The sequence below is a fragment of the Salvelinus namaycush genome, chromosome 18, assembly GCF_016432855.1.
Source record: "Salvelinus namaycush isolate Seneca chromosome 18, SaNama_1.0, whole genome shotgun sequence".
NCBI lineage: Eukaryota > Metazoa > Chordata > Actinopteri > Salmoniformes > Salmonidae > Salvelinus > Salvelinus namaycush.
Genome location: NC_052324.1, coordinates 23,183,399 through 23,327,577, shown reverse-complemented (window position 1 = coordinate 23,327,577; position 144,179 = coordinate 23,183,399). Strand labels below are relative to the sequence as shown.

Genomic DNA, 144,179 nt, shown 5'->3' with positions numbered 1-144,179 from the left:
GACTGGACACCAACGCTACTGTCCCTAAACATCAGCCCCCTATACTGCTGACTGGACACTAGCGCTACTGTCTCTAAACATCAGCCCCTATACTGCTGACTGGACACTAGCGCTACTGTCCCTGAACATCAGCCCCCTATACTGCTGACTGGACACCAGCGCTACTGTCCCTAAACATCAGCCCCCTATACTGCTGACTGGACACTAGCGCTACTGTCTCTAAACATCAGCCCCCTATACTGCTGACTGGACACCAGCGCTACTGTCCCTAAACATCAGCCCCCTATACTGCTGACTGGACACCAACGCTACTGTCCCTAAACATCAGCCCCCTATACTGCTGACTGGACACTAGCGCTACTGTCTCTAAACATCAGCCCCCTATACTGCTGACTGGACACCCAACGCTACTGTCCCTGAACATCAGCCCCCTATACTGCTGACTGGACACCAGCGCTACTGTCTCTGAACATCAGCCCCCTATACTGCTGACTGGACACCAACGCTACTGTCCCTAAACATCAGCCCCCTATACTGCTGACTGGACACTAGCGCTACTGTCTCTAAACATCAGCCCCCTATACTGCTGACTGGACACTAGCGCTACTGTCCCTAAACAGCCTTAAAGCTGCATGATGACTCATTATGGACAGTGGCAGAGAGAAGGCAGGAGTGTGACAGAGGGCAGAAGTGAGTACAGGAAGTACAAAGCTATTAGGAGAGATGTTAGAGAAAGTGTTTACAGTTTGTGGACATCAAATTCATATTTCATCAACTCGGAGGTGACTCAAAATTCCGATCACGTCGAGCTGATAAATGTGATGACCTAAAGAATCCTGTATCACATAGCTGGACTGAGTGATTACAGTGGGATAAGGCTTTGATAAAAGTTAAACAACAAAACGGCAAGCCTAGAGATTGCCTCAGTACTTTACACACCCCAGACTAGCAGACATGCAAGAAAAATCTGTCACACATACTGGTTTAATATCTTCAATGTGTCATAACACTACCTTCACCCTCCCTCCCTCTGTTTTCTCACACACTCAGTTTCTCTAATAGCCCCCTCCCCTATCTCCCTCTCTAGCCAGCTGCTGCAGTAAACAGTAAGATAGAGGATGCTCCTAATTACAACTACAAAACATTTCCTCCTCTCCTCCTCCTCATCCCTCCATCCCTGAACCATTCTACTGGATCATTGTACAGCTGTGAAATGTAGTTAGAGCTGTGTAAACTCCACAACACTATAAACAGCATTTCCATTTGTTTTACCTCTCTCTCTTCCAACTCTCTCCCTTCTACCTCTCATTTAATGTTCTACTCTCTCTCTCTTCTACATCTCATTTAATGTTCTACCCATCTCTCTCTCTCTACCTTCTCTACCTAAACATATCTCACTTCTACCTCCCTCTCTTCTATCTCTCTCCCTTCTACCTCTTCTCTCTCTGTGTTTCTCTCCCTTCTACCTCCCTCTCTTCTACCTCTTCTCTCTCTCTGTTTCTCTCCCTCTCTCCCTTCTACCTCTACCTCTCTCCCTCTCCCTTCTACCTCTACCTCTCTCTCTCTCCCTTCTACCTCTCTCTCTCCCTTCTACCTCTCTCTCTCCCTTCTACCTCTCTCTCTCCCTTCTACCTCCCTCCCTTCTACCTCTCTCTACCTCTCTCCCTTCGTCCCTCTCTACCCCCTCTCTTCTCTCTCTACCTCTCTCCCTTCGTCCCTCTCTACCCCCTCTCTTCTCTCTCTACCTCTCTCCCTTCTACCTCTCTCTTCTCTCTCCCTCTTCTCTCTCCCTTCTCTCTCTCTCCCTTCTCCCTCTCTCCCTTCTCCCTCTCTCCCTTCCACCTCTCTCCCTTCTCTCTCTTCTCTCTCTCCCTACTCTCGCTCCCTCTTCCGCCCACCCCTTCACCCCTCGCTCTCTCTCAGTTTTAGTGGAACTAATGCGGTGCCACCAAAGCCATAACAATTGTACTCAGATTCCTGGATCTCTTAGTGGACAATTCAATTCTGACTTTAAAGTACTTTATCAATTGTCTCTCTAGCAGCAATGTAATCAAGCTTTCAATTGTGAAATAAAGCCAGTTAGCTTCACTGCAGTAGCAACAGATAACACCACATATTGGTGCCTGGTAAAGTGGAATAACAACAGTCTATGTGTGTGGGCATGCGTGACATGAGTGTGAGCAAACTACCATACAGACGTGAAATAGGCCTCCTTAGTGTGTTTCACACAGTAGGGTGTGTGTAAGATTGCTGTCCAACCGTTTCACATAAGAACTTATAGGGGCACGTGTGTGTAGGAGTGTGTGTGTGTGTGAGTGTGTGTGTGCGTGCTTGTGTCAGTGGGAGTCCATCACGGCAGAATGGGCTATTTAACCTTTCAGCTCAGCTCACCTCAGCTCATACTGAGACTGAGAAATGGAGACGGATCAGAAATAGTGGCAGGGAGACACACACAGAGAGAGAGAGTAACGCTGGGCTATGAATGGAGAGAGTTGAGAGTGGCTAACCTTTTAGAGAACTGTGTGAGTGTGTGCGTACATGTGTGTTATTCTACCCTCAGACAGTCAGAGCGAGCCTGTGTTAAATGTCAGATACAAACCAAACTCCAGTTTTGGTTGGTTTTTGTCGTATTTTTCTTTGACTGGTATTTCCAGCATTGTCCACTAGTTTTGCTGCAAGGAGAAAATCCTAGGAAAAGTTATTTCATTGACACATGCTGTCTCTAATCAATCAATCCATGTCAGGTTGTGCGTGTTTGGTATGGGGATCGCCCAAGTCAGAATCTTAATTGCACAAAGCCTATTATTTAGGCAGGGAATATCAGTGATTCGAAGTTGTAGCAAAAAATGGGTTAGAGGCAGTTTAAGGGGAGAGTCAATGAAACCAACCAGGGAAGTATGTTGTAGCAAGCTCGGGGGGTAGCCCGGACCGGAACTCAAACCTGGGACCAGCGATTGTCAAGCCAATACCTTAATCGTTACGCCAAGTGGTCCAAACCCATAGAGATCCTATTAAATTAGGGTCTGTGCTATCTGGGATCATTGGGACATCCCTACCCTATTGAAGTTTACAGTTTAAATGGTTAGGGAGGGGTTACGGTTGGGGTTTAGGGTTTAGGGTAAGGACGTGCCAAGGATACCGGATTTATGGAGATATAAGGGCACAAGGCGAGACCCAGATGCAGACACGGGAGGCAGATGGTATGAGTCTTTGATATTTATTAATCAATTCAAAAGGGGTAGGCAAGAGAATGGTCGTGGAAGCACAAAAGGTCAAAACCAGTTCAGAGTCCAGGAGGTACAGAGTGGCAGGCAGGCTCGAGGTCATGGAAGGCAGAATGTCAGGCAGGCAGGTACGGAGTCCAGAAAACAGGCAATGGTCAAAACCGGGAGAACTAGCAAAAAGAGAATAGAAGCAGGAGTAAGGGAAAATACGCTGGTTGACTTGAAAGACATACAAGACGAACTGGCACAGAGAGACAAGAAACACAGGGATAAATACACCAGGGAAAATAAGCGACACCAGGAGGGGGTGGTGAGAATCACAATGACACGTGAAACAGATCAGGGTGTGACAGATATGAAAATTACGAGAGATAAAGTAACATAATATTTGTATAATGGGTTATTATGATGATCTGATGATGTAAGAATAGAACAATAATAATAAAATACAACTAGCACACCCACACGTAGACATATGTAAGTGGAGTAAAAAAGTATTCTGTTCAGAGTGGTCCCTTTATGGTTCATTTGTATGATAAGGATAAAGCATTGTACGGGACATGACTTACCCCTAACCAATATAACTAATGAACGCTTAGAAGCTTTCCTCCACCCTGATAATGCATTTTGAAATAAGCACATACCCTGTTAAATAGAACCAATGAATGTTGAACATGATTTTCTGTTAACTAAACTAAGAAGGCTACAATTTATTGTACTCATTGTACTGGAGTTCTCGTTGACATCCCACATGATGACATTCTAAACCAATGCATGAGTAGGCAAAATGGAGACTGCATCTGTTTCCCTGTTGTCTCAGGTGCCAGACTTATTATGGACGGAGCGCGACATCTACTGGGGACTAAGACAGTGCCAACCCAGTTAATTATTATTAGTATTTTTTTATCATTTAACCTTTATTTAACTAGGCAAGTCAGTTGAGAACAAATTCTTATTTACAATGACTGCCTACACTGGCCAAACCCGGACGACGCTGGGCCAATTGTGCACCGTCCTATGGGACTCCCAATCACGGCCGGTTGTGATACAACCTGGATTCGACCCAGTGTCTGTAGTGATGCCTCTAGCACTGAGATGCAGTGCCTTAGACCACTGCGTAACTCAGGAGCCCATTAATGCATAATGATCCCTCCAAAGCATTACATATGAATCTTGAAATAATAGACATTTAATAAATATTGAAGCAAAAAGTGAATATCCAACAGAGATTGGTAATACAAAAATGGAGTAACTTTTTGAAGGTATACTAAAATGAAAACAATGCCTTCCAGTATGGAGAAAGTTATCATGTTTGTTTTGTTTTAACCCTTGCAATAGGGGGGAAAGCAGAATGTTGTGAGAGTGATCTCTGTGTTTAAGCAGTAGTGATTGAGGTATTCCTATTGGGAAGGGAGTCCAAGTTGACGGAAACAGATATAGAGACTAGTGAAAGTAACAAAGTGAATGGTAATCGGCATTCAGATAGCAATCCAATAATCCAATATTTTAGTAATTAGGACTGATATTAAATTAGAGGCTGCTCACTCTTCAAGGCCTGGTCCACTGCTCTTGTGTTTAAGTTGTCTGTTGTTTGGGTTAGAGATAACCTTCCTGTTGAACAATAGATAGCCGCCAGTACACACTGAACTCAAACAGGCTGTGAGAGAAACAGTTGGGAAATTAGGGGCAGTTTGTACAGAGTTGAATGTTAATGCAACAGGTCAAAAAGGTTAAGATTACAAGAGAAGTGTTTACTTTAGAAGGTGCCCAATTCAGCTTTATGGGACAACATATCATCTGATATGTTTGAAGTATAAATGTGTCTGAAGTATAATTCTGTATATGCTTGGGTTTATTGAGACTTCCTGCCCAAGGTGCAGTAAACTCGATTAATGATTAAGAATTTTTAGGACTGATTAAATTGTGGTATAGTGAAAACTAAGTACGTGTGTTTTTTCTTTCTTCCTGGACTGATGGAATGTCCACTACCAAGTTTTTTTTTCCATTTTTACCAATGATTCTGTATCTCTCCCTTTGAAAGGCTTCCTAAGGCAGGTGTCTTGGGAGAGCAGTTAAAAGTTCCCGGATCCAGCTGCTAAGGGACCTCCCAAATTAAGCAAGGCCATTTTGTTTGCGTTTACCCTATGATTTTTATCACACACACACCAGCACCCACACACAACCCACCTGTTAATGCATATTTGTTAGTGGTTCATACTCTGTTTGATTCAGAAGTGTGGGGTCTTTTTATTTGGTTTTAGTGGGTTTTTCACATGTTAGAAAGGATGCTGTACACAAATGAAAGTTTTCTATTGTTAAAAGTTTTGGTTGCACACGTGTAAATTCTCTTGATTAGACGAAATGTACTGAAAACCCCAATGTAAACCTGATACACTTACTGTTTGAAATGTTTGAAATATCTTTAAATAATGTCTGAGGTACAGGAAAACAAACACTCACTTAATAGGGCTGACTGACCTCTGACCTCTGTTCTGACTTCTTGGTGAGGCCTGATGCCGCTCACTAGAAAGACAGACACTGTTTTGTTTTTTATGGGCTATGTAAAAATAAATAATTAGGAAGAAGTTCATCATTTATTAACAGTCCTATGTGTGATTCGAACCACAAGAAGGACAGAGAGAGAGCTGTCTCTAGTCTATTTTACCATTACCTTCTGGGACACAATTATTACCTTATGGAGTTATCAAGAGATTATTCCATTTGTTGTTCTAATTTGTTTATTTTTGATTTAACAGGCAGTGTTGTTGTTCTTTTCAGACGCATGAATCACGATGTGAGTCATGTGTCCAAAGGGGGAATTACCGGTCCCCTGGTGCCCTTTGGTAAATATGCTAATAGATTTTCTTCACATGCATGCCTGTAAAAGGAAAAAAAGAGATGTTGGTAATGGATGACAGTTTCTCCAAATGAATTGAAGTTTTCCCCACCTCAAGTGATATACAATGGCTTGCGAAAGTATTCCCCCCTTGGTATTTTTCCTATTTTGTTGCCTTACAACCTGGAATTAAAATGCATTTTGGGGGGGGTTGTATCATTTGATTTACACAACATGCCTACCACTTTGAAGATGCAAAATGTTTTTTATTGTGAAACAAACAAGAAATAAGACCAAAAAACTGAAAACTTGAGCGTGCATAACTCTTTACCCCCCCCCCCCCCCCCCCCAAAGTTAATACTTTGTAGAGCCACCTTTTGCAGCAATTACAGCTGCAAGTCTCTTGGGGTATGTCTCTATAAGCTTGGCACATCTAGCCACTGGGATTTTTGCCCAATCTTCAAGGCAAAACTGCTCCAGCTCCTTCAAGTTGGATGGGTTCCGCTGGTGTACAGCAATCTTTAAGTCATACCACAGATTCTCAATTGGATTGAAGTCTGGGCTTTGACTAGGCCATTCCAAGACATTTAAATGTTTCCCCTTACAGCACTCGAGTATTGCTTTAGCAGTATGCTTAGGGTAATTGTCCTGCTGGAAGGTGAACCTCTGTCCCAGTCTTAAATCTCTGGAAGACTGAAACAGGTTTCCCTCAAGAATTTCCCTGTATTTAGTGCCATCCATCATTACTTCAATTCTGACCAGTTTCCCAGTCCCTGCCAATGAAAAACATCCCCACAGCATGATGCTGCCACCACCATGCTTCACTGTGGGGATGAAGTTCTCGGGGTGATGAGAGGTGTTGGGTTTGCGCCAGACATAGCGTTTTCCTTGATGGCCAAAAAGCTCAATTTTAGTCTCATCTGACCAGAGTACCTTCTTCCATATGTTTGGGGAGTCTCCCACGTGCCTTTTGGTGAACACCAAACGTGTTTGCTTATTTCTTTCTTTAACTTCTTATGGCTGAAGGGGCAGTATTGAGTAGCTTGGATGAAAGGTGCTGTCACATTCTGACCTTTATTTTCCCTTGTTTTGTCTTTATTTAGTATGGTCAGGGCGTGAGTTGGGGTGGGCAGTCTATGTTATTTGTTTCTATGTTTAGGTTTGTTCATTTAGCCTGATATGGTTCTCAATCAGAGGCAGGTGTTTTGCATTGTCTCTGATTGAGAGCCATATTTAGGTTGCCTGTTTTCACTGTTGGTTTGTGGGTGTTTGTCTTCCGTGTCAGTGTTTGTTGCCACACGGGACTGTTTCGGTTAGTTCTTTTGTTATTTTGTATTGTGTCTTGTTTTCGTGGATTATATTAAAACATGGAAACTTACCACTCTGCATATTGGTCCTCCGATCCTTCTTGCCTCTCCTCGTCAGATGAGGAGGAAGAGATAGACAGCCGTTACAGGTGCCCATATCAAACGGCCTGCTCCTCAGTCATAGTTCCTAATATTTGCATATTATTATTAGTATTGGATAGAAAACACTCTAACGTTTCTAAAACTGTTTGAATTATGTCTGTGAGATTAACAGAACTCATATTGGCAGGCAAAATCCTGAGTTGAAATCAAAACAGGAAGTCAGAAATCTGAGCCTGTATGTATTCACCAGAGTCCCTTAAGAAATCCACTTGAGTTATGAATGATGTTGCACTGCCTAGGGGTTCCACTAGATGTCAACCATCAATAGAAATTCCAATGAGACTTCTATGATGTTGTGGGAGAGAATGATAGCAGAATCAGTCAGGTGTCCATCAAGCAGCCATTTTCTGATCATGCTTTTTTTTCATGGAAGTTACCTACGTTCCATTGCTCACGCAGACAAGAACGAATACTCCGGTTGGAACTTTATTGAAGCTATATGTTAAAAACATCCTAATGATTGATTCAGTACTTAGTTTGAAATGTTTCTTCGACCGGTAATATCACATTTTGAAGTTTTTGTCCGATATAAAGCTGACCAGAATTAGCGTTTGGACATGTTTACCAAACGCGCTAACAATTGGACATAAATAACGGATTTTTTCGAACAAAACAAACATTTATTGTGGACCTGGGATTCCTGGTGTGCTTTCTGATGTAGATCATCAAAGGTAATGGAATATTTATCATGTATTTTTGTGTTTATGGTGACGCCATCTTTGCAGCTGTGGTATGCTACTTTTGAGCGCCGTCTCAGATTATAGCGTGCATTTCTTTTTCCGTAAAGTTTTTTTGAAATCTGACATAGCGGTTGCATTAAGGAGAGGTATATCTATAATTCAATGTGTATAACTTGTATTATCATCTATATTTATGATGAGTATTTCTGTTGAAACGATGGGCTATGCAAAGTCACTTGATGTTTTTGTGGTCTTCATAGTACCGCTTGCTTGGTGGTGCCCCTTGCTTAGTGGTGTTGCAGACTCTGAGGCCTTTCAGAACAGGTGTATATATACTGAGATCATGTGATAGATCATGTGACACTTAGATTGCACACAGGTGGGCTTTATTTAACTAATTATGTGACTTCTGAAGGTAATTGGTTGCACCAGATCTTATTTAGGGGCTCCATAGCAAAGGGGTGAAAACATATTCAAGCACCACTTTTCCAGTAAAAAAAAAAATAGGAAAGTGGACAAAGACATAATGGACTCTAAGGTGAGAGACATTATCAAGGGCCATCCACTTTGAACATGTGCCATTAAAAGTACAAACTGAAACACTATCTGAAGAAGAACATGAAGAAATGCCAGGAAAGGAAGGATGAGTGCCTGGGACAGAGGTGGGTGGTCAACCGTACCAACCGCTTATCCAAAATAGTTTATTTGGGGTATCCGGTTGATTGTGGAGGTCTGCACACTGCAAAATTTATAGTAATTTAGACTAAAAATGCATTGAAATACCAATCTGCCATTACCATAAGTGATGAGAAAAGTGAGGGTCTTAAAGAGACACTAGATTGTACCTTGGGCTAACCTTGCCCCAATCTCATTCTTAGCAAGGTTGATGTGAAACTGTTACAACATGTGTTCTCGTTGCCCTGGTGCTGATCATTGTTGCACCTCTCGTCTTCCTGCAGTCGCAGTAAGGGGGCCTCTCCCTCAGTAGCATCCAGGTGCTTGTTCCATTTCGCTTGCTTCGTGTCATTGTTTCCCACTTGAAGCGAGCGACATGCCCTGGCTATGTGTCCTTTATTCTTGCACTCCCGACACTCAAAATCCTTGTAGCGGCAATCATCTGGCTTGTGCCCTTTTCCAGCGCAACGGTAACATGGTTACCCGGTTGCCTCCGTTTTCATGGCAACGCTTTTCTTCTCAACTGCATTTGCTTTAAAAGTATTTTGTGAAAACTGCTGTGCACTTTTCCTTGTTACTTCAAAATAAAATCCCATATCTACAGCAAGTGCTAATGTTAAGTATTTTGTGTGAGCTACGTTCAGTAACCGGTCTCTCAGCTCTGCACTTTTAACACCGCACACAAATCTATCACGTAATGACTCTTCAAGAAACGGACCGAATTTACATGTGGTTGATAGTTTTCTTAAACTAGCCAAGTACTCACTAATCGACTCTCCCTCAAGTTGACTCCTTGCATGAAACTTGCATCTTTCAGCAATAAAATTTGTCCCCTGTATGTAGTGACTTTTCAACAGCGCAACCAACTCTGTCAACATTTTTTCACTTGGTTTCTGTGGCGCACATAAGTCCATTAACAAATTGTGAGTTTTTCTGCCAACAATTGTCAGAAAAATGTCTTTAGACTTATCATCCTCGTATTTGAGCCCATTAGCTTCAAAATACTGTTCCAGCCTTTCCAAATAGGCTTCAAAACCTTCCTCACTTTAATCGAAGCAAAAATCCTCAGACTTGCTGAACGATATCTTCTGGGTTAGCTTTTCTACACAGACTGTCTCAATGGAGCTAGCACTTTCTTGCTCGTGTAACAGTATAACTTTAGTCTGTCCCCTCACCCCGGGCGCGAACCAGGGACCCTCTGCACACATCAACAACAGTCACCCACGAAGCATCGTTACCCATCGCTCCATAAAGGCCGCGGCCCTTGCAGAGCAAGGGGAACCACTACTTCAAGGTCTCAAAGCGAGTGACGTAACCAATTGAAACGCTATTAGCGCGCACCACCGCTAACTAGCTAGCCATTTCACATCCGTTACACTCACCCCCCTTTCAACCTCCTCCTTTTCCGCAGCAACCAGTGATCCGGGTCACGGCACCAATGTAACAGTATAACTTTAGTCCGTCCCCTCGCCCCGACCCGGGCACGAACCAGGGACCCTCTGCACACATCAGGGACCCTCTGCACCTTGGCCAACAACCAATGAGGCCTGCCAATAAAACTGTGCGCATCCAATCAGATACATATTTTTAATATCAAGCACTGAACACATGCATACCATTTTAACTAGGTGTGCATAATAACATGCTGCTTATATCTCAAGCATTACAAATACGGTAGAACTTTGTTCTAAAGCTGTATCCGTAACCATTGGAGGCAGTGATCACAATATAGTGGCTATATCCAGGAAAGCCAAAGTTCCAAAAGCTGGGCCTAAAATAGTGTATAAGAGATCATACAAAAGAAAAGGAGTGACTAACAAGTCTCGCCGCACATCTGACTGGTTGACTTATTGCAAATTGAGAAATTATGTGACAAAACTCAACAAAAGGAAGAAGAAACTGTATCATGAAGCCAAGATCAATGAAATAAGGAATGATAGTGTAACGGCTGTTGGAAGGAGAGGACCAAGGTGCAGCGTGGTACGTGTCCATATTTATTTGATGAACACTGAAATAACAAAAATAACAAAGAGAACGACCGAAACAGTTCTGGCTGGTGCAGACACACAACAGAAAACAACTACCCACAAAACACAGGTGGGATGAGGCTACCTAAGTATGGTTCTCAATCAGAGACAACGATAGACAGCTGCCTCTGATTGAGAACCACTGTCACGTTCCTGACCTGTTTTCTGTTGTTTTGTATGTGTTTAGTTGGTCAGGACGTGAGCTGGGTGGGAATTCTATGTTGTGTGTCTAGTTTGTCTGTTTCTATGTCAGCCTAGTGTGGGTTCTCAATCAGAGACAGATGGTAGTCGTTGTCTCTGATTGAGACTCATATATAGGAGGCTTGTTTTGTGTTGGGATTTTGTGGGTGTTTGTTTCCTGTCTCAGTGTTTGTTCTGCACCAGATAGGACTGTCTCGGTTTTCACGGTTTGTTATTTTGTTATTTGTTAAGTGTTCATGGTTATTGTTTAATTAAACATGTTGAGCACTGGCTACGCTGCATTTTGGTCCTCTCCTTCACCCCTGGAAGAAAACCTTTACAGAAACACCCACCAAACCCGGACCAAGCAGCGTGGCAACGGGCAGCAGCAACAGCAGCAGCAGTACAAGGAGGAATGGACATGGGAGGAGATTCTGGACGGAGAAGGACCCTGGGCAGAGCCAGAGGAGTGTCGTCGTCCCAAAGCGGAGCTGGAGGCATCAAAAGCAGAGAGGCGGCATTATGAGGCGCTTGCAAGGCAGAGTGGCTGGAAACCCGAGAGGCTCACCCAAAAATTTATTGGGGGGGGGGGCTAAAGGGGAGTGTGGCGAAGCCAGGTTGGATACCTGAGCCAACTCCCCGGGCTTACCGTGGAGTGAGAGGGCGTCGTACTGGTCAGACACCGTGTTATGCGGTAAAGCGCACGGTGTCCCCAGTACGCGTGCTTAGCCCAGTGCGGGCTATTCCACCTTGCCGCACTGGGAGGGCTAGGTTGGGCATCGAGCTGGATGTCATGAAGCCGGCCCAACGTATCTGGCCTCCAGTACGTCTCCTCGGGCCGGCGTACATGGCACCAGCCTTACAGGTGGTGTCCCCGGTTCGCCTGCATAGCCCAGTGCGGGTTGTTCCACCTCGCCCCACTGGCAGGGCTACGGGGACCATTCAACCTGGTAAGGTTGGAGAGGCTCGGTGCTCAAGAGCGCGTGTCCTCCTTCACGGTCCGGTATATCCGGCGCCACCTTCCCGCCCCAGCCCAGTACCACCAGTGCCTACACCACGCACCAGGCTTCCAGTGCATCGCCAGAGCCCTGTTCCTCCTCCCCGCACTCGCCCTGAGGTGCGTGCCCTCAGCCCGGTACCTCCAGTTCCGGCACCACGCATCAGGCCTATAGTGCGTCTCAGCCGGCCAGAGTCTGCCGTCTGCCCAGCGGTGCCTGAACTGCCCGTCTGCCCAGCGGCGCCTGAACTGCCCGTCTGCCCAACGCCGTCTGAACCGTCCGTCTGCCCAGCGCCGTCTGAGCCATCCGTCTGCCCAGCGCCGTCTGAGCCATCCGTCTGCCCAGCGCCGTCTGAGCCATCCGTCTGCCCAGCGCCGTCTGAGCCATCCGTCTGCCCAGCGCCGTCTGAGCCATCCGTCTGCCCAGCGCCGTCTGAGCCATCCGTCTGCCCAGCGCCGTCTGAGCCATCCGTCTGCCCAGCGCCGTCTGAGCCATCCGTCTGCCCAGCGCCGTCTGAGCCATCCGTCTGCCACGAGCCATTAGAGCCGCCCGTCTGTCCCGAGCCATTAGAGCCGTCCGTCAGTCAGGAGCCGCTAGAGCCGTCCGTCAGTCAGGAGCCGCCAGAGCCGCCAGCCAGTCAGGAGCTGCCAGAGCCGCCAGCCAGTCAGGAGCTGCCAGAGCCGCCAGCCAGTCAGGAGCTGCCAGAGCCGCCAGCCAGTCAGGAGCTGCCAGAGCCGCCAGCCAGTCAGGAGCTGCCAGAGACGCCAGCCAGTCAGGAGCTGCCAGAGACGCCAGCCAGTCAGGAGCTGCCAGAGACGCCAGCCAGTCAGGAGCTGCCAGAGACGCCAGCCAGTCAGGAGCTGCCAGAGACGCCAGCCAGTCAGGAGCTGCCAGAGCTGCCCTACAGTCATGAGCTGCCCTACAGTCATGAGCTGCCCTACAGTCATGAGCTGCCCTACAGTCATGAGCTGCCCTACAGTCATGAGCTGCCCTTCAGTCATGAGCTGCCCTTCAGTCATGAGCTGCCCTCCAGTCATGAGCTGCCCTCCAGTCATGAGCTGCCCTCCAGTCATGAGCTGCCCTCCAGTCATGAGCTGCCCTCCAGTCATGAGCTGCCCTCCAGTCATGAGCTGCCCTCCAGTCATGAGCTGCCCTCCAGTCATGAGCTGCCACTCAGTCCGGAGCTGCCACTAGTCCGGAGTTGTCCCTCTGGCCTGAGCTACCTCTCTGTCCTGGGCTACCTCTCTGTCCTGAGCTACCTTTTTGTCCTGAACTACCTCTCTGTCCTGAGTTGTCTCCTCTATTGTAGAGGGGAATTGGTGAAGGTTCCTGGACCATGGTCGGGGGCGAGGGTCGCCACTCAAGGGACGCTAAGGAGGTGGAGAAAGACAATGGTGGAGTGGTGCCCTCGTCCACCGCCGGAGCCGCCACCGCGGACAGATGCCCACCCAGACCCTCCCCTTGAGTTTTAGGGGTGCGCCCGGAGTTCGCACCTTGAGGGGGGGGTTCTGTCACGTTCCTGACCTGTTTTCTGTTGTTTTGTATGTGTTTAGTTGGTCAGGACGTGAGCTGGGTGGGAATTCTATGTTGTGTGTCTAGTTTGTCTGTTTCTATGTCAGCCTAGTGTGGGTTCTCAATCAGAGACAGATGGTAGTCGTTGTCTCTGATTGAGACTCATATATAGGAGGCTTGTTTTGTGTTGGGATTTTGTGGGTGTTTGTTTCCTGTCTCAGTGTTTGTTCTGCACCAGATAGGACTGTCTCGGTTTTCACGGTTTGTTATTTTGTTATTTGTTAAGTGTTCATGGTTATTGTTTAATTAAACATGTTGAGCACTGGCTACGCTGCATTTTGGTCCTCTCCTTCACCCCTGGAAGAAAACCTTTACAACCACACTCGGCCAAACACATAGAAATATAAAACATAGAACAAAAACATAGAATGCCCACCCCAACTCACGCCCTGACCAAACCAAAATAGAGACATAACAAAGGAACTAAGGTCAGGGCGTGACAGATAGAAAAAAAACTTGAGTACTTTAAATGAAAATATGGGCAGAAAGACAAATTCGATCTGTCATCGAATCAGATGGCTTATTCATCAAAGCCATTTGATGTTGCCAATTATTTGAATGATTACTTCATTGGCAAAGTGGGCAAAATTAGGCAGGAAATGCCAACAACGAGCAGTGAGCCATCATAGTCGTATAAAAAAACAAATAATGAAAGAAAAGCATTGCAAGTTTCCTTTTTGTAAATTAGTGTGAGAGAGGTGGAAAATGTATTGTTAACGATCAATAATGACAAACCTCCTGGCATTGACAACTTAGATGGAATACTACTGAGGATGGTAGCTGACTCAATAGCCACTCCTATCTGTCATATCTTTAATCTGAGCCTAGAGGAAAGTATTTGTCCTCAGGCCTGGAGGGAACCAAAGTAATTTCGCTACCCAAGAGTGGTAAAGCAAACTTTATCGGTTCTAACAGCAGAACTATCAGCTTGCTGCCAGCTCATAGCAAACTTTTGGGAAAAAAATTATTTGACCAAATACAATGCTACTTCTCTGTAAAAAAATAAGTAACAACCTACTTTCAGAAGGCTTATAGAGAAGGGCACTCAACATGTAGTGCACTGACACAAATGACTGATGATTGGTTAATAAGAAGATTGTGAGAGCTGTACTGTTAAGATTTCAGTGCATGTGATATTATTGACCATAACCTTTTGTTGAGAAAACGTATGTCTTATGGCTTTTCAACTTCAGCTCTGAATCCACGATATGGCAATCTATATAATAGAACTCAGAGGGTTTTCTTTAATGGAAGCTTCTCTTATGTCAAACATGTAACGTGTGAGGTACCACAGGGCAGCTCCATAGGCCCTTTACTCTTTTTATTTTTTACCAATGACCTGACACTGGCATTAAACAAAGCATGTGTGTCCATGTACTATATGCTGATGACTCAACCATATACGCATCAACAACCACAGCTAATGAAGTCACGGAAACCCTTAAAGAGTTGCAGTCTGTTTTGGAATGGGTGGCCAGTAATAAACTGGTCATGTAAATTCTATAAGACTAAGAGCATTGTATTTGGTACAAATCATTCCCTAAGTTCTAGACCTCTCCTGAACCTGGAAATGAATGGTGTGGCTGTTGAACAAGTTGAGGAGACTAATATACTCGGTGTTACCTTAGATTGTAAATTGTCATGGTCAAAACATATAGATTCAATGGTTGTAAAGATGGGTAGAGGTCTGTCCGTAATTTATTTTTTTATTTTTTTTCACCTTTATTTAACCAGGTAGGCAAATTGAGAACACGTTCTCATTTACAATTGCGACCTGGCCAAGATAAAGCAAAGCAGTTCGACACATACAACAACACATAGTTACACATGGAGTAGAACAAACATACAGTCAATAATACAGTGAAAAATAAGTCTATATACAATGTGAGCAAGTGAGGTGAGATAAGGGAGGTGAAGGCAAACAAAATATATATAAAAATAAATAAAAATATAAAAAGGCCATGGTGGCGAAGTAAATACAATATAGCAAGTAAAAAAAACACTGGAATGGTTGGTTTGCAGTGGAAGAAAGTGCAAAGTAGAGATAGAAATAATGGGGTGCAAAGGAGCAAAAATAAATAAATGAATACAGTAGGTAAAGAGGTAGTTGTTTGGGCTAAATTATAGATGGGCTATGTACAGGTGCAGTAATCTATGAGCTGCTCTGACAGCTGGTGCTTAAAGCTAGTGAGGGAGATAAGTGTTTCCAGTTTCAGAGATTTTTGTAGTTCGTTCCAGTCATTGGCAGCAGAGAACTGGAAGGAGAGGCGGCCAAAGGAAGAATTGGTTTTGGGGGTGACCAGAGAGATATACCTGCTGGAGCGCGTGCTACAGGTAGGTGCTGCTATGGTGACCAGCGAGCTGAGATAAGGGGGGACTTTACCTAGCAGGGTCTTGTAGATGACCTGGAGCCAGTGGGTTTGGCGACGAGTATGAAGCAAGGGCCAGCCAACGAGAGTGTACAGGTCGCAGTGGTGGGTAGTGTATGGGGCTTTGGTGACAAAACGGATGGCACTGTGATAGACTGCATCCAATTTATTGAGTAGGGTATTGGAGGCTATTTTGTAAATGACATCACCGAAGTCGAGGATTGGTAGGATGGTCAGTTTTACAAGGGTATGTTTGGCAGCATGAGTGAAGGATGCTTTGTTGCGGAATAGGAAGCCAATTCTAGATTTAACTTTGGATTGGAGATGTTTGATGTGAGTCTGGAAGGAGAGTTTACAGTCTAACCAGACACCTAGGTATTTGTAGTTGTCCACATATTCTAAGTCAAAGCCGTCTAGAGTAGTGATGTTGGACAGGCGGGCAGGTGCAGGCAGCGATCGGTTGAAGAGCATGCATTTAGTTTTACTTGTATTTAAGAGCAATTGGAGGCAACGGAAGGAGAGTTGTATGGCATTGAAGCTCGCCTGGAGGGTTGTTAACACAGTGTCAAAAGAAGGGCCAGAAGTATACAGAATAGTGTCGTCTGCGTAGAGGTGGATCAGAGACTCACCAGCAGCAAGAGCGACATCATTGATGTATACAGAGAAGAGAGTCGGTCCAAGAATTGAACCCTGTGGCACCCCCATAGAGACTGCCAGAGGTCCGGACAACAGACCCTCCGATTTGACACACTGAACTCGATCAGAGAAGTAGTTGGTGAACCAGGCGAGGCAATCATTAGAGAAACCAAGGCTGTCGAGTCTGCCGATGAGGATGTGGTGATTGACAGAGTCAAAAGCCTTGGCCAGGTCAATGAATACGGCTGCACAGTATTGTTTCCTATCGATGGCGGTTAAGATATCGTTTATGACCTTGAGCGTGGCTGAGGTGCACCCATGACCAGCTCTGAAACCAGATTGCATAGCGGAGAAGGTATGGTGGGATTCGAAATGGTCGGTAATCTGTTTGTTAACTTGGCTTTCGAAGACCTTAGAAAGGCAGGGTAGGATAGATATGGGTCTGTAGCTGTTTGGGTCAAGAGTGTCCCCCCCTTTGAAGAGGGGGATAACCGCAGCTGCTTTCCAATCTTTGGGAATCTCAGACGACACGAAAGAGAGGTTGAAAAGGCTAGTAATAGGGGTGGCAACAATTTCAGCAGATAGTTTTAGAAAGAAAGGGTCCAGATTATCTAGCCCGGCTGATTTGTAAGGGTCCAGATTTTGCAGCTCTTTCAGAACATCAGCTGACTGTATTTGGGAGAAAGAGAAATGGGGAAGGCTTGGGCGAGTTGCTGTGGGGGGTGCAGTGCTGTTGACCGGGGTAGGGGTAGCCAGGTGGAAAGCATGACCAGCCGTAGAAAAATGCTTATTGAAATTCTCAATTATAGTGGATTTGTCGGTGGTGACAGTGTTTCCTATCTTCAGTGCAGTTGGAAGCTGGGAGGAGGTGTTCTTATTCTCCATGGACTTTACAGTGTCCCAGAACTTTTTTGAGTTTGTGTTGCAGGAAGCAAATTTCTGCTTGAAAAAGCTAGCCTTGGCTTTTCTAACTGCCTGTGTATATTGGTTCCTAGCTTCCCTGAAAAGTTGCATATCACGGGGGCTGTTCGATGCTAATGCAGAACGCCATAGGATGTTTTTCTGTTGGTTAAGGGCAGTCAGGTCAGGAGAGAACCAAGGGCTATATCTGTTCCTGGTTCTAAATTTCTTGAATGGGGCATGCTTATTCAAGATGGTGAGGAAGGCATTTTAAAAAAATATCCAGGCATCCTCTACTGACGGGATAAGATCAATATCCTTCCAGGATACCTCGGCCAGGTCGATTAGAAAGGCCTGCTCGCTGAAGTGTTTCAGGGAGCGTTTGACAGTGATGAGTGGAGGTCGTTTGACCGCTGACCCATTACGGATGCAGGCAATGAGGCAGTGATCGCTGAGATCTTGGTTGAAAACAGCAGAGGTGTATTTGGAGGGCAAGTTGGTTAGGATGATATCTATGAGGGTACCCGTGTTTACGGAATTGGGGTGGTACCTGGTAGGTTCATTGATAATTTGTGTGAGATTGAGGGCATCAAGCTTAGATTGTAGGATGGCTGGGGTGTTAAGCATGTTCCAATTTAGGTCGCCTAGCAGCACGAGCTCTGAAGATAGATGGGGGGCAATCAGTTCACATATGGTGTCCAGAGCACAGCTGGGGGCAGAGGGTGGTCTATAGCAGGCGGCAACGGTGAGAGACTTGTTTTTAGAGAGGTGGATTTTTAAAAGTAGAAGTTCAAATTGTTTGGGAACAGACCTGGATAGTAAAACAGAACTCTGCAGGCAATCTTTGCAGTAGATTGCAACACCGCCCCCTTTGGCCGTTCTATCTTGTCTGAAAATGTTGTAATTAGGGATGAAAATGTCAGAATTTTTGGTGGTCTTCCTAAGCCAGGATTCAGACACGGCTAAAACATCCGGGTTGGCAGAGTGTGCTAAAGCAGTGAACAAAACAAACTTAGGGAGGAGGCTTCTAATGTTAACATGCATGAAACCAAGGCTATTACGGTTACAGAAGTCATCAAAAGAGAGCGCCTGGGGAATAGGAGTGGAGCTAGGTACTGCAGGGCCTGGGTTCACCTCTACATCACCAGAGGAACAGAGGAGGAGTAGGATAAGGGTACGGCTAAAAGCTATGAGAATTGGTCGTCTAGAACGTCTAGAACAGAGAGTAAAAGGAAGTTTCTGGGGGCGATAAAATAGCTTCAAGGAATAATGTACAGACAAAGGTATGGCAGGATGTGAATACAGTGGAGGTAAACCTAGGTATTGAGTGATGATGAGAGAGATATTGTCTCTAGAAACATCATTGAAACCAGGTGATGTCATCGCATATGTGGGTGGTGGAACTGAAAGGTTGGATATGGTATAGTGAACAGGGCTAGAGGCTCTACAGTGAAATAAGCCAATAAACACTAACCAGAACAGCAATGGACAAGGCATATTTACATTAAGGAGAGGCATGCTTAATCGAGTGATCATAAGGGTCCAGTGAGTAGAGGTTGGTTGGGGTCACGGCGATCCAGACAGCTGGCCGGGTAGATGGCTATCGGTAGCAAGATAGCATAGGATGGAAGTCTATTTTTTAGACACCTCGTGCGTTTCCGTCGGTAGATTAGTGGGGTTCCGTGTGGTAGAGGGGATCAATCCAATTGGCAAAATAGATATAGTGACCCAAGAAAAATTGTCCGATATACTTATTCAGATAGCAGCCGATAAGACAGCTAACGATTAGCGGGCCCCAGATGAGCGTTCAGGTAACGTTGCGACGGAGGTGCCAGTTGGATAACTCCCTCGGGCAGATAATGTCGGCAGTCAGTCGTGAAGGCCCGATGGGGCTCCGCATCTGCAGCAACAACAACAACAACAAAAAACGGGTCCGGATAGGTGACTGTAGCCCAGGAATGGCTGATGGAACTCCTCAGCTGGCTAGCTCCGGAATAATTTAAGTTTGCTCCGGGATCGACGTAAGCCAATAGTCACACGGTTTGCAGCTAGCTAGCTGCGAAATCAAGGTGCAAACGTCCAGAGCCTGCGGCTGAAATCCGGGGACACTGAGAAAAATAGGCCCGGTATGCTCCGGTCCGAGTCGCGTTGCACAAAAGTGCCGATAGATTATCGAGCTAAAGGAATAGCTGAAGACCACAAAACGTGGGCAGCTGAAACACCAACGCTAGCCAGCAAACCGGCTAACTTCTGGGCAGCTTCAGATCAGCTACTGGCTAGCTTCTAGTTAGCTTCTGGGTAGCTTCCGGCTAGCTTCTGGCTAGTTTTGGCCGGCTTCTGGTTAGCCTCTGGCTAGCTTCCACTGTGGATTTTCAGATTTGAGGTAAATAATACTTTTTTTTGTAATTGGTGAGGCGGGTTGCAGGAAAGCTTTTGTAGTTGAGTTCTTGGATATTAAAATATATAAAGATATGCGAAGAAAGGTGTAAATATATATGAGATAAAGAGATGAAATGAGATGAGATAAATTAGATGAAATAAAGAGATACTCTGCATTATTGACACCCCACTCCACAAAGCAAGTCCTGCAGGCTCTAGTTTTATCTTATCTTGATTATTGTGCTGCAAAGAAAGACCTAGTTAAGCTGCAGCTGACACAGAACAGAGCGGCACGTCTTGCTCTTCATTGTAATCAGAGGGCTAATGTTAATACTATGCATGCCAGTCTTTTTTTGCTAAGAGTTGAGGAAAGACCGACCTTGTCACTTCTTTTTATAAGAAACATTAATGTGTTGGAAATTCCAAACTGTTTGCATAGTCAACTTACACACAGCACTGACACACACACTTACCCCACCAGACATGCCACCAGGGATCTTTTCACAGTTCCCAGGTCCAGAACATATTCAAGGAAACGTACAGTGTTATACAGAGCCATGAGCGCATGGAACTCTTCCATCTTATAAAGCGCAAGTGAACAGCAAACCTGGTTCAAAAAACAAATAAAGCAACACCTCATGGCACAAGCCTCTCCCCATGTGACCTACTTGTATGTACTGACATGTATGTGTAACTGATAGATGCACACACATACTACAGTACATGTCAATGTTTTTTAAATGTATGTAAATTGTAAAGTCTTTTGTCTGTAATGCCTTTTTCGTTATATGTCAGACCCCAGTAAGACTAGCTGTCGCCATTGGCATCGGCTAATGGGGATCCTAATAAATCAAATCAAGCTGCTACCTATGCGGTCTGACAAAATCACTATTTTGTAGTTCTTCAAAGTAAATAAGGCATACTTTTATGACTGCTGAATACTAACTGTCAATCACTTAAATCATGTATTTTCAGGCAGCGATACCTCGTGAAGCAACAGCTGCAATCTATATCCCCTCACAATCGCACATTCTCTTGTCTCTTACATAACAGCGGTAAAAGAAACAGACTGGACAAGTAGATGCGCAATGGATTATGGTTATTGTAGTTAATTATCACGTTTTATGCACTAAACTATGTAGAATATTGGCCTGTTGGAAACTTCAACTCCCTAATACATCGCACCGTTCAGGCTGGATCTGATTTATCTCAAGAGAAACTATAATTTAACCCACGTCAGTCAATTAGTTTAAAAAAGCCATTTTTGTTAATCGCTCAGGACTAAATCTGACTGAGCTAGTCCACTTGTAGTGACTGAATTAGTCCACTTGTAATGTGACTGAGCTAGTCCTCTTGTAGTGTGATTGAGCTAGTTCACTTGTAGTGACTGAATTAGTCCACTTGTATTATGACGGCATTAGTCTAATTGTACTGTGACTGAGCTAGTCCACTCGTATTGTGACTGCATTAGTCCATTTTGCAGTGCATTAACGAACAACGTGTTTCACTTTCAGCTTCATCAGGTTCTACTCGGGGAGATGGTTAGTGTTGAGGAACAGTAGGCATTTTTTTCCAGTCAAGGACATGACTTGGATGAGTTTGATTCAGAATAATTACAGAATTCCCTTTCAAGCAGAGCTGGGAACAAAATACTCTTTTCATCTAAGGGGGATCACCTGATGGAGATGACATGGCCAACGGTTAAATTAACCTGAACTGTTTCATATTTCTCCAAAAACCCTCTTTACCTCCTCTCTGACCCCTCTTTCTCTTCCCTTTTTATCTACGAAGCCAAAGCTGAGAGCAGGCAGAGTTCACATTCAATTTGATTCAATATATTTAATTCCATCTCTTCTGTCTCTGTTGTTTTTCTCTGTGCCTTCTCTTCCCTCAGCCCCCTCTCTCTGTCCAGACCCAGATCAGAGGCGGGACCGTCCACGTCAGGCCTTATGACTTTTAAAACTGAATTGTACAACTAATTTAGTTCAGAGCTGGGGGGCTATAACTTGGTTGAGATTGAGAGTCATAACAGTTCTAAATCATGGAGACAACCAAGGAACAACACATTACATGAGCATTCTTATTCCATCAAGGGATTATTGATAATGTCCAAAAGAACTGGGCACAGACACAGAGGTGGGGGCTATAGTTTAGAAAAGAGGGAAAGAGAGAGGGGAATGGAGAGAAAGGGAGGGCGAAGAGAGTTGAAGAGAGATAAAAGGACAGAGGGGAGAGAGTATGATAGAGAGGGAGAGAAAGGGAGTGAGACAAGAGGGCTGTAAATAGAAAGAGCGGTGGAGAGGAGGAAAGGTTAGAGAAACAAAAGAGTGTAGCGGAGGATAGTTGAGAAGAGAGCAGCATGAAGCTAAATAGAGAGAGGGAGAGAGAAAGAAAAGGATAAATAGCAGCTTTTGTTCTGAGGCCTTTTAGAGAAAATCAATGATTCTCTGCCCCCATGACTCACAAAGTCACTCCACAAGAGGCCCTCTGAGAGAGAGAGAGAGGGGGGGGGAGAAAGAGAGAGTTATGGGTGTAACTATACACCTATTTGTACCAAATTGTTGATACTGGGACCTCGGTTCGGTCCGCACTGTGAACCCGAATGAATACATAAAACAATTATATACAAAATAACAACACTAGGCCTTAAGACTACACTTCGTTGTATGCCTCGAGTAAATCTGAGCTGAAAAATATTTCAGGCTATTCCGTTATTAAAACAACTAGAGCCTATGTGCACGTTATAATCAAACTTCAAATCTTAATGGGCACATTTCAAATTGTCATTTTGTGAGGCGTAGGCGGGAATGAGCTCTGTACGATGGCGAGTAGTGGGGTCGATAAACCAGGAGGATTCTCCATCATTGTTTTAATCTCCAGTTTGGGAAAGTTTTAGCTTCGCAGTAAATTACAGAGAGTATGTCGCCCCTACTCAATAATAATAGCCTATGCAGCTGCCAACACCTCAAACATGTTGACATATTTACGCCGACATCATCCCAGTATTCCTACTACCAACGGAAATGCCAAAAAATGTAAAACACTTTGTCTCCCCTCTGCATTCAAGCAGCCCTTTGTGTGACCGCAAAACCACAATACATACCGAACCGTGGGTTTGGTGAACCATTGCACCCCTAGTGTATGTGTGTCAAAGAGAGAGAGAGAGAGAGTGAACGCTTTAAAGTTTGTGGAAATGCCCACCATGTCACACCCTGGTCTGTTTCACCTGTCTTTGTGATTGTCTCCACCCCCTCCAGGTGTCGCCCATGTTCCCCATTATCCCCTGTGTATTTATACCTGTGTTCTCTGTTTGTCTGTGCCAGTTCGTCTTGTTTGTCAAGTCAACCAGCGTTTTTGTGTCAGCGCCTGCTTTTCCCCAGTCTCGCTTTTCTCGTTCTCCTGGTTTTTGACACTTGCCAGTCCTGTCCCTGCCCGCCTGACCACTCTGCCTGCCCCTGACCCTGAGCCTGTCTGTTGTCCTGTACCTTTGCCCCACCTCTGGATTACAGACCTCTGCAGACCTGACCCTGAAGGTGGAGAAGGTGGAGAAGTGCGAGTTCCTTCGCTCCACCATTGCCTTTCTGGGTTACATCATCTCTGCTGGGAGTGTTCAGAATGATCCCGGGAAGGTGATAGCAGTGATGGATTGGCTTCAGCCTACGTCCAGGGTGCAGCTGCAAAGTTTCCTGGGGTTCGCCAACTTCTATCGCCGCTTTATCCGGGGTTACAGCACCCTGGCTTCCTCCGTCAGCACTTACTTCGCCCAAGGTTCGATTCAAGTGGTCTCCAGCTGCTGACCGGGCATTCCGGGACCTTAAACATCGCTTCACGACAGCTCCCATCCTGGTTCATCCTGACCCATCTCGTCAGTTCGTGGTGGAGGCCGATGCTTCGGATGTCGGAGTGGGGGCTGTCCTGTCCCAGCGTCCTGCCCTTAACCTCAAGCTACATCCGTGCACCTTCTTCTTTCATCGCTTCAACGACATAGAAAGGAACTACGATGTGGGGAATCGTGAGCTTCTCACTGTGAAGATGGCGTTGGAGGAATGGAGGCACTGGTTGGAGGGGGCGGAACATCCGTTCATCGTGTGGACTGACACACGACAAATGAGTTTTAAGCAGACGCTAAAACCTACACACTATTTTTGTTTGTTTATTTGACTAGCTAAGTTAACGTTGTTTTGTTCTTTTTGTTTTACTTTGCCTACAAACACGCTGGATGATTCAGAATCCATTGAAGAGCTTAAACGATTTAGTGACAAGAGATACTTACGAACTCAAAGAAACATGTCGTCGGTTTCGGAGGATTCAAGCATTGTGAAGGACAACAAACCCAAACAACAAAACAAACCAAAGCCTAGTTGGCCAAGCGGTATCAACGATGGAACCAAACCAACCCTAAGTAAGAGGGTGCACATGGCGAGTGGGGAGAGGTTTACTGATATGGATGTTGACTTGTTAAAATCCATCAATGAAAGGCTTCCCAAACGTGATATCTTGGATATATTACGAGAGGACATCAATACATTATGTGCCAGTCTAGAATTCAGCCAATGTCAGATAGATGATCTAAGGAAAGAGAACACGGAGCTGAAAGTTACTGTAGACTCTATTCATGGCAAGGTAGAGGTGGTGCAAAGGGCAAACAAACAACTAAAAGGAACCTTGCTTGATGTACAGTGTTGATCAAGTCGGGACAATCTAATATTTTCAGGGATACCGGAGAATAACAACAGCAGAGGCTGTGAGGACACTGTCCGAGACTTTATGTCAACTCAACTGAAACTGCCCACTGATGTTGTGCATAATGTCACTTTCTCCAGAGTCCATAGAATAGGTAAGGCCTCTGGAAATAGGCCACGGGCTATTATTGCATGTTTTGACTAATTTAAGCAAAAGGAAATGACGAAGAGCAAGGGCAGAGAACTCAGAAACACTGATTTTGGAATGAATGATCACTTTATGAGATCAATGAAAGGATACAAAGGATACAATTTATCCCATCATGAAGGAAAAGCGTTGTCTGAATCAACGAGTCTCCATGGTGATGGATAAACTTTACATCAACGGGCAATTGTATCGGGAATCTAGAGTAACTCCCTGGCTATTTAAATTCAATGTTCAAATCTGAGTTTGTGTTGTAGTGTATCATGACAACTTCAACTATAACCAATACATGCTCTATTGATCTCCACTTGACAGAAATAGGAATGGTGGGGGTGCAGCACTGTACATTCAGAACCATATACCTTTTAAGAGGAGGGATGACCTTAATGTATGTCAAGTAGAGCCACTATGGGCTCAAGTACATCTGCCTCACCAGGCAGCCATATTGGTAGGATGTGTGTATAGACCTCCAAGCTCTAAGGTGTCCTATCTGGATGACTTATGCACTGGGTTTGACCAGGCCACAGATAGCAACAGAGATGTATTTATCTTTGGTGATTTTAATATAAATTGGAAGGATCATAATAATTCGAATAGAACTAAATTGATGAGATATGCCGAGAACTGTGGTTTGAAACAAATGGTTAATGATACTACGAGATCATCAACTAAGTTGGGTCATCGTTCAAACACATGCATTGATCTGATCTTCTGTAATATACCATTGCAATGTTTAAAAGCCAGATCAATGCCAGTGGGCTAGACAGACCATAATATTGTGACCATAACCATGAACACCAAGGTTCCAAAGAAACCCCCTAGGATTGTGGTCAAGAGACATTTTAAAACATTTAATCATGAGCTATTTTAAAATGATTTGGCTGCTGTCCCCTTGGAGCTGATTTATCGAGAGGATGACTTAAATCACTCTACAGAATGTTTTATTGATTTGCTCACTGAGGTAATGGACCACCATGTCCCAGTAAGAAAGAGTAGTTGGGGCTTGTCCATCTTCATGGATTGATGATGAACTGGGTGAGGCTTTTTCTCAAAGAAATATGTCAAAAGTCTTAGCTGCCAAATCAGAACTAGAAATTGATGAACAGAATTATAGAACATTACGTAATTATGCAGTTAAATTGAATCGTTATTTTACAAAAATGCTTTTATTGATTGTAAAAATTATTCAAAAAAATGTATGGAATACAGTTAAGGGCCTACTTGGTACATCTATCTCATCATGCCCATCTAGTGTAGAGGTTGGCGGGAGAACAATAACAAAACCAGGTGATATTGCCAATCATTTTGCAGATTCTTTTACAAAGAAAATGTATTTACTGAGCATTAACCTCTTGAGCCTATGCTATTGCTATTTCAGCCAGTGCTATTTCGATCTTGGAAAAATTGGTCTCCAAATTAAACTGCCTCGTACTCAATTCTTGCTCGTACAATATGCATATTATTATTACTATTGGATAGAAAACACTCTCTAGTTTCTAAAACCGTTTGAATTATGTCTCTGAGTGAAACAGAACTCATTCTGCAGCACTTTTCCTGCCAGGGAGTGAGATTTCAGAAATCTTGGCCTCTGTTCCCAGGTCAGTTTATAAGTCCCTGTGAACGCTGTGGGGCTACAAACACTGCCTACGCCTTCCTCTAGATGTCAGTAAGTGGTGACAATTTGAATGGAGTCGATTGCGCAATCTGGGACTTTATATAAGACCACGGTGCGGAAGTACCTTTCTTTTCAGCTGTGCGCTTGACGCAGAATAGACGTCGGACTGGCCTCCTTCCAAGCTTTGGTTTAGCAAGTTCTATATCCCCGGTCATGTTTTTATTCGTTATAGGTGTTAAAGACATCATAAGGTAGTTAATTTAAACCGACTTATAGCAGTTTATAGCAGTTTATTGCGATTTTCTGGCATTTCTTTGTGACGCACTTTCAAGAGTTGGACACTTTTTCGGTACATGCCGAACGTTAGTGGCCATTTCGACAGGACAAGAGGACATCTTTCGACCAAAAGACGATTGTTCTGGACAACGGACACCTTTCCCAAGATTCTGATGCGAGTTCATCTAAAAGTAAGAACTATTTATGCTGATAAATCGTTGTTCTGTTGAAAAATGTTAAATGCATAAGCGGCCATTAATTTTTGGGTAGCTTCGCTTTAGCGCACCTTGTATTGCGCAGTAAGGTTCATTTTAAAAATGTAATTCAGCGATTGCATTAAGAACTAATTTGTCTTTCAATTGCTGTCCACCCTGTATTTTTTAGTCAAGTTTATGATTATTTATTGATTAGACTAGGTGTCTTTCCAAGATGGCGCCCGACATTTTCTGACCAGCTTGGCTACTTTTCTCATTGTATAACCACGATTTTTGTGGCTAAATATGCACATTTTCGAACAAACTCTATATGTATGTTGTAATATGATGTTACAGGAGTGTCATCTGAAGAATTCTGAGAAGGTTAGTGAAAAAATTAATATATTTTGGTGGTGATAACGTTATCGCTCTTTTTGCCTTGAATCAATGCTGGGGTAATGTTTGCACATGTGGTATGCTAATATAACGATATATTGTGTTTTCGCTGTAAAACACTTAGAAAATCTGAAATATTGTCTGGATTTACAAGATCTGTGTCTTTCAATTACTGTACGCTGTGTATTTTTAAGAAATGTTTTATGATGAGTAATTAGGTAATACACGTTGCTCTCTGTATTTATTCTAGTCGCTTTTGTGAGATTTTTGATGGTGGCTGCAATGGTAAACTATGATTTATACCTGAAATATGCACATTTTTCTAACAAAACATATGCTATACCATAAATATGTTATCAGACTGTAATCTGATAAAGTTGTTTCTTGGTTAGTGGCTATTTATATCTTTATTTGGTCGAATTTGTGATAGCTAGTGATGGAGTGAAAAAATGATGGAGTAAGAAAAATGGTGTCTTTTGCTAACGTGGTTAGCTAATAGATTTACATATTGTGTCTTCCCTGTAAAACATTTTAAAAATCGGACATGTTGGCTTGATTCACAAGAAGTGTATCTTTCATCTGGTGTCTTGGACTTGTGATTTAATGATATTTAGATGCTAGTATTTACTTGTGACGCTATGCTAGGCTATGCTAGTCAGCTTTTTTACTGGTGGGGGTGCTCCCGGATCCGGGTTTGGGAGGAACTAGAAGTTAATGCAAACATACATTCTTCCCAACAAGCCCTGCTCTTTTAGTCTACAAATGGTGACAGTGGAGGAGGTGTTAAACCTATTGAAGTCATTACCCGATGGTAAATCTACAGGTTATGATCTTATGGGCAATTTTTTACTTCGCTATGCTGCTCCCCAGATTGCCGCTCCACTGAAATATATATTTAATTGGTCACTGGAAAAGGGGATGTTTGCAAATGTATGGAAGCATGCGAAACGGTGTCCTATTCCGAAAGACAGCAAAGAACCCATTACTCCTGCCAATTAGTCTACTCCCTTCACTAAGGAAGATATTGGAGGGTATTGTGAGTAGACAAATATGAGTACATGGAAAATAATGATCTGATTACAGCCAATCAGCATGCTTATCGCAAAAACCATTCCACTACCACTGCATTGGTTGACATGACTGACCAGTGGCTCAATGCTATGGATAATGGCAGGTTTGTGAGTGTATTATTATTAGATTTTAGTCCAGCATTTGATTTAGTGGGTCATGAAATCATTTGGTTTTAATGAGGTAGCATTGAATTGGGTACAGTCATATCTAACTGACAGGAAACAGTCCACCTATATCAATGGTTCATTTTATTCCCCTCATGCTTTAAACTGTGGAATACCACAGGGCAGTTGCCTTGGGCCACTTCTTTATTTAATATATACCAACGACCTTCCTTATGCCTCATCTGTAACTCAAGCTACTATATTTGCAGATGATACTACAATTTATACAGCAAGACAATCGGTTCAACAGGTACAGCAAGCTTTACAAGGAGGTTTGGAGAATATCATGGAGTGGGTTTGCCGGAACAAACTTGTTTTAAACACCAAGTAAACCAAAGTTATGTTGGTCTGTTCCACTAAGAAAAGGCCAACAGAGCATGGGATACAATTAAGTATGGGGGGAGTACAAATTGAGGAAGTGGCAGAAACCAAACTACTGGGAGTGCAGCTAGACAACTGCTTATCATGGTCGTCTCAAATAACTAATCTATGTAAAAAAATAAAACAGCATGCATGATCAGAAGGATAGCTAAATATTTACCAGGAAAGATTCTTAAGCAAATAACACAAGCATTAATTGAGAGTCAGGTGAACTACTGTTCTGTGGTTTGGGGAAATGCATCAGCAAGTGAAATTAGGAGGCTGCAGATTGCACAGAACAAAGCAGCAAGGATTGTTTTAAGGTGGAGATATGGTTCTTCTGTTGTAGTCATGTACAATGCTCTTGGTTGGTCATCAATCAACAAGATAATTGAAACAAATATGCTTATTTTGTTTCATAACATACGCCATTTAAAACAGCCAAACTCTATTCACAACGGTATTCAGTTGGTAAGAGACAGACATTCAGTAAATACTAGGAATAGATTGTCCACTATCTATGTGTTATCAGACAGAAAAGAGAAGTAGGCTAAAGAACATTTCGATTTAGAGCAATAAAGACATTTTATAATTTAACTGAGCAAACCAGAAACCTCTCAATATATAAATTTAAACAATACTTTAAAACCATTTAAATATATTACATAGAATATCTTTTTAGACTGAGTATTTATCGGGTCACTATGTTAGTGTATTATGTCTGTTTGTAACAGTGTTTATATGTGAAAATATGTTCGTATTATAAATTGTATTTTAATGTTTAAGGACTCTTGGAAGATTAGTCCAAATGAGGACTAAAAGAGATCCAAATAAAAATCAAATCGAACCACAAGAACCTGGAGTATCTTCGCACCGCCAAGCGCCTCAACTCCAGGCAAGCCAGATGGGCCCTGCTGTTCACACGATTCAACTTCTCCCTCTCATACCAGCCGGGATCCAAGAATGTCAAGCCGGATACATTATCCTGCCTCTATAGCCACATGACTACTACCCCGGAACCCGAGACCATCCTTCCCACTTCATGCCTGGTGACGGCACTCAGCTGGGGAATAGGGAAGCAGGTCCATGAGGCGCAGCATTCCTAGCCAAACCCCGGGGGGGCCCTGATAACCGGATGTTCATTCCTGACGCTGTCGGCTCCGCGGTCCTGGAGTGTGCCCACTCCTCCAGGCCTGCCTACCACCCGGGCGCCCGTCGGACCCTGGCATTTGTGCGACAGCACTTTTGGTGGACTACTATGGTCCCTGATGTGTTCGCATTTGCCGCCGCTTGCACTGTGTGTGCACAGAAGAAGACTCCTCTGCAAGCTCTGGCTGGTCTCCTCCAACCTCTGCCTGTCCCCACCGTCCCTGGTCTCACATCTCCCTGGACTTTGTCACAGGTCTTCCCTCGTCTGATGGCAACACCGCCATCCTGACCGTGGTGGATCGGTTTTCCAAAGCCGCCCACTTCATTCCTCTCCCCAAACTACCCTCTGTCAAAAAGACGGCCCAGCTCATGGTGCAGCACGTTTTCCGGATCTAGGGACTGCCCGTAGACATGGTCTCCGACTGGGGTCCTCAATTCTCGTCCCAGTTCTGGAAGGCGTTCTGCACCCTCATTGGGTTGTCGGCCAGCCTGTCCTCCGGGTTCCACCCACAGTTCAACGGCCAGTCGGAGCGAGCTAACCAGGACCTCGAACTACCCTGTGCTGCCTGGTCTCCGCCAACCCCACCACCTGGAGCCAGCAGCTTGTGTCGGTCAAATAAGCCTGCAACACCCTTCCCTGCTCTGCCACGGACCTATCAGCCCCTGCTCTTCCCTGAGCAGGAAGAGGAGGTCGGCATATCTTCTGCCCAGATGTTTGTCCGCCGCTGTCATCATACCTGGAGGAGAGCCCGGTCGGCCCTCCTCAAGACCAACTTCAGGTATCAACGACAAGCGGACCGCCATCAGACCCCGGCTTCCCGGTATCGTCTCGGGCAGAAGGTATGGCTGTCCACCCGGGATCTGCCCCTCCGGGTGGAGCCTCACAAACTGCCCCCCCTGTTTATTTGCCCTTTCTCCATCTCCAAGATCATTAGCCTCTCTGCTGTTCACCTTCTGTTGCCCCGTGCCCTTCGTATTCATCCTACATTCCATGTGTCTAGAATTAAGCCTGTGTCTCACAGCCCTTTGTCTTCTATTTCAAGGCCCACCCCTTCTCCCCGTGTCGTCGATGGCCATCCGGCGTACACAGTGAGACACCTCCTGAGGGTTCGACCACGGGGCAGTGGTTTCCAGTACCTGGTTGACTGGGAAGGTTATAGCCCGGAGGAGAGGTGCTAGAGACATCCTGGACCCAGCCCTCATTGCCGACTTCCACCACCGGCACCCCGGTCAACCAGGTATGCTCCCAGGTAGGAAGCCAGGTGGCGCCCCTAGAGGTGGGGGGGGGGGGTACTGTCCCACCCTCACCCATTTCACCTGTCTTTGTGATTGTCTCCACCCCCCTCCAGGTGTCGCCCATCTTCCCTGCTGTATTTATACCTGTGTTCTCTGCTTATCTGTGCCAGTTCGTCTTGTTTGTCAAGTCAACCAGCATTTCTGTGTCAGTTCCTGCTTTTCCCCAGTTATCTTGTTATCCTGGTTTTTGACCCTTGTCTGTCCTGACCCTGTACCCGCCCGCCTGACCACTCTGCCTGCCCCTGAGCCTGCCTGCCGTCCTGTACCTTTGCACCACCTCTGGATTACTGACCTCTGCCTGACCTGATCCTGAGCCTGCCTGCCATCCTGTACCTTTGTCCCTGTTGCTGTAATAAACATTGTTAAACCTGTTTGGGATAGGGGGCAGCATTTTCACTTTTGGATGAATTGCGTGCCCAGAGCCTCCTACTCAGTCCCTAATATATGCATATTATTATTAGTATTGGATAGAAAACACTCTGACGTTTCTAAAACTGTTTGAATGATGTCTGTGAGTATAACAGAACTCATATGGCAGGCGGAAACCTGTGAAAAATCCAACCAGGAAGTGGGAAATCTGAGGTTTGTAGTTTTTCAAAGCTTGGCCTACCGAATACACAGTGTCTATGGGGTCAAGTTGCACTTCCTAAGGCTTCCACTAGATGTCAACCGTCTTTAGAAACTTGTTTCAGGCTTCTGCTATAAAGGAGGGGGGAATGGGAGCTGAATGAGTCATGGGTCTGGCAGAGTGTCTCAGGCTCGTGACGCGCAGTCCCGACAGAGTTAGCTCTCGTTCCAGTGCTTTTCTACAGACAATGGAATTCTCCGGTTGGAACATTATTGAAGTTTTATGTTAAAAACATCCTAAAGATTGATTCCATACATCGTTTGACATGTTTCTACGACCTGTAACGGAACTTTTCAAGTTTTTGTCTGGACGTAGTGCTCGCGCCTCATGAAGATGGATTACTGGGCTGAACACGCTAACAACAAGTGGTTATTTGGACATAAATGATGGACTTTATGGAACTTTATGGAACAAATCAGTCATTTATGGTCGAACTGGGATTCCTGGGAGTGAATTCTGATGAAGATCATCAAAGGTAAGTGAATATTTATAATGTTATTTCTAACTTCTGTTGACTCCAACATGGTGGATATTTCTTTGGCTGGATTGGGCTCTGAGCGCCGTACTCAGATTATGCTTTTTCCGTAAAGTTTTTTTGAAATCTGACACAGCGGTTGCATTAAGGAGAAGTCTATCTTTAATTCTGTGAATAACACTTGTATCTTTTATCAATGTTTATTTTGAGTATTTCTGTGAAATGATGTGGCTATCTGCAAAATGACCGGATGTTTTGGAATCAAAACATTACTGCAGGTAACGCGCCAATGTAAACTGAGATTTTTGTATATACATATGCACATTATCGAACAAAACATACATGTATTGTGTAACATGATGTCCTATGAGTGTCATCTGATGAAGATCATCAAAGGTTAGTGATTAATTTTATCTATATTTCTGCTTTTTGTGACTCCTATCTTTGGCTGGAAAAATGGCTGTGTGTTTTTGTGACTTGGCTCTGACCTAACATAATCATATGTTGTGCTTTCGCTGTAAAGCCTTTTTGAAATCGGACACGATGGGTAGATTAACAAGATGTTTATCTTTCATTTGCTGTATTGGACTTGTTAATGTGTGAAAGTTACATATTTCAAAAAAATATTTTTGAATTTCCCGCGCTGCGTTTTCAGCGTAACGTTGTCGAGGGGTTCCGCTAGCGGAACGCCTGCGCTAGAAAGGTTACCTGATACATCAGTCTGTGGCGTTATCTATTTGCTCACTCAGCACAATCCTCTCGTCTAATTGGCCCATCCCAGAGTGTTCATTAGCAAGTCAAAACCAGCTCTAAATGGCAGCACTTAGCACACATCACATTAGTCATTCAATGACCTATATATTTGTTTATTTATGTCTTCTAAATTTATACAAGTGATCCTTTCTAGGAATGGTAGCTTTATGTGAGAGCTGTCCCAAAAGTGCTGAAAACATTTACACATCATACGCTGGCTGTTTGTTTAAATAATTGATCAGTCATCAATTAAGCATTCAAACCATCTAATTTTCCTTTGAGGGTCCTGAGAGGTGCGTGTCAGTGTTCCCTCAGTCATTGTTGTGTAGAACGGAACGTTACAACTGGCTGATTGCACTGAGCCTTTTTCTAGAGCTGCTATGTTAGAAAACAAGGTACAGTATTACCATTTAAAGAATAGTATCTACTTGTGAACATCAAGGTCAGACTGCATAGTGTGTGTATGCGTTGATTGATTGCTTTTATTTGACAGTTTAAAAAAATACATACTCACAGTACATTTTTAGACTGGGATAACAAAGTAAATTACTTATTTCCATTGTGGTCCCTTAAAGTGCATGGTGCAATACACCGTGTGTGTGACTCGTGAGAATCATGTGAATAACAACTGATGGGGTTGCCATGTCGTCGAACATTGAAAATTGATGCCATTCTATAGATTTCCCCCTTCACGTCAAAGAGGGAGCTATCCAATCTGAGCAGCAGAAAATAAGTCAAGGTGAGGTAGCATAGCTAATGGTAGTTAGCTAACTACATTTGTTTATCTAAACCAAAATCTAGCTAGCTTTCATAATATGCTGGCTAGACATTCTAAAGCATTTCAATGTAATTAGGCAGCTGCTATCTGGCGATGTAATTTGTAACGTTGCAAGCTAGTGTTAGCTTTGTTAGGTTACATTAGCTAACCATTAGCTAACCTTAACTCACTTTGGTATGTCGCGCTGGTCCATACAATTGACCTTATTTTAGCGGCCAAAAAACGTAATACTTCCAGATCAACTGTAATATCATTGTAAAGCACAATTACTCCCCTTTCCAACAAAATAAGTGACGAGACCTTCATGATGTCCATCTCTGCATGATTCAAGAAGGCAATGAGCTCTGTCGGTTCTTCTTTAAAATGGCAGGTGGGGAAGCGAAACCTATTGCGTGATAGTCAGGAGAGCTGTTGTGTGGGGAAACGGCTTTTTTCACTCGTTCTGATCCAACTTATCACCTTATCCCCTCAAAAATGTAAATAAAACACTATAAAGAGTTTATATAATGTGTCATTACATACCTATTTGAAGGTTTGTGTCAAATTTGAATTGTGTTTTTAGGGCGGTGCTAAAGTGATCTTCAGAAGTAAACAGCAGCTTTTGAGAGTCATGATAGCTTGCAGTGATGACGCGAAAAATGACTAGGTATCCCCATTACCCTGTCCCTTTCTTGTTTTTAAACGGTGAGAGAAGTGCTACACCTGGTGGAGAGAGGCTGTAAGACAGAATTAGTTGCTTCATGTGTGCTGTACGTTACGTCATGACACGTCACAATTTAACGTACAGCGTCACAGGGGGTCAGTTTTTTCAACTTTTGTCCAATACTATTGAGCCATTACCATGTCAAGCAACGCTTGAATAGAAACGTAGTTCACACCTCAGATTTTTATGTCAACACAGTCGCTACAGTCCTATTAGTTTTCATTGCAGCCTCGTTTGAATGTCGCGGTTGTGCAAATTTGTATGGAATGGGGTTAGTCACCGTTAGCTAACTAACTACCGCAGAGGCTAATTTGATTATTCTATTTAGAGTCTAATCCCATCAACATCTGCAGAGGCATCAACATCAAGCTCAGCACCAGGAATTAGTGTAAGTCACCTTCTAAAATCTTACTAAAATCTACTAAATCTGTCCATGACTCCATGATGAGCAAATACATTTAATGGAGCCAGACATAACCATGGTCCATGTGTGTCTTGTTGTCATAATTAGTGTGTTTTCAAGTAGGCTACAGCTTCTACAGTACATTCGTTATGTCTGTATTATGGAGGCTTAGTTGAATGTTCATGCAAGGCTTGAAGGCTAAATTGGAGAAAAGTAGGTATTAGTAAGGATGGGATGGTGTGGGTAACTGACTGGGGTGGGCATTGCGTGTGACGGTTAATATGCATGCTGTATTGACATGGGGGGGGGGGTGGTTGGATATAGTACGTTATTTGAGTGTGTATTGATGGGGGCAAAGTTGTACAATGTTGGCTAATCACTGACTACTGTGTGTCCTACAGACTAACCCTGCTACTGATGACGATGACCTTGACTCAGCTTTAGCAGTACAGCGCCTGTAGACCCATTGGATGAAAGCTTCCAGCCTGGAATAAACTCAAGCTTAACATCATCTGACTTTGAAACAAGCCAGGACAGCCAAAAGGTATGTATAAAAGCACCTATATCCTCTTGAGAAAACAAATTTACCAATACCCTAAAATGTCTGCAAGACAAGTGCTCCCCAAACTTTTCACACCCTTGCAGTCAGTTCTTTGGCATGGGTGAGAGGGGCTGTTAGTATACTCTTCTAGCCTAATCACTCTATTGTTGGCAGTGCTTGTCTACTCAACAGCACAACTGTAGGTGCTCGTACACAACAATACACGACTAGACTGTCTACAAGTCAAGCCCGGTCCCGTGTGGCTCAGTTGGTAGAGCATGGCGCTTGCAACGCCAGGGTTGTGGGTTCGTTTCCCACGGGGGGCCAGTACAAAAAAAGTATGAATGTATGTACTTGTAAGTTGCTCTGGATAAGAGCGTCTGCTAAATGACTTAAATGTAAATGTAGGTGCTCGTACACAACAATACACGACTAGACTGTCTACAAGTCAAGCCCGCCTCAAACTTTTCACGTCTTTGCTAACAGCCCATCTCAATGCCTCATTAGTGTAACAAAACAAGTCTACTGTACCCATTTTGTTTACAAACAGGGTTTATTGTATAGTTACACATCATCATGATCACTCTGTCTTTCCAGGAGACTTCCAGTACAAACAAATCTTCTGCAAGTGGTCAAAGTAGTGGGTGGTGAAGAAAGTGTACGAGAGGCTTGTCCACCTGGCTGTGGTGTGAAGAAAGGACCAGACGGTTGTCTACAAGGAGCAAGAGTCACAGCCCCCCAAAGTCAACATCCCCTGTCAACATTGACACAGCGCCAAAGCTTGCTAAACCAGCTGCCATTACCCAACACAAGATGAGGTTAACCAGCTGAATAACATTCTGGAACCTGCCTGGAACATTCAAGTAATACAACGTCCATATTCAGTGATGTTTTAGCATAACATATAATGAATTAGTATGCTCACAACTGCGTTGTGGTATAGCTATTGCTAGCTGCTGTACATGCAGTACCAGTCAAAAGTTTGGACACACCTACTCATTCAAGGGTTTTTATTTTTTACTATTTTCTATATCTACAAACTATGAAATAACACATATGGAATCATGTAGTAACCCGAAAAGTGTTAAACAAGCAGCCACCCTTTTGCCTTTGACAGCTTGGCACACTCTTGGCATTCTCTCAACCAGCTTCACCTGGAAATTTTCCAACAGTCTTGAAGGAGTACCAACAAATGCTGCGGACTTGGATGCTTTTCCTTCACTCTACGGTCCAACTCCTCCCTAACCATCTCAACTGGGTTGAGGTCAGGTGACTGTGGAGACCAGGTCATCTGAATTGAATTCTAAATATATCAGACAGTGTCACCAGCAAAGCACCTCCACACCACCTCCTCCATGCTTCAACGGTGGGAACCACACATGCGGAGATCAGCCGTTCACCTACTCTGCGTCTCACAAGACATGGAGGTTGGAACCAAAAATCTCAAATTTGGACTCATCAGACCAAAGGACAGATTTACACCGGTATAATGTCCATTGCATGTGTTTCTTGGCCCAAGCAAGTCCCTTCTTATTGGTGTCCTTTAGTGGTTTCTTTGCAGCAATTCGACCATGAATGCCTGATTCACGCAGTCACCTCTGAACAGTTGATGTATTTAATATTTTATCAAAATCCGGCGCCGACAGAGATGGCCGCTTCGCGTTCTTAGGAAACTATGCAGTACTTTGTTTTTTTATGTATCATGTCTTACACTGTTACCCCAGGAAATCTTAAGTCTTATTACATATAGCCGGGAGGAACTATTTGGATATAAGAGCAACGTCACCTTACCAATATTATGACCAGGAACACGACTTTCCCGAATCGGATCCTCTGTCTGGTCCACCACCCAGGACAATGTATCAGATCCCAGCAGGCGACCCAAAACAACGACACCGCAGAAGGGGCAGACGGAGCGGTCTTCTGGTCAGGCTCCGTAGACGGGCACATCGCCCACTGCTCCCGAGTATACTATTCGCCAATGTCCAGTCTCTTGACAACAAGGTAGACGAAATCCGTGCAAGGGTTGCCTTCCAGAGAGACATCAGAGATTGTAACATTCTCTGTTTCACGGAAACATGGCTTACTCAGGATAATTGCTGCAAACAGAGTCAGAACAGCCACCTGGTTTCTTCACACATCGTGCCGACAGAAACAAACATCTCTCTGGTAAGAAGGGCGGGCGGGAGTGTATGCCTTATGATTATCGAGTTGTGGTGTGATCATAACATACAGGAACTGAAGTACTTTTGTTCACCTGACCTAGAATTCCTTACAATCAAATACCGCATTATCTACCAAGAGAATTCTCTTCAATTATAATCACAGCCGTGTATATCTCCCCCCAAGCAGACACCTCGACGGCCCTGAAATAACTTTATTGGACTCTATGCAAACTGGAAACCACATATCCTGAGGTTGCATTTATTGTAGCTGGGGATTTTAACAAGGCAAATCTGAAAACAAGGCTCCCTAAATTTTATCAGCATATCAAATGCGCGACCCGGGCTGGCAAAATTCTGGATCATTGTTACTCTAACTTCCGCGACGCATACAAAGCCCTCCCTCGCCCTCCTTTCGACAAATCTGACCATGACTCCATTTTGTTGCTCCCAGCCTATAAACAGAAACTAAAACAGGAAACGCCCATGCTCAGGTCTGTTCAACGTTGGTCCGAACAATCTGATTCCACGCTTCAAGATTGCTTCGATCACGTGGACTGGGATATGTTCCGCATAGCGTCGGACAACAACATTGATGTATAAGCTGATTCGGTGAGCGAGTTTATTAGCAAGAGCATCGGTGATGTTGTACCCACAGCGACTATTAAAACCTTCCCCAACCAGAAACCGTGGATTGATGGCAGCATTCGCGCAAAACTTAAAGCGCGAACCACTGCTTTTAATCAGGGCAAGGCGACCGGAAACATGACCGAATACAAACAGTGTAGCTATTCCCTCCGCAAGGCAATCAAACAAGATAAGCGTCAGTACAGAGACAAAGTAGAGTCGCAATTCAACGGCTCAGACACGAGAGGTATGTGGCAGGGTCTACAGTCAATCACAGATTACAAAAAGTAAACCAGCCCCGTCGCGGACACCGATGTCTTGCTCACAGACAAACTAAACAACTTCTTTGCTCGCTTTGAGGACAATACAGTGCCACTGACATGGCCCGCCACCAAAACCTGCGGGCTCTCCTTCATATTCAATCAATCCATATGCCAGTCTGCTGTTCCCACATGCTTCAAGAGGGCCACCATTGTTCCTGTTCCCAAGAAAGCTAAAGTAACTGAGCTAAACGACTATCGCCCCATAGCACTCACTTCCATCATCATGAAGTGCTTTGAGAGACTAGTCAAGGATCATATCACCTCCACCCTACCTGACACCCTAGACCCACTCCAATTTGCTTACCGCCCCAATAGGTCCACAGACGACGCAATCGCAATCACACTGCACACTACCCTAACCCATCTGGACAAGAGTAAAACTTATGTAAGAATCCTGTTCATCGACTACAGCTCAGCATTTAACACAATTGTACCCTCCAAACTCGTCACTAAGCTCGAGACCCTGGGTCTCGACCCAGCCCTGTGCAACTGGGTCCTGGACTTTCTGACGGGCCTCCCCCAGGTGGTGAGGGTAGGAAACAACATCTCCACCCCGCTGATCCTCAACACTGGGGCCCCACAAGGGTGCGTTCTCAGCCCTCTCCTGTACTCCCTGTTCACCCATGACTGCGTGGCCATGCACGCCTCCAACTCAGTCATCAAGTTTGCAGACGACGCTACAGTAGTAGGCTTGATTACCAACAATGACGAGACGGCCTACAGGGAGGAGGTGAGGGCCCTCGGAGTGTGGTGTCAGGAAAATAACCTCACAGTCAACAAAACAGATAATCGTGGACTTCAGGAAAAAACAGCAGAGGGAGCAGCCCCCTATCCATATCGACGGGACAGTAGTGGAGAAGGTGGAAAGTTGAGTTCCTCTGTGTACACTTCACGGACAAAGTGAAATAGTACACCCACACAGACAGTGTGGTGAAGAAGGTGCAACAGCGCCTCTTCAACCTCAGGAGGCTGAAGGAATTTGGCTTGTAACCAAAAACACTCAAACTTTTACAGATGCACAATCGAGAGCATCCTGTCGGGCTGTATCACCGCCTGGTACGGCAACTGCTCCACCCACAACCGTAAGGCTCTCCAGAGGGTAGTGAGGCCTGCACAACACATCACCGGGGGCAAACTACCTGCCCTCCAGGACACCTACACCACCCGATGTCATAGGAAGGCCAAAAAGATCAAGGACAACAACCACCCGAGCCATTGCCTGTTCACCCCGCTATCACCCAGAAGGCGAGGTCAGTACAGGTGCGTCAAAGCTGGGAACGAGAGACTGAAAAACAGCTTCGATCTCAAGGCCATGAGACTGTTAAACAGCCATCACTAACATTGAGTGGCTGCTGCCAACATACAGACTCAAATCTCTAGCCACTTTAATAATTCAAAATCGGATGTAATAAATGTATCACTAGTCACTTTAAACAATGCCACTTTATAAGTTTGCATACCCTACATTACTCATCTCATATGTATATACTGTACTCTACACCCTCTACTGCATCTTGCCTCTGCCGTTCGGCCATCGCTCATCCATATACAGTGGGGCAAAAAAGTATTTAGTCAGCCACCAATTGTGCAAGTTCTCCCACTTAAAAAGATGAGAGAGGCCTGTAATTTTCATCGTAGGTACACTTCAACTATGACAGACAAAATGAGAAAAGAAAATCCAGAAAATCACATTGTAGGATTTTTAATGAATTGATTTGCAAATTATGGTGGAAAATATGTATTTGGTCACCTACAAACAAGCAAGATTTCTGGCTTTCACAGACCTGTAACTTCTTCTTTAAGAGGCTCCTCTGTCCTCCACTCGTTACCTGTATTAATGGCACCTGTTTGAACTTGTTATCAGTATTAAAGACACCTGTCCACAACCTCAAACACTCCACACTCCAAACTCCAAACTCCACTATGGCCAAGACCAAAGAGCTGTCAAAGGACACCAGAAACAAAATTGTAGACCTGCACCAGGCTAGGAAGACTGAATCTGCAATAGGTAAGCAGCTTGGTTTGAAGAAATCAACTGTGGGAGCAATTATTAGGAAATTGAAGACATACAAGACCACTGATAATCTCCCTCGATCTGGGGCTCCACGCAAGATCTCACCCCGTGGGGTCAAAATGATCACAAGAACGGTGAGCAAAAATCCCAGAACCACACGGGGGGACCTAGTGAATGACCTGCAGAGAGCTGGGACCAAAGTAACAAAGGCTACCATCAGTAACACACTACGCCGCCAGGGACTCAAATCCTGCAGTGCCAGACGTGTCCCCCTGCTTAAGCCAGTACATGTCCAGGCCCGTCTGAAGTTTGCTAGAGAGCATTTGGATGATCCAGAAGAAGATTGGGAGAATGTCATGTGGTCAGATGAAACCAAAATATAACTTTTTGGTAAAAACTCAACTCGTCGTGTTTGGAGGACAAAGAATGCTGAGTTGCATCCAAAGAACACCATACCTACTGTGAAGCATGGGGGTGGAAACATCATGCTTTGGGGCTGTTTTTCTGCAAAGGGACCAGGACGACTGATCCGTGTAAAGGAAAGAATGAATGGGGCCATGTATCGTGAGATTTTGAGTGAAAACCTCCTTCCATCAGCAAGGGCATTGAAGATGAAATGTGGCTGGGTCTTTCAGCATGACAATGATCCCAAACACACTGCCCGGGCAACGAAGGAGTGGCTTCGTAAGAAGCATTTCAAGGTCCTGGAGTGGCCTAGCCAGTCTCCAGATCTCAACCCCATAGAAAATCTTTGGAGGGAGTTGAAAGTCCGTGTTGCCCAGCAACAGCCCCAAAACATCACTGCTCTAGAGGAGATCTGCATGGAGGAATGGGCCAAAATACCAGCAACAGTGTGTGAAAACCTTGTGAAGACTTACAGAAAACGTTTGACCTCTGTCATTGCTAACAAAGGGTATATAACAAAGTATTGAGATAAACTTTTGTTATTGACCAAATACTTATTTTCCACCATAATTTGCAAATAAATTCATGAAAAATCCTACAATGTGATTTTCTGGATTTTCTTTTCTCATTTTGTCTGTCATAGTTGAAGTGTACCTACGATGAAAATTACAGGCCTCTCTCATCTTTTTAAGTGGGAGAACTTGCACAATTGGTGGCTGACTAAATACTTTTTTGCCCCACTGTATTTATATGTACATATTCTTATTCATTCCTTTACACTTGAGTGCAAAAGGTAGTTGTTGTGAAATTCTAAGATAACTTGTTAGATATTACTGCACGGGCAAAACTCGAAGCACAAGCATTTCGCTACACTCGCATTAACATCTGCTAGCCATGTGTATGTGACCAATAAAATTTGATTTGATTTGTTGAGCTGTGTCTGTTACTTGAACTCTGAAGCTTTTATTTGGGCTGCATTTTCTGAGGCTGATAACTCTAATGAACTTATCCTCTGCAGCAGAGGTAAATGCATTTTCCTTTCCTGTGGCGGTCCTCATGAGAGCCAGTTTCATCATAGCGCTTGATGGTTTTTGCGACTGCACTTGAAGAAACTTTCAAAGTTCTTGAAATATTCCGGATTGACTGACCTTCATGTCTTAAAGTAATGTACTGTTGTTTCGTTGCTTATTTGAGCTGTTCTTGACAAAATATGGACTTGATCTTTTACCAAATAGGGCTCGCTTCTGTTTACCACCCCTACCTTGTCACAACTGATTGGTTCAAACGCATTAAGACGGAAAGAAATTCCACAACACAACTTTTTACAAGGCACACCTGTTCTTATGGCTGCAATCCCGTTAACGGGATTGATATGACAACCGCCAGTGAAAGTGCAGGGCGCCAAATTCAAACAACAGAAATCTCAGGATTAAAATTCTTATACCATTTTAAAAGGTACTCTTGTTGTTAATCCCACCAAAGTGTCTGATTTCAAATAGGCTTTACAGCGAAAGCACCACAAATGATTATGTTAGGTCACCGCCAAGTCACAGAAAAATTCTGCCATTTTTCCAGCCAAAGAGAGGAGTCACAAAAAGCACAAATAGAGATAAAATGAATCACTAACCTTTGATCTTCATCAGATGACACTCATAGGACTTCATGTTACACAATACATACACTGCTCAAAAAAATAAAGGGAACACTTAAACAACACAATGTAACTCCAAGTCAATCATACTTCTGTGAAATCAAACTGTCCACTTAGGAAGCAACACTGATTGACAATAAATTTCACATGCTGTTGTGCAAATGGAATAGACAACAGGTGGAAATTAGAGGCAATTAGCAAGACACCCCCAATAAAGGAGTGGTTCTGCAGGTGGTGACCACAGACCACTTCTCAGTTCCTATGCTTCCTGGCTGATGTTTTGGTCACTTTTGAATGCTGGCGGTGCTTTCACTCTAGTGGTAGCATGAGACGGAGTCTACAACCCACACAAGTGGCTCAGGTAGTGCAGCTCATCCAGGATGGCACATCAATGCGAGCTGTGGCAAGAAGGTTTGCTGTGTCTGTCAGCGTAGTGTCCAGAGCATGGAGGCGCTACCAGGAGACAGGCCAGTACATCAGGAGATGTGGAGGAGGCCGTAGGAGGGCAACAACCCAGCAGCAGGACCGCTACCTCCGCCTTTGTGCAAGGAGGAGCACTGCCAGAGCCCTGCAAAATGACATCCAGCAGGCCACAAATGTGCATGTGTCTGCTCAAACGGTCAGAAACAGACTCCATGAGGGTGGTATGAGGGCCCGACGTCCACAGGTGGGGGTTGTGCTTACAGCCCAACACCGTGCAGGGCGTTTGGCATTTGCCAGAGAACACCAAGATTGGCAAATTCGCCACTGGCGCCCTGTGCTCTTCACAGATGAAATCAGGTTCACACTGAGCACGTGACAGACGTGACAGAGTCTGGAGACGCCGTGGAGAATGTTCTGCTGCCTGCAACATCCTCCAGCATGACCGGTTTGGCGGTGGGTCAGTCATGGTGTGGGGTGGCATTTCTTTGGGGGGCCGCACAGCCCTCCATGGGCTCGCCAGAGGTAGCCTGACTGCCATTAGGTACCGAGATGAGATCCTCAGACCCCTTGTGAGACCATATGCTGGTGCGGTTGGCCCTGGGTTCCTCCTAATGCAAGAGAATGCTAGACCTCATGTGGCTGGAGTGTGTCAGCAGTTCCTGCAAGAGGAAGGCATTGATGCTATGGACTGGCCCGCCCGTTCCCCAGACCTGAATCCAATTGAGCACATCTGGGACATCATGTCTCGCTCCATCCACCAACGCCACGTTGCACCACAGACTGTCCAGGAGTTGGCGGATGCTTTAGTCCAGGTCTGGGAGGAGATCCCTCAGGAGACCATCCGCCACCTCATCAGGAGCATGCCCAGGCGTTGTAGGGAGGTCATACAGGCACGTGGTGGCCTACACACACTACTGAGCCTCATTTTGACTTGTTTTAAGGACATTACATCAAAGTTGGATCAGCCTGTAGTGTGGTTTTCCACTTTAATTTTGAGTGTGACTCCAAATCCAGACCTCCATGGGTTGATAAATTTGATTTCCATTGATAATTTTTGTGTGATTTTGTTGTCAGCACATTCAACTATGTAAAGAAAAAAGTATTTAATAAGAATAGTTCATTCATTCAGATCTAGGATGTGTTATTTTAGTGTTCCCTTTATTTTTTTGAGCAGTGTATATGTTTTGTTCAATAAAGTGCATATTTATATAAAAAAATCTCAGTATACATTGGCGCGTTATGTTGACTAGTTCCAAAAACATCCGGTGATATTGCAGAGAGCCACATCATTTTACAGAAATACTCATTATAAATGTCGATGAAAATGCAATTGTTAGACATGGAAATATAGATACACTTCTTCTTAACTTCTTTGATATAGAGGGCAGCATTTTCACTTTTGGATTAATTGCGTGCCCATAGTGAACTGCCTCCTACTCTGTCCCAGATGCTAATATATGCATATTATTATTACTATTGGATATAAAACACTCTGAAGTTTCTAAAACTGTTTGAATGATGTCTGTGAGTATAACAGAACTCATATGGCAGGCAAAAACCTGAGAAAAAATCCAAACAGGAAGTGAGAATTCTGAGACTGGTCAATGTTCAACTCATAGCCTATTCAATTCCCTGTAAGATATGGATTTGTTTGCACTTCCTACGCCTTCCACTAGATGTCAACAGTCTGTAGAACGTGGAATGAAGCTTATGCTGTGTTGTGGGGCCGGATGAGAGGGGAATGAGTCAGTGGTCGGCAGATTGCCAGTTCCTGGTCATGCGCTTTCCTCATGATATCGCCTTGCGTCCCATAACTTCTACAGACATGAAGGAATGCTCCGGTTGGAACGTTATTGGATATATATGATAACAACATCCTGAAGATTGATTCTCTACTTAGTTTGACCAGTTTATTCGACCTGTTATATAACTTTTTGAAGTTTTCGTCCGAGTTCGCCTGCATCTGCGCGAGCGTTTGGACATGTGCACTAAACATGCTAGCAAAAGTAGCTACTTAGACATAAGTAATGGACATTATCGAACAAAACAACGATTTATTGTGGAACTAGGATTCCTGGGAGTGCATTCTGATGAAGATGTATCATTTAAACTAATTTGTTGGCAAGTAAGAATGTCTTAATTAAACAGCAGATTAGTCTGTCAATATAGCAAATATGTAGACATGGCTTGTATTCAATACAAAGTTTATTTGCTCTGGAGACCGAGGTGAGTTTAGACCGCAGTATGCAGAAACAGTTATGGCAAAGTATTACATATATAAGCAGAAGAAAAATACACTACTAAAGCTTATAATAAAGACTGCAGTTCTGCAAAGAGATGACTTGCATGTGTTGTGTTTGGGAGATGCCGTGAGGTGTTCAGAGTCACTTTGATACTGTCACGTTCCTGACCTGTTTTCTGTTGTTTTGTATGTGTTTAATTGGTCAGGGCGTGAGTTGGGTGGGTAGTCTATGTTATGTGTTTTCTATGTTGGGTTAATGGTTTGCCTGGTATGGTTCTCAATTAGAGGCAGGTGTGTGTCGTTTCCTCTGATTGAGAGCCATATTAAGGTAGGTTGTTCTCACTGTTTGTTTGTGGGTGATTGTTCCTGTGTCTGTGTATACCACATGGGACTGTTTCGTTTGTTCGTTCATTTTAGGTAGTCTGTTCCTGTTCGTGCGTTCTTCGTCTATATGTAAGTTCGTTTGTTTCAGGTCTGTTGCCTTCGTTTATTGTTTTGTAGTTTGTTCTAGTGTTTTGTCAGTGTTTCGTCTGTTAAATAAATTCAGTATGTATTCATCACCCGCTGCGCCTTGGTCCGTTCAATCACCACAAGACGAACGTTACAGAATCACCCACCAAACCCGGATCAAGCAGCGGGTTAACGGGCAACAGCGACAGCAGCAGTGGTTCAAGGAGGAATGGACATGGGAGGAGATTCTGGACGGAGAAGGACCCTGGGCAGAGCCAGAGGAGTGTCGCCGCCCAAAAGCGGAGCTGGAGGCATCTAAAGCGGAGAGGCGGCATTATGAGGCGCTAGCAAGGCAGAGCGGCTGGAAGCCCGAGAGGCTCACCCCAAAATTTCTTGGGGGGGGGGCTAAAGGGTAGTGTGGCGAGGGCAGGTAGGAAACCTGCGCCCACTTCCCATGCTTACCGTGGAGAGCGAGAGTACGGGCAGACACCGTGTTACGCAGTAGAGCGCATGGTGTCTCCTGTACGTGTTCATAGCCCGGTGCGGGTTATTCCACCTCGCCGTACTAGCCGGGCTAGATTGAGCATTGAGCCAAGTGCCATGAAGCCGGCTCTACATATCTGGCCTCCAGCACGTCTCCTCGGGAGGGGTGTACATGGCACCAGCCTTACGCATGGTGTCCCCGGTTCGCCAACACAGCCCAGTGCGGGTTATTCCACCTCCCCGCACTGGACGGGCTACGGGGAGCATTCAACCAGGTAAGGTTGGGCAGGCTCAGTGCTCAAGGGAGCCAGTACGCCTGCACGGTCCGGTATATCCGGCGCCACCTTCCCGCCCCAGCCCAGTACCTCCAGTTCCAGCACCCCGCACTCGCCTTATGGTGCGTGGCCCCAGCCCAGTACCACCAGTGCCTACACCACGCACCAGGCTTCCAGTGCGTCTCCAGAGCCCTGTTCCTCCTCCACGCACTCTCCCTGTGGTGCGTGTCTCCAGCCCAGTGCCTCCAGTTCCGGCACCACGCACCAAGCCTCCTGTGCGTCCTCAGAGCCCTGTACGCACTGTTCCTTCTCCCCGCACTCGCCCTGAGGTGCGTGCCCTCAGCCCGGTACCACCAGTGCCGGTACCGCGCACCAGGCCTATAGTGCGCATCGAGAGTCCAGTGTGCCCTGTTCCTGCTCCCCGCACTAGCCTTGAGGTGCGTGTCTCCAGTCCGGTACCACCAGTTCCGGCACCACGCACCAGGCCTACTGTGCGCCTCAGCGGGTCAGAGTCGTCCGTCTGCCCAACGCCGCCTGCACTGCTCGTCTGTCCAGCGCCGTCTGAGCTGCCTGCCTGCCCAGTGCCGTCTGAACTGCCTGCAGTGCTCGTCTGCTCAACGCCGCCTGCACTGCTCGTCTGCCCAGCGCCGTCTGAGCCATCCGTCTGCCCAGCGCCGTCTGAGCCATCCGTCTGCCCAGCGCCGTCTGAGCCATCCGTCTGCCCAGCGCCATCTGAGCCATCCGTCTGCCCAGCGCCGTCTGAGCCATCTGTCTGCCTAGCGCCATCTGAGTCATCCGTCTGCCACGAGCCATTAGAGCCGCCCGTCTGTCCCGAGCCATTAGAGCCGTCCGTCAGTCAGGAGCCGCTAGAGCCGTCCGTCAGTCAGGAGCCGCTAGAGCCGCCAGCCAGTCAGGAGCCGCTAGAGCCGCCAGCCAGTCAGGAGCCGCTAGAGCCGCCAGCCAGTCAGGAGCCGCCAGCCAGTCAGGAGCTGCCAGAGCCGCCAGCCAGTCAGGAGCTGCCAGAGCCGCCAGCCAGTCAGGAGCTGCCAGAGCCGCCAGCCAGTCAGGAGCTGCCAGAGCCGCCAGCCAGTCAGGAGCTGCCAGAGCTGCCCTACAGTCATGAGCTGCCCTACAGTCATGAGCTGCCCTCCAGTCATGAGCTGCCCTCCAGTCATGAGCTGCCCTCCAGTCATGAGCTGCCCTCCAGTCATGAGCTGCCCTCCAGTCATGAGCTGCCCTCCAGTCATGAGCTGCCCTACAGTCATGAGTTGCCCTACAGTCATGAGTTGCCCTACAGTCATGAGTTGCCCTACAGTCATGAGTTGCCCTACAGTCATGAGCTGCCCTACAGTCATGAGCTGCCCTACAGTCATGAGCTGCCCTACAGTCATGAGCTGCCACCCAGTCCGGAGCTGCCACTCAGTCCGGAGCTGCCACTCAGTCCGGAGCTGCCACTCAGTCCGGAGCTGCCATTCAGTCCGGAGCTGCCATTCAGTCCGGAGCTGCCATTCAGTCCGGAGCTGCCTCTTTGTCCGGAGCTGCCTCTTTGTCCTGCGCTACCTCTTTGTCCTGCGCTACCTCTTTGTCCTGCGCTACCTCTTTGTCCTGCGCTACCTCTTTGTCCTGCGCTACCTCTTTGTCCTGCGCTACCTCTTTGTCCTGCGCTACCTCTTTGTCCTGAGCTACCTCTTTGTCCTGAGCTACCTCTTTGTCCTGAGCTACCTCTCTGTCCTGAGTTGTCTCCTCTATTTTAGAGGGGCGTTGGTGAAGGTTCCTGGACCATGGTCGGGGGCGAGGGTCGCCACTCAAAGGACGCTAAGGAGGGGGACAAAGACAGTAGTGGAGTGGTGTCCTCGTCCACCGCCGGAGCCGCCACCGCGGACAGATGCCCACCCAGACCCTCCCCTTGAGTTTTAGGGGTGCGCCCGGAGTTCGCACCTTGAGGGGGGGGTTCTGTCACGTTCCTGACCTGTTTTCTGTTGTTTTGTATGTGTTTAATTGGTCAGGGCGTGAGTTGGGGTGGGTAGTCTATGTTATGTGTTTTCTATGTTGGGTTAATGGTTTGCCTGGTATGGTTCTCAATTAGAGGCAGGTGTGTGTCGTTTCCTCTGATTGAGAGCCATATTAAGGTAGGTTGTTCTCACTGTTTGTTTGTGGGTGATTGTTCCTGTGTCTGTGTATACCACATGGGACTGTTTAGTTTGTTCGTTCATTTTAGGTAGTCTGTTCCTGTTCGTGCGTTCTTCGTCTATATGTAAGTTCGTTTGTTTCAGGTCTGTTGCCTTCGTTTATTGTTTTGTAGTTTGTTCTAGTGTTTTGTCAGTGTTTCGTCTGTTAAATAAATTCAGTATGTATTCATCACCCGCTGCGCCTTGGTCCGCTCAATCACCACAAGACGAACGTTACAGATACAAGGGGAGTTTGTTGTTACGGGACATTTCACATCCACTCTATTGTCTGTGAGAAAGGCGAAAATGCTATTACACATACATGGGCAATCATTGTGTACTGTATATTCCTACTGTACAGTAGCCGCATGGTGTATAACATGAGACACGTTAGCTAACTCCAAGACTAATATGAGTCGTCAAGCCAAAGTCATTCCTTTACACTCCACCATTCTCATTAAAACATTTATCCAGTTTTGCTCAGAATGAGGCATGGAGGCAAGCTAGGCTAGTTATAACGTTAGATTACAGTATATTTTATGTATAGAAAACACAGCTAGCTAAACTTGGCTAGTAGTGCTTCTAGCAGTGGCCGAATCGATCACCAAATTGTACTGCAATGAACACTGCCACGGTTAAAAGAGAAATTATATTTGTAGCTAGCTACCGAGAGCAAAACCACTTACTGGTTTGTCATTTACCTTTCTGAGTTCTGGTCCAGCTGGTCTAGGCTGCCGCCAGTGCTTGCTGGTGTCGCAATTCTTTTTCTCGCCATCTCAACTCGTCTTCAGTGTATTCCAGCTCAAAAAAGGTTTGAATGTTCCTATGTAAAATTACATTAAAAAAATAGGAAACAGAAGCAGAAATTGTAGGTAATAATTTAGCAATCTTGGATAGACAGTGAAACTCTACACTAACCGGCTCAGTGGCGCAGCGGTCTCAGGCACTGCATCTCAGTGCTGGAGGCGTCACTACAGACCCTGGTTCGATTAAAAGCTGTATCACAACCGGTCGTGATTGGGAGTCCCATAGGGCCTCACATATTTGACCCAGCGTCGTCCGGGTTAGGGTTTGGCCGGGATAGGCCGCCATTGTAAATAAGAATTGTTTTAACTAACTTGCCTAGTTAAATAAAGGTTAAATAAAATCAAATAGTACCGCTCTCATTCTGAAAAGCATGCCTTCGAGGATGGGAACAAGGAAGTATGACTTCCGTCAGGAAGTAGTCTTTACAAAGCCAAGGCAAATGGCTCAACCTAAATATCCTGCAATGTCCAAGCAGATAGGAATATAGTGGAGTAAAATGGCTCTATTGAACAAGGACAACCAACCTTCTGCCCCCAGCTGTGCCCTGGACACCATATGCGGATTGATTGCCCCCCCCCATCTATCTTCAGAGCTTGTGCTGCTAGGTGATCTAAACTGGGACATACTTAACACCCCGGCCATCCTACAATCTAAGCTTGATGCTCTCAATCTCACACAAATTATCAATGAACCCAGGTACAAACCCAAATCCGTAAACATGGGCACCCTCATAGATATCATCCTAACCAACCTGCCCTCCAAATACACCTCTGCTGTCTTCAACCAGGATCTCAGCAATCACTGCCTCGTTGCCTGCGTCCGTAATGGGTCTGCGGTCAAGCGACCACCCCTCATCACTGTCAAACGCTCCCTAAAACACTTCAGCGAGCAGGCCTTTCTAATCGACCTGGCCCGGGTATCCTGGAAGGATATTGACCTCATTCCGTCAGTAGAGGACACCTGGTTATTCTTTAAAAGTGCTTTCCTCACCATCTTAAATAAGCCTGCCCCATTCAAAAAATGTAGAACCAGGAACAGATATAGCCCTTGGTTCACTCCAGACCTGACTGCAGTTGACCAGCACAAAAACATCCTGTGGCGTACTGCATTCGCATCGAATAGCCCCCGCGATATGCAACTTTTCAGGGAAGTTAGGAACCAATATACACAGGCAGTTGGGAAAGCAAAGGCTAGCTTTTTCAAACAGAAATTTGCATCCTGTAACACTATCTCCAAAAAGTTCTGGGACACTGTAAAGTCCATGGAGAATAAGAACACCCCCTCCCAGCTGCCCACTGCACTGAGGCTAGGAAACACTGTCACCATGGATAAATCCGTGATAATTGAGAATTTCAATAAGCATTTCTCTACGGCTGGCCATGCTTTCCACCTGGCTACCCCGACCCCGGTCAACAGCCCTGCACCCCTCACTGCAACTTGCCCAAGCCTCCCCCATTTCTCCTTCACCCAAATCCAGATAGCTGATGTTCTGAAAGAGCTGCAAAATCTGGACCCCTACAAATCAGCAGGGCTAGACAATCTGGACCCTCTCTTCCTAAAATTATCCGCCGAAATTGTTGCAACCCCTATTACTAGCTTGTTCAACCTCTCTTTCATATCGTCTGTGATCCCCAAAGATTGGAAAGCTGCCGCGGTCATCCCCCTCTTGAAAGGGGGAGACACTCTAGACCCAAACTGCTACAGACCTATATCTATCCTACCCTGCCTTTCTAAGGTCTTCGAACGCCAAGTTAACAAACAGATCACCGACCATTTCGAATCCCACCGTACCTTCTCCGCTATGCAATCTGGTTTCCGAGCTGGTCACGGGTACACCTCAGCCACGCTCAAGGTCCTAAACGATATCATAACCGCCATCAATAAGAGACAATACTGTGCGCCTGTCTTCATCGACCTGGCCAAGGCTTTTGACTCTGTCAATCACCATATTTTTATCGGCAGACTCAACACCCTTGGTTTCTCAAATGACTGCCTAGCCTGGTTCACCAACTACTTATCTGACAGAGTTCAGTGTGTCAAATCGGAGGGCCTGTTGTCCGGACCTCTGGCAGTCTCTATGGGGGTGCCACATGGTTCAATCATCGGGCCGACTCTTTTCTCTGTATACATCAATGATGTCGCTCTTGCTGCTGGTGATTCTCTGATCCACCTCTACGCAGACGACACAATTCTGTATACTTCTGGCCCATCTTTGGACACTGTGTTAACTAACCTTCAGATGAGCTTCAATGCCATACAACTCTCCTTCCGTGGCCTCCAACTGCTCTTAAATGCAAGCAAAACTAAATGCATGCTCTTCAACTGATCGCTGCCCACACCTACCCACCTATCCAGCATCACTACTCTGGACGGTTCTGACTTAGAATATGTGGACAACTACAAATACCTAGGTGTCTGATTAGACTGTAAACTCTCCTTCCAGACTCACATTAAGCATCTGCAATCCAAAATTAAATCTAGAAATTGGCTTCCTATTTCGCAACAAAGCATCCTTCACTCATGCTGCCAAACATACCCTCGTAAAACTGACCATCCTACCGATCCTGGACTTCGGCGATGTCATTTACAAAATAGCTTCTAACACTCTACTCATCAAATTGGATGCAGTCTATCATAGTGCCATCTGTTTTGTCACCAAAGCCCCATATATTACCCACCACTGGGACCTGTATGTTCTCGTTGGCTGGCCCTCGCTTCATATCTGTCACCAAACCCACTGGCTCCAGGTCATCTATAAGTCTTTGCTAGGTAAAGCCCCGCCTTATCTCAGCTCACCAGCACCCATCCGCAGCAGCAGGTATATTTCACTGGTCACCCCCAAAGCCAATTCCTCCTTCGGCCGCCTTTCCTTCCAGTTCTCTGGTGTAAATGAATGGAACGAACTGCAAAAATCACTGAAGCTGGAGACTCATATCTGCCTCACTAGCTTTAAGCACCAGCTGTCAGAGCAGCTCCCAGATCACTGCACCTGTACATAGCCAATCTGTAAATAGCCCATCCAACTACCTCATCACCATATTGTTATTTATTTTATTTATTTTGCTCCTTTGCACCCCAGTACCGCTACTTGCACACTCATCATCTGTACATCTATCACCCCAGTGTTTAATTTGCCATTCTGTAATAATTCCGCCACTATGGCCTATTTATTGCCTCACCCCCCTTATCCTACTTCATTTGCACACACTGTATATAGACTTTCTCTATTGTATTATTGACTGTATGTTTGTTTATTCCATGTGTAACTCTGTATTGTTGTTTGTGTCGCACTACTTTGCTTTATCTTGGCCAGGTCGCAGTTGTAAATGAGAACTTGTTCTCAACTAGCCTACCTGGTTAAATAAAGGTGAAATATATATATATTTTTTTATCATGCAATTGCCTTAACACTAAGGCCACAATAATTGCTATGAAACATGACTCCTGTTAGGAATGTGTTGAGAGTCGGGGAGCAAGTACAGGAAGCAAGTGTTAATAAATAAATAAACAAAACAATAAACGTAAACAACACACTGAAATGAAACAGAGCCAATAACACCTGAGGAAAAAACCAAGGGGAGTGACAGATATAGGGAAGATAATCAAGGAGGTGATGGAGTCCAGGTGAGTGTCATGAGGCGCAGGTGCGCGAGACGATGGTGACAGGTGTGCGGGATAATCAGCAGCCTGATGAGCTAGAGGCCGGAGAGGGAGTATACGTGACAACTCCATTGATTTTTAGATCAGACAGCTTCTTGCCATTCTCCTTAGACCTCTCATCAACGAGCTGTTTTCGCCCACAGGACTACCACTGACTGGATGTTTTTTGGGAAATGAAAAGCATGAAAAGCCCAGGAGGCCGGCCGTTTCTGAGATACTGGAACCGGCGCGCCTGGCACCGATGATCATATCGTGCTCAAAGTCGCTTAGTTACTCGTTTTGCCCATTCTAACATTAAATCGAACAGTAACTGAATGCCTCGATGCCTGGGTGCCTGCTTTATATAGTAAGCCACGGCCACGTGACATCCCTCACTGTCTGTAGAAGCGAACCATTTTCGTGAACGGGGTGGTTTACCACTGAGTGTATATCTGCTGGCCCCAGTGTTTTCCAATTCATGGGGCCTTGTTTAGAGAGAGAGAGACGGTTTTGGTACATAGCTAGTATAGGGCTGACCTACCTATGTGTATATGCTGGTTCTGTGTGGCCTTCCCCTGTAGAGATCTTATACAACCTTATTACAGCCATTCACTTTGATACATGCTGATTACTCACATCCTTAATCCACAAATGAACACCCTTCCTCTTTCCCTCCCCTCTCCCTTCTTCCTCCTCCTCTACCTCCCCTCTCCCTGTAACACTCGTCGGAAGGATGAGACCAAGGTGCAGCGTGGTACGTGTTCATGCTTCTTTATTAAAACCAAACAAAAGAACAAAAGAACAACAAACGTCACGTCTTGAAGGCTACACAGAGCTAACAAAAAACAACATCCCACAACCTAAGGTGGCAAAACAGGCGGCCTAAGTATGATTCCCAATCAGAGACAACGATAGACAGCTGTCCCTGATTGAGAACCATACCCGGCCAAAACATAGAAACTGTAACGGTTTTCGTCGTCTGAAGAAGAGTAGTCGGACCAAAGCGCAGCATGGTAAGTGTTCATGCTTTTTTATTGGAACACAACACTATAACAAAATAACAAGAGAAATAAATGAAACCGACACAGTCCTGTAAGGTGCAAAACATTAAATAGAAAATAACTCTCCACAAAAACCATGTGGGAAAAAGCTACCTAAGTATGGTTCTCAATCAAAGACAACGATAGACAGCTGCCTCTGATTGAGAAGCACACCAGGCCAAAACCAAAGAAATACAAAACATAGAAAATGAACATAGAATGCCCACCCAAATCACACCCTGACCAAACCAAAATAGAGACATAAAAAAGGCTCTCTAAGGTCTTCCTCCTCCCTTCTGGGAGGAAACCGAGGGGCCCAGGTAACCTCTGATTGATGCCTTCTGTTCCCAGGGGGAAGATAATAAATGTCGGAACCGGAGCCAGTTGAAGTGGAGCACCTCCCCAAAGAAGGGAATGGATTGGTTTTAATTGGCCAACTTTAATGGGGCAGGAGGGAGAGAAAGTGGGATGAGGGAGAAGGAGAGTGATGGAGAGAGACATAGGGAGAGAGAGAGAGATACAGGCTTTACGTCTCTTTGTGGCAGGTTTAGTATTGAACTCACTAGTACGTGAACTCTACTCTACTACAGAAGCATATATCAAAGGAATTGCCTGTGGAAACCTGCTTGTAGAGCAACAACACAGTACTCAGTCATCAAAACTAGCTTTCCTTGGCTTTGCTCACACTGAACATTTATTTGTCAAAAATACCCCAGTTACTGTAGCTGTGTGAAATGAAGTAAAATCATGTTTCCTAAGGTCCTATATAGCTGTGAGCCACTCAGTTTTAAACTAACCTAGATTGATGTTGGTGTTGGGGAACAGGGTTGCATAAGCAGTGTTAAATACCTGAAGCCTGCAACCATTAAATAATCCATCTAGTGTAATGCTGCCTCCCAGGCACTCCCGGTCTCCCTCTGTCTCTTCTCCAGTCTCCACCACACTGGTCTAACAGCCACACTGACTGACCAAACATATAAACCTACCAAGACATTTACTGGCAACTTTAACATGCTGCCAACTTTTTGCCACCTTTTCTTTCTATCTGAAAGGTATTGACAGTAACTAGCCTCCCCTTTACATCTACCTACCTCAGGTCTGGGCAAAGGCCGGCCAGGGGCCGTATGCAGCCCACGACCTGATTCAATACTGTCACGGCTGTTTAAAGGAGTGGACCAAGGTGCAGCGTTTTGAGCGTACATACTTCTTTATTTAACGATGTCGCCAACAAAACAATAAATATCCAAACGACACGTGACGCCAACATAGTGCATCCAGGCAACTAAACATGGACAACTACCCACAAAAACAACATGGAAAATGGCAACCTAAATAGGCTCCCCAATCAGAGACAACGATAAACAGCTGTCTCTGATTGGGAACCCATTCAGGGCACCAAAACCTACATACCCCTAGACAATACAAAATCCCCATAGATAACCAAAAAGCCCTAGACAAGACAAAAACTAAACAAACCACCCTTGTCACACCCTGACCTAACCAAAATAATAAAGAAAGCAAATATAACTAAAGTCAGGGCGTGACAAATACGTCCCACGAAATCAGATCACAATGAATTTGCTATAGTAAAGTTTTGAAAAACGTATTTGTTATTCAAATTAGTGATGGGTCATTTGCAAACGGGTCGGCTCTAAGTGTCGAGCCAACTCACTCAGTCACACACTTAGCAGCGAGGACAGAGAGGAAGGACAGCTGTGAAAACAACAGCTGGAAAATGAGTCAGAAGTACAGTAGCATTTGGATGCATTTTGATTATGTAAACAATGTTAGAGCATAGTGTAGAATTTGCCAAAACAAAATCTCATATAAAGCCGGTTCTACACATAACCTACACCGGCATATGCTAACTGTGTACCCAACTGTGAAGCTAGCTGTAGCTGGAGCTTCGAGAAACTAGCGGGCCTGCTAGTGATAGTGGTGGAGCCAGCACCTCCACACGTGGAGATGTAGCCACTCAGTCAAGTAGGCCTACTCCGCGACCCACAGCAACGCAGTCTTCTATGGACCAGTTTATGCCAAAGTCTATGTCTGTAGAAAAACAAGGTCAAATTGATATTGCATTGGCTAAAATGATTGCCATCGATTTCCAGCCATTTTCAATCGTGGAGTACAGAGGGTTTAGAAATTATAGCAATAGTCTAAATCCAATGTACACAATTCCAAGCAGGAAACCCCTTTCAAAATCACTTATTCCACAACTGTACGAGAGCGCACAGGCTTCAGTGTGGGAAAGAGTACAAAAAGCTACTGCAGTTTGTCTTACCAATGACTGCTGGACATCAAGAGCAACCACGTATTACATGTTGGTTACATGTCACTTCCTTGAAGATTTTCGATGTCTAGCTGTCTTCTGGACTGCTTTAAGTTCAGCGACAGACACACCTCAGAGAACTTGGCAGAGGAACTGTTGAGAGTGGCCAGAGAATGGCAAGTAGATGGAAAAGTGGTCTGACAATGCAGCTAACATAACCAAAGCCATGACAATTTTAAAATGGACCCATCATCTATGTCTTGCCCACACAATCAACCTGATTCTAAGAGATGCTCTGAAGTTGATGAAGCCCACTGTGGACAAAGTGAAAGCAGCTGTAGAATACCTCCACAGGAGCACAGTAGGTGCTGAAACAACTAAAGTCTACACAATGCCAGATGGGGACGCCTGAGCTGAGGCCTAAACAAGACTGCACTACAAGGTAGAATTCAACATTTTATATGTTGAAACGGTTTCTTGAGTCAAAGGATGCCATCATCTCTACCCTGGCCATCGTCAATGCACCTGTTGATGCTCTGACCCAAGAGGAATGGGAGGTGGTTGAGGAGCTGTGCAGAGTCCTGGAACCCTTTGAGCAGGTCAATGTGGAGATCAGTGGAGAGAGGTACAGTAAGCAGTTATTACTACCTCATTATTTAATCCAGTATTATATATTAAGTACAGTTGAAGTAAGAAGTTTACATACAACTTAGCCAAATACATTTAAACTCAGTTTTTCACAATTCCTGACATTTAATCCGAGTAAAAATTCCCTGTCTTAGGTCAATTAGGATCACCACTGATTTTAAGAATGTGAAATGTCAGAATAATAGTAGAGATAGAGAGAATGATTTATTTCAGCTTTTATTTCTTTCATCACATTCCCAGTGGGTCAGAAGTTTACATACACTCAGTTAGTATTTGGTAGCATTGCCTTTCAATTGTTTAACTTGGGTCAAACGTTTCAGGTAGCCTTCCACAAGCTTCCCACAATAAGTTGGGTGACTTTTGGCCCAATCCTCCTGACAGAGCTGGTGTAACTGAGTCAGGTTTGTAGGCCTCCTTGCTCGCACATGCTTTTTCAGTTCTGCCCACAAAGTTTCTCTAGGATTGAGGTCAGGGCTTTGTGATGGCCACTCCAATAACTTGACTTTGTTGTCATTGAGCCATTTTGCCACAACTTTGGAAGTATGTTTGGGGTCATTGTCTATTTGGAAGACCCATTTGCGACCAAGCTTTAATGTCCTGACTGATGTCTTGAGATGTTCCTTCAATATATCAACATAATTTTCCTCCTCGTGATGACATCTATTTTGTGAAGTGCACCATTCCCTTCTGCAGCAAAGCATCCCCACAACATGATGCTGCTACCCCCGTGCTTCACGGTTGGGATGGTGTTCTTCGGCTTGCAAGCCTCCCCCTTTTTCCTCCAATCATAACAATGGTCATTATGGCCAAACAGTTCTATTTCTGTTTCATCAGACCAGAGAACATTTCTCCAAAAAGTACGATCTTTGTCCCCATGTGCAGTTGCAAACCGTAGTCTGGCTTTTTTATGGCGGTTTTGGAGCAGTGGCTTCTTCCTTGCTGAGCGGCCTTTCAGGTTATGTCGATATAGGACTCGTTTTACTGTAGATATAGATACTTTTGTACTTATTTCCTCCAGCATCTTCACAAGGTCCTTTGCTGTTGTTCTGGGATTGATTTGCACTTTTCGCACCAAAGTACGTTCATCTCTAGGAGACAGAACGCGTCTCCTTCCTGAGCGGTATGACGGCTGCGTGGTCCCAGGGTGTTTATACTTGCGTACTATTGTTTGTACAGATTAACGTGGTACCTTCAGGCGTTTTGAAATTGCTCCCAAGGATGAACCAGACTTGTGGAGTCTACAATTTTTCTTGAGGTCTTGGCTGATTTCTTTTGATTTTCCCATGATGTCAAGCAAAGAGGCACTGAGTTTGAAGGAAGGTCTTGAAATACATCCACAGGTACACCTCCAATTGACTCAAATGATGTCAATTAGCCTATAAGAAGCATCTAAAGCCATGACAATTTTCTGGAATTTTCCAAGCTGTTCAAAGGCACAGTCAACTTAGTGTATGTACACGTCTGACCCAATGGAATTGTGATACAGTGAATTATAAATGAAATAATCTGTCTGGAAACAATTGTTGGAAAAATTACTTTTGTCATGCACAAAGTAGATGTCCTAACCGACTTGCCAAAACTATATTTTGTTAACAGGAAATGTGTGGAGTGGTTGAAAAATTTGTTTTAATGACTCCAACCTAAGTGTATGTAAACTTCCAACTTCAACTGTATATGAGCAGTATATGAGAATGTAGTATTAGTAGACAAAACATGAACCTGAAGAACTAATAAGCTACTGTTCTCTCTTTTCAGCTATGTGACAGGCTCAAAAATGATACTCCTGTGTAAAGGTCTGCAGCGAATCATAGCCAGCCGCCTGTCACGATCGTCAAAATAACATTCGGACCAAGGCGCAGCGTGATATGGGTTCCACATCTTTTTTTCGTGAAATGAACAAAACAATAAAAAAAGCTATGGAGTGCTCACAGGCAACTACACATAAACAAGATCCCACAAAACACAGTGGGGAAATGGCTGCCTAAATATGATCCCCAATCAGAGACAACGATAAACAGCTGCCTCTGATTGGGAACCATACCAGGCCAACATAGAAAAAAACTACCTAGATTACCCACCCTAGTCACACCCCGACCTAACCAACATAGAGAATAAAAAGGCTCTCTATATTCAGGGCGTGACACCGCCAGAGAGAAGCAAATGTAACCACAGGACATGTGACAAAGTTGATGGACACCCTATGTTCATCAATGGACAGAAGTTCCACAGAATGGAATATAATCACGTGCTATCAGAAACCGCTGCACTTGACCCCAAGTTTAAGAAGTTAGACTTCAGTGATGCCAGAGCGATTGATGAGACTCTTCAAAGAATAACCTCAGCAGCAGGTAGGGACAGCCACAGCAGTCAGCTGGCTCAGGCACCAGGGCAACAGGAAGAAGAGGGATCTGGTGGAGCAGAAGCACCAGCAGTAGTGCCAAAAACGTCTACTTTTTGGATGCTGTTCGATGAGAGCAACTGGGGATGCAGCACAAAGGAATCCCTCAGCAGATGCCATAATGGAGGTCCGATCCTATTTGGAGGAGCCCCTCCTGCAGATCCTCTGAGCTGGTGGAATAATAAGGCCTCTGTGTACCCCCGCTTACTAAAGTCATGACAGGGAGACTCTGTATAGTGGCCACATCCATTCCCTCTGGGAGGGTCTTCTCGAAAACGGAACAAATAATTACTGAGAGAAGAAACCGCATCAGCCCCTCGAAAGTGAGGCAGCTTGCATTTCTGAATGCAAATCTCTCATAAAAGCAAAATATGGTCAGCATTGCTGTGTGCTGCTGGTTATAACATGGCAATAAAGAAGAGAGAGAAAAGAGGGACCAGTTTAATGTTTTAAGTGGGATGCTGCAGTTTTGCAAATTGTTAATTATTTTTATTTGATATGGTGCAATATTCTATTATGCTGTTCAGATTGTATTCGTTTTGAATTGTTACATTTATATGCACTTTGTTTATATACATTAAAAAAGTTATACTTTAAATGCACATGTGTAATAGCATAACAAACCAAAGCATTTTTTAAATACATTGTGGTTAATAAGGTAGAGTATGATTTCATTTAATAATTGAATTATAATTGTTTTAACAACAATCATAGTCAAACTATCGCAAACTGTTTGACTTGAAAAAATACAAAACATATATTTTTTAAAGAGCCGTTTGGGAGCCAAAAGAGCCGGCTCTTTTTGGTGAGCTGAGCCGAACGAGACGGCTCACTGAAAAGAGCCGGAATGCCCATCACTAATTCAAATTAAAAGCCCATTGAATACTCGGCTTTGTGTAATGATTTAACTCCCACTGCTTGTGACATTTATTTTGAAGGCACCTATAAATAACAACTGCACTCAGACAGACAGTGACTGACAGGCTGACACACATGTCACAGTTATAAATAATAGTTAGCTAGAAATTGTGCAAAAATAGTTTTTCAAAGAAAAGGAAAGTAGACAATGAATGTAGGATGTTCCAGCAAGAGTGGACATTGAAATATGTCTTTATTGATGTATCAGGGAAAGCTGTGTGCAAAGAGAGCATCGCTGTCTTGAAAGACTACAACTTGTCCCGACACTTTCAGATGAAGCATACAGAGAACTATAGGAATATGTCTTCTGAGCAGAGGGCAAGTGCATCGAAAGAGTTGCTTTCTCAGTTGCAAAAGCAGCAAAGACTTTTCAGAAAACTGCATTCATCAAACGAGTGCAGCAATACTTTGCCCCAACAAGAAAGAGCTGTTTGAAAATGTTTCCCTGTCTAGACGAATAGTGACACGTCGTGTTGAAGACATCGCAGAGAATATGGAACAACAGTTGAAAGACAAGGTAACGGATTTCTCCTTGGCCCTGGATGAGAGCTGTGATGCTCGTGACATGGCGCAGTTGTTGATATTTTTACGAGGCATAACCCCATACTCTGAAATTACAGAGGAGCTTGCTTTAGTGCAGTCAACGAAGAGCAAAACCACAGGGAAATTTTTATTGAAGGAGATTAATAAGTGTGTGGCAAAGCTGGGACTGAGTTTTGAAAAGTTATCCAGTGTGACCACTGATGGGTGCCCAAACTTGACAGAAAAAAACATTGGCCTCTTGAAAAGGATACAAGATCAAGTAGCTGAGCTGAACCCAGATTAGAAAATAATTTTCCTTCGTTGCATTATTCATCAGGAGGTGGTCTGTAAATGTGTTCTGAAAATGAGTCATGTTGTGGACACAGTCACTAACGTGGTAAACTTCATAAGAGCTAAATATTTAAACCACAGACAGTTTGTCTCACAGTTGGAAGAGACAGAGTCGGGTCATGCAAATCTCCCCTACCACACAAACGTGAGATGGCTGAGTTTGGGGAAGGTTCTTAAAAGGGTGTGGGACCTGAAGTCGGAGATGGCTGAGTTTTTGCAAATGAAAGGAAAATATGTGGATTTCCCTCAACTGCAAGATAAAGAATGGTTGGCTGATTTTGCCTTCACCGTGGACATCATGGCCCTCATGAATTAAATGAATTTCAAACTACAAGGGAAGGGCCTTTTTGCACATCAGATGTACAGCCTTGTCAAAGCCTTCAAGGGAAAATTACTCCTCCTGACCCGCCAAGTAGAAGTCAACAATCTCAACCACCTTCTGACACTACTAGTCTGTTCCCTATCAGATGACCAGCGGGAGAAGTATACATCGCTGCTGCGTGCTTTGAATGGTGAGTTTTCTCGTCGTTTTGAGGACTTCAAAGTGTTGGAAAATGTAATGCTGTTGGTTTCCTCTCCTTTCACCTTCAATGTGGATAACGCTCCCACTGACCTGCAACTTGAGCTTATCAATCTTCAGTCTGATGCAGTGATTGGAGAACTATTCAAAACAATGTCACTGATGAGGTTCTATGCATCTCTCGATAAACAAAACTTTCCAAAGATTAGGAGTTATGCTCAGAAGATGTTTGTACTGTTGGGGTCAACCTATATATATGAACAGACATTTTCAGTAATGAAATATAACAAGTCAAGGCACAGATCATCTCTTACTGACTCTCACCTCTTAGCAATCCTGCGCATAGCGTCGTCAGAAAGTATACCTGACTTCACTGCTCTAGTCAATGCCAACCAGAGACTTCACTCCTCACACTGATTGAGTAGTTTAAATGTAATGTTGAGCTCTCTCTTTCTTGTGTTTTTGTGCATACCCGCTAACAAGAGTTCTGTCCGTGGTGCTGAATGTGCAGTGTACTTTCCCTCCGTGTAGTTCATTGCATGTTTAATAATGACTACCAAAAGGAGAACATGGATATGGTTTATTTCTGTGCATGTTAAAAAAGTAAAATAAGTAGCATATCTGGATGTGATTTACAGTAGATATATCTGTCAACACAGTCATACACATGATGTATAATCCTGTAATATGATTCTGGCCCGCAATGGCAAAAATATATTCTAATGTGGCCCTCCATGGAAAATAATTGCCCAGGCCTGACCTACCTGGTCTGACTGACCACACACAGCCTCTAGCCTCCCTGTACCTCTCTAGGCTCTAGCCTATCTAGCTGGTCTGACTGACTGATCACACACAGCCAATAGCCAATCCCTTGAGGACAACCTAGGAGGCGTCTCAAATGGCACCCTATTCCCAAGTGCACTACTTTTTAAATGTAGTGCACTATGGAGAATATGGTGCCATTTAGGACACATAGTAGACAGTCAGAACTCTCTTCTATAGATCAGTGATACAGGGAACAATACAAGCACAGTCTCTTACTAACAGAGGTATTCTGCTTCTGTTGCTTTCTCGCTGTCCATCTTTCTTTTTGGTTTGTCGGCTCACTCTCTCTCATGTAATCGTTGTCTCCCCCTCTAGACTGCATTTCCACCCCTGCGGTGTGATGTGAATACCAGAGTTGATGATAGTGTGAGTGACAGTGTTAAGTGGTTGGTTACGCCAGTCTCCTCTTCTCACTGAGAGTCCCTCATGATCTCCCAATCCCAGCCCACTATAGCTCTATGACCACTAGAGGCCAAACAATAAATCAGTTTAGCGATACTTTCGGCCAATATTGGCCTTATATACATATGTATCGGCATTCATTCCACTTATAAAAATGCTGATATTATATTCACAAATAAACAAACAAATGTGCTAATCTTGTCTTTATTTTTGCCCTGAAGGGGGCGCTCCAAGCTTACACGCCTCTCAGTAGGATCGTCACTAGTTACCGCAGTCATAAACTCTGCCTATTTCTACAATTTATTTTCATAAAATGTGATTTTTAAACCTAACCTTACACTAACCTTAACCACACTGTTAACCTTATGCCTAACCTTAAATTAAGACCCAAAAGTAAATGTTTGTTTTCATGAATTTTTACGATATAGCCAATTTTGACTTTGTGGCCAGATGTTCTGGTTTTCAGGGGAAATGGAAAGAGAGCCTGTGACACGACTTCCACTGTGGACGTTATCAAGGTGATGTCACGACTCCCACTGAAGGTGGCTCCCCTGCCTGTTCGGTCGTCGTCGCCGGTCTACTAGCTGCCACCGATCCCCTTTTCCTTTTCTGTTTGTTATGTCTTATTGGTTGCACCTGTCTCTTGTTTAGTTTTGAATCAGGACTATTTAAGCCTGTTAGGCCCGCCTGTTTTTGTGCGGGCTTGTTTTCTGTTAGTCGAGGTTGTTGCATGTGGTGTTCCTGTCTGTTTGTGCCCTGTGTTGGACATTTTTTTGATGTCGCGTTAGTGTTGGATGCCGCAATAAAGTCCGGTTTCCCCCATTATCCGCTGCTCTCTGCGCTTGACTCCGCACCCACCACTCCAGGCTCTGTGACAGGCGCCAAATTTGGCGACACTCCATTTCAACTCCTCCCCTAACAGTTATTTTCCCTTCTTGTCAAGAACAGTATGTAGAGCAGTGGTTCTCAATTGTTTTTTCCTCGGGACCCAAATTGAACCAGGTTGTCACAGTCGCTATCCAATATTTGCCAAAATGCAATATGGAACTCTATTTTTAATGCTAACTTGATAGTAAATGGACCAATTATATAACAAGGGAACAAATGTCCCACCTTTTTCATTGTCAATAATTCCAATTTGCCCATATTCTTGATGAAGAATGTTAAGCTGACTGGTTTGAGACCACAAAATCAACCAAATCTTCCAAATAGCACTGCTAATAACTATATTGAAAATACTGTGATTGAAGAAAAATTCTTCAGAAGTTAAATTATTAAAAAATATAGGTTAATTATCATTTCTACACACTTTATACCTGGTTTTAGTTGTTTAAGTTCAGACTGGATGTCACGACTTCTACCGAAGTCGTTGCCTCTCCTTGTTCGGGCGGTGCTCGGCGGTCGACGTCACCGGTCTTCTAGCCATCATCGATCCATTTTTTATTTTCCATTGGTTTTGTCTTGTCTTCCCACACACCTGTTTTCAATCCCAATACCTGTTGTGTATTTAACCCTCTGTTTCCCCTCATGTCTTTGTCAGAGATTGTTTGTTGTCAGTGTAGTGTTTATTTTTGTATAGGTGCGCGACGGGTCTTCGTACCCATATTTTGTTTATTATTCATTTTCTTATTCGTGTTATGGAGCATGTTTCTTGGACATTTATTAAAAGACTCCATTTTACACTCCGTTTGACTCTCCTGCGCCTGACTTCCCTGCCACCTATACACACGTCTCTGACACTGGAGTATTTTTCATTTAATAAAAATGTACTCAGGCACTCGCAACCCATTCAAAACCTGGGGCCTGTTGCACAAAACTAGGATAAGGGATTAAGCCAGGATATCTTGGTGATCCTGGCTCAATTGATCCGTAATCCGGTTGCACTAAAGATGGATAGGGGGCAGGAGGATATGTTATGGTATAAATTACCATGGAGATTTATTCTGTGGAGCTAGCCTGCTCCAGACCAGGCTAAATTCCAGGATCTATTTAATCTCATCCCTAATGTCAGTCAGCAGTCACCACAAATGGAAACCAATAGTTATTTCACTGCTCACTATACATTGTTATCACATATAACTAGACCCACTCATTATTTAAACGTTTGTGATCATTAATTTCAATGATTTTGGATAAAAAATGATTTTTAGATGATGTTGCTATCATTAGATAATTTACAGTTTCCCATAGACTATAAGGCTATATATAAAATGATAGAATATTAGGGCCACAGAGGGGGAAAAAAACACAAGTCATAATATTGTAACCAGTTGTTTTAAAGGAGGACAGTTGTTAAAATGACAGATGTGGGGCATTTCGTGAAATTGTACTTCAGTATGGTTTCATAAACAAAGACATGCTGATGTGCCAGAATATTAAGTATCACATTGTCATAAGTATCAAAACTGTAAAAACAATATGTAGCTTTTCTGCAGAAAGAACCAGCCTCATAAATTTATGACTTTATCCTTTTTCTTCAGTGTGGCCCTAGTACTCTGTCATATAAACAAATACACATTCCATATGAATATAAAAACACAATGTGTAACATTATGTTCCTTTATTGAATAAGGACAAAACAAAGCAGGTAAACCATCAGCTCCTTTCGAAACTGAAGTCACAGTGACTCTACAAGATGGAAAGCACAGAATCCAAGCATATTATACAAAATGATACATACACATTCAAAGGTCTGTATATAACACACCCTGCATGTCTGCACACTAAAATAAATGCAGGACAAATCCATACACATCAACTGAACAGACAAATGAATGGATGCAGTAGCCTCCCTGCAGCCTTGTATTACACACAGTATACCGCACAAACATCATAAGAGGCCAAATTCGTAAAAAAAACGAACCCAAAAAAACCCAAATTCCTCTGCCACCGCAGGACATATTTAACCAAAATTGAAAGCACACATACTAACTAAAATAATTCAACACATATTGGTCCCTCAGCAGCCGACCACTGTCGTCATCAGGGAAGATTGCCGGATTGTCCCAGTCCATGGCTGGTGGCACTCTGGGGGCCCTCTCCTTCCTCAGGCAGGCCACATTGTGGAGGACAGCACAAGCCACAGTAATATCACATGCCCTAACAGGGCTGACCCTTAATTTGTGAAGGCAGTGAAAGCGTGCCTTCAGGAGGCCAAAGGTCATTTCAACTCTGGCCCTGGTCCTGGCATGGGCATGGTTGTAGGCCTGCTGTGCTTCCTGGGGGTCTGTGAAAGGTGTCAGGAGAAAAGGCTGGCAGCCATACCCCCTGTCTCCCAGCAACACACCAGAGAATTCACCTGTCAACACAAAATCTCATCATTACTACCTCATAAACACAGTGATATTCTTGACACAGCCATGATGGTTATAAATAGGGGTTGTGTGGCTTACCTTGTGATAGGCACTGATAGATTTCAGAGGCCCGAAAGATTCTGGAGTCATGGACTGAGCCAGGCCATTTTGCCACAACATTGCTGATCACACAGTCAGCATTGCAGACCATCTGAAATCATAAGATGAGGAATATTACACCAATCAATGCACATCACTGGCAATGCAGAGTGTTCGTCAATGGACAATATCAAAAAGTTATGTTCACCTGAACATTAATGCTGTGAAAGGATTTCCTATTCACAAAATCGGCCTCATGGGCACCTGAGGGGGCTTTTATCCTTATGTGTGTGCAGTCCACTGCACCAATGACATTGGGGAAACCTGTCACACAAAGTAATGAGTATCCTACTATGTGTTAACAGTTGTCCTGTAATTTGTAGATCCTCTTACCTGCAATCCTATAGAACTCCTCTTTGATGTCACAGAGTCTTCTGTGGCCAGGGAAGGAGATGAAGACATCTGCTAATGCTTTGATAGCCAGACACACACTCCTTATTGTGCGGCAAATTGTGGCCTTGTTCAGCTGTTCTGCATCCCCCACTGAGTACAGGAAGGCTCCACTAGCAAAAAAGCGCAAGGCCACACAAACCATTTGCTCCACACTCAGTGCATGGCTCCGTGCAGTGCGGTGCTTAATCCTGGGACCCAGTAGTCTGCATAGATACCTGATGCCATCTGCAGAAAACCTGTATCTTTCATATAGATGGTCATCAGGGAAGGCCAGTGGGTCCAACCGGTCCCTGAAGACCCTTTCTCGCCTGAAGGCTCTCCTCAGCACAAGTGCTTCTTCATCCACCACATCTCGCACGAATGGGCATGCCATTGTCAGAGCAGAAAGGAACACACAATTTTGGGCCTTCATATAGACTAGTGGCCACACCTGGTGCTGGGGGGGTGGGCAAAAGAGGGCGATGCCTTATAACGATGACTTGGTTGTACTGATTGCTGGGAAAATAAAAAAAACCTTAGAAAGATGCCACCGTCCTGTGTGCTCACAATAAGAGCTCATATGTCATGGCTCACTTGACTTTACGAGAATATACCTAATTTTTATTTTGAGCTGTGTCATCTTCTTGGAGCTGGGGGAGGAAAGAAAAATAATGATTAATACATTTGTGTTACAGTTAGCATACAGTGTACATTGAAGGCATATCTCACCTCCCTCTCAAGTTTTTTTATTTCAAGGTCCAGTTTCCTAATTGTCCTCTTTTTTATTTCGGACTCCAGTGCAAGATTTTCCATCTTTTTCTTCTTGTACTGAATGTCTATGTCTGCCAGTTCTATTTGGCGCCGGAGGTGGTTGCCATACAACTTTCTGATAGCTTGTGAGCTCTGTGAACACAATACAATTAGCGCAGCTGGAATTTGGCAGGATGTGGTGTCCTTTTATTAATACGCACTATGTTGCCAGGCTGGTTTTCCCACTGTATAGCATCTGGGTCCTGTAAAAGAAATTAGATTTTTTGATTTTGATGAGGACTCCTCACCATTGTAGAGTAAATAGTACTTTCACAGTCTTAACATGATACCTCATGCCTTCTGGAATCCAGAGAGATGGTCTCCTCCTCATCATCGTCTCCATCATGTGCTGTTGCTGCTGCACTGGGGCCTTCACCCTATCACATTTAATCGGATTCATATTGAAGCTAGTAGACAAGACATGCCAGGCCTACAGTATGCCTTTGATGGAGTACTCACTGGATCAGCATCGTCTGGTGCTTGTGCTGGTGGCTCTAACAGGAACACAGTGCTGCCAGACACTGCAAGGCAATAGGTAAACCAAAGTCAGACAGTCCAAATTGATTCAATATGAATGTGGTTGTATCCCATGTAGAGATGGAAGGACATACCTTGAATGAAGCGGGTGGCATCTTGGGAGGAACCTATGCTCGTCTCTTTCCCCCCAGGGATCCCCTCTAAGACGGGCCTGCCTTTATTTAGCTCCAAGGCCATGTCCTCTGCTGGGGTAAGGTCAGCCTTTGGTGACCCACCACCCGTGCCTTGTCTGTGGGTATTCTTTTTCACTGCTAAAACAGTACAGACAATGTGTGAGCAGGCACCTTCTGGGTACAATATATGCTTGTGCTTTGTTAAATATTAGTCAGGGACCATACCATTCTGCAGAATGTTCTTGTATTTGATTTTGACCTGCTGCCATGTCCGTTTTGGCCCGTTCATGTTTAATCTACACACACACACACACACACATTTAATGGAGTCACACTGCAAAAAATTACTTGGTATTTTTGTCTTGTTTTCAGTAAAAATATCAAAAAATTTATCATAGCTTTATACAGTGTGATGGAGTTACTTTACACAATTTCACTCATATCTGCAGTGCATTTCAATTAAAAATTTAACCGTTTCATAATTACAGTACAACTGCATTTTTGGAGATGTGAATTAAATATTTGAATTGTAATTGTGATGTTTCAGCGGAGCGGTGAGTGTGTAATTGTGCACTACTTACGCATTCAGGCGGTCTGCAATACTTTGCCACGCTTTTTCTCTTTGCTTTATCACTGTGGCGGTGTTGCCTTTCTTCTTAATTATATCTTTTACCTCCTCGTATGCCTCCATGAGGATTTGTGCTTCCGACGGGGAAAAGTACGCGGCTCTAGTTGCCATGGTAAATCAGTTAATCTGTGATCTGTGGCGGGGTCTATTTGAGTGAGCCGTGAGCGCGCACCTATCCAGGATTGGTTTCACCTGGCTTAATGAATCCGTGTCTGCTCATCCTGGCTTGGTCTTTGTGCAACCAATTAAGCCTGGACGCACATGTTTTGGCTTCATTGAGCTCAGCTGAGTCATTTATCCCGGATGTCTTAATTCTACTTTTGTGCAACAGGCCCCTGGTTGCAACGCACCAGTTGAGAATCACTGTAGAGGATCTAGTTTCAGGCGTTTATTTTACGCCTTCTACGTTAGGTTAGCCTCTCAGTGATTGAACATCATAAGTACTGCCAGTAGACAGAAGATCGCAAAGTGAGTAGCAAATACAGTTTTGCAATCACATTTGAAAAATGTATTAATCAAAATAACTCAAATTTGCCATGTACACCTCACCCAAGCAAGTAACGTTAACCTTGTCCTTGTCACTTTTCCTCCCTTGGGTAACTGCATACGTGGAGTGTGTCTGGAAGTGGGTGTGTCAACAGAAGTGGGAGGATCAGCAGCGATAGGCTTTACACCAGCATTCTGTAATTGGTTAGACGGTTTTAATTGAGCGTGTTTTTATTGGTCAGTTCCTGAAAGTGTGAAAGAAGACTGGGGGGGATAACAGACACTTTATTCTTGATAGAAAATCATACTGTGCCATTTGAATGTTAACAAAACACATAACACCTCCCTTATAGCCTATACAGTATATGAAAATAAAATAAATGTTTATGTCAGTTATTAGTCTACCAGTTTTTCACGTATTACCAATAATAATTACTCTTGTATAATTGGGCAGCAAACAGCCTACCGTTTTTTTCATTTACCAATAAATCTTTGTTTGTATATTATAACTTATGGCATCTATATATTTTACTATCATCAGATGATGATAATAAAACTGTGTTTGGCTCATTATAATTACTCTTAGACTTGTGCAGCAAACCAGTTTAGAATGAAGAGTATTCAAGGACAAAGGTTAACAATAAAAGCCATCACTAATATGACTCCCATCAGAAAACCGCTGTACACAACAGATGAAAAGAAAATGGCAAATGAACTTAATGACTTCTACATAAAGTTTGACATCACTTCTCTGCCAAGTGTGTTAACATGCTCAACACCAGCCTGGGTCACTGTCTTTTAAATACCTGTACATTCCCACATGGTTCCACCTCGGTGGAAGAAGGCAATCATCACCCCTCTTCCTCAGAAGCCTTCTCCAAAGATAAAAAAGACTGTTGACCTGTTGCTCTGACCTCCATTGTAATGAAGTGTATTGAAAAGATCATGGCGTGTAAACTTCAGTCAGACTAAACACACTGTTGGACCTGTATCAGTTGGCTAACAAATACAAGCGTGGCACAGATGAAGCAATCCTCAGCATAGTGCATCTCATCCTGCAACATCTGGAGAACCCCAAGGCCTATCTATGCTATACTGCTATTTGTGGATTTTAGTTCAGCATTTAACATCAAAATTGCTTTTATTTTCATATATAGGCAATAAGTGAGGTGTTTGTTGTGTGTTTTGTTAACATTCAAATGGCACAGTATTATTCTCTATCAAGAATAGAGTGCCTTTCTTGGTTCACACGGTGGGGAACTGACCAATTAAAACGTGGAAACTAAAAACAACACGCACAATCAAAACGGTCTGTTGAGCCTCCTACTTCTGTTGACACGCCCACTTCTAAACAGCACGTATGCAATTACCCATACTTGGAGCTAGCCAGCAAGTTGGCTAGTTACATAAGCTAGCTAGCTGTGCAAGATAAGCAGTCATACGTATCATAGAGTAGCGTTGAACAACTTCAGAGGAGAATAGAAAAGGCGTTAAGAGAGAAAGAGGAGCAGAGACAGGTAGGCCTATGTTGTGGCTCTGCCTAGTTTACGTTACAAACTAATTCCTGTCCACTCTGTCTTAGTACCATTTGATGTTTAGCTAGAGATGTACCCATGGAGGTGAATGGAGCAGGAGGAAAAGACGGAGAGAGCAGGGATCAGGCACGTGCATAGATGGAGGTCTTTCTGATCACCTGCCCTTTTGCCCTCCTATAAGAAAAGTGCCCTTTCAGATTGGTGGCGTTTACATTTTTATTTCACTTAGTCTATTTTCTCTCTTGTTATTTGAGTTGCCCATCAAACCAGCTCATTGCTAATTTTTGAATCTTGGAAACTCCCTCCTCCTTTGCCCCAACGCGTGCGCGTACTGTACTTCTCCTTATTACTTGTCCTGCAGGCAGAAGCTATCTGCGCTGAACGGTAGTGTAGGCTACTAGTGGCTCCCTTTTGATTTGCATGTGTCATCTCACGGTCATGAACAGGGAAGGCTTCAATTCGACTGTCAGTAGGCCTAAAAGGCAGATAACTCCAATCACAGGTAAAGACTAGTTAGATTGTTTCAACAGGATAGCTACCTAGCAAGATAATTAGCTGCTTTACATCATCTATACTGAACAAAATTATGAATGCAACATATAGAGTAATGGTTTCATGAGTTGAATTAAAAGATCTGAAACATTTTCCATAAGCAGACAGCTTATTTCTTTCAAATTTTGTGCAGAAATGTGTTTAGTGAGCATTCCTCCTTTGCCAAGATAATCCATCCACCTGACAGGTGTGGCATATCAAGAAGCTGATTAAACATGATCATTACACAGGTGCACCTTGTGCTGGGGATAAAAGGACACTCTAAAATGTGCAGTTTTGTCACAACACAATGCCACAGATGTCAACATTTTTGAGGGTGCATGCAATTGACATGCTGACTGCAGGAATGTCCACCAGAGCTGTTGCCAGAGAATTGAATGTTAATTTCTCTACCATAAGCCGCTGTAATTTTAGAGAATTTGGCAGTACATCCAACTGGTCTCACAACCACAGACCACGTGTAACCACGCCAGCCCTGGACCTCCACATCTGGCTTCTTCACCTGTGGGATCATCTGAGACCAGCCACCCAGACAGCTGATGAAACTGTGGCTTTGCATAACCGAAGAATTTCTGCACAAACTGTCAGAAAACGCCTCCGGGAAGCTCATCTGCGTGCTCGTCATCCTCACCAGGGTCTTGCCCTGACTGCAGTTCGGTGTCGTAACCGACTTAAGTGGCAAATGCTCACCATCGATGGCCGTTGGCATCACTTGAAAAGTGTGCTCTTTATGAATTAATCCCAGTTTCAACTGTACCGGGCAGATGGCAGACATGTGGGTGAGCAGTTTTCTGTTGTCAATGTTGGGAACAAAGTTCCTCATGGTGCATTTATAGTATGGGCAGGCATAAGTTACAGGCAACAACAAAAAAATTACATTTTATCGATGGCAATTTGAATGCACAGAGAGACCGTGACGAGATCCTGAGGCCCATTGTCATGCCATTCATCCGTCGCCGTCACCTCATGTTTCAGCATGATAATGCATGGCCCCATGTCACAAGGATCTGTATACAATTCCTGGAAGCTGAACATGTCCCAGTTCTTCCATGGCCTGCATACTCACCAGACATGTCACCCATTGAGCATGTTTGGGATGCTCTGGATGTACCACAGCATGTTCCAGTTCCTGCCAATATCCAGCATCTTCGCACAGCCATTGAAGAGTGGGACAACATTCCATAGGCCACAATCAAGTATGATCAACTCTATGTGAAGGAGATGTGTTGTGCTGCATGAGGCAAATGGTTGTCACACCAGATACTGACTGGTTTTCTGATCCACGCCCCTACCTTGTTCTTTAAGGTATCTGTGACCAACTGATGTATATCTGTATTCCCAGTCATGTGAAATCCATAGATTAGGGCCTAATGAATTTATTTGAATTGACTGATTTCCTTATATGAACGGTAACTCAGTAATATCTTTGAAATTGTTGCATGTTGCGTTTTTATATTTTTGTTCAGTGTACATTCGCTATGATCAGCTGATAGCCCACCCCTCTTTGCCCTCTGAGCATTGTTAGGCTATACGCTTGCTAGAAAGGAGAGTTGATTCAGGATGTGAATAAAGTTAGTAATAAGGAAGTGAGAGTGAAATGTGGTGTGGAAGGAGAGATGCAGAAGGAGGATGAGTAATTGTAGCTATGGGCTCAAGTTGATAGATGGTTGACTTCTGCCAACACTCCCTGGCCAGGACTGGGTGAGTAAATTTGTTTTGGGGGAGAGGTGTGTGTGTGTTAAGGCTTTAGCTGTAATTGAAGTGATAAAGCACATTCTGTGCATTTCAATCACAATCCTCTTCTGTTTGTTTTGTGCAGTGTCCAGCACAGCACTGTTATGTATTCATAAAGCGTGCGTGCGTGCATGCTTATGAGTGTTTGTTTAAAATAAAGCATTTGCTTGTGTGTCAAGCTAGATTGGCTTCTAGGGTTACTATGGTTACAGCTTCACCCTAGAATAACCCTCATTCCCATGGAAAAGTCTGTATGACAGGGTGCATGTGCGTGTGATGCTTTCAGGTGTGTTATCAGCTACAGAGGATGACTGGGTTGGCCACATGCTCCGGCTCTGTCAGCTCTCTCCTATTATGGAAGTCTGGCCTTATGTGATACTGAGAGGCAGGGGGAGATGTCAGTGATACAGAGAGAGATGTTAGATGCGTCAGTGCATTCACTCATACTGTTTCTCTTGACTGTTGTCTTGTTTGCCAGTGAGTCTGCGTTATGCCTCTGAATGTCTTCACCAGAACACCATTTTTCTATTGATAACAGATGAACAGGAAGGCATACATGTCTAATTGTAATGGCAGTTAAGAACAGAAACAGCCTCTTGTGTTTGAGCACCATTGTTTCAGCCTGTGAGCTAACAAGTTGCTCTTCTGGTTAATGAATAGGTCTTTATATGTTGGCTAGGCCTTCTAAGTCAATAAATTCACCTTATTAGCGTAACATAAATATGCTATGGGCTATGCAGAACATGGTTAGGTCCACTCGGGTCTGTAAGCTGTAGTTATTACATAGACCCGATGACAATCAAACAGGACCCAGCTCAGACCCGAGGGACAAGTTTGAATTTCAAACAGAAACCCGATCTGTTCGGGTCTCGGGTATATCGTGTCCACCCGGACCCGTGAAGACCTCTACAGTGTATGTGTGTGAAGTAAACCTGCTCTTACCCTGCCACCCTCTGTGTCTATAGGTCCCTGAGAGAGTGACACAACTGTGGAACGAACCACCATGGTGCAGGAGAGTGGGTATGGCTTTACTGAAGCCCTCATCTCCCAGGGCACTCAACAGAAGAGACCAGCAGTAAGAACACCCTTCTGCCTACAGTACACCCACCTACAGTGGGGCAAAAAAGTATTTAGTCAGCCACCAATTGTGCAAGTTCTCCCACTTAAAAAGATGAGAGAGGCCTGTAATTTTCATCATAGGTACACTTCAACTATGACAGACAAAATGAGGGGGGAAAATCCAGAAAATCACATTGTAGGATTTTTAATGAATTTATTTGCAAATTATGGTGGAAAATAAGTATTTGGTCACCTACAAACAAGCAAGATTTCTGGCTCTCACAGACCTGTAACTTCTTCTTTAAGAGGCTCCTCTGTCCTCCACTCGTTACCTGTATTAATGGCACCTGTTTGAACTTGTTATCAGTATAAAAGACACCTGTCCGCAACCTCAAACAGTCACACTCCAAACTCCGCTATGGCCAAGACCAAAGAACTGTCAAAGGACACCAGAAACAAAATTGTAGACCTGCACCAGGCTGGGAAGAATGAATCTGCAATAGGTAAGCAGCTTGGTTTGAAGAAATCAACTGTGGGAGCAATTATTAGGAAATGGAAGCCATACAAGACCACTGATAATCTCCCTCGATCTGGGGCTCCACGCAAGATCTCACCCCGTGGGGTCAAAATGATCACAAGAACGGTGAGCAAAAATCCCAGAACCACACGGGGGGACCTAGTGAATGACCTGCAGAGAGCTGGGACCAAAGTAACAAAGCCTACCATCAGTAACACACTACGCCGCCAGGGACTCAAATCCTGCAGTGCCAGACGTGTCCCCCTGCTTAAGCCAGTACATGTCCAGGCCCGTCTGAAGTTTGCTAGAGAGCATTTGGATGATCCAGAAGAAGATTGGGAGAATGTCATGTGGTCAGATGAAACCAAAATATAACTTTTTGGTAAAAACTCAACTCGTCGTGTTTGGAGGACAAAGAATGCTGAGTTGCATCCAAAGAACACCATACCTACTGTGAAGCATGGGGGTGGAAACATCATGCTTTGGGGCTGTTTTTCTGCAAAGGGACCAGGACGACTGATCCGTGTAAAGGAAAGAATGAATGGGGCCATGTATCGTGAGATTTTGAGTGAAAACCTCCTTCCATCAGCAAGGGCATTGAAGATGAAATGTGGCTGGGTCTTTCAGCATGACAATGATCCCAAACACACTGCCCGGGCAACGAAGGAGTGGCTTCGTAAGAAGCATTTCAAGGTCCTGGAGTGGCCTAGCCAGTCTCCAGATCTCAACCCCATAGAAAATCTTTGGAGGGAGTTGAAAGTCCGTGTTGCCCAGCAACAGCCCCAAAACATCACTGCTCTAGAGGAGATCTGCATGGAGGAATGGGCCAAAATACCAGCAACAGTGTGTGAAAACCTTGTGAAGACTTACAGAAAACGTTTGACCTCTGTCATTGCTAACAAAGGGTATATAACAAAGTATTGAGATGAACTTTTGTTATTGACCAAATACTTATTTTCCACCATAATTTGCAAATAAATTCATGAAAAATCCTACAATGTGATTTTCTTTTCTCATTTTGTCTGTCATAGTTGAAGTGTACCTACGATGAAAATTACAGGCCTCTCTCATCTTTTTAAGTGGGAGAACTTGCACAATTGGTGGCTGACTAAATACTTTTTTGCCCCACTGTATATATGGCGGATTGGAAATGATGCAGACAATTACATTGGTGGAAGCTACAATCTAGCCTCAATATTAAAGCTGATCTACCCCCTACAAAAAACAGGTTGAAGTATTTCGCAAAGCTGGGATGGGTCTACATTTTGTTATTTTGTTTCTGTAAGCTATTTAACAAACCATAATGGACTAACATTGGAATTGGAGTTGATTCCACATATTTGGCAATGGAGCATGTTCTGATTGGCCAGTGAGGGGTCAAGCATCAACATACCTACATCTTATTTATTTATCAAAACCCAGCCCTTTCGCGCCACCGCCAGAAATGCGCCCTTCATTCTTGGGTGTGAAAATGGTTAAATATTTCTGACACAGCCCTAACCTAGAAGGCAAGGTAAATGCCAGTAAATAGACAGGCATTCAACATATGGTGAATAATTTCTATCCTGATGGGAGTGGATGACAATACCCCCATCCACAGGGAACGAGTGGTCACTGAATGGTTTGATGAGCATGACGTACAGTTGAAGTCGGAAGTTTACGTACACCTTAGCCAAATACATTTAAACTTAGTTTATCATTCCTGACATTTAATCCTAGTTAAAATTCCCTGTTTTAGGTCAGTTAGGATCACCACTTTATTTTAAGAATGTGAAATGTCAGAATAATAGAGAGAATGATTGATTTATTTCAGCTTTTATTTCATTCATCACATTCCCAGTGGGTCAGAAGTTCACATACACTCAATTAGTATTTGGTAGCATTGCCTTTTAAATTGTCTAACTTGGGTCAAACGTTTGGTGTAGCCTTCCACAAGCTTCCCACAATAAGTTGGGTGAATTTTGACCCATTCTTCCTGACAGAGCTGGTGTAACTGAGTCAGGTTTGTAGGCCTCCTTCCTCGCACACGCTTTTTCAGTTCTGCCCACACATTTTCTATAGGACTGAGGTCAGGGCTTTGTGATGGCCACTCCAATACCTTGACTTTGTTGTCCTTAAGCCATTTTGCCACAACTTTGGAAATATGCTTGGGGTCATTGTCCGTTTGGAAGACCCATTTGCGACCAAGCTTTAACTTCCTGACTGATGTCTTGAGATGTTGCTTCAATATATCCACAATTTTCCATCTTCATGATGCCATCTATTTTGTGAAGCGCACCAGTTCCTCCTGCAGTAAAGCACCCCCACAACATGATGCTGCCACCCCCGTGCTTCACTTTTAGGAGGGTGTTCTTCGGCTTGCAAGCCTCCCCCTTTTTCCTCCAAACATAACGATGGTCATTATGGCCAAACAGTTCTATTTTTGTTTCATCAGACCAGAGAACATTTCTCCAAAAAGTATGATCTTTGTCCCCATGTGCAGTTGCAAACCGTAGTCTGGCTTTTTTTATGGCGGTTTTGGAGCAGTGGCTTCTTACTTGCTGAGCGGCCTTTCAGGTTATGTCGATATTGGAGTCATTTTACTGTGGATATTGTCGCGGCTATGTGTAGAGACGGACCAATGCGCTGAGTTCCACATCTTTATTTTCTTGTGAAACTTACAAAACAAAAAGGAACCAAGCAACGAACCGTAACATAAGAGGTGCACATGCACTAACTCAAAACAAGATCCCACAAAAACCCAGTGGGGAAATGGCTGCCTAAATATGATCCCCAATCAGAGACAACGATAAACAGCTGCCTCTGATGAGAACCATACCAGGCCAACATAGACATGAAACAACCTATATAACTCACCCTAGTCACACCCTGACCTAACCAACATAGAGAATAAAAGGCTCTCTATGGTCAGGGCGTGACAGATATAGATATTTTTTGGTCAGGGCGTGACAGATATAGATATTTTTGTACCTGTTTCCTCCAGTATCTTCACAAGGTCCTTTGCTGCTGTTCTGGGATTGATTTGCACTTTTCGCACCAAAGTACGTTCATCTCTAGGCGACAGAACGCGTCTCCTTCCTGAGCGGTATGACGGCTGCGTGGTCCCATGGTGTTTATACTTGCGTACTATTGTTTGTACAGATGAACGTGGTACCTTCAGGCATTTGGAAATTGCTCCCAATGATGAACCAGACTTGTGGAGGTCAACTATTTTTTTTCTGAGATCTTGGCTGATTTCTGTTGATTTTCCCATGATGTCAAGCAAAGAGGCACTGAGTTTGAAGGTAGGCCTTGAAATACATCCACAGGTACATCTCCAATTGACTTAAATGATGTCAATTTACCTATCAGAAGCTTCTAAAGCCATGACATAATTTTTTGGAATTTTCCAAGCTGTTTAAAGGCACAGTCAACTTAGTGAATGTAAACTTCTGACCCACTGGAATTGTGATACATTGAAATAATTTGTCTGTTAACAATTGTTGGGAAAATTACTTGTGCCATGCACAAAGTATATGTCCTAACCGACTTGCCAAAACTATAGTTTGTTAACAAGACATTTGTGGAGTGGTTGAAAAACCAAGTTTTAATGACTCCAACCTAAGTGTACGTAAACTTCCGACTTCAACTGTAAACCATATGCCATTGCCGTCTCAGTCACCAGATCTCAACCCAATTGAACACTTATGTAAGATTCTGGAGTGACGCCTGAGACAGCGTTTTCCGTCAACAAAACACCAAATTATGGAATTTCACGGTGAAAAATATTGTTGTATCCCTCTAATAGAGTTCCAGACACTTGTAGAATCTATGCCAAGGTGCATTGAAGCTTTTCTGGCTCATTGTCGCCCGCCCTGTTAAGACACTTTATGTTGGTGTTTTCATTATTTTGGCAGTTACATGTACCTACCCTACTGCCTCCTATGGGCCCTGGTCAAAAGTAGCAAACTATAGAGGGAATAGGGTGCCATTTGGGATGTATCCTATGATATGATGAATACATCGCAGTCAAATGTGACGTAAATGTTTTCACCCATCAAACCATGTGTTTGATACCATTCCGCTCCAGCCATTACCACTAGCCTGTCCTCCCCAATTAAGGTGCCAACAACCTCCTGTGCTATACATGCATAATGATCTGCATGTCATTGTGTCAGTAAGGGGAAAACACTGCATGTCTTTTCAGTTAACACACACACCCTCCCTTCCTCACACCCTCTGTCTCCCTCACTCTCATAAAACACACACACGCCACTCTCTCTCTCCCACAAACACACATACACACACTACTCCCAACTTTTAAAATGATAGGCACCAAACAGAATTGAAGGAGCACCAGAAATAAATAGATTTGATATAGTGTAGGCTTACATTAGGCCTAAATTAATTCTTCCTTTTGAAATACCCCTCATGATTAGCAGACTCTTTTCCTTTCTTCCTGTGCCAATTAAATTTGCCTAAACCTACTGTCAAGTTACCAGTTTGTTAGCTTGCTGGGTAACATGACTGAACAACGTTGTCTGTTACCAAACCAATAATCAGTGACCCAGGATTAGTGTAAAAGGCCCGTGACATGGTTTATGAAATTATAGCAAATGTGCGCTAATCCTGATAGGTAGAATGAAAGGCATCTCTGGTAATATGTGTCATATTGTTCTCACTGGTTAGACTAGAGACAAGATGTTTTCTCTGCTCCATTTTCCATCTCTGGCACTCAGAGGCTGCATGTCAGGGAACTTTTAAAGTCTACTCAGACTGGTCTGTGCTCTTGGTTGTAACAGGTGATGAAATTATACAGTGTATCGCTTTGCGGGCTGCTCCAATGTAACAAATATACAACTCTAACAACATAAGACTCGTCTGGGTCTGCATCCCCGCTCACTTCACAGTTAAATTATATATAATTTTTAACAAAGTGCAGTGGATATTATTGCCTGCTCATTCAAGAGACTAGTGGCTGTTGCTTAAATTCAACTGAATTTATAAACAAAACTGACTTTAGAAACATTTTAAAACAAGCGCCCGCAGGTTCTTTAGATCGGTCGGGCTGAAAAAGTCGGTAGTATCGTATGAGACAGTACTACGGTATTCTAAAATCTTCATATCATGACATTTTGGTAACGTGATATTACCGTGGTACCGTGTTACACTACAAGCAAGCCAATCAATGCCTTCGTCTGTTACACATGCGCACACACACACAGCACAATACTTGTGTGTTGGGAGTAGACAGAATAATAATGGATTTGGTCTCACTGATAGGGATGTCATGTAAACACATTCTACTGCCACTTAGCTAGTTTGAAAGTCACCGCTCAAAAGTCCTATACAGTGACAATCCGGTTTGTGTTAGACATGTTGACATGTTGTTGATATAAGATCATGTGTTTGTGCCGGACGATATAAGAACAATACCAAATATGAAGCATGTTGACTCAGAGTTGATGCTGTCGTCAATTTACATTATGATTTTGTGTGTATGTTAATGCCATATCCCTGCATTCTCTCCCTGTTAGTTGTCGTGGGGGTCGAAGATCAAGAAGAAGCTGAAGACTGTAGCTCCCTACCTCGGCAAATTCAGACCATCTGTAGGACAATGTTGCCACCAGTGTACCCCTGACAGCCTGGTAAGTAGGGGGATGGAGAGCGAGGCGAGGTGGGTACTTAAGCAATAAGGCCCGAGGAGGAGTAGTAGTGCGTTGCTAGGTAACAATGTAAACAATGGCACTTTTTATGAATGTACAGGCCATGTGTATGTTGTCTCCAGTAGAGGCTGCTGAGGGGAGAACGGCTCCTAATAATGTCCGGAACGGAGCAAATGGCATCAAACACCTGGAAACCATTTGTTTGATGTATTTGATACCATTCCACTAAGTCCGCTCCAGTCATTACCACAAGCCCGTTCTCCCAAATGAAGGTGCCACCAACCTCCTGTGGTTGTCTCGTATATCATGGGCAGGATAGGCTCTAACAATGGGAATTCCAAACCACCCGTTGTATAATCAAGCAATACGACCTCAGGGGTTTGTGGTATATGTCCAATATTCCACAGCTAAGGGCTGTTCTTAAGGATGACGCAACGCAGAGTGCCTGGACACAGCCCTTAGCGGTGGTATATTGGCCATATACCACAAACCCCTGAGGTCGCTTATTGCTATTATAAACTGGTTACCAACGTAATTAGAAGACTAAATAGTTATTTTTTGTCATACCCATTGTATATGGTCTGATATACTGTAGCATTCAGGGCTCAAACCACCGAGTTTATAAAGTAGATTGCGTCTCAATAGTGTCTTCCTGTTCCTTGTGTTCCTCCATTTTGACACCTAACTACTGTTTTCAGACTAATGCAAATCCAAGATGGCGTAGCAGATGCAAACCAAGTTGGTGTAGCGGTCGTGTCTGTCTTATCCCGTGTAAATAGCCGGCTATTTCTTTTCTTGTATACATTTTAATCTCACTTTCTGTTTACTAACTAAATATACTTTCCTGCAACCCGCCTCACCCAATGTGGTACGCATCTGCTATTTTTATTCCTTAAAACTGGAACCTCTGTCAGGAACTAGCCAGCTAACTAGCTACTAGTCTTTGTTAGCCACGGCTAGCGATTTTCACCTTTTAGCTCGGACACCGCCAGCTTTAGCTCGGACAATACATGCCAGTCTGAATGAGGTGTGCCCAGAGAGCGAGCCTATTGAGGTGTGCCCAGAGAGCGAGCCTATTGAGGTGTGCCCAGAGAGCGAGCCTATGGAGGGGGTGCCCAGAGAGCGAGCCTATGGAGGGGGTGCCCAGAGAGCGAGCCTATGGAGGGGGTGCCCAGGGAGCGAGCCTATGGAGGGGGTGCCCAGGGAGCGAGCCTATGGAGGGGGTGCCCAGAGAGCGAGCCTATGGAGGGGGTGCCCAGAGAGCGAGCCTATGGAGGGGGTGCCCAGAGAGCGAGCCTATGGAGGGGGTGCCCAGAGAGCGAGCCTATGGAGGGGGTGCCCAGAGAGCGAGCCTATGGAGGGGGTGCCCAGAGAGCGAGCCTATGGAGGGGGTGCCCAGAGAGCGAGCCTATGGAGGGGGTGCCCAGAGAGCGAGCCTATGGAGGGGGTGCCCAGAGAGCGAGCCTATGGAGGGGGTGCCCAGAGAGCGAGCCTATGGAGGGGGTGCCCAGAGAGCGAGCCTATGGAGGGGGTGCCCAGAGAGCGAGCCTATGGAGGGGGTGCCCAGAGAGCGAGCCTATGGAGGGGGTGCCCAGAGAGCCCTTTCTGTGTTTGCAAACTTTGCCGCATGAGGGTGGCAGAACACAGTGCAATCTTATAGAACGCCCACAAAAACCGCCTCTATTTACATGTTGCTTATTTCACCCTACTTTTGGATTATAATTGAATGAATGTATGAATGTCCTGCTTAATATATTGTTTGTGTCATCATCGCAAATCAATTACATTATACTTAAACACAAACTTCAACCAGTAAAATTGCTCTTTGGCTAGCTTTTGCTACAGCTTATAAGAATGAGTGTTAGCATTCTAGCTAACAACTGCTGCATCCAAAATAGTTATTTTGCAAAACAATCACAAAATATAATCTTAGCGACTGTTCAAGCAAGAATCAAAACATCATTGTAAGCGTATGAGAACCCAAAAAACGTATTAAGTTTAGAAGTAATAAAAACGTAAATCTAAATGTTGAATGGCCGCAAATGGTGATGGCTTTCTTACTGCCGCCAAGAGTGACGTCAGTGTGTCGTGTACTGGAAAAAGGTCTATAGAGAGGCTATTGAGGTGTACCCATAGAGATGGGGTTGACCTGACACACAAAGCACATTTAGCAAACCCAGTCATGTCCTAATAAATGGCCCCATTTAAATGAAGTCCTTAGAGGACGTTTACTGTTCACATCAGTCAATCTCTGCAGCAGTGGTGGCTGGAGGCACTTTAAATCAGGATGGGTTCATAGTAATGGAATGGTGTCAATCACATCAAACATGTGTTTCATACCATTCCATCACTCAATTCCAGCCATTATTATGAGGTGTGGTACTGGCAGTGTGTAGTAGTCTTTGGACTGGTCTAACCAACTAGGTTGTGTGTGTGTGTGTGCTTACACTTGCGTTTCAGGGCAAGAAGCTGGGACAGACCATACCCTCTCTGGGGTTCCATAATCTACTGAGTGTCAATGAGACCCACACCAGGTAGATGTAACACATATATTACACACACACACTCCACGGCCTTACACTGCATGCAAACACACAATGATGTGATGTTTCCTGGGTGTTGTAGGTATCGTGGTTGGCTGGTGAGGAGAGTGTGCTGTGTGCTGTTGGTCAGAGGCTGCAGGGTCTACCCTAGTCCTGCTACTGACAGAGTGGAGCGAGTCTCCCAAAGCAACAGGTACCTGTGTGTGTGTTTTATTGTTGAATGCGTAAGTACAGTTACCGCTTCGAACACACCGACGGCATCATTGCATTTTGGTACACCAGAATTATACATTTCCAATGAAACGCTGCGTTTGCTGTGCAGCATTGTGTTGCAGAGGCAGTTGCAGTGCTTTTGGTGTGGTGCAGATGTTGGATTTATTGAACGTATGCGTTAAACTGTATGAGTAGACGGCTTGACAGAAATGGTAGCGGAAGGTGAATGTTAAACTTTTGTTGCACACATCCAGCTGATGCTGCATACTATTTTGCGCATTGACGCTGTCGGTGTGTTCGAAGCGTAAATGTTTAACTTGCAAGCTCTACCCAACAGTGCAGTAATCACTATAAAAAAAATACTATAGCGAAAATGGATCGCTCCTGCAGACATATAACAAATGGATCGCTATGTACCAAAACTCTCTCTCTTTGGAAAAAACAAGACCACATGAATTGAAAACCACTGGGACCAGCAGATATACCAGCAGATATCTTAATGATCGGCTATGAAAAGCCAACTGACATTTACTCCTGAGGTGCTGACTTGCTGCAACCTCGACAACTACTGTGATTATTATTATTTGACCATGCTGGTCATTTATGAACATTTGAACATCTTGGCCATGTTCTGTTATAATCTCCACCCGGCACAGCCAGAAGAGGACTGGCCACCCCTCATAGCCTGGTTTCTTCCTAGGTTTTGGCCTTTCTAGGGAGTTTCTCCAAGCCACCGTGATTCTACACCTGCATTGCTTGCTGTTTGGGGTTTTAGGCTGGGTTTCTGTAAGGCACTTTGAGATATCAGCTGATGTAAGAAGGGCTATATAAATAAATTTGATTTGATATACACTCACATGCCAGTTTATTAGGTACACCACCCCGTTCACGAAAATGGTTTGCTCCTACGTACAGTGAGTCAATGTTAGAATAGGCAAAACGAGTGGCTTAAGCGACTTTGACCGTGGTATGATCGTCGGTGCAAGGCATGCCAGATCCAGTAACTCAAACGAATGCCCTCCTTGGCTTTTCACGCATGACCGTGTCTAGGGTTTACTAAGAATGGTGCGACAAACAAAAAACATCCAGTCAGTGGCAGTCCTGTGGGCGAAAACAGCTTGTTGAGAGGTCTAAGGAGAATGGCAAGAATCGTACAAGCTAACAGGTGGGCCACAAACAGATAAATAACGGTGCAGAACGGCATCTCGTAATGCATAACGTGTCGATCCTCGTCACAGATGGGCTATTGCAGCAGACGACCACATCGGGTTACGCTCCTATCAGCTAAAAACTAGACGAATCGGCTCCAGTAGGCACGCGATCACCAACACTGGACAATTGAGTGGGAAAACATTGCCTAGTCCGACGAATCTTGGTTTCTGTTGCGTCATGCTGATGACAGTCACGATTTGGCGTAAGCAGCATTAGTCCATGGACCCATCCTGGTTCATACAGGCTGGTAGCGGTAGTGTACTTGTGTGGGGAATGTTTTCATGGCACACGATAGGTCCCTTGATACCAATTGAGCAACGAACGTTTCCGACACCTTGTAGAATCCTTGTCCTGAATAATTCAGGTTGTTCTGGAGGCAAAGGGGGTCCGACCCAGTACTAGATGTGTGTACCTAATAAACTGTCCGGCGAGTGTCTAAATGTGAACGGGAGTAATAGTGGCCAATAGCAGGATAAAATAGATAATGGCAATCAATGAACAGCATCGTAGTGGAAATAATACATCTAATCATTAAAGATTTTAGCAGGAGCGTAGGTGTGAGTGTGAGTAGTAGTTGTCAGGCTTTTAACAGTCTTATGGTCAGGGGATAAAAACTGTAAGAGTCTGTTGTTCTGAGCTTTGATGCACCGGTACCATCTGTCGGACGGGAGCACGGGTGGCTGGAGTCTTTAGCCATTTTCTGGCCTTTCCCTTCCATGTACGTCCTTAATGGCTGGGAGCTCACCCAAGCTCACACCAACTGGGTGTGTGTATGAGTGTGTGCATACGTGTTTGTGCACGTGTTAAGTAAAATGGCTGTTTTGTCCTGTTTCCTATCCCAACGTGTGTGTTTCAGGGTGCAGAAGGCTCTCTCCTCACCAGACATAGCACCAGCGGGGGGAGACACCCGGGGTTCACTCACCCACCTTACCCCCTACTTCTCCCTCATCAACACCTGCATCTCGCCACAGCTTCTACGGTGGGTCTGTCTGTCCAGCAGTGGATGTGTCCCAAAAGGCCCATAGAGCCCTATCAAAAGTAGGGAATAGGGTGCCATTTGGAATTAACGCTGTTCCATAAATCTTGGAATTTGTTTTTGGATACCATTGTCATTGAAATCCTGTCTTGGAGCTAATTTGACCTGCCTTCTGAATTTCACTGCCTTTCAGATTCCATAGATGGTGGAATATAATGTAGCCCTGGATGGAATTGAAAATTCTCTTTTCAATTCCATCCCCAGTAGATATACTCGGTCATTTGAATTCTATTGTGGTTGTCTTTAAAATCTGTCTACTTCTCTCCACCCGCGCTCTCTCTCTCGCGCTCTCTCTCTCCCCCCACAACTTCCATCTAATTTCCAGCCAGTGTCATCTGACCCTCTTTATCTTCTCTCTCTCTTTCTACCCCTCCGGGAAAATCCATTTGAATTAATTTACTTTTTCATAGCATCCCTTTTGATTTCAACAACACTTTCCATGTTTGTCCATTGTAGAAGTGCTCTAAAGGTGACTTTTTGGACCTGAATGCCAAAACATTCAGGCTTTAAATGTCTTCATCACTGGAAAATCTAAAAGTTTAATATCATTTAAAAGCTTACAAACAGGGTTGTCAAACTACAAAGAACTGATTAAAGTGATTAAATTCAAATGGGTTTACCCCGCGCTTTCTCCATGTCAGTGTCATGTTTCTCCTATCTTTCCCTCACAAACACTATCTTTAGAATTAGAGCACTCCTGAGAGCTATGTTTTTATGGTTTGTCTCTAGGCTGGGGGTTGCTGAAGGCGTTTCTCTCTTTCTCTCTCTCTTTCTTTCTTTCTTTCTTTCTTCCCCCCCCCCCCCCCCCCCAGGCTGAAGACGTTTGTCTCTCTCTGGTAGGCTGGGTATTGCTGAAGGGGGTTGTCTCTCTCTCTCCAGGCTGGTAGGCTGGGTGTTGCTGAAGGTGTTTGGGTCAGTGTTCTGCAGTGTCCAGGTCAACCTGAACCACATGGCTCCCCTGCACAGAGCCTCAAAGCAGGTACTCACTCACACACGCACACACTGTCATACAGACATTTTCATATGTACCCCATAGGTATGAGGGTCTTTCTTTGCCTGGCTACCCAAACTCCTTGCTCCGGCCAAATGCTACGCCACGCCCATGGACGTTAGAGTCTGGATCTGAGTACCTCCCCGACTATTTCTAGAACGCAAAGACATTTGAACCTTTCTTAGTGGTCCTAGAAACCGATGCATTGGGCCAGAGCCAGAACTCACGTGTAAAGCTGCGTTTTGAAAATTCGTAATTGCCGTTGATACTCTGGTTAGAGATGATCCAATCACTGATGACTTTATTTTGTTCAACACCCCTCATTTTGACCTCACCACAAACGACTTCAACGATGGCAGTTTGACTGAAGTATGTAGTTTTACATAGAGCAGCGGAATAATAATAAGGTCTTTCTAGGGCTCTATATTAAATCAATAGTGATGGGGCTCCTGAGTGGTGCAGCGGTCTAAGGCACTGCATCTGTCACTACAGACCATGGTTCAAATCCAGGCTGTATCACAACCGACTGTGATTGGGAGTCCCATAGGGTGGCGCACAATTGGCCCAGCGTCAACCGGGTTTGGACCGGTGTAGGCCGTCATAAAGGTTCAAATAAAACTTTTTTTAATTAAATGACGCTATAACCATAGTAAAATAAAATGTTGTTTTGAAGCTAATTTACTGCAATTCTACATATTTTAACAAGACTCATGACATATTTTAGGTGTACCTATAGGCTATTTAAGGATGATGATGATAAGGATATTTTACCCCTCAAATAAAGGTTGCGTCCCCCTAGGAAACTTTGGCGAACGCACACACAGACATTTTGATCAGAGTGTAAGAAGATATGTAGGTGTGTGTGTAGAAGGTCGATTGGAGGAATGAATGTGTGTAATGTGTTTTGTTTTTCAGGGTGCGTCACTGGTGTATGTGTGTGTGCCTCAGAGTATCGTGGACTCTGCTCTCATCCCCCTGGTTCTCTTCTGTCACAACCTGAGAGTGCCATACACACTCTGTCACCTACAGATACACAACAACTGGTTCAGGTACGCGCGTGCGCAGACACACACAGACAGTCAGTGATTGACAAAAAGACAACCTGGTATGGCAGTTTGGCTGCTCTACTCTCTTCCTGTCACCTGACTGATATAACCTGTTCCTATAGGTCAGTCCTGCAGAGACTTGGCGTGGTCCTCCTCCCACCAGATCCAATCACAGAACAGGAAGCAGAGACCGACAACCTCTACTCATCAGTCATGACCTCCGTAAGTCTGTCTCCATCAACAAGTGGATTCGAGAGACCTTCGTACTTCAGGGGAAGGGGATAAATGGAATTTGGGTTAAACACACACACACACGTGCGCCGTCTTTATTGCACTCCTTGGCATGCTGATGGCAGAACTTCAACCCGAACCCAGCCTGTCTCATCCCCCACTCCGGCTCCATCCCCCACTCCGGCTCCATCCCCCACTCCGGCTCCATCCCCCACTGTCAGCCCCATTTCCATCCCACACTCCAGCTCCATCCCCAGCTCCATCCCCCACTATCAGACCTAGCTCCATCCCACACTCCAGCTCCATCCCCCACTGTCAGACCCATCTCCATCCCCCACTCCGGCTCCATCCCCCACTCCGGCTCCATCCCCCACTCCGGCTTCATCCCCCACTCCAGCTCCTCCATCCCCCACTCCAGCTCCATCCCCCACTGTCAGCCCCATTTCCATCCCACACTCCAGCTCCATCCCCCACTATCAGACCTAGCTCCATCCCCCACTCCGGCTCCATCCCCCACTCCCGCTCCATCCCCCACTCCAGCTCCTCCATCCCCCACTCCAGCTCCATCCCCCACTGTCAGCCCCATTTCCATCCCACACTCCAGCTCCATCCCCCACTGTCAGCCCCATTTCCATCCCACACTCCAGCTCCATCCCCCACTATCAGACCTAGCTCCATCCCACACTCCAGCTCCATTCCCTACTATCAGACCCATCTCCGGCTCCATCCCCCACTGTCAGCTCCCATCTCCGGCTCCATCCCCCGCTGTCAGCCCCATCTCCGGCTCCATCCCCCGCTGTCAGCCCCATCTCTGGCTCCATCCCCCACTGTCAGCCCCATCTCCATCCCACACTCCATTTCCATCCCCCACTATCAGACCTAGCTCCATCCCACACTCCAGCTCCATCCCCCACTATCAGACCGAGCTCCATCCCACACTCCAGCTCCATCCCCCACTCCAGCTCCTCCATCCCCCACTCCAGCTCCATCCCCCACTGTCAGCCCCATTTCCATCCCACACTCCAGCTCCATCCCCCACTATCAGACCTAGCTCCATCCCACACTCCAGCTCCATCCCCTACTATCAGACCCATCTCCGGCTCCATCCCCCACTGTCAGCTCCCATCTCCGGCTCCATCCCCCGCTGTCAGCCCCATCTCCGGCTCCATCCCCCGCTGTCAGCCCCATCTCCGGCTCCATCCCCCGCTGTCAGCCCCATCTCCGGCTCCATCCCCCGCTGTCAGCCCCATCTCCGGCTCCATCCCCCGCTGTCAGCCCCATCTCTGGCTCCATCCCCCGCTGTCAGCCACATCTCCGGCTACATCCCCCGCTGTCAGCCCCATCTCCGGCTCCATCCCCCGCTGTCAGCCCCATCTCCATCCCACACTTCGGCTCCATCCCCCACTGTCAGCCCCATCTCCATCCCACACTCCGGCTCCATCCCCCACTGTCAGCCCCATCTCCATCCCACACTCCGGCTCCATCCCCCACTGTCAGCCCCATCTCCATCCCACACTCCGGCTCCATCCCCCACTGTCAGCCCCATCTCCATCCCACACTCCGGCTCCATCCCCCACTGTCAGCCCCATCTCCATCCCCCACTCCGGCTCCATCCCCACTGTCAGCCCCATCTCCAGCTCTGGTTCTATTCCCATTAACAGCAAGTCTGAATCTCACTAGAGAATCTGTGGCATCTGTGTTGGCTGGAGAGGAGAGAGGAGGAGGAAGTAAGGGAAAAAGGGAATGAGGCAGCTGTGTGTGTATTTCTATTGGCTGTGCATCATTGTTAATAGACCTGCTAGTTTATTGAGTTCATTTCACAGGGCTGCTCTTCTGCTGGTCAATAGTAATTTAATTCACTCTGTCTGAGAAGCAAAAACACAACTTGAGGCTCTGGCGGCATCTAGCTACTGCAGCTCATCCTATAGTATCACTGGTCCGTCCTGCTGTGTGTGTGTATATATATATGTATATATACACACACAGTTGAAGTCGGAACTTTACATACACTTAGATTGGAGTCATTAAAACTTGTTTTGCAACCACTCCACAAATTTCTTGTTAACAGACTCTAGTTTTGGCAAGTTGGTTAGGACATCTACTTTGTGCATGATGCAAGTAATTTTTCCAACAATTGTTTACAGACAGATTATTTCACTTATAATTCACTGTATCACAATTCCATTGGGTCAGACGTGTACATACACTAAGTTGACTGTGCCTTTTAAACAGCTTAGAAAATACCAGAATATTGTCATGGTTTAGAAGCCTCTGATAGGCTAATTGACATCATTTGAATAAATTGGTGGTGTACCTGTGGATGTATTTCAAGGCCTACCTTCAAACTCAGTGCCTCTTTGCTTGACATCATGGGAAAACCAAAAGAAATCAGCCAAGACCTCAGAAAAAAAATTGTAGACCTCCACAAGTCTGGTTCACCCTTGGGAGCAATTTCCAAATGCCTGAAGGTACCACGTTCATCTGTACAAACAATAGTACGCAAGTATAAACACCATGGGACCACGCAGCCGTCATACCGCTCAGGAAGGAGACACGTTCTGTCCCCTAGAGATGAACGTACTTTGGTGAGAGGAGTGCAAATCAATCCCAAAACAACAGCAAAGGACCTTGTGAAGATGCTGGAGGAAACCGGTACAAAAGTATCTATATCCACAGTAAAACGAGTCCTATATCGACATAACCTGAAAGGCTGCTCAGCAAGGAAGAAGCCACTGCTCCAAAACCGCCAAAAAAAAGCCAGACTATGGTTTGCAACTGCACATGGGGACAAAGATCATACTTTTTGAAGAAATGTCCTCTGGTCTGATGAAACAAAAATAGAACTGTTTGGCCATAATGACCATCGTTATGTTTGTCGGAAAAAGGGGGATGCTTGCAAGCTGAAGAACACCATCCCAACCGTGAAGCACGGGGGTAGCAGGATCATGTTGTGGGGGTGCTTTGCTGCAGGAGCGACTGGTACACTTCACAAAATAGATGGCATCATGAGGTAGGAAAATTATTTTGATATATTGAAGCAACATCTCAAGACATCAGTCAGGAAGTTAAAGCTTGGTCGCAAATGGGTCTTCCAAATGGACATTGACCCCAAGCATACTTCCAAAGTTGTGACAAAATGGCTTAAGGACAACAAAGTCAAGGTATTGGAGTGGCCATCACAAAGCCCTGACCTCAATCCTATAGAAAATGTGTGGGCAGAACTGAAAAAGTGTGTGCGGAGGATTGGGCCAAAATTCACCCAACTTATTGTGGGAAGCTTGTGGAAGGCTACCAGAAACGTTTGACCCAAGTTAAACAATTTAAAGGCAATGCTACCAAATACTAATTGAGTGTATGTAAACTTCTGACGCACTGGGAATGTGATGAAAGAAATAATAGCTGAAATAAAGCATTCTCTATACTATTATTCTGACATTTCACATTCTTAAAATAAGTGGTGATCCTAATTGACCTAAGACAGGGAATTTTAACTAGGATTAGATGTCAGGAATTGTGAAAAACTGAGTTCAAATGTATTTGGCTAAGGTGTATGTAAACTTCCGACTTCAACTGTGTATGTATGTACATATATCTCACATTCATAATCCACTTGTCTGTCCTGCTATATACACCTCTCTTTCTCTGTTCATCATCCCCTCTTTCCTTATCATCCTTGCCTTTTCAACCTCTCAGTAGGGACAGATGCTTTGGACTGGAGGCATCGACTACTAGGTCTCCTATTTCTCTATCCTCTCTTCTCCTTCTCTGGTCCCCCACCCCTCTTATTGGAGGTTGTCATTACGTTATGGTGGGTCATTTATCAGGTTATTGCATTCCAAAACATGTTTTTCTCAAACTGCCCCCCACCCCCTCTCTCTCTTTGTGTGTAGTTGGTTGGTGAGTTGCTGTGTGAAGGCCAGGTACTGAGTGTGTGTGTGTCAGGAGAGAGTTGGCGAGGAGGGCAATGGTTGGCACGCATCAGACTGGCTGTGAGAGAGGGAGTGGTGCCTGACGTCCACCTGGTTCCAGTGGGCATCTCCTATGACTGTGTGCCCAACACCAGCACACCGGTACAGTATACACAACAATAGGAACACCTACCTAATATTGAGTTGCACCACTCTTTGCCCTCAACAGCTTCAATTTGTTGGGGCATGGACTCTACAGGGTGTCGAACGCATTCCACAGGGATGCTGGCCCATGTTGACCCACAGGAAACTGTTGAGCATGATAAACCCAGCAGCGTTGCTGTTCTTGACATGCTCAAACCAGTGTGCCTGGCACCTACTAACATACCCTGTTCAAAGGCACTTCAATCTTTCGTCTTGCCCATTCACTGAATGGCACACATACACAATCCATGTCTCAGTTGTCTCTAGGCTTAAAAATACTTCTTTAACCTGTCTCCTCCCCTTCATCTACACTGATTGAAGTGGATTTAACAGGTGACCTGGATTCACCTGGTTAGTCTGTCATGGAAAGAGCAGGTGTTCCTAATGTTTTGTACACTCAGTGTATAGCCTACAGGTAACTGCCAAAATAAAGGAAGCACCAACATAAAGTGTGTTAATAAGGCATTGGGCCACCACAAGCCAGAACAGCTTCAATGCACTTTGGTACAGTGCCTTTCAGAAAGTATTCTGACCCCTTGACTTTTTCCACATTTTGTTATGTTACAGCCTTATTCTAAAATATATATTTTTTTCATTATCATCAATCGGCAAACAATACCCCATAATGACAAAGCAAAAACAGATTTTTAGAAATTGTTGTTAATTTATGAAAAATAAAAAACTGATATCATATTTACATAAGTATTCAGACCCTTTACTCAGTACTTTGTTGAAGCACCTTTGGCAGTGATTACAGCATCGTGTCTTCTTGGGTATGACGCTACAAGCCTGGCACATCAGTATTTGGGAAGTTTCTCCCATTCTTCTCTGCAGATCCTCTCAAGCTCGGTCAGGTTGGATGGGAAAGCGTTGCTGCACAGCTATTTTCAGGACTCTCCAGAAATGTTAGATCGGGTTCAAGTCCGGGCTCTGGCTTGGTCACTCAAGGACATTCAGAGACTTGTCCCGAAGCCACTCCTGCGTTGTCTTGGCTGTGTGCTTAGGGGTCGTTGTCCTTTTGAAAGGTGAACCTGTGCCCCAGTCTGAGGTCCTAACCTGCTCCAGAGTGCTTTTCATCAAGGATCTCTCTGTACTTTGCTCCGTTCATCTTTGCCTCGATCCTGACTAGTCTTCCGGTCCCTGACGCTGAAAAACCTACCCACAGCATGATACTGCCACCACAATGCTTCACCATAACAATGGTACCAGGTTTCCTCCAGACGTGACTCTTGGCATTCAGGCTAAAGAGTTCAATCTTGGTTTCATCAATCATGGTCTGAGAGTCTTTAGGCGCCTTTTGGCAAACTCCAAGCTGGCTGTCATGTGCCTTTTACTAAGGAGTGTCTTCTGTCTGGCCACTCTACCATAAAGACCTGATTGGTGGAGTGCTGCAGAGATGGTTGTCCTTCTGGAAGGTTCTCCCATCTCTACAGAGGAACTCTAGAGCTCTGTCAGTGACCATCGGGTCCCTTCTCCCCCGATTGCTCAGTTTGGCCAGATCTAGTGGAAATTATAGGCAATTAGCAAGACACCCCCAATAAAGGAGTGGTTCTGCAGGTGGTGACCACAGACCACTTCTCAGTTCCTATGCTTCCTGGCTGATGTTTTGGTCACTTTTGAATGCTGGCGGTGCTTTCACTCTAGTGGTAGCATGAGACGGAGTCTACAACCCACACAAGTGGCTCAGGTAGTGCAGCTCATCCAGGATGGCACATCAATGCGAGCTGTGGCAAGAAGGTTTGCTGTGTCTGTCAGCGTAGTGTCCAGAGCATGGAGGCGCTACCAGGAGACAGGCCAGTACATCAGGAGACGTGGAGGAGGCCGTAGGAGGGCAACAACCCAGCAGCAGGACCGCTACCTCCGCCTTTGTGCAAGGAGGAGCACTGCCAGAGCCCTGCAAAATGACCTCCAGCAGGCCATAATGTTCCCATTATTTTTGACATTTACCTGTATAACACACACATGAATCTTAAAGTTTCCCGGTAAAGCCCCTCGGAGCCCCCCAACAGTGTTGATTCTGTACTTGTTGGTTAGATGAAGATGTTCCGTTGGGGGTGGGTTAATGTTCCCTCTTCATCTTATTGTTCATTATTAATCTTACACGCGCACACACACACATTTCATCCTATCGTTCATTAAAAGAGCCTGCTCATTTTTGTTATTGCTCCCCTAATCTTCCTCTTAATGGGAGAGCCCCATTATGGTATCATCATAACTCATCTGTGTGTGCTTATGTGCATGTATTCTATACTTCTATTGTATCTGTACTTCCATTCTCCTCCTAACGAATCATTCCCTCAAGTATCCAACGAATTTCCCACATCCCCATGAGGACAAACGCTTTTTTAAGTTTAGGGGTTAGGGTTACTATTAGGGTTACGGGTTAGGGTTATGGTAGGGGTTAGGTTTAGGTTTAGGGATTAGGGAAAATAGGAATTTGAATGGAAATTCATTGTAGGTCCCCACGAGGATACCATAATGTGTGTGTGTTTATGTATTCCATATCCCCCAGGTTGGTCTGCTGTCTGCTCTGAGGTGTGTGTTCTCCTTGCTGTGCGGCAACCGACAGAAAAGTAGCGTGAGGATCCACTTCGCCCAGCCCTTCTCTCTGAAGGTATGTTTGGACCAGGAACTGATCGGTATGCTATTGTTGTTCCTTCATGGAGAACTGAGCTGCTTAGCTTAAAACTAACTCTCCAACAGACAGGGATTGTGAAACACTGATGTCTTAGTATTTTTTAAGTCTAGTATTTTTTAAGTCTAGTTGTGACTAGGGCTGAGGCGGTCATGAAATTTAGTCTCACAGTAATTGACCGTTAATTAACATAAAACACATTTAGCATCTCCTGGCATCCACACATAGCCTACAAGCCACTGATGCAGAACTTTGGAACATCTACATTTTAAAAAGTCTAATAAATCCATGTACACCAGCCTATACCATCACAATAAATCCATTATTTATTTTAGACAGGTCTGTAGAAACATGAAATGAAGGAAATGTATATTTCAGATGAACAGAATAGCATACTCTGAGTTGTCCTTATGTTAGGCCCTGATCAGGCTATGCCATATGGCTGTGGGCTACACTATTTAATTTAGCAGACAAGATTTGTCGTGTCTCTGACTGATTAAATTATATGATATGCTATTTTATCAAATCGATTACCTAACGTTTAATTGATTACGTGATTGAATTAAACCATGCAACAATTAAACCACTAATAACCTGGGGAACCACGGAGGCATTCATTTATATAGAGCGGTTATCTCCCGAATCCACTCTTTAAAAGATCTCTTTATATCAATAGCAGTCAATTATTAATCGTCACCTCGATCGGTCTCATTCTGATTGTTGTAAGTACTTGGTTATAGAGGTAGGAGGAGAGGGCGGGACTGAGACAGGTAATGGTGGACTGAACGTAGTTGTGTAGAGCACCTCAAGATGAAAATGTAATATTCAATATCGGCAAGTTAGACTAAATATTAGCACAACACAATCTGGATAATAACACAAAACAAATCTTAAGGCTAGAGAAATTTATTGACAAATATTAAGAAAACAAGCAACACCCAAACATGACGGAGAGTTTAGACAGGGGATATTTCAGAACGAAAACGTAACTTCTACAGACACAGACGATTTAATATTTTCACCACCGGGAATGGTAAAGGTCGAAACCGATCTGTTAAAATCAATAAATGACAATCTGGGTATACTTGAATTAGTCAGTAAGAATATAAAAGAGTTGAAGGCAAGCCTCGAGATGAGTGATGAAAAAGCTGCGACCATTGGAGAAGGAAACAAACAAGCTAAAAGTGACAATCCATAAGATTAAAACCGAAGTGAACACCGTTCTGAGAGAAGCCTTACTTGACATAAAGACTAGATCCATGAGAGAGAATTTGGTACTAACAGGTATCCAAGAGAAAGAAGGAGAAGTTCCTGAATCTGTAGTTAGAGTTCCTCCTTACAGCGCTTCAGATTCCATGCGGAGCTATCGACAAAATCCAACTCAAATGTGTACACCACTTCGAACAGAGAGGGCAGAGGTATGAACGCCCAATCGTTGTCAAATTTGCTTAATTTAAAGATAAAATAATGGTTAAAAGCCTGGGTAAAAGACTTGCTGGGACCAAAATTGGCATGAATGACCAGTTCCCGAAGGAAATTGCAGAACGGCGGAAAGTTCTCTATCCAATTTTCAAGGAAAATAGATTAAAAGGGAAACGAGTAGCTCTCGTCGTCGTTAAACTATATATTGATAACCAGCTGTTCAGAGACACAGACTACTCCATGGCTATTTAAAAAATTACAAAGTTCTTATAGACAAGGAAAATAATGAAACACAATTCTAGCCCGGTTATGGATTGTAATAATACAATAAAAAAATATAGCTTTTCTATATATCTTCAAATATAACTAATTGGAACACAAGCACTAATTCAACATGGTGAAGATAAAAAGTAAACAGAAGCCACAGTATGTGTGGATGGTGTGGTGTTTTTTTGTGTTTTTTTTCTTCCTGTTTGGGAAAGTGTGGCGTTGAGTGAGAAAGGAAATGGTTGCATATCCCAGAACCAATGTATTGCTGTGCGCAGGGGTGTGAGAGAGAGCTTTCAAGGTTGTTCAAATGATGGATATACTTTTTATAATGAATTATACGACTTTATTTATTTATTGTCCTATCATGGTGGAACAGTGTTTTAAAATAAATTATACATTTCATTTATTTATTGTCCTATCATGGGGAACAACATTTTTTAAAATAAATGATATCTAATTTATTTATTTATGATCCTATATTGATGGAACGGTCCACAACCCTATACACCCACCTGAATGACCCAGATACTAAGGAGAACTCCCTAACTGTTTTATGGGCCTGCTGTAAGCGGTCTGTATCCAGCCAAAATGCGGTCAGAGACCTAGAGCAGCACTGCCCCCTCAAGATTCTGAGCCTGCTTGGCAGGGTTGGTCCTGCAAAGCCAAAGCCCCCTAAAGGGAGAGCATACTATACAAGGAATTTCTCAAAGCTGCTAATGAGAAACTTGACGACCTTGTACCTAGCCGGTGGGGATTCCGGTGTGGTGCCCCCACCCAGGCAGTGTCAGTGCTGGCAACAATAGCTGCAGTAACCCATGGGGGGGGGTCACACTCGAAATTTCAGAGGGGGGGGTATATTATTGTGGTCCGAGTGGCACAAAATCAAAAGTCTGACTGCATGGAGTTGCTTGGGAATATGGTCAATACGGGGGACCGTGTTGTGGGTGTTTCAGGGAAAAGGTGTACATTTGACCTCCATCTAGGACGTGACAATGGTTAATAAAATCTCTCCATTTCTGACCATTTTTTCTGCACAGTCTTGCAGGCCTTCTCATACAGCTGCAACTGTATATGCATTTGTAAATCAAGACCTTTCTTGAGTTGGGCTCTGGGATGGTGCAACTGTTGCGTGTGAGCCTATGGTTGTGGGGGGGGGAAGGGTTGAGTGTGTATGAGTGTGTGGGTGTATGTGCGTATCCCACAACTGTTGCGAAGGAGTAAAAGATGTTAGGGACAATATAGGATGATTCACAATAATTGAATGCTTATATAATTATTGCTTGCAATAATGTAATTTTGGTAATGGCGAGACTGGTGAGGGGTAATTTATTTTGCATAAATTGTCTACATTACTACAAATATTAATAGCTAATTATGGAAATTAAGAAACAGGATTTTTTAAATATATCTATATCGAGGTGAGGGCGATGGAAATGCATTTGATCTACTTCTGTTCTGTAAATGGCACTGTGTGCTCTTTTTGAAGGATGGATCCCAGTCTTTTCAGGGCTATGGCATATGGGGGGTTGGGGGTGGTTTGCCGGGCACTGGGATGACAACCCAACTCGGGATGAGGAGGGCTTTTAGCGGGTGGAATAGTGGGGACCAATTGGAGGTTTACTTAGTAGCAATGCAAATATCATGGTACAGCTGTATAGACACTCAATCATCATGTTACTTTTTAATGGTATGTTTACAAACATATATTTTGATAAATAGAATTGAAAGTTGTCTCATTATGGTAAGTGGTGAAATAAGTATAGCCAGTTACAACTGTAATGGCTTAGCAGATAATAAGAAAAGGTGATCAGTATTTACCTGGCTAAAAGAGAAGGAATATAATATCTATTGTTTACAGGAAACTCATTCAACAATTTTAGATTAAGTTTTGTGGAACAGGGACTGGAGGTGGCGAAATATATTTATCCCGTGGGCAAAGACATTCAAAAGTGGTGATGGTTTTAATTAACAGTAATTTTGAGTCAAATGTGCAAATTGTCCAAACATATCATCAAGGTAGATGGATTATTTTAATGTTATTGGACAATAAACAGATATGGCTTATTAACCTATACGGTCCAAATAATGATGATCCAAGTTTCTTTGAAAATATATAAGAATTGATCAACTCTACAAGCAACACTAGACTCTATTATTATGGTGGGATATGTTAATACGGTCTTAAATACCTCTATGGGCCGGAAAGGAAATCGCACTACAAACTATCACCCTCAGGCACTTAAGGAAATCATGAATGTCATGGATATATTGGAATTAGTGGATACAGTGGGGAGAACAAGTATTTGATACACTGCCGATTTTGCAGGTTTTCCTACTTACAAAGCGTGTAGAAGTCTGTAATTTTTATCATAGGTACACTTCAACTGTGAGAGACAGAATCTAAAACAAAAATCCAGAAAATCACATTGTATGATTAAGTAATTAATTTGCATTTTATTGCATGACATAAGTATTTGATCACCTACCAACCAGTAAGAATTCCGGCTCTCACAGACCTGTTAGTTTTTCTTTAAGAAGTCCTCCTGTTCTCCACTCATTACCTGTATTAACGGCACCTGTTTGAACTCGTTACCTGTATAAAAGACACCTGTCCACACACTCAATCAAACAGACTCCAACATCTCCACAATGGCCAAGACCAGAGAGCTGTGTAAGGACATCAGGGTTAAATTGTAGACCTGCACAAGGCTGGGATGGGCTACAGGACAATAGGCAATCAGCTTGGTGAGAAGGCAACAACTGTTGGCGCAATTATTAGAAAATGGAAGAAGTTCAAGATGACGGTCAATCACCCTCGGTCTGGGGCTCCATGCAAGATCTCACCTCGTGGGGATTCAATGATCATGAGGAAGGTGAGGGATCAGCCCAGAACTACACGGCAGGACCTGGTCAATGACCCGAAGAGAGCTGGGACCACAGTCTCAAAGAAAACCATTAGTAACACACTACGCCGTCATGGATTAAAATCCTGCAGCGCACGCAAGGTCCCCCTGCTCAAGCCAGCGCATGTCCAGGCCCGTCTGAAGTTTGCCAATGACCATCTGGATGATCCAGAGGAGGAATGGGAGAAGGTAATGTGGTCTGATGAGACAAAAATAGGCTTTTTGGTCTAAACTCCACTCGCTGTGTTTGGAGGAAGAAGATGGATGAGTACAACCCCAAGAACACCATCCCAACCATGACGCATGGAGGTGGAAACATCATTCTTTGGGGATGCTTTTCTGCAAAGGGGACAGGACGACTGCACCGTATTGAGGGGAGGATGGATGGGGCCATGTATCGCGAGATCTTGGCCAACAACCTCCTTCCCCTCAGTAAGAGCATTGAAGATGGGTCGTGGCTGGGTCTTCCAGCATGACAACGACTCGAAACACACAGCCAGGGCAACTAAGGAGTGGCTCCGTAAGAAGCATCTCAAGGTCCTGGAGTGGCCTAGCCAGTCTCCAGACCTGAACCCAATAGAAAATCTTTGGAGGGAGCTGAAAGTCCGTATTGCCCAGCGACAGCCCCGAAACCTGAAGGATCTGGAGAAGGTCTGTATGGAAGAGTGGGCCAAAATCTCTGCTGCTATGTGTGCAAACCTGGTCAAGAACTACAGGAAACGTATGATCTCTGTAATTGCAAACAAAGGTTTCTGTACCAAATATTACGTTCTGCTTTTCTGATGTATCAAATACTTATGTCATGCAATAAAATGCAAATTAATTACTTTTTTAAAAATTACTTTTTTTTTTAGATTCCGTCTCACAGTTGAAGTGTACCTATGATAAAAATTACAGACCTCTACATGCTTTGTAAGTAGGAAAACCTGCAAAATCGGCAGTGTATCCAATACTTGTTCTCCACACTGTACATGGCGGAGGCTTAATCAAGTTAGTCGTCTTGACTACTTTCTTATGCCATTCTCTGGCACCAAAAGTTTAAAAAGTGTTGATAGGGGACAGAATGCGGTCGGATCATCACATAATTAGCATACTCTTACAGAATTTCTACTTGGGCGAGGATATTGGAAATTTAATCAAAGCCTACTAGATGATAAATTGTTTAGAACTAGGACAGAATAATTTATAATTGACTTTTTCAGACATAACATAGGTACAGCAGATCCCCTTATTGTATGGGACACTTTTGAATGTGCCTTTAGAGGCCATGCAATACAGTATTCATCTATAAAACAAAAGCAATTTAGATCAAAAGAATCCATATTAACAAAGGAAATTGAAGGACTAACAGTACAGTTAGATAGCAATAAAAACTGTACCATAGAGGCACAGAATAAGTTAGAGGAAAAAACTAAAAGAAATGGAGGAACTTATTCAAGAAAGATCCAGTGTAAAATATTATAAAAAATAAAGCGAACTGGATGGAATGTGAGTAAATGCACCAAATTATTTTTCAATCTTCAATATAGAAATGCTACCAAAAAAATTTATGGAAACTTGTTGCAAATGGAGTCACGCATGATTCTTTAAGAATATGTTTTCGTTTCAGTCTCCTCCATCTCCACTAACTGAAACTAATTGTATGGAAATTTTTCCTAATAATAATGTCAAATTAACATCGGTACAGAAAGACATGTGAAGGCCAAATTACAGAGGAGGAACTTCTTGATGCAATTAAAGCCTTTAAGGCTGGGAAAACTCCAGGGCTGGATGGCATACCAGTGGAAGTATTCAACATGTATTTGATATACTCAGAGGACCATTATTAGAATGTTTTAACCACTCCTATATAAATGGTAGATTATCAAACACGCAACAAGAAGGTCTGATACCATTATTACTGAAACAGGACCCAAATGGTGTGTGTATATATAAAGATCCAGTTCATAAAAAAAATTGGAGTCCTCTTACACTTCAGTGTTGTGATGCAAAAATCCTAGCAAAATGCTTGGTGCATAGAATTAATAAAGTATTGTCAGATATTATTCATCCTAATCAGACAGGTGTTTTACATGGACGTTACATTGGAGATAATATAAGACAAGTACTGGAAACAATAGAATACTATGAAATATCGGAGACTCCAGGCCTGGTTTTCATAGCTGATTTTGAAAAGGCTTTTGACAAAGTATGACTGGAGTTTATATATATAAATGCCTCGAATATTTCAATTTTTGGGAATCTCTTATAAAATGGGTTAAAGTTATGTATAGTAACCCTACGTGTAAAATATTAAATAATGGCTACATCTCAAAGTTTTAAACTATCTAGAGGAGTAAAACAAGGTTGTCCACTATTGGCATATCTATTTATTATTGCCATCGAAATGTTAGCTGTTAAAATTAGATCAAACAATAATATTAACTTCTTAGTGATCCCTTCGCGCGCCAATCCCGTTAACGGGATTGATTTGACAACACCCAGTGAAATAGCAGCGCACCAAATTCAAAAACAGAAATACTCATAATAATAATAATTCATGAATCATACAAGTGTTATACATCGGTTTAAAGATTAACTTCTTGTTAATCCAGCCACTGTGTCAGATTTCAAAAAGGCTTTACGGCGAAAGCAAACCATGCTATTATCTGAGGACAGCACCCCATCAAACAAACACATGAAAATCACATTTCAACCCGCCAGGCTCAACACAAAAGTCAGAAATAACGATATAATTCATGCATTACCTTTGAAGATCTTCTGTTGGCACTCCAATTTGTCCATTAAACATCACAAATGGTCCTTTTGTTTGATAAATTCCATCGTTATATCCCCAAAATGTCAATTTATTTGGCGCGTTTGATTTCAGAAAATACACCGGTTCCAACTCGCGCAACATGACTACAAAGTATCTAATAAGTTACCTACCTGTAAACTTGATCCAAGCATTTCAAACAACTTATCCAACTTTAGGTATTTTTAAACGTAAATAATCTATCAAATATAAGACAGGATAAACTGTTCAATATCAGACAAAAACAAAGTGGAGCGAGCTTTCAGGTCGTGCGCCCCAACCACAACAGTACACTAGACTTGACCCTCGTTCTGAACAGCCCTATTTCTTCATTTCTCAAAGGAAAAACATCAACCAATTTCTAAAGACTGTTGACATCTAGTGGAAGCGATAGGAACTGCAAGCAAGTGCCTTAGAAATCGAGATCCACATAGAAAAGAGTGACCTCAAAAAAAGAAATCCTGGATGTTTTGTCCTCTGGGTTTTGCCTGCCAAATAAGTTATGTTATACTCAGACATCATTTTAACGGATTTGGAAACTTTAGAGTGTTTTCTATCCAAATTTACCAATTATATGCATATCCTAGCTTCTGGGCCTGAGTAGCAGGCAGTTTACTTTGGGCACACTTTTCATCCGGATGTGAAAATAGTGCCCCCTAGCCTTAAGAATTAAGGGATTAGAAATCCATGGCTTAAAAACTAAGGTGTCATTGTACGCTGATTCATGTTTTCTTTTAAAACCACAATTAAAATCTTTCCACAGCCTCATAGAGGATCTAGATACTTTTGATATCCTCTCTGGATTAAAACCAAATTTATAAGTGTACTATTACGTATTGGATCACAAAAAAATGCTAATTTTACATTACCGTGTAGTTTACCAATTAAATGGTCTGATGGAGATGTGGACATACTCGGTATACAAATCCCAAAAGAAAGAAATGATCTCACTCCAATATATTTGTATAGAAAGTTAGCAAAAATAGATAAGATCTTGCTACCATGCAAAGGAAAATACCTGTCTATTTGTGGAAAAATCACCCTGGTTGAGGAGAAGTTTATCTTTATTCGTATGTTTAACACTTGTATATTTAATCAATGTTTATGATGAGTATTTCTGTTATTTGATGTGGCTCTCTACACTTTCACTGGATGTTTGTTTGAGACAATGCATTTCTGAACATAACACACCAATTTCAAATTAGGTTTTTGGACATAAAGATTAACTTCTTATGGCTGCAGGGGCAGTATTGAGTAGCTTGGATGAAAGGTGCCCAGAGTAAATGGCCTGCTCCTCAGTCCCAGTTACTAATATATGCATATAAAACACTCTGAAGTTTCTAAAACTGTTTGAATTATGTATGTGAGTATAACAGAACTCATATGGCAGGCAAAAACCTGAGAAAAAATCCAAACAGGAAGTGAGAATTCTGAGACTGGTCGATGTTAAACTCATCGCCTATTCAATTCCCTGTAATATATGGATCTGTTTGCACTTCCTACACCTTCCACTAGATGTCAACAGTCGGTAGAACGTTGAATGAAGTTTATACTGTGTTGTGGGGCCGGATGAGAGGGGAATGAGTCACTGGTTTGGCAGATTGACAGTTCCTGGTCATGCGCATTCCTCATGATATCGCCTTGCGTTCCATAACTTCTACAGACAGAAGGAATGCTCCGGTTGGAACGTTATTGGATATATATGATAACAACATCCTGAAGATTGATTATCTACTTAGTTTGACCAGTTTATTCGACTTGTAATATAACTTTTTGAAGTTTTCGTCCTACGTTTGCCTGCATCTGCGCGAGCGTTTGGACACGTGTACTACACATGCAAGCAAAAGTAGCTACTTGGACATAAGTAATGGACATTATCGAACAAAACAACGATTTATTGTGGAACTAGGATTCCTGGGAGTGCATTCTGATAAAGATCATCAAAGGTAAGGGAATATTTATCATGTAATTTCTGGTTTCTGTTGACTCCAACATGGCGGCTAATTTGGCTATTGTTCTGAGCTCCGTCTCAGATTATTGCATGGTTTGCTTTTTCCGTAAAGGTTTTTAAAATCTGACACAGCGGTTGCATTAAGGAGAGGTATATCTATAATTCCATGTGTATAACTTGTATTATGATCTACATTTATGATGAGTATTTCTGTTGAACCGATGTGGCTATGCAAAATCACTTGATGATTTTGGAACTAGTGAATGTAACGCGCCAATGTAAACTCAGATTTTTTGATATATGAACTTTAACAAACAAAACATACATGTATTGTGTAACATGAAGTCCTATGAGTGTCATCTGATGAAGATCATCAAAGGTTAGTGATTCATTTTATCTCTTTCTGCTTTTTGTGACTGCTATCTTTCGCTGGAAACATGGCTGTGCTCATTGTGGTTTGGTGTGATCTAACATAATCGTTTGTAGTGCTTTCGCTGTTATCATGTCATCCCGTTAACGGGATTGCAGCCATAAGAAGTTAAACACGGTTTCCCATGCTTGTTCAATGAACCATAAACAATTAATGAACATGCACCTGTGGAACGGTCGTTAAGACACTAACAGCTTACAGACGGTAGGCAATTAAGGTCACAGTTATGAAAACTTAGGACACTAAAGAGGCCTTTCTACTGACACTGAAAAACACAAAAAGAAAGATGCCCAGGGTCCCTGCCCATCTGCGTGAACGTGCCTTAGGCATGCTGCAAGGAGGCATGAGGACTGCAGATGTGGCCAGGGCAATAAATTGCAATGTCTGTACTGTGAGACACCTAAGACAGCGCTACAGGGAGACAGGACAGACAGCTGATCGTCCTCGCAGTGGCAGACCACGTGTAACAACACCTGCACAGGATCAGGACATCCGAACATCACACCTGCGGTACAAGTACAGGATGGCAACAACTGCCCGAGTTACACCAGGAACGCACAATCCCTCCATCAGTGCTCAGACTGTCCACAATAGGCTGAGAGAGGCTGGACTGAGGGCTTGTAGGCCTGTTGTAAGGCAGGTCCTCACCAGACATCACTGGCAACAACGTCGCCTCTGGGCACAAACCCACCGTCGCTGGACCAGACAGGACTGGCAAAAAGTTGTCTTCACTGACGTGTCGCGGTTTTGTCTCACCAGGGGTGATGGTCGGATTCGCGTTTATCGTTGAAGGAATGAGCGTTACACCGAGGCCTGTACTCTTGAGCGTGATTGATTTGGAGGTGGAGGGTCCGTCATGGTCTGGGGCGGTGTGTCTTAGCATCATTGGACTGAGCTTGTTGTCATTGCAGGCAATCTCAACGCTGTGGGTTACAGGGAAGACATCCTCCTCCCTCATGTGATACCCTTCCTGCAGTCTAGGAGGTATCACTTCTTCTTTAGTGAATAACTGTTCAAAGTTCATACCAAGTTGCCGTAATCAGCTCACGCTGTATTCTGGCTGGTCTAGGTGAAATTCACCATTCCAGCGTGGTGATCATCACCTCCACGTTGAAATTCACCCTTTTAAACATTTGGACACCAGTCCTCACGTCGTCGGGAACTAAGTTGACTTCCGTCAACAGGCTTTTGTACTGTGGGAGAGAAGGGCGTTTTTCATAGTTCTCAACCAATGTCTGTTCACTTGGGGGTGGCCACTGAGTGAGCATAGTTTACTTACGTAAACAATTCTCTCATTTAGAAGCTAAAATTACATCTTGTCACATAGTTTCATATTTAAACCATTTAAATTGCACAACAATTCCATGTGAATCTGATAACTAGAATGTGTAGACTTTCCAAGATAAAATTTGTTGTCCTATCATCAGATATAATGTCCCAGACACCAACTGATCTGATATCATATTCTTTAAGTACCAACGAACACTTTCACTGGTTGAGAAAGGGAAATATTGTTCCATTCCCCAACCTTTTGATGTTGCCATACTCTCTCTATGTTAACTTCTTGCCGCACGGATCCCTTTAGCGAGATCATTTTCGTAAACAACCGCTGAATTGCAGAGCGCCAAATTAAAAAAAAAATACAAAAAATATTTATAATCGTGAAATCACAAGTGAAATATACCAAAACACAGCGTAGCTTGTTGTTAATCCACCTATCGTGTCAGATTTTGAAAATATGCTTTACAGCGAAAGCAATCCAAGCGTTTGTGAGTTTATCAATCACCAGACAAAACAGTACGAACAGCTAGCCTCAAATTAGCTTGGTCACGAAAGTCAGAAAAGCAATAAAATTAATCGCTTACCTTTGATAATCTTCGGATGTTTGCACTCACGAGACTCCCAGTTACACAATAAATGTTATTTTTGTTTGATAAAAATTAGTTTTATAACCAAAAACCGCCATATGGTTTGCACGTTATGTTCAGAAAACCACAGGCTCGTTCCGGTCCTGAAAGGCAGACGAAAATTCCCAAAAGTTTCCTTTTTGTATAATCAATCCTCAGGTTGTTTTTAACATACATAATCGATAATATTTCAACCGGACGGTAACCTATTCAATACTACAGAGAAAGAAAATGTCGAGCTACATCTGTCGCGTGCAGGAACTAATCAAAGGACACTTTTCTTTTTTTTTTTTTTTTTAAAAAGCTTGAAACCTATGTCTAAAGCCTGGTCACAGCCTGAGGAAGCTACTGGAAAAGGAATCTGGTTGATACCCCTTTAAATGGAGGAGGGGCAGGCAACGGAACAGGGATGTTTCCAAATAAAAGGCACTTCCGGGTTGGATTTCCTCAGGTTTTCGCCTGCAAAATCAGTTCTGTTATACTCACAGACAATATTTTGATTGTTTTGGAAACTTTAGAGTGTTTTCTATCCTAATCTGTCAATTATATGCATATTCTAGCATCTGGACCTGAGAAATAGTCCGTTTACCTTGGGAACGTTATTTTTCAAAACATAAAAATTCTGCCCCCTAGCTGAAAGAAGTTAACTTCTTATGGCTGGGGGCAGTATTGAGTAGCTTGGATGAATAAGGTGCCCAGAGTAAACTGCCTGCTACTCAGTCCCAGAAGCCAAGATATGCATATTATTAGTAGATTTGGAAAGAAAACACTCTGAAATTTCTAAAACTGTTTGAATGATGTCTGTGAGTATAACAGAACTCATATGGCAGGCAAAAACCTGAGAAAAAATCCAACCAGGAAGTGGGAAATCTGAGGTTTGTAGGTTTGCCTATCCAATATACAGTGTCTATGGGGTCATATTGCACTTCCTAAGGCTTCCACTAGATGTCAACAGTCTTTAGAACCTTGTTTGATGCTTCTACTGTGAAGGAGGGGGGAATAAGATCTGATTGAGTCAGGGATCTGGCAGAGGGCCACGAGCTCACTCAGGCGTGCCCCCGTGAGAGGTAGCTGCGTTCCTTCTCCTTTCTAAAGACAGGAATTCTCTGGTTGAAACATTATTGAAGATTTATGTTAAAAACATTCTAAAGATTGATACTATACATCGTTTGACATGTTTCTACGAACTGTAATGGAATTTTTGACTTTTCGTCTGGACTAAGTGTGCCTGCGCATCGTGAATTTGGATTTTTGAACTAAACGTGCGAACAAAAAGGAGGTATTTGGACATAAATTATGGACTTTATCGAACAAGACAAACATTTATTGTGGAACTGCGATTCCTGGGAGTGCATTCTGATGAAGATCATCAAAGGTAAGTGAATATTTATAATGCTATTTCTGACTTCTGTTGACTCCACAACATGGCGGGTACCTGTATGGCTTGTTTTTGTGTCTGAGTGCCGTACTCAGATTATTGCATGGTGTGCTTTTTCCGTAAAGCTTTTTTAAAATCTGACACAGTGGTTGCATTAACAAAGGGCTTTCCAAGAGTCCATTCTGTAGAGTGGAGAGAAAAGAGGGAAAGGTATTTATGGGGGGGGGGGGTCATAAACCTCACCCAACAGGGCAACGTCATAACAATATTTAGATTTTATACCTTCTAAGCCTGCATGGTGCGACTCTAATGATGTTTTGAAAAAAGACATGAGCTCTGATTTGTTTTTTTGCGCAGGCTGTACACACTTCATCAGTCTCTCATTCACAATTTGACAAGCATTTGATAATGCCTCAAATTTCCTGGCTGCATCCCCTTTGTGTGGCCGTAATGCCCACAAAAGAAATCTGTGCCTGTTGTGCCCTTGGGCTGAAAATAATTATGATTCCCTTCTCCCGGCTGCGTGCCGAAGCATCTCACTCGTATGGCTCTCAATCACGTGGTCACAGGCTACAAGTGAAGACAGACACATCGGGGACGGAACTATGCGCGTCCTTATCCAATTGCGAGGCACATATTGGAAGAACTGTCCACATTTACTTTTTGTCAACCAACAAGATGAGTAGGCCTAACGAACAGCAAAAGCACTAGTCTATGTCAATATACTATCCCCATAGTACAAAAGTTCACCTATTCCATGCAATAAATAAATATTCCAAACATAGCTCGGGACAGTTGTGGAATGCCATAGATCCCAAATTAATACAACCACTAGCATCAAAAAAACAGTTTTAAGCAATGAGCCTGACGAAACAGATGAGAACATTTAGCTTAAAATGTTGATAAACTATTAGGCTATTTCTTCACATTATAAGCGCAGCAATGCGCAAATGGCAGTAGGCTATAAGCGCAAATTTTCCATTAGCAGGAAAACACCATTCTCAAAAGTGACCACAGATGCGATGATGCATTAAATTATTTTATTATAAAGGTGAATTATTATGGTGAAAATGATCTTCCCCCAAACTTGACACTCACACACTGCATATGTTTGCCAGTTAGGCTCTACACCTGTTGTAAAGCAGATAAATGTGCTTCATTTTAAGAAGTTATTTGGCCACTTTAGTTGTGATACAAACCTTATCAAAACATATAGGCCTATGGGCTAGATGAGGTGTGTGACAATGATTTGAAAAAGTCGCAAAAAAAGCATGCACTGTTTGCCTTAACCTGGGCATCATTCACAAGTGATAATATATCATATAATATTGTCACCCATCACACTATTCTTGATTTAATCTTGTCTTTACATATTTTAAATAATATATGTGTGGAATTAGTTTTGATTTAGAATGGACCATTATCATGCACCTGTCTTGAAATGGGGCATCGGGAAAAATACATTTCATCTATGCACTTAAATAGCAAAACACTTTTCCCGTGGTTAATTTTCACACCAGTCAGGTAGGCTATACTCCTGTTGTGAAAAGAAACAATGTGCTAAATATTAGGAAAGTTGCGAAATAAATATAGTAAGCCTAGCCTGTAGAAAGCTGATGGGATCCTCCTCTTTTTAATAGAGGCCATCACTATGTTTTCTCGCGCAATTGCATAGCCTATAGAAATGTTGCTCAACATGAGCTCATGGCCTCTCGAAGTGTTTGATTACATTTTTGATTACATTTGCATTGGTGTCAGAGTGATTTAGAGGGACAGTGGAGTGCCGAGTACCAGGCAGTTAGCAAGTTTGGTGGGCTACTAATGACCATCAGAGCTTGGAGAAGCCTAATTACCCAGGTGGAATTTGACTGCCGTCATGACTCGTGACCGCCGTTGTGGCGGTAATACGGTCACCGTAACAGCCCTAGTTGTTACTGAGTGTGCGCGTGTGTGACTTTTCTCTCTGCTGTGTGTGTGTGCGTGCGTAGGAGATGTGTGACACAGGGAGGTGTCGTGTGGATGGAGGGCGCCCTCTACAAGATCTCCTGCTCCCTACCATTCTACACAACAGGTGTGTGCCTGCGCATGCGTCACATCTTATCTCAATCTTTGCTGTTCAGTCCTTACTTCTTATGAAACTCAAAGGAGGAGAGAGGACGATGGGAAAAGGAGAGAGAGTTGAAAGGGGGTATCAGCAGTGGGGACTGAAGATGGATGGAGAAAGAGTTTGTTGAGTCAATCTGTCTGGCTTTACTTGGTTTATTAGGTCTGTTTAAAGTCTCTATTGTTCACAGCTCAAATAGTAAACACACAGCAGTGAACAGGAGAGCTGGCCAAACCAACCTGCTGGGATATACACACACTTTTGATCTGACTCACACAAACACACTCATTCAAAGTGCCTAACTGATGCTCACACACCCTGCAGTCTCTACTCTCTATGCTTCCTGTTGTCTATCTGGCATCGCTAATTGAGTTCATTTTCTGTTTTGAAGGAGCTGATTTAGTGAAAGGTCTTCAGGCTGATATGTTTGTGTGCGCCCTTGCCCTTCCTCCAGGTCTGATGCGATATTTGGCCAGAGGATGATGTCATGGATCCTGCCCCCTCGTTATTTGCCTGAGCTCTGCCAATCAGAGAGAGACCTCAGCATTGCCCTCACCCTGCACCTCACCTACTGTGAGTTACACACACACAGAGATACATACATAAGCGCGCGCGCACACACCCCCATCCTGCCCTTCATCTACTGTGAGTCTATTGCCGTCCTAAATCAACCCCTAGTCCTAACCCCTAGACTCTTCTTGAGTTCCCCCTTGTACATCAGAAAGGACCAGATCAGCTATACAGTACTAGGCTGTGGAGTTTCCATAATATCTTTGACATACTACATCACTGTCCAACCCCCCTCTCTCTCACACCCTCTGTCTCTTCATCTCTTTGACATGTCATAATGCCAGTTCCAGTCTATATAACATGTAATATACCTGGTGTTTTTCCTCTTTTTAGCCACTATGTCCTGCATGGCTGTGATGTCCACTAGCCTGGTTTCCTGTCTTCTACTGCACAAACACCGCAAGGTACAGTGTGTGTGTGTGTGTGTGTGTGTGTGTTAGAGTGAACTATTCTCCTGCCAGTCTTGTGGTGATGTCACAGAGAACACACCATCTATAACCATAAACTCAGCCTGGGGGGTTAAGTACTGGAGTCCCGTGTTTTTCTGCTTTGCTGCTTATTGTTTCTGTGTATAGACGTTATTAGAGACGCTGACTTTCTGCTCTCAAAGGGGCAAAGCCCTGTTCTTTCATTTTATTGGTCATTAGGTCGTCTGCTCAGCTCACCTAATTTTCTCTCTCTCCACCCCCTCCCTCCATCCAGGGTGTATGTCTGTCTGTGTTGTGTCGTGACGTGGCCTGGCTGCTGGAGGAGATCTTGTTCAGGAACAGAGATGTGGGCTTTGGGGGGAGTCTGGTTGGGGTGGTCTACCACTCCCTCACCATCCTCACCCCTCACCTCACCCTCGCTGCCCATCCCAAAGACAGGTAGGTAGGTGTGTGTGTGTGTGTGTGTGACGGAGAGGGAATGACAACCATTTCTCTCCCTCCCTTCCAGGTCTGATCCCCTCATCGCTCCCCACCCCTCTCTCTCCGCCACTCTCTCGCTTTCCCGCCATTCCCAGATACTCACACACACCTTCCTCCATGAGGCCGTCGGAGGTACGTGTGTGCAAATTCATTACCACATTCACAATCTTCATTGATTAGTTGCATTATTTATGACTCTTTTTTCCCCCTACAATTGACAATGTGTGTGCAGCGTGTGCGGTGTCGGCCATGCTGTGTGAGGTGGCAGGCTGCGGGGGCAGCAGCAGGATCAGGGGTGAAGAGATTAAAGGTGACGAGGTCAGAGGGGAGATGGAGTTTGACGTGGCACTGTGTCAAGATGAACTGACTGAGAGAGCCCTGCAACTCACACACTTACTGCCCCCGGGGTATATACCTGTGAGTACGTACACACACAATACCCCCCGGGGTATATACCTGTGAATATACACACACACACTGACCCAGTGGTATATACCTGTGAATACACACCCACACACACACTGCTCCAGGGGTTATACCTGTGAATAGTACACATTCACACACACATACCTACTGTGCCTGGAAAAACTATACTAGACACACACACACACTGGACTGGCTGGGTGTGTGTGTATCTTATTCAATGAATGTTTAATGGAGCAGCACAGCCATTCATCTAGCTCTGAGAGTGCGAGAGATTGTGTATGGAGTGTGTGCTCTCGAACTCTCTGTCCTCAAAGGCTTTTAATCAAAGACATAAATACTAGGCCTTTCTCTCTCTCGCTCCCTCCCTCTCTCCTTCTCGCTCCCTCCCTCTCTCCTTCTCGCTCCCTCTGATCAGTTTTTATTTCTGACTCACGCTGTTTCCTCACCCCCCCTACCATCTCTGTTTCCTCACCCCCCCTACCCATCTCTGTTTCCTCACCCCCCCTACCCATCTCTGTTTCCTCACCCCCCCTACCCATCTCTGTTTCCTCACACCCCCCTACCCATCTGTTTCCTCACACCCCCCTACCCATCTGTTTCCTCACACCCCCCTACCCATCTGTTTCCTCACGCCCCCTACCCATCTGTTTCCTCACGCCCCCTACCCATCTGTTTCCTCACGCCCCCTACCCATCTGTTTCCTCACGCCCCCTACCCATCTGTTTCCTCACCCCCCCTACCCATCGGTTTCCTCACGCCCCCTACCCATCGGTTTCCTCACCCCCCCTACCCATCTGTTTCCTCACGCCCCCTACCCATCTGTTTCCTCACGCCCCCTACCCATCTGTTTCCTCACCCCCCCTACCCATCTGTTTCCTCACCCCCCCTACCCATCTGTTTCCTCACCCCCCCCTACCCATCTGTTTCCTCACCCCCCCTACCCATCTGTTTCCTCACCCCCCCTACCCATCTGTTTCCTCACCCCCCTACCCCTCTGTTTCCTCACCCCCCCCTACCCCTCTCTGTGTTTCCTCACCTCCCCTACCCATCTCTCGCTCTCTCCTCTCTAAACCAATTGTGTGCTACACCATCTCCTGCGGTCTCTGTTAGCTCTCTATATAGCTTGTAGATATCTGATCTGTAGGTGATGTGTATGGGATATTGACTGATAACTGCCTGTCTGTCCACCAGTAGCAATGAAATATGCACAGATAATGCTCTGACTTGCCCCATTTTTCTGTCTCTCTTTCTTTCTCTATAGCCATGTCAGTCAGCTCATGGCTTTGCTCTGGATGCAGTGGACACACTGGTGCGCTGTGGCATCCTTGTGATGGAAGAGGTTAAAAGTGCATCACACACAAACGTATATTTCTCAACACACTTTCACCATTTCAACCCAGTGATTGGGCTTATGTCATTTATATTGTGTGTGTGTGTAGGTTCCTAGCGACACGCCGATCTGTGATTTCTGGAGGAAGCAGGGTGCTCTGACCTGGAGTGCTTCAGACGACCATTCTGACTGTGAAGAAGGAGAGGCACGCTCCTTCAAGGTACACACACAGAACTACTAATCAACACAACTCAGTGACTGAAATCTATCTCTCTCATTCTCTTTGTAGTTGAGCCAGCCCAGCCAGTGTCCAGAACTGCTTTTCTTCCTGTGCAGTCTGATGGCTGGCTACCTGAGGGCCCTGTGCTGGGCTACAGAGGGTTTAGACCTCCTAGACACTCCGCTACCAGGTGTGTGTGTGTGCGTGTGTGTGTGTGTGTGTGTGCGTGGAACTCCTCTGAGTAGCTGTGTGTGTGTCTCACCCTGCAGAGGCTGTGTGTTTGGGCCAGATACACTCCCACCTGTGTGACACCGCCCAGAGGGACAGGGGACACTATGGTGAGACTGGAATTACACAATGACATACACACAGAATGCTAATACCCATACTTCAAACATTTGCCTAATGAAAATCTACTTTCTTTAATAACCAGCTTTTTTGTCTGGAGGTTACGCACATGACTCACCTTTCACAAACACTGGTTTGTTGTGTGTGTGTGTGTGTCACAGAGAGCTGCTCAGAGGAGGTGGCACGTGTGACAGTCAGGACGCTGACAGACCTGGGGGTGAGAAACAGTCACTGTGTGTGACTAACATTTTATCAGTGACTCACTGGTCCTTGCACGTGTATCTAAATAGTGTCTGTGTGTCAGGTGCTGGTTGAGGATCAGCAGAGAGGATGTGTGTTCCTGGGAGTCAGTCCACTCTTCCAACAGACAGACAACAGACAGAAACTCCACAGCTTTGTATCCCAGTTCCTCTATGACTAATTCACACACCACAAGAGAAAGACCAAGCAGTGAATGAGAGTAAAGTCTATATAGTGAAGCTCTATAATGTTTAGCCTGCTCTTATTGACTTTCATGTGTTTACATGATCAAGTCGTTGGAATTAAGTTCACATTTTACTGTTCTCCTCATCAGGCAATTTTTTTTGTTTAATCTCAATGCGTGTTTCAGTTTAGTAAAAGACTTTGCATGAGTCTATAATGGACCGGAACATTGGGTCTTGTTTCAGTTTAGTAAAAGACTTTGCATGAGTCTATAATGGACCGGAACATTGGGTCTTGTTTCAGTTTAGTAAAAGACTTTGCATGAGTCTATAATGGACCGGAACATTGGGTCTTGTTTCAGTTTAGATGTTGCCTTTGGCCAAGGATGTATAGTGATGACTTGGCCTGTGAACCGTTTTGGACACACCAGAGAAATTGAGAGAAGAGTGTGTTTCTAGTGTTAATGATGTAGAATAGCATCATATATGATGCTCTTTGTTACGTTGATGTTATTAAACCTAGAAATGTTTTTATTTTCTGAATCCATCATTGCTCTGCTTTCACAAACCTGAAGCATCACACTCCATTAGAAGTGATAAGGGTCATAATGATTGAGAACAATCCCTATAAAACTAATGTGTGGGCAGCCATTCAGTTTATTGTTTGCCAAGTGTTCACATAATTAACAATGGTTTATGGACTAGAGGTCAGTTTAGATTCGAACTCTTGGGTCTTATCAAGTCTAGGCAGTATATTTCTATCATGCCTGTTCTTGGCAGTGTATATCTATAACTGTTCTAGGACAGGGCTCTCCAACCCTATTTCTGGAGAGCTACCATCGTATAGGTTTTTACTCCAACCCTAATCTAGCAAAAAGATTATAATAAATTAAACTAAATCATTTCAAACCTTGCTTACATTTGTATATGATCACTGTCATGCATGGAAATACTTTGGAACAGATTTCCCAAAATGTTAATGTTTTTTTATGTCCAATGAAAATTGAAAACCTATACAGTACCAGTCAAGTTTGGACACCTACTCATTCAAGGGTTATTCATTATTTTTTACTATTTTCTACATTGTAGAATAATAGTGAAGACATCAACTATGAAATAACACATGGAATCATGTAGTAACCAAAAAAGTATTAAACAAATCAAAATATATTTTATAGATTCTTAAAAGTAGCCACCCTTTGCCTTGATGACAGCTTTGCACACTCTTGGCATTCTCAACCAGCTTCATGAGGTAGCCACCTGGAATGCATTTCATTTAACAGGTCTGCCTTAAGTTCATTTGTGGAATTTCTTTCCTTAATGCATTTGAGCCAGTCAGTTGTGTTGTGACACAGAAGATGGCCCTATTTGGTAAAAGACCAAGTCCATATTATGGCAAGAACAGCTCAAATAAGTGAAGAGAAACAACAGTCCATCATTACTTTAAGACATGAAGGTCAGTCAGTACGGAAAATTTCAAGAACTTTGAAAGTTTCTTCAAGTGCAGTCGCAAAAACCATCAAGCGCTATGATGAAACTGGCTCTCATGAGGACCGCCACAGGAAAGGAAGACCCAGAGTTATCTCTGCTGCAGAGGATAAGTTCATTAGAGTTAACTGCACCTCAGATTGCAGCCCAAATAAATGCTTCACAGAGTTCAAATAACAGACAACTCAACATCAACTGTTCAGAGGAGACTGCATGAATCAGGCCTTCATGGTCAAATTGCTGCAAATAAACCACTACTAAAGGACACCAATAAGAAGAAGAGACTTGATTGGGCAAAGAAACACAACCAATGGACATTAGATCGGTGGAAATCTGTTCTTTGGTGTGATGAGTCCAAATTTGAAATTTTTGGTTCCAACCGCCGTGTCTTTGTGAGACTCAGAGTAGGTAAACGGATTATCTCCGCATGTGTGGTTCTCACCGTGAAGCATGGAGGAGGTGGTGTCGGGGTGCTTTGCTGGTGACACTGTCAGTGATTTATTTAGAATTCAAGGCACACTTAGCCAGCATGGCTATCACAACATTCTGCAGCGACACGCCATCCCATCTGGTTTGGGCTTAGTGGGATCATCATTTGTTTTTCAACAGGACAATGACCCAACACACCTCCAGGTTGTGTAAGGGCTATTTGACCAAGAAGAAGATTGATGGAATTCTGCATCAGATGACCTGGCCTCCACAATCACCCAATCTCAACCCAATTGAGATGGTTTGGGATGAGTTGGACCTCTGACCTCTGGTCTCTGAATAACAAAGAGATAGCAATCAATACTTAACCTGGGAGAAGAGTGGCTGGACAGAACAAAAACATGGGAAGATGAGTTGAGGTCAAATAATTCACCCTTACATACTGTAGAAGACAATATGTGCAAGAAACATTTGAACAGATGGAAATAAGTAAAATCAGTTATCTTGTAAGGCAACAATATAGCATGCAGACTATTTCAAGAGATGGCAGAGATAAGATACCGTTGTCTGAATGTCAGAAGACATCTTATGACACACTACTGCCACCTTGTGGTGGTCTGAACAAATGGCAGCATTTGAAATCGGAGATGTGTGACAGGCTGGCTGTGCATTTTACCTCTGTTGCCCTTGAATAATCAATAGCCTTCAGCTCTCTTTTTTGGTCTCACACTTTGCATTTAGATTAAGTGGGTATCTCTGGGGTGTGTTTGACACAGTAAACACTTGTGTTTGTGTAAGTGCTACAGGAGAGGCCACTGTCTGTTGGTGAGACTAACCAGGCATAATGTAACTGCCAGACAAAACATTTCCAATACAGAATTTGTATCTACCGTAAAGCATTGAGCTGCAGTGGACCCAGATATTTATTATTTCCAAGGTCATACATATGTCTGATTGAATCATGGAGACCAAAGCCACCATCTCCATGCAGAGCAGATGAGCTTCCCACAACAGCTGACTCAGAGCAATACCTTTCCAGTTGTCACTGCCTCATGGTAAGCAGCTGCTATTCCTGCAGACACTGGACTCTTATCTGCACCCACATCTAACCTCATACACTCAGTTGTCCGTTTATTAGGTACACCACCCCATTCATGAAAATGGTTCACACCTACAGTGAATCATGTGACTGTGTCTTGCTATATAAAGTAGAATCCATGCCCTGAAGAATTCTGTCTGTTCTGGAGGCAAAGGGGGGTTCAACCCGGTACTGCACTGATCAAAAATATAACGTGACATAGAAAGTGTTGGTCCCATGTTTCATGAGTTGAAATAAAAGATCCCAGAAATGTTCCATAAGCACAAAAAGTGTATATCTCAAGTTTTGTGCACAAATTTGTTTTCCTCCCTGTTAGTGAGCATTTCTCCTTTGCCAAGATTATCCATCCACCTGATAGGTGCGGCATCTCAATAAGCTGAATGAACAGCATTATCATTACACAGGGGCACTTTGTGCTGGGGACAATAAAAGGCCACTAAAATGTGCAGTCACACAACACAATGTCACAGATGTCTCAAGTTTTGTGGGGGCATTCTAACTGCAGGAATGTCCACCAGTGCTATTTCTAGAAAATTAAATGTGCATTTTTATACCATAAGCCACCTCTAACGCCGTTTTAGAGAATTTGGCAGTATGTCCAACAGGCCTCACAACCGCAGACCACGTATTAACACGCCAGCCGAGGGCCTCCACTTCTGGCTTCTTCACCTGCTGTATCATCTGAGACCAGCCACCCGGACAGCTGATGAAACTGGGGGTTTGCGCAACCGAAGAATTTCTGCACAAACTGTCAGAAACCTTCTCAGGTAAGCTCATCTGTGTACTTGTCGTCCTCACCAGGGTCTTGACATGACTGCAGTTTGGCGTCATAACTGACTTCAGTGGGCAAATGCTCACCTTCAATTGCCACTGACACGCTGGAGAAGTGTGCTCTTCACGAATGAATCTCAGTTTGTAATAGTTGTATGAACATAACAAGATTCAACAACTGAGACATAAACTGAACAAGTTCCACAGACATGTGACTAACAGAAGTAATAATGTGTCCCTGAACAAAGGGGGGGGGGTCAAAATCAAAAGTAACAGTCAGTATCTGGTGTGGCCACCAGCTGCATTAAGTACTGCAATACATCTCCTCATAGGCTGCACCAGATTTGCCAGTTCTTGCTGTGAGATGTTACACCACTCTTCCACCAAGGCACCTGCAGGTTTTTAGACATTTCTGGGGGGAATGGCCCAAGCCCTCACCCTTCGATCCAACAGGCCCCAGACGTGCTCAATGGGATTGACATCCGTGCTCTTCGCTGGCCAATGGCAGAACACTGGCATTCCTGTCTTGCAGGAAATCACGCACAGAACAAGCAGTATGGCTGGTGGCATTGTTATGTTGGAGGGTCATGTCAGGATGAGCCTGCAGGAAGGGTACCACATGAGGGAGGAGGATGTCTTCCCTATAACGCACAGCGTTAAGATTTCCTGCAATGACAACAAGCTCAGTCTGATGCTATGACACACCGCCCCAGACCATGATGGACCCTCCACCTCCAAATCGATCCCTGCTCCAGAGTACAGACCTCGGTGTAACGCTCATTCCTTCAACGATAAACGCGAATCCGACTATCACCCCTGGTGAGACGACAACCTTAACTCGTCAGTGAAGAGCACTTTTTGCCAGTCCTGTCTGGTCCAGTGACGGTGAGTTTGTGCCCATAGGTGACGTTGTTGCCGGTGATGTCTGGTGAGGACCTGCCTACAACAGGCCTACAAGTCCTCAGTCCAGCCTCCCTCAGCCTATTGCGGACAGTCTGAGCACTGATGGAGGGATTGTGCGTTCCTGGTGTAATTCGTGCAGTTGTTGTTGCCATCCTGTACATGTCCCGCAGGTGTGATGTTCGGATGTACCGTTCCTGTGCAGATGTTGTTACACGTGGTCTGCCACTGCGAGCACGATCAGCTGTCCGTCCTGTCTCCCTGTAGTGCTGTCTTAGGCGTCTCACAGTACGGACATTTCAATTTCTTGCCCTGGCCACATCTGCAGTCCTCATGCCTCTTTGCAGCATGCCTAAGGCATGAACCCGCAGATGAGCAGGGACTCTGGGCATCTTTCTTTTGGTGTTTTTCAGTGTCAGTAGAAAGGCCTCTTTAGTGTCCTAAGTTTTCATAACTGTGACCTTAGTAGGCAATTATCTGCAAGCTGTTAGTGTCTTAACGACAGTTCCACAGGTGCATGTTCAGTAATTGTTTATGGTTCATTGAACAAACATGGGAAACCGTGTATAAACCCTTGACAATGAACATCTGTGAAGTTTTTAACGAATTATCTTTGAAAGACAGGGTCCTGAAAAAGGGACGTAAATTTTTTGCTGAGTTTATATAGAGCAGCAGCCTCTGTGCTAGTGATGGCTATTTAACAGTCTGATGGCCTTGAGATAAAAGCTGTTTTTCAGTCTCTCGGTCCCAGCTTTGACGCACCTGTACTGATCTCGCCTTCTGGATGACAGTGGGGTGAACAGGCAGTGGCTCGGGTGGTTGTTGTCCTTGATCTTTTGGGCCTTCCTTTGACATCGGGTGTTGTAGGTGTCCTGGAGGGTTCATGTGTGGGCAAGCGGTTTGCTGATGTCAACGTTGTGAACAGAGGGGTGGCGGTGAGGTTATGGTTTGGGCAGGCATAAGCTGCGGGCAACAAACATTTTATCGATGGCAATTTTTGAATGCATAGAGATACTGAGGACCATTGTCGTGCCATTCATCCGTCGCCATCACCTCATGTTTCAACATGACAATGCACGGTCACAAGGAGCTGTACACAATTCCTGGAAGCAGAAAATGTCCCAATTCTTCCATGGCCTGCATACTCACCAGACATGTCACCCATTGAGTATGTTTGGGATGCTCTGGATCGACTTGTACGACAGCGTGTTCCAGTTCCTGCCAATATCCAGCAACTTCACACAGCCATTGAAGATGAGTGGGACAACATTCCACAGGCCACAATCAACAGCCTGATCAACTCTATGCGAAGGAGTTGTGTTGCGCTGCATGAGGCAAATGGTGGTCACACTCGATACTGACTGGTTTTCTGTTCCATGCCCCTACCTTTTTTTTAAGGTATCTGTGACCAACAGTTGCCTATCTGTATTCCCAGTCATATGAAATCCATACATTAGGGCCTAATGAATTTATTTCAATTAACTGATTTCCTTAAATGACTCCAAGATGGCGTAGCAGTGAAGACGTGTTTTTGTTCGTCCTCTTTTGTACTTTGTATTTTTCTTCTTTTTTGTATATATTTCAATTTTATTTTCACTCTTTTCCATTTTAATTTCATTATACCTTCCGGTAACCTGCCTCACCCAATGTGACGGAATCGCTATTCTTTTAAATTTTTAATTTTAGAACACATTCTAGTACCACCAGAAGCTAACAAGCTAATTAGCTACAAGCTATTTAGGCATTGTTAGCCAATGCTAGCGGCTTTTACCTTCTGCACAGATACCAGCCCTGTTTTTAGCCTGGATAATACTCGCCAATCTACCAGTACTGGACTGTCTCTCCACTACAACGCCGGTTTCCTGTTTCCTGCCGTAATCCCTGGACCACTACTTCTGATCTTCACAGCTAGCTAGTGGCTAACGCCCCTGCCACGAAGCTGGCACCAGTTAGCCGCGAGCCAGGCGCATCTCCCGGCTAGCAAACTAAATTCCACAATACCTCTTTCGCCTTCTGGCTTGGATCCTCTGTCGACACGGCGCCCCGCCGCACCACCACGACTGGTCTGCCGACGAATACTCCATCCGCTGTGCCTTCAACCGGCCTCCGTCGGAGCAGACGCTCCCACTTGCCCCGGGCTACTAACTTTAAACGCCGTGTGGCGACTACTCCGCTGCTTCCCTATTCCATCTACTGCTGCCCCCTGGACACTATGATCACTTGGCTACATAGCTGATGCCTGCTGGACTGTCCATTAATCACGGTACTCCTTTCTGTTTATTTTTTTATTTATTTTTTTATCTGTCTGCTCCTTTTATTCTTTGTCCCCAACGCTCTAGGCGACCAGTTTTGATAGCCTTTAGCCGTACCCTCATCCTACTCCTCCTCTGTTCCTCGGGTGATGTGGAGGTAAACTCAGGCCCTGCATGTCCCCAGGCACCCTCATTTGTTGACTTCTGTGATCGAAAAAGCCTTGGTTTCATGCATGTCAACATCAGAAGCCTCCTCCCTAAGTTTGTTTAACTCACTGCTTTAGCACACTCTGCCAACCCTGATGTCCTTGCCGTGTCTGAATCCTGGCTTAGGAAGGCCACCAAAAATTGAGATTTCCATACCCAACTATAACATTTTCCGTCAAGATAGAATTGCCAAAGGGGGAGGAGTTGCAATCTACTGCAGAGATAGCCTGCAAAGTAATGTCATACTTTCCAGGTCCATTCCCAAACAACTTCTAATTTTAAAAATTAATCTCTCCAGAAATAAGTCTCTCACTGTTGCCGCCTGCTACCGACCCCCCTCAGCTCCCAGCTGTGCCCTGGACACCATTTGTGAATTGATCACCCCCTATCTAGCTTCAGAGTTTGTTCTGCTAGGTGACCTAAACTGGGATATGCTCAATGCCCCGGCAGTCCTACAATCTAAGCTAGATGCCCTCAATCTCACACAAATCATCAAGGAACCCACCAGGTACAACCCTAAATCCGTAAACATGGGCACCCTCATAGACATTATCCTGACCAACTTGCCCTCCAAATACACCTCTTCTGTCTTCAATCAAGATCTCAGCGATCACTGCCTCATTGCCTGTATCCGCTACGGGTCCGCGGTCAAACGACCACCCCTCATCACTGTCAAACGCTCCCTAAAACACTTCTGCGAGCAGGCCTTTCTAATTGACATGGCCCGGGTATCCTGGAAGGATATTGACCTCATCCCGTCAGTTGAGGATGCCTGGTCATTCTTTAAAAGTAACTTCCTCACCATCTTAGATAAGCATGCCCCGTTCAAAAAACGCAGAACTAAGAACAGATATAGCCCTTGGTTCACTCCAGACCTGACTGCCCTCGACCAGCACAAAAACATCCCGTGGCGGACTGCAATAGCATCGAATAGTCCCCGCGATATACAACTGTTCAGGGAAGTCAGGAACCAATACACGCAGTCAGTCAGGAAAGCAAAGGCTAGCTTTTTCAAGCAGAAATTTGCATCCTGTAGCTCTAACTCCCAAAAGTTCTGGGACACTGTAAAGTCCATGGAGAACAAGAGCACTTCCTCCCAGCTGCCCACTGCACTGAGGCTAGGTAACACGGTCACCACCGACAAATCCATGATAATCGAAAACTTCAACAAGCATTTCTCAACGGCTGGCCATGCCTTCCACCTGGCTACTCCAACCTCGGCCAACAGCTCCGCCCCCCCCCCGCAGCTACTCGCCCAAGCGTCCCCAGCTTCTCCTTTACCCAAATCCAGATAGCAGATGTCCTGAAAGAGCTGCAAAACCTGGACCCATACAAATCAGCTGGCCTTGACAATCTAGACCCTCTATTTCTGAAACTATCCGCCGCCATTGTCGCAACCCCTATTACCAGCCTGTTCAACCTGTCTTTCATATCGCCTGAGATCCCCAAGGATTGGAAAGCTGCCGCGGTCATCCCCCTCTTCAAAGGGGGAGACACCCTGGATCCAAACTGTTACAGACCTATATCCATCCTGCCCTGCCTATCTAAGGTCTTCGAAAGCCAAGTTAATAAACAGATCACTGACCATCTCGAATCCCATCGTACCTTCTCTGCTGTGCAATCCGGTTTCCGAGCCGGTCACGGGTGCACCTCAGCCACGCTCAAGGTACTAAACAATATCATAACCGCCATTGATAAAAGACAGTACTGTGCAGCCGTCTTCATCGACCTGGCCAAGGCTTTCGACTCTGTCAATCACCATATTCTTATCGGCAGACTCAGTAGCCTCGGTTTTTCTGATGACTGCCTAGCCTGGTTCACCAACTACTTTGCAGACAGAGTTCAGTGTGTCAAATCGGAGGGCATGTTGTCCGGTCCTCTGGCAGTCTCTATGGGGGTACCACAGGGTTCAATTCTCGGGCCGATTCTTTTCTCTGTATATATCAATGATGTTGCTCTTGCTGCGGGCGATTCCCTGATCCACCTCTACGCAGACGGCACCATTCTGTATACTTCTGGCCCTTCCTTGGACACTGTGCTATCTAACCTCCAAACGAGCTTCAATGCCATACAGCACTCCTTCCGTGGCCTCCAACTGCTCTTAAACGCTAGTAAAACCAAATGCATGCTTTTCAACCGTTCGCTGCCTGCACCCGCCCGCCCGACTAGCATCACCACCCTGGACGGTTCCGACCTAGAATATGTGGACATCTATAAATACCTAGGTGTCTGGCTAGACTGTAAACTCTCCTTCCAGACTCATATTAAACATCTCCAATCCAAAATCAAATCAAGAATCGGCTTTCTATTTCGCAACAAAGCCTCCTTCACTCACGCCGCCAAACTCACCCTAGTAAAACTGACTATCCTACCGATCCTCGACTTCGGCGATGTCATCTACAAAATAGCTTCCAATACTCTACTCAGCAAACTAGATGCAGTTTATCATAGTGCCATCCGTTTTGTTACTAAAACACCTTATACCACCCACCACTGCGACCTGTATGCTCTAGTCGGCTGGCCCTCGCTACATATTCGTCGCCAGACCCACTGGCTCCAGGTCATCTATAAGTCCATGCTAGGTAAAGCTCCGCCTTATCTCAGTTCACTGGTCACGATATCAACACCCACCCGTAGCACGCGCTCCAGCAGGTATATCTCACTGATCATCCCAAAAGCCAACACCTCATTTGGCCGCCTGTCCTTCCAGTTCTCTGCTGCCTGTGACTGGAACGAATTGCAAAAATCGCTGAAGTTGGAGACTTTTATTTCCCTCACCAACTTTAAACATCTGCTATCTGAGCAGCTAACCGATCGCTGCAGCTGTACATAGTCCATCTGTAAACAACCCACCCAATTTACCTACCTCATCCCCTTACTGTTTTTATTTATTTATTTTTCTGCTCTTTTGCACACCAGTATCTCTACTTGCTCATGATCATCTGATGATTTATCACTCCAGTGTTAATCTGCTAAATTGTAATTATTCGCTCCTATGACCTATTTATTGCCTACCTCATGCCTTTTGCACACAATGTATATAGACTCATTTTGGTTTTTTTTCCTACTGTGTTATTGACTTGTTTATTGTTTACTCCATGTGTAACTCTGTGTTGTTGTCTGTTAACACTGCTATGCTTTATCTTGGCCAGGTCGCAGTTGTAAATGAGAACTTGTTCTCAACTAGCCTACCTGGTTAAATAAAGGTGAAATAAAAAAATACATTTAAAAAAAATCTTTGAAGTTGTTGCATTTTGAGTTTTATTTTGTACAGTGTAGCTGGGTGTACCTAAAACTGACCACTGAGTATATCTATTGTCAAAGAAATATGACAGTGATATGAGTCATAATGACCCCCATGAATATTTATCATAATTATTAATGGTAGTCCTGCTTAATCTAATTGTCTAGGTAAAATAATATTCTTCATGACACTGTTTGCGTCACAAATGGCATCCTATTTCCTATATAGTGCACTACTTTTGGTCTGTGGTCATGTAGGTAATAGGGTGCCATTTGGGACGGAAACATTGTTATAGGACACTTAACTTCTGTAAAGACTCGTTATCCATTTAGCCATGTGAGAGGTATTTTAGTATGACAACAGATGTTTTGAATAAGAATGATCACAGAACACACAGAGCTTGAATGTATAAGTAATCTAGTCGAATCTACAGAAATTCCACAAAATATATGCAACATGAGTTAGATTGACAGAATTTACACACAAAACATTGCTTGGATTTGTGACCTGATTTACAGTAGAATAATGCAACTTCGGTCCAAAAGAGAGCTGAATCTATCAATCATAATGATTGGTTGATTTAAAAAAAGAGCTGCCCAGTGGGCTGGCTGCTTCAGGGGTCATAGGTTAGACAACATTGTTGTATTACCCCCAGCTGGTCTATCTGACACTCAACCACGTCACCTCTCTGAAACCACGTCACCTCTCTGAAACACAAACATACACACATATATAGGAACACTTCATTATGGTGCAGGAGCTTCACAATACTTTTGAGTTCATATTCTATTAGAGGAACGGAGCTCAAACAGTAGAACATTTTAGGTGCCAGTAGTCAACTCCGGTGAGTTCCTGCTGAAGTCAAGCACTGAGGACCACAACAGACAACACTTGTAACGCTTGTGCCCAATCCCAAATTAACCCCTTGTCCCTATCCTGTGGAACTGGTGTATACATTACGCAGCCAGCAACATAAACTCTACGTTGCACAACCAAAATCTGCTAATACAATCTAGTCAATGAAAAGTAGCTGACTTTTCCGATATCATATCAATCAGGTCAAACGTCTTGTAAATCGTCTCATTATTGCACTTTGGACCGAAGATCAGTAACTCGCCTTGCTAGTTTGTCTACTGAACAGATATGCACAGAAGTGCACTTCCTGGTCAGTGTTTGTAGTTTAGTTTACTGGATACTGTCACTCAGTGCTCACAGTATGTGAGATCAAAGCTCAATGCTCTCTAGCATGTGCATCATAAGTAACACTTACAATTGATTATCTGAACAGTTTCTATGGATAATCTGCATACATTTCCGCGACGGAGACGATAAGTAATTTCTATGTATAAACTACAATTCCCATAATTAAGTTTAAAGGCCGTTGATAAATCAGGTGATCAACTGGAGGGAGGTTTCGTTCTGTCAGCTTGCTGTCTCTTTCCCTCTAGACGTCGGAAGGACAGCAATGTGTGCCCGGTAAGCCTACCGATTCATATATTTAGCTGTTTTCCGTGCAAAGATTCGGTCAGAAAATGTACTTTGTGAAATACATGTGTGCAGGATCAATTGTTATCGGGTATGAATGAGCGAACTAACTTCTTGAGCCGTGGCTTTGTTCAACAGGATTGCATGCATATTTAAATCCCCTTGATCAGTTCGCAAGGACTGTCTATTGTTTTTACAGACAGACTGATTAGCAAGATAGTTGCAATTTTGCTTTCAAGTAGCTGCGAACTAGCTTTTTATTACAGCCCAGTTTGTCTTGGCCTATGGCAAAAATCTGCCATTTTCACTTTCTGTTCCTAGATCGTGTTCCTTGTTTTTGGAGATATAATAGTCTCCCCACATGACATGTCATTACGTGTTATTCTTGTGCCAAAGGCATGAATCTACACACATTACAGAAAAGGGAGGGTGAGAGAAAGGGAACACTGGCCTTTAGAACACTCCCTCCATTTCAATCTGAAAGCATAGTACGTACATATCTAGTCATAGAACGAACCGAGTCAGACTCATATGGTCTGCAACTCAACATAAAGTGGATCTCAATGGTCTAAAGGTCTCTCTGTTCCTTCTGCGTAGTGGATAAATTGGGCAGGTAAAAGCAAAAGGGCTGCTTTAGAGTATTGCGATGTCCCCTTGACTATGTATGCCTTTAGAGATAACCAGGGAGTCTTAACAGTCCAAGTGTATACGAGTCTTGCAGATTATCTAGAGGCCAAAGGTTTCTCTGAAAGACAGACTTTGACACAATCTCAGTGATATCACTAACCCTGCAGCAGAGAATACCAGACAGGAAAGCAAAGCAATACATTATCTCACCTTTCTCTGCAGTTTAAACAGCTCACTGTATTATTCTGAGTTGGTAACCAGAGAGCCAGTGTGTACTATAATGATTTCCAACTCCTTGTCATTCATTATCATGCTTAACAATGTTTGGCTTGACAATGACAGCAATGGGGTTGACAAGGTCACATACAAATCTGGGACCAGGTTTGTGAGTTGGGCCTTCAAGACCAGTAATATTGAGCTGTAATTAATGTGTTTCTCTCTATAGTCAGAAGTGTAAAGTACTAAGGTAAAAATACTTTAAAGTACTACTTAAGTAGTTTTGGGGGGCATCTTTACTTTATATTTTTGACCACTTTTACTCCACTACATTCCTAATGAAAATAATGTCATTTTACTCCATACAATTTCCCTGACACCCAAAAGTACTAGCTACATTTCAAATGCTTAGCAGGACAGTTCAGACTTAATCAAGAGAACATCCCAGGTCATCCCTACCGTCTCTGGTCTGGTGGACTCACTAAACACATGCTTTGTTTGTAAATGTCTGAGTGTTGGATTGTCCCCTGGCTATCCCTAAAATAATAAAACAAGAACATTGTGCCCTCTGGTTTGCTTAATATAAGGAATGTGAAATAATTTACTTTTGGTACTTAAGTATATTTTAGCAATTACATTTTTACATTTGATACTTAAGTATATTTAAAACTAAATACTTTTACTCAAGTAGTATTTTATTGGGTGACTTTCACGTTTACTTGAGTCATTTTTCTATTAAGGTATCTTTACTTTTACTCAAGTATGACAATTGGGTACTTTTTCCATCACTGTCTATAGTGTCCAGCCCATCGAGTGGACCACTGACTGTAAGAGCCAGAAGTGAGTATTGAGAAAGTGTGTGTGTGTGTGTGTGTGTGTTTGTGTGTGTGAGAGAGAGAACTAACTGTGTTCTCTCCAGTTATGATGGAATAGTCTTGGTGACGCAGAGTTATGACACGCTGCCCAAGGAGCTGGAATGTCTGAAAGCACCTCTGCTGGACTACAGCTCTGTGAGTCACACAACAACAACATATAGATAGATGAATATAGCCCTACTTTTTTTCTTCTCCCTTCTCATTTTTCCTCCTTCTCCTTTCTCGCTTTCTCTGCTAGGTGGACTGTGGTCTGGGAGATGAGGTGGTGGTGTTGAAGGTTCCCGGGTTGCCTGGTAACCGCTTGGTGTTTGCGTCCACCGGGCCCGTTAACCGGGACTACGATGATGTCAGACGCTTCAGTGACGCAGCTGTTAATGGCATCAAGAGGTCAGTCAACACCACACACACAAATGGTATCAAGAGGTTACTCTGTCTGTGTGTGTGTGTAGCTCTCCCATTCATTACCATATACTGTATGGGTGTTTCTTCAGGGCCATGAAAGCAGGCATGCAGCGCCCCCTTCTGGTCTGTCCTCGCCATAGCAGCTATGACAGGAGCACCCTGGTGGCTGCCCTAGGTGCCCTGCACGCCCTCTACATGGTGAGAACAATCCTATGAAATAAAGAATAGATACCAGTACACTGATTAATGCTCCCATAGTTTTTTATTATTGTGCAACGTTTTGACCAGAAGGACTTCGTCAGGCACTTCTGTGCCCATAAACCCCTAGACCCTTATTCAAATAAACTTTGCACACATATGGAGCTCTAGAAAATAAATTCTCTTGCACCAAATATGTGCTCACATTTATTCTCTCTTTTTCCCTCTCCCTCTCTCTCAGCCTCTGGAAGTGAGGGAGGCGTCTGTGAAGCCTAGCCAGTATAAGGTGTGTGTTCTGGGGCTGTGGGTGGACCAGGAGGCCCAGGGGAAGGAGTTGGTGGATCTGGCCTCTGCTCTGGAGAGTGGACGGTGGGTCACACACACACATTTTCATCTGTAACTTAGCGATCCCTCTTATGGGGAGAGGTTTTTAAATGTATTAGATCTGAAAAATCTATTTTTTTGTTAGTTTAAAAAAGCAATCTTTCTCTCTTCCGCCGACTACCCCATCTCTCTCTCCCTCTTTCTCCAGGCTGGCTTGCCGCGACATAGGAGGGTCCGATCCTGAGAGGATGGCTGCTCCTCGTGTAGCTGAGTACATCCAGGCCCTCTTTAAGGACAGCCCAGTGCAGGTGAGAGAGGATCTTCTCATACATCCCAAAGGGAAAAGGTGATTTCTGTCTCCCAAAAAGACAGCAACAACAAAGTGATTTTGTGATTCAGGTGCTTTTTTTATTAGTTAAAAATGCTGATCTGTTTCGACCTCAATCGGTCTTTGTCAAAGCTTTGTTGCAGTCTTTTTGGGAGATGCAATCACCTTTAATTTTTGGGAATATGACTTTACCCAGATGAGCTCTCCATTCTGTACCAGCCTTTAGTAGTGCCAGCATATCTAAACTCTACTTGTGTCATGCATCTCAGTTATATGTTAATGTGATGAAGCTGAACCACCCTGTCTTTCTCAGGTAGATGTGGTGAGTGATCTGAAGGTGCTGGAGAAGGAGTACCCTTGCCTCGCTGCTGTCAACCGCTGTGCCAATGGTAAGTGTGTGTGTCAGACCTGGGTTCAAATACTATTTCAAATATCTCAATTACTTTTACATACATTCACAGTAAGTATTCAGATCTCTTATTTGAATAGTAGTTGAATATTTGAAAATACTCAAATACACTCCCATGTATTTGAAAATGCTCTCATAATTTGATATACTATCTGGTTTTTTTAACAAATAACCATTCATATACTCAAATAAAAGTACTTGTTTTGGGCTGTTTATTTGAAAATACTCAAATACACAGAGAAAAGTATTTTAAATACCAGATACACAAATTCACATGTATTTGAACCCAGGTCTGGTGTGTCTGTGTTTTTCATCCGTGTGTTTGTCTCTTATAGCTGTGCCTCGTCACCAGGCCAGAGTGATCAAGCTGCAGTACTGTGGAGAAGGACCAGTCCAACACACACTGATGCTGGTCGGCAAGGTGAGAGGGAGAGAGGGGAAGATGATGATGGTGATAAAGGGGGTGGGGTGTTCTCATCATGTCATGAACATGTTTTTGGATGTAACATGTTTGTGTGTGTTTCTCTCAGGGCATCACCTATGACACCGGTGGAGCTGACATCAAGGCTGGTGGCTTCATGGCTGGCATGCACAGAGACAAATGTGGTGCTGCTGCCGTGGCTGGGTTCTTCCAGGTTCAAAAACTAGCACTTTGACACTATTTAGTTATCACGAGAGGATGGTAGTTAGAGATGTTTCATAGTCCCTCAAATAGTCTGCTACTCCTGCTAACATGTAGCTCTGTCCTGTCAGGTCCTGGCCAAACTCAAGCCCAAGCATCTGAAGGTGGTCGGGGCCATGGCGATGGTGAGGAACAGCGTGGGCTCAGGTCAGTGTGATGACTTAGGGGTTTCACAAATAGAATCTTATATAAATCTATTTCTATGATTCTATTTCTATAGTTTCACCTAATGAGTGTACAGTTGGCGTCTTCCCTTTCTCCTATCTCTCTCTGTGTGTTGTTTCTCTCTGACTGAATGAGGGTTTAAGGGTTGTGTGTTGTGGTTCTCTTCTGTCAGACTGCTACGTAGCTGATGAGTTGGTGGTGTCCCGTGCGGGTCGCAGGGTTCGTGTGGGGAACACGGACGCTGAGGGACGCATGGTGATGGTCGACCTGCTCTGTGAAATGAAGGAGAAGGTGAGAATAGACAACTCTATTCCCCCTTCTCTCCCTCTGTTTCTCCTGTCCAACCCATTCTGTCACCTTAATCTCAATTCCTCCTCCTGTCAAAAACTGACTGACTATCAGTCAGTGACTTTATACGCCTTCCAGGTCAAGGGGCACGACCTTAATGTGTATCTGTTTTCAAGTCCCAAAACAGGTGTCACCGGATATGTTTGCATGCGACATTCTAGGGGATAGCTGTTGATGACAACGTAAAATTAGGTTTGAAGGTTAATCTCTTGGCAGGGTGTTTCGTCAAGTGTAAAAATACCATCATCTCCTCTCTTTCCAGGCGGTATGTGAGGTGTCTCCTCAGCTGTTTACCATCGCCACTCTGACAGGACACGCCATCAGAGCCATGGGACCAAACTACTCTGTGAGTACTCTACCATACACACACAGTACAATACAACACACTGGCCATGGTGACTATTTTTTTGATTAAACTTTGTCCCTTTTTAGATCATCATGGACAACGGAGCTGCCCAACGCTCTGGCAATGCCCGGCAGTGGCAGAAAGGTGAGACGCTCCGCACATGCATACATATACAGTCGTGGCCAAAAGTTTTGAGAATGACACAAATATTAGTTTCCACAAAGTTTGCTGCGTCAGTGTCTTTAGATATTTTTGTCAGATGTTACTATGGAATACTGAAGTATAATTACAAGCATTTCATAAGTGTCAAAGGCTTTTATTGACAGTTACATGAAGTTGATGCAAAGAATCAATATTTGCAGTGTTGACCCTTCTTTTTCAAGACCTCTGCAATCCGCCCTGGCATGCTGTCAATTAACTTCTGGGCCACATCCTGACTGGTGGCAGCCCATTCTTGCATAATCAATGCTTGGAGTTTGTCAGAATTTGTGGAGTTTTGTTTGTCTACCTGCCTCTTGAGGATTGACCACAAGTTCTCAATGGGATTAAGGTCTGGGGAGTTTCCTGGCCTTGGACCCAAAATATCGATGTTTTGTTCCCCAAGCCACTTAGTTATCACTTTTGCCTTATGGCAAAGTGCTCCATCATGCTGGAAAAGGCATTGTTCGTCACCAAACTGTTCCTGGATGGTTGGAAGAAGTTGCTCTCGGAGGATGTGTTGGTACCATTCTTTATTCATGGCTGTGTTCTTAGGCAAAATTGTGAGTGAGCCCACTCCCTTGGCTGAGAAGCAACCCCACACATGAATAGTCTCAGGATGCTTTACTGTTGGCATGACACAGGACTGATGGTAGCGCTCACCTTGTCTTCTCCGGACAAGTTTTTTTCCGGATGTCCCAGACAATCGGGAAGGGGATTCATCAGAGAAAATGACTTTACCCCAGTCCTCAGCAGTCCAATCCCTGTACCTTTTGCAGAATATCAGTCTGTCCCTGATGTTTTTCCTGGAGAGAAGTGGCTTCTTTGCTGCCCTTCTTGACACCAGGCCATCCTCCAAAAGTCTTCGCCTCACTGTGCGTGCAGATGCACTCACACCTGCCTGATGCCATTCCTGAGCAAGCTCTGTACTGGTGGTGCCCCGATCCCGTAGCTGAATCAACTTTAGGAGACGGTCCTGGCGCTTGCTGGACTTTCTTGGGCGCCCTGAAGCCTTCACAGCAATTGAACCGCTCTCCTTGAAGTTCTTGATGATCCGATAAATGGTTGATTTTAGGTGCAATCTTACTGGCAGCAATATCCTTGCCTGTGAAGCCCTTTTTGTGCAAAGCAATGATGACGGCACGTGTTTCCTTGCAGGTAACCATGTTTGACCGAGGAAGAACAATGATTCCAAGCACCACCCTCCTTTTGAAGCTTCCAGTCTGTTATTCGAACTCAATCAGCATGACAGAGTGATCTCAGCCTTGTCCTCGTCAACAATCACACCTGTGTTAACGAGAGAATCACTAACATGATGTCAGCTGGTCCTTTTGTGGCAGGGCTGAAATGCAGTGGAAATGTTTTTTGGGGATTCAGTTCATTTGCATGGCAAAGAGGGACTTCGCAATTCATCTGATCACTCTTAATAACATTCTGGAGTATATGCAAATTGCCATCATACAAACTGAGGCAGCAGACTTTGTGAAAATTAATATTTGTCATTCTCAACTTTTGGCCACGACTGTACATACAGGTAACTGACAAAGTTATGGAAAACTTGAGTAAATGAGGTGTACAATACATACATACATACATACATACAGGATACTATTCATTCAAACCAGGGTTTACAGGTCTGAATGTGGGTTTTCTGGGTTGTACATGGTTTAACCTGTTAGTCCTATTTATTTCTCCCTCTGTGTAGCGGGGGAGGTGCTGGGTGATCTGTTTGAGGTGTCCAGTATCAGGCGTGAGGACTATGACTTCCATAAGGGGAAGTCTGAGTACGAGGAGATTCTGCAGAGCAACAACCTGCCATCCTCTGCTACTCCCCGCGGACATCAGACCCCCGCTGCCTTCCTCATCATGGCCTCTGGGCTGGACAAGGTACACACACATCCCACACCACACAGACACACAATGCTCCAGCTCTTTTCACAGCCCTGGATCGAACATAATCTCTGTGTTTGTTTCCCTCCATCAGTATGGTGTGGACTCTGGCAGTCCTCTGCCGTACTCCCACATCGACATCGCTGGCTCCAGCGGCCCCTTCCCCGGTGTACCCACCGGAGCTCCAGTCCTTGCCATGGCTACCAACTACATCCTGCCCAGCGCCTAGCAACCCAACTACACCCTGCCCAGTGCTTAGCAACCTTGTCATACAAAAATGTGTAGAATGTACCCTACTCTCTGTCCTGAGTTATATCACATATAACCGTCCTAATATGGTAGTGCCAGTATAATTTGATATATTACACAAAGAACTAGAACACATATCCATCAATGGTGTGATATCGGCAGTTAATTTCAAACATTCCAAGACCTCAGATTGTTCTATAGATTCTGTTTCTAAGATCATGCTACTATATATATCCATCCAACCTTAAGTATCCCAAATGTTTTACCCCCATGTCTAACATGAGTCACTGTATTGAATACTCTCAGGGGAGAAATGACAAACGCTCTGTGTTCATCCATCCATTTTATACGTGTGAAACGTGAGGTGAGTGGCAAGTCAAATGGTTGTGTGCTAAATGCTGTGTGCTTCAATAAAATAATCGATTTTCAATGTTTACTTATTTCAATAACCAATGTTAACTCTAGAGCCAGGAATTGTGGAATGGCAGGTATAGGTTAGAAGTAGGCCAGCACTCAGACAACCATATATATATATATATATATATATATATATGGTTGTCTATTTGGGTTAATCCATTTTTATCCAATTGTATGCTGAATATGGAAGCTGTAGTTTCTCTTAATTCAAATATATTACATTTGTCATGGTGCATGGACTGTTTGTCATGTAATAAATTCCAATGTTTTGTTGCAAAGATTTTAAAAAATGCAAGCTGGGAAAGCTCAGACAAACCTAATGCAGCAGCGCATAGACAGTTTCATATCACTAAAACAAATGGGTTAGCGTAAATAACATGAGTCCGAAATAAAGTAAAACCAGAGAACATTTATGCATAGCTAAAGTCGAAATATCGGAGTCCTTTTACTGCTTTGAAAATTAAGCTGGAGAACATTTGGCGCCATCGAACTTCCTTATTTTGATCACTTTGTGAAGGCGGTCACAAATAGGTTGTAACATATACCATTTTGGAAAAACGTATGCGTATGACAAGTATGAACAAATGCCTAAAACTATATCAAAGAGAGATTAATGTGCCTCAATTTCTTCAGTGGGAGGAGCCGAAGGCGCCCATGATTAAACGGAAATGACGAATGACGCCAACGCTTAAAACGACACGTTAGCGCGCGTTCGTGATCCACAGACCGTTTCCCCTCCAACTAGAGAAGAGATAAGTCTTGTCCCATTTTGAGAAGCGAGAAAGGGAGCTCATTTTGTATCCAAGCCTGCATTTTTAGACTGCAGGACCAAAGTTGTGGGAAACGGTCTCAGGAAATAATTTTGTATTTCTACTACATACAAACAGACTCGACAATGTTTGAGGCTCGCTTGGTACAGGGATCCATCCTGAAGAAGGTTTTGGAGGCTCTGAAGGACCTGATCACGGAGGCCTGTTGGGACGTGAGCTCGTCGGGTATCTCTCTTCAGAGTATGGACTCGTCCCACGTCTCCCTAGTTCAGCTCACTCTCCGCAGCGACGGGTTCGACTCCTACCGTTGCGACCGCAACCTGGCAATGGGAGTCAATCTTAGCAGGTGAGTGGAACTGATTTTGAATATGACAGCATGATTGTCAAGGTTAGTTACTTTGCCTAGAGAACAATAACGTCCTTAGTTTAGCAGGGATGTAACTAGTTTAAGAATTTTTTTTATTGTCGCTAGTAAGCTAAGTTAACCATGTTATTTTGTTGGCGTAGCTTTAGTATTCTACTTTTTACTATGGTGGGGACATTTTAGACGTTCAAGTCTCTTACAACGCCTCGTGTTATTTTCAAAAGTTAAAAATTGTCTACAAACAACTTGTTATCCTGGAAAACTGATATATCGACCGGTTGCAGTGTAACATGCGTGTAATAAAGCCGCCTTTTGAAAGTGACGTCACTTGAGCGCCAAATCGCTGGTTGAAGGTTGGCGGGAATTCCGGGAACCGCCAAGTTCAGTTGACGTCAGTCACTATTGTTTGAAGTTGGCTGTTTGCTAAATGGAGCATACGATCACGTTTACCACCTATATGAAATCACTTTGTACATTCTCTCATAAATGCTTAAGTATAATTTAACTAACGTGTAGCAGAGCTTCTAGACAATGGTGCTCCTTGCAGTGTCATGACGGCCTAGCCAAAGTTGCATTTGATTGACATGCACAGCCTATGGAAAGAGCAGGTTTAAATATGCTAATAAAATATTGGCGTAAAAACAAAGCATATCAACTCAATTTTCATATTTTACAGTGCTTCAGCAAGTTATTTTGAGTGAAATGATGACTGGTCTACCACACTCTCCTAGTATGTCAAAGATCCTGAAGTGTGCTGGGAATGAGGACATCATCACTCTCAGAGCAGAGGACAACGCAGACACACTCGCCCTAGTCTTTGAGACACTCAGTGAGTACCTTTATCCATCAAGCAATATCTCTACTTTTACAGTAGGGATATTTCATTTTGCAGCTGGAATGATAGATGGATAGCTCTATCGAGAGTCGTACCTGTAGTAGGACGACTTGAATTCTCAGGACCCATGATAAACCACTGCTATCATCTATGCTTGGAATGTATTTAATGTTTAATTAGATGTCAGTGTTAACCTGTTCTTTTCTTAGACCAGGAGAAGGTGTCGGACTATGAGATGAAGCTGATGGATCTCGATGTAGAACAGTTGGGAATCCCAGTAAGTGTTCTCCCAACATTCCATTAAGTAAAAGTTCTAAACTTCTCTTTAGAATGTGCTATTTGAACCATACTTGTGGCAGTAGCGTTTGTCACTTGTCACCAGACCATGCCATGTTGGCTGCCACGTTCTCACCCCTCTCTTAACTCTCTAGGAGCAGGAGTACAGTTGTGTGGTCAAGATGCCATCGGGGGAGTTTGCCCGTATCTGCCGTGACCTGTCTCAGATTGGTGACGCTGTCATGATCTCTTGCGCCAAGGATGGCGTTAAGTTCTCGGCCACGGGAGAACTGGGCACTGGCAACGTCAAACTGTCCCAAACCAGCAACGTGGACAAGGAGGAGGAAGCGGTACGTATGGGGAGGAGACCTGGGTCTGTGTCCAAATTATTCCCTATATAGTGCCCTATATAATTTCATCCCTGGGGTGAAGTGTGAGAAACTGCATATCAGATGGACAATGAACATGTCAACCAGCATGGCCATCGGCTCGGTAAAGATTGTTCTCTTGGACAGCAGATTTGCAGTTTTGTCTGGGCTCACTGGAGGCTTCGATGTTGAATTAAATATATTCTCTCCCCTTCCTTCCTCTTAGGTGAGTATTGAGATGAACGAGCCAGTCCAGCTGATCTTTGCTCTCAACTACCTCAACTTCTTCACCAAGGCCACACCCCTCTCCAAGACAGTCATCCTCAGCATGTCTGCAGACATCCCCCTGGGTAGGTAACCTGCTCCTGCCCTCTAACCCTAACCTCTACCCCTCCTATTAGGTACTGTATATCGTTTTCTGGTGTCTGACTGATCTTTTCTTTGACAGTGGTGGAGTACAAGATAGCTGACATGGGCCATGTCAAGTACTACCTGGCGCCCAAGATTGACGAGGAGGCTTCCTAAACCTCCCTGGTCCAAACTTCCAATGGAGTGGGGGGGGTGTTCATGTTCATTCCTGTGGGTGGGGAGGAGGATCTTGTTGGCGGGTGGGAAGGGGATGGCTGACTGACTTTGTCTGCATCATGGCATCACTATTGCGTTTTAGTTTTATCTGGATACATTTGTTGATATCAGCAGTTTGACTGATCCAGTCTGAATTAGATGTTTTTATACTGGATAGACAATGGTGGTAGGGATCTACTAATGTCCTTTTCTGGGACTAGGGTTCTTATTCCAGCTCAAGTACTTATCAGTTACTAATCTTACCTGGCCAGCTGTCTGAGGAAGATCAACAACATTGTTTTGGAGTTGTGTTGTTGATCTTCAACAACTCCATCCCTACCCTTGTTCCCTCTTCTGTTTGGAAAACAAATGCTCATTCCAATTTGTAGATATGTCTGTATATATGTTCTGTGGTCATGTTCACCACTCTCACTTTTTATTCTTGAACACCAATAAATAAATTTGCTTCTGATTTTACAATATGTATTTTCTATCTGCTATCACAAGGTGGTGCCCATGACTATAACATAATCTGAACTTTCTCAGTGCTGTTTCATTTGCAGTTTTCCTGGGCATAGATGGACTAGTTTTTGACACATTACTTGCAATGGAGAATCTAGTTTGAACACATTTTTATTCCAGTATTGGGGTTGATCTGTTTCCCTGAAAAATAATATATGCCTCTTAACATACCCTTGTTTAGGGTAAACTTTATCCAGATTAATTTACCAATGTATTTAGACTAATGGTGCATGTTTTAATAAGGATCTGCCCATTAAAAAAAAAAATAATAATAATTGTTTTGCTTAAAGTGACCCCCAAATCTAACTGCCTATAGCACAGGCATTGAAGCAAGGATGTGCATATTCTTGATACCATTTGAAAGGAAATGCTTAAGTTTGGAAATGTGAAATTAATGTAGGAGAATATAACGCGTTAGATCTGATAAAAGAAAGTACTTTATTTTATTGTCTTTGAAATGTAAGAGGCCATAACATTAGTCCAGTCCAGGTACAATTTAGATTTTGGCCACTAGATGGCAACAATGTGCCAAGTTTTAAACTGATCCAATGAACCATTGTATTTCTGTTCAAAATGTGCCTAATTTTTCATGTTCAAAATTGTGCACTCTAAAACAATAGCATGGTCTTCTTTCACTGTAATAGCTACTGTAAATTGTGCAGTTAGATTAATAAGAATTTAATCTCTGCCAATATCAGATATGTCCTGGGAAATGTTCTTGTTACTTACAACCTCATGCTAATCGCATTAGGTTAGCTCAACCGTCCCCTGGGGGACCCACTGATCTTGCTAGTTCCCACTAACCATATAGGGTCAGGTATTTCTATAATCTCCTAATCCCCCTACCGATTGGGGTAATGTGAGTTGATCACAGATATGTGGTTTCTGGACCCAGATCTGTTTGTGCCCTTGACAACTGTCATTGTCAAACCAAACTGTTTGGCATTATGGCACAACCACTGGCACTCATGCTATAAGTGAATAGGCTATGTCCTCTAGCAAATCTCTCTACGGGACTAGCCAACACAGCTCTTGTCAGTCTGGGTTTTCTGAAACCCTAATCCCATCGGTACATCTGGCTTCAGATGTATACTCAATTTTAGCACTTCACTGGGTTCAAACAGCCCAAAAGCAACAAGGGGGAGGGCTGGATTATAATCTCACTGTAGATTGCATTTCTACATTATCCCTTTCCCAGCTACCACAGGCTCTCAAAACTAATCTGCTGAGCTGCATTGAGTTAGTATCCACAGCAACCAGGGGAGAAATGTGTTTTTGTCCCTCAAAACCTTCATTTCAAGTTAAATCATCACTGTGGTTCTGTGACCAATTTCCACTGAAGGTAAAAATAACTACTGCCTCAGGTTGCTCCAGGCAATGCTTCCATCCTTCCCCCTTCTCTGGGAGCAAACCTAGATAGATTTACCTAGGTGGACTTCTCCTGATGACTTTAATTCTATAAAGTAATTCATCTTTATGTGAGTGGTTAATGAAATATTGAGACAGCTATGACTGTTTAGCTGGACATTTACATTTCTTTATCAGTCTTCCTCTGGTGACAGGTCTGTCTCTTTGCGTAGCCCCTGCATTTGTCTTCTTCCTTGCTTTTCTCTCTTCCAATAAGGTTTATTAAATAGTTATTTCTGCCCAAGCATTCTAATAATTTAAAAAGTACATTAACAAGCATTACTGCGGCGCAGTCCTCAGTAACAATTCACCCCTTCACATCTCTTGAGCCAGACAACTCATAAAGATAGCCTATACAGTTTGCTTTCTCTGCTTTACATGTTTAGTATACAGTTAGCTTTTCTCTTTGGCCTGGAGTGCCCTTTCTGTCTATTCAGACTTTTCTGCTCATTAGTCTACCACACTTATCTCTCTAGTCCATTCCTTTCTCTCTCGTTCCCTCTGCTTTTTCTGTCTGGTCTGTAAACAGCTTTTTAAAGGACTGGGATTTGTGCCAGAGACGGGGTGAGATAAGGGGACAGGGTGAGACGCCGCCTCTCTCTCTGTGCCCCCCTCCCCTCAGATGCAAAAGGAGATTATCCAGTACTGAGAATACTGAGGCTTGCCTGTCAATCGTCTCTATCGCTTTCTCCCCTCACATGAAAAAAATAATATAGGACACTATGGTATAAATACGATAGTATTCACTAGTGTTTTTGCTGTATTATTCAATGTAGTGTTGCGGACATGATTGTAGTATACTGTAGTGTTTTCACAGGCTGTAGTATTTACTCTTATGTTTTTGTTTTGTTATTTTTGTAATATAAGTGTGGGCTTTCTCCTTAAGGAAACCTACTGGACAAATACTAAAAGAGCAAATATTCCATAGCCTGTAGGTAGATAGGACTGGAGTCTGTACGGATAGTTAAGAGCTGCTCTTTTCTATAACCTGTAGAGAGAGACAACGAACTTTGGGACTGGTAGGGACATCTCAGGGCTTCATGCCTTCTTCTATCCCTCTTCTCAGTGTAGCTGTCTGGTTGAAGGTCAGGTTTGCCAATTTACAAGGGGGAGGGGTGGTGGAGTTCACCTTTTGTCTTCCTCGACATGATTTGATTTTAAAAAACTTTAATGAATAAAAAAAATGTAAAGAGGATAATAAAATAGAGATGGGGTTAGGTTTAAGAGGTAGGGTTGGGAATAGGATACAAACCCGGTTTAGGGTATGGTTGGGGAGGGGGTGAATAACTTTATTAAAAATAGAAAGTAGGGGATGGAAACTTGTTCTTCAGGATACTGGTGGGATGTGTGGTTGTGGTTGATGTTTTTTGTGTTTCCATCGTTCAGAATGACAATGCCCCTGTGGCCAAAGCGAGGTCCATACAGAAATGATTTGTTGAGATCAGTGTGGAAGAACTTGACTGGCCTGCACAGAGCCCTGACCTCAACCCCATCGAACACCTTGGGATGAATTGGAAAGCCGACTGCGAGCCAGACCTAATCGTCCATTAGTTCCCGACCTCATTAATGTTCTAATGGCTGAATGGAAGCAAGTCCCAACAGCAATGTTCCAACATCTAGTGGAAAGCCTTCCCTGTTATAGCAGCCTCCAGTCACTTATAGGTGACACAAATTGGGACGGGAATGGCCAGGGTATATGCAAATTAAGTACTGCGGTATATACTATAGTAATTACTGTAGTGTTTTTGCGGTCTGTAGTACAACACATGAACGAGGGATACTACAGTGTGGAGTCTAGTGTTGTACAGTATACTACAGTGTACAACAGAATTCTATAGTAAGTTCTGTAGTTTTCTCTGAGGCAGAGGGAAATGAGTTAACACAGAGCTGCGTTAGACTCTTAAGGAGTGTGGGTCACACACAGAGAGACAAAGACAGAGAAACGACAGAGTGAGATGAAGATACATGGAGATAGTAAAAGTCAGGGGATCGCTAATGGAGAGAGAGAGGAGAGCAAGTCACTTTGGTCTTACTCTGTGAGTCTAGGTATACCTAGGTGGGTATAGAGCAAAGACTACATTTATGAATGGACAAAGCCATCGATCACGTGACACCATTCATTCCTATCTGAAGACTCAATAGCGCATTTGAAGCCCAGTGCTGCGTTTCAAACTCATAAAATACACACCCTTATTCACGTACCCTCGTTTTATGCCCTTGGGGGAATCCCTGCGGCCATATTTATCGTCGGCCCAAAGGATTAGCCAAGCAAGGGAAGTTTGCAACGTAAGCCCCTCAGCCCTTGTTTTCAGTAATTATATTTTTGTTTGGTTAGCTTTTGGAAATTGTAGAAATAAAACATTTTCCTACTTCAGAAGTTCCAGCTAGGCAGGCTAACGTTAGTTAGCTAATTAATTTGCTAGCTATCATACAGTAGGCGTATATGGATAATTATATCGTTAATATAAGTAGACATGCAATCATAATTGACTGTAGCGCATATAAAGTACCCACAAGCTACCGGTGACTGAAAACACAATTGTCTGGAATGAACGAGTGACGAATTTCCGGGCAAGTGTGGTCCATTTAAAATTCCTTCCTTACTCCCTCGCCCCTTGCCCTGCAAGTGTAAACTCGTCAGATATCATGATACGTCATCAGAAGTGTCCACTTAATTTGAGAGGAGAGGGTGTGTCTGTTAAGTGTTTGGAATGCAGACCAGGAAGTTGGTTAAGATGGCGTCTTGTGGGAGATGTATGTAGAACTCACATGCAAAGTTTGAGCTTCTCGATCAAGTGACCTTTGAGGGTAGCTCAGTGCTGCCCCTCAAATTGAAGGCTGACCGGGGTACTGCAGGCTGATATTAGCTACTAAATTATCCTTATCATTTCTTCTGTGTGATTTAAAAATAATCTCTTCAAGGACATACATCTGGTGTTATAGAAGTAATATTGGTACCATGATTGCCTTCAAATTTGTATTTATATACATGAAGATTGACCACAAAGATTGCCATTTTCCCCTTCATTATAATGCGGATCCTATTTTCTGCAAACAATTCCTGCAGTACGGCGGTCGGCCTTGAACTTCGTATCTTCAACGAGAGGGACCATTCGTTCTCCCCTGGTATAGAAGGAGCAGGGAAGGGTGAGATCGAGAGAGAGAAAAGGAGATCGGGAGAGAGATAAAAGAGAGAGGAAAATCGAGAGAATTCTGATGGCCAAATGCTATCCCTCCAGAATTAGCCCTATAGATATATTGACGTGTGCAAGGAATACTGGCTGCACAAGTCAAGAACACACCAGTTACACCTGTATCCATTTAGAATACATCAGTTACACCTGTATCCATTTAGGACACGGCAGTTACACCTGTATCCATTTAGGACACGCCAGTTACACATGTAGCCATTCATTCATGCCTATATACACTGAGTATACCAAACATTAGGAACACTTTCCTAATATTGAGTTGCACCCCCCGCCCTCAGAACAGCCCTCACAACAGCCTCAATTCGGCGGGGCAAAGACTCTGCAAGGTTTCGAAAGCGTTTCACAGGGACGCTGGCCCATGTTGACTCCACCGCTTCCCACAGTTGTGTCAAGTTGGCTGGATGTCCTTTGGATGGTGGACCGTTCTTGATAGACACAGGAAACTGTTGAGTGTGAAAAACACAGCAAGTCTTGACACAAACCGGTATGCTTGGCACCTACCACCATACCCTGTTCAAAGGCACTTCAATCTTTTGTCTTGCCCATTCACCCTCTGAATGCCACACATACACAATCCATGTCTCAATTGTCTCAAGGCTTACAAGTCCTTCTTTAACCTGTCTCCTCCCTTTCATCTACAGTGATTGAAGTGGATTTAATAAGTGCCATTAATAAGGGATCATAGCTTTCACCTGAATTCACCTGGTCAGTCTATGTCATGCTTGTCTGTTGTCAAACAAATAACTACTCAAGGCTGCTACCAAAACACAACCACCACTGCCTAAATAGATGAAATCTTTCCAGACTATTTCAAATTAATGTTTTTCCCCCCTCTCTACCATTCAGGAATATACACAGAATACGTGTGTGCATTAGACTGCGTGTCTGTCCATGTCCTACTTGTAAATGATGGTCTTATGATTTGTGTTTATTTTTTAAATCTTCAATACAGTTTCTGTATGTTTCAGGCATCATCAGCTGGCCACCAGTGGTCTCATAGTGGAAGACTACATGAAACATACGTGGACAACATCTGCCGACATCTACTGTCATGATTAACAGAGAACTATGGCGTACCATCATCTGGTGAATTGAGCTGCCATAAGCAAGTAAGTAAGCACTATTTCTGTGGTTGAGAGAAGTTCCAATAACACATATAGTATAATATTAATATAATAACAAAAGGTTCAATTAGTAGATGCTTTAATCCAAATTGATTTAAAGTTAACTTGTGAATGTGGCCCGGCACTGCGGAAATCCAACCCACATGGATTAGCATATGAATTACATGTCGTCTGTGTCCGCTTTCTGTCAATCATATTTCATAACTGAGGAAGAGAGAAAGGAGAGGATAAAAGAGAGTGGAGAAGGGATGGAGAGAGGAAAGGAGAAAAAACAGAGGGTACAGAGGTTTTAGTTCAACTAGGCATCAAGAGGAATAAACTCAAGTAAGAGTAGATTGAATGGAAATGTGTGTGTTGTGAGTAAGTGTGCATAAGTGTGTGTGTGTGTGTGTGTGTGTCTGTAGGATACAGTGGTGTTGGATAGCCAGAACCTGGTTATTTTTATCCCACCAAAGGCAGGGTCCACGGAGTGCAAAAGCACTTTAGAGTTCCATGTGTGTATGAGTGACTCGATTCACAGTCTACTGTTCAACACACACACACACAGACACACAGACACACAGACACACACACACAGGTCTCCCCCTCTTTTCTCTCCTCATCCCTCCTCACAATTCCATCTCGGTCCCTCTGTCCAGGCATCCTTCGCCCCGCTACTTAGCAACCGTTTCCAAGGCTACAACGTGTCTCCCTCCATCGCCCCCACCCCACCTCCAAGATAAGCTGTGTTTTGTGTCTCTGAGCTGTGTTTTGTTCCATCCACTTCCTAAAGCTCCACCATGAAGGCTTTAATAAAGGCTAAACGTGTTGGTTTACAGGGGTCCTAAAACTCCAAATCAAATAGCTAAATGGTCCGTCTTATGACCATATTAATAAAACAGTTCCATGTGTTAGCTTAGGGAATGTCACCATCTACAGGATTAGACTCGTAGGGGTTAATGAGAAGAAAACACCTTTTATTGAATTTACATCTTCCTTCCTTTAAATGGAATACTGCACATATCAGAATCAATCAATGATTGCAAAGCTTTTAAGAATATCCATTGCAGGAACAGAGGGACATGTATATGGATGAATGAGGTGCACTGACCTATAGATCACTGCTCTGTGTTTTAATAGTAAGATCAGAGAGCTTTAGAGAAACTAT

At 44.1% G+C, this 144,179-nt stretch overlaps 3 protein-coding genes and 1 non-coding gene across 4 annotated transcripts; 3 read left to right on the top strand and 1 right to left on the bottom strand.

The window, feature by feature from the left end:
- Positions 1–74,398: 74,398 nt before the first annotated feature.
- gpat2 (glycerol-3-phosphate acyltransferase 2, mitochondrial) lies at positions 74,399–115,069 on the top strand. The gene is made up of 22 exons (XM_039012816.1): positions 74,399–74,493; positions 80,511–80,621; positions 83,100–83,173; positions 83,265–83,375; positions 85,464–85,586; positions 86,523–86,622; positions 87,550–87,683; positions 87,803–87,902; positions 91,802–91,981; positions 94,536–94,637; positions 109,702–109,784; positions 110,272–110,390; positions 110,721–110,791; positions 111,090–111,253; positions 111,324–111,427; positions 111,528–111,712; positions 112,983–113,060; positions 113,161–113,271; positions 113,341–113,461; positions 113,541–113,609; positions 113,781–113,836; positions 113,924–115,069. The coding sequence occupies exons 1-22, from the start codon at positions 74,422–74,424 to the stop codon at positions 114,038–114,040; spliced, it is 2,385 nt and encodes a 794-aa protein (XP_038868744.1). The 5' UTR covers positions 74,399–74,421; the 3' UTR covers positions 114,041–115,069.
- A 10,745-nt stretch (positions 115,070–125,814) lies between these two features.
- zgc:152830 (uncharacterized protein LOC767682 homolog) lies at positions 125,815–133,603 on the top strand. Its single transcript, XM_039013494.1, has 16 exons — positions 125,815–125,907; positions 127,558–127,599; positions 127,679–127,769; positions 127,873–128,021; positions 128,126–128,234; positions 128,476–128,603; positions 128,767–128,866; positions 129,200–129,275; positions 129,631–129,716; positions 129,826–129,930; positions 130,049–130,124; positions 130,315–130,433; positions 130,753–130,836; positions 130,923–130,980; positions 132,740–132,921; positions 133,019–133,603. The coding sequence occupies exons 1-16, from the start codon at positions 125,897–125,899 to the stop codon at positions 133,151–133,153; spliced, it is 1,551 nt and encodes a 516-aa protein (XP_038869422.1). The 5' UTR covers positions 125,815–125,896; the 3' UTR covers positions 133,154–133,603.
- Positions 133,604–134,299: 696 nt separating this feature from the next.
- On the top strand, positions 134,300–137,244 carry LOC120063247 (proliferating cell nuclear antigen-like). The gene is made up of 6 exons (XM_039013493.1): positions 134,300–134,706; positions 135,456–135,553; positions 135,769–135,836; positions 135,991–136,185; positions 136,430–136,553; positions 136,652–137,244. Exons 1-6 carry the CDS (start codon positions 134,486–134,488, stop codon positions 136,726–136,728), a joined length of 783 nt encoding a protein of 260 aa, XP_038869421.1. The 5' UTR covers positions 134,300–134,485; the 3' UTR covers positions 136,729–137,244.
- Positions 137,245–139,564: 2,320 nt separating this feature from the next.
- LOC120063605 lies at positions 139,565–139,619 on the bottom strand. The gene has a single exon (XR_005478536.1). It is a non-coding gene; the product is annotated as a U7 small nuclear RNA (small nuclear RNA).
- Between the last annotated feature and the right edge of the window lie 4,560 nt (positions 139,620–144,179).

Coding starts and splice junctions, on each gene's coding strand:
- gpat2 (XM_039012816.1), top strand. CDS start 74,422: ATGGTGCAGGAGAGTGGGTATGGCTTTACTGAAGCCCTCATCTCCCAG. Junction 85,587..86,522: donor ATCTCGCCACAGCTTCTACG/GTGGGTCTGTCT, acceptor CTCTCTCTCCAG/GCTGGTAGGCTGGGTGTTGC. Junction 113,061..113,160: donor GCATCCTTGTGATGGAAGAG/GTTAAAAGTGCA, acceptor GTGTGTGTGTAG/GTTCCTAGCGACACGCCGAT.
- zgc:152830 (XM_039013494.1), top strand. Junction 127,600..127,678: donor ACTGACTGTAAGAGCCAGAA/GTGAGTATTGAG, acceptor TGTTCTCTCCAG/TTATGATGGAATAGTCTTGG. Junction 130,981..132,739: donor TGCCCGGCAGTGGCAGAAAG/GTGAGACGCTCC, acceptor CCCTCTGTGTAG/CGGGGGAGGTGCTGGGTGAT.
- LOC120063247 (XM_039013493.1), top strand. CDS start 134,486: ATGTTTGAGGCTCGCTTGGTACAGGGATCCATCCTGAAGAAGGTTTTG. Junction 134,707..135,455: donor ATGGGAGTCAATCTTAGCAG/GTGAGTGGAACT, acceptor ACACTCTCCTAG/TATGTCAAAGATCCTGAAGT. Junction 135,554..135,768: donor CCTAGTCTTTGAGACACTCA/GTGAGTACCTTT, acceptor TTCTTTTCTTAG/ACCAGGAGAAGGTGTCGGAC.